The 143,606-nt window shown below is 30.9% G+C and overlaps 11 protein-coding genes and 6 pseudogenes across 22 annotated transcripts; 10 read left to right on the top strand and 7 right to left on the bottom strand.

Moving 5' to 3' along the window:
* The first annotated feature begins 7,587 nt into the window (after positions 1–7,587).
* Positions 7,588–9,767, top strand: LOC111297613 (uncharacterized; annotated as a pseudogene).
* A 9,679-nt stretch (positions 9,768–19,446) lies between these two features.
* Positions 19,447–21,882, top strand: LOC149515746 (uncharacterized; annotated as a pseudogene).
* A 10,173-nt stretch (positions 21,883–32,055) lies between these two features.
* On the top strand, positions 32,056–34,726 carry LOC111297611 (uncharacterized; annotated as a pseudogene).
* A 2,854-nt stretch (positions 34,727–37,580) lies between these two features.
* On the top strand, positions 37,581–39,926 carry LOC111297610 (uncharacterized). Its single transcript, XM_089740673.1, has 2 exons — positions 37,581–37,885; positions 38,672–39,926. The coding sequence occupies exons 1-2, from the start codon at positions 37,645–37,647 to the stop codon at positions 39,667–39,669; spliced, it is 1,239 nt and encodes a 412-aa protein (XP_089596799.1). The 5' UTR covers positions 37,581–37,644; the 3' UTR covers positions 39,670–39,926.
* A 25,947-nt stretch (positions 39,927–65,873) lies between these two features.
* LOC111296606 (zinc finger protein ZAT11-like) lies at positions 65,874–70,286 on the top strand. 2 transcript variants are annotated; one of them, XM_089740672.1, is made up of 2 exons: positions 65,874–66,485; positions 70,198–70,286. In XM_089740672.1, exons 1-2 carry the CDS (start codon positions 65,971–65,973, stop codon positions 70,211–70,213), a joined length of 531 nt encoding a protein of 176 aa, XP_089596798.1. In that variant the 5' UTR covers positions 65,874–65,970; the 3' UTR covers positions 70,214–70,286. The 2 variants fall into 2 exon arrangements, with proteins under 2 accessions (XP_089596798.1, XP_022746735.2); XM_022891000.2 differs by lacking the exon at positions 70,198–70,286 and adding an exon at positions 68,033–68,155 and having other exon boundaries at positions 65,875–66,485.
* LOC111296605 (uncharacterized) lies at positions 69,893–74,029 on the top strand (annotated as a pseudogene). Its single transcript, XR_016325938.1, has 6 exons — positions 69,893–69,939; positions 70,198–70,286; positions 71,987–73,201; positions 73,274–73,342; positions 73,521–73,719; positions 73,809–74,029. The product of XR_016325938.1 is annotated as an uncharacterized LOC111296605 (transcript).
* Positions 74,030–79,052: 5,023 nt separating this feature from the next.
* On the bottom strand, positions 79,053–81,403 carry LOC111296382 (WAT1-related protein At2g39510-like). Its single transcript, XM_022890661.2, has 6 exons — positions 81,147–81,403; positions 80,902–80,964; positions 80,432–80,795; positions 80,163–80,324; positions 79,886–80,037; positions 79,053–79,446 (listed from the first exon to the last, which is right to left on the bottom strand). Exons 1-6 carry the CDS (start codon positions 81,344–81,346, stop codon positions 79,209–79,211), a joined length of 1,179 nt encoding a protein of 392 aa, XP_022746396.2. The 5' UTR covers positions 81,347–81,403; the 3' UTR covers positions 79,053–79,208.
* A 3,351-nt stretch (positions 81,404–84,754) lies between these two features.
* LOC111297609 (WAT1-related protein At2g39510-like) lies at positions 84,755–85,780 on the bottom strand (annotated as a pseudogene).
* A 1,605-nt stretch (positions 85,781–87,385) lies between these two features.
* On the bottom strand, positions 87,386–92,794 carry LOC111296364 (uncharacterized). Its single transcript, XM_089740671.1, has 9 exons — positions 92,653–92,794; positions 90,585–92,220; positions 90,292–90,518; positions 89,883–90,215; positions 88,781–89,027; positions 88,442–88,570; positions 88,154–88,369; positions 87,921–88,044; positions 87,386–87,825 (listed from the first exon to the last, which is right to left on the bottom strand). The coding sequence occupies exons 2-9, from the start codon at positions 92,133–92,135 to the stop codon at positions 87,587–87,589; spliced, it is 3,066 nt and encodes a 1,021-aa protein (XP_089596797.1). The 5' UTR covers positions 92,136–92,220; positions 92,653–92,794; the 3' UTR covers positions 87,386–87,586.
* A 495-nt stretch (positions 92,795–93,289) lies between these two features.
* Positions 93,290–99,020, bottom strand: LOC111296787 (uncharacterized). 3 transcript variants are annotated; one of them, XM_089740670.1, is made up of 9 exons: positions 98,874–99,020; positions 96,607–98,157; positions 96,237–96,463; positions 95,912–96,152; positions 95,531–95,869; positions 95,214–95,342; positions 94,841–95,056; positions 94,475–94,598; positions 93,290–93,807 (listed from the first exon to the last, which is right to left on the bottom strand). In XM_089740670.1, exons 5-9 carry the CDS (start codon positions 95,729–95,731, stop codon positions 93,563–93,565), a joined length of 915 nt encoding a protein of 304 aa, XP_089596796.1. In that variant the 5' UTR covers positions 95,732–95,869; positions 95,912–96,152; positions 96,237–96,463; positions 96,607–98,157; positions 98,874–99,020; the 3' UTR covers positions 93,290–93,562. The 3 variants fall into 3 exon arrangements, with proteins under 3 accessions (XP_089596796.1, XP_089596795.1, XP_089596794.1); XM_089740669.1 differs by having other exon boundaries at positions 95,531–96,152; positions 96,607–98,266; XM_089740668.1 differs by having other exon boundaries at positions 95,531–96,152.
* LOC149515745 (uncharacterized) lies at positions 95,730–99,020 on the bottom strand (annotated as a pseudogene). The gene is made up of 4 exons (XR_016325937.1): positions 98,874–99,020; positions 96,607–98,157; positions 96,237–96,463; positions 95,730–96,152 (listed from the first exon to the last, which is right to left on the bottom strand). The product of XR_016325937.1 is annotated as an uncharacterized LOC149515745 (transcript).
* A 1,600-nt stretch (positions 99,021–100,620) lies between these two features.
* Positions 100,621–104,037, bottom strand: LOC111296841 (proline-rich receptor-like protein kinase PERK3). The gene is made up of 9 exons (XM_089740667.1): positions 103,793–104,037; positions 103,478–103,652; positions 103,178–103,357; positions 102,887–103,080; positions 102,424–102,550; positions 102,272–102,343; positions 101,996–102,179; positions 101,770–101,902; positions 100,621–101,078 (listed from the first exon to the last, which is right to left on the bottom strand). The coding sequence occupies exons 3-9, from the start codon at positions 103,326–103,328 to the stop codon at positions 100,827–100,829; spliced, it is 1,113 nt and encodes a 370-aa protein (XP_089596793.1). The 5' UTR covers positions 103,329–103,357; positions 103,478–103,652; positions 103,793–104,037; the 3' UTR covers positions 100,621–100,826.
* A 3,876-nt stretch (positions 104,038–107,913) lies between these two features.
* LOC111296880 (ras-related protein RABE1c-like) lies at positions 107,914–112,080 on the bottom strand. Its single transcript, XM_022891354.2, has 9 exons — positions 111,942–112,080; positions 111,714–111,856; positions 110,179–110,251; positions 109,615–109,715; positions 109,464–109,529; positions 109,093–109,190; positions 108,751–108,813; positions 108,565–108,657; positions 107,914–108,294 (listed from the first exon to the last, which is right to left on the bottom strand). The coding sequence occupies exons 2-9, from the start codon at positions 111,784–111,786 to the stop codon at positions 108,211–108,213; spliced, it is 651 nt and encodes a 216-aa protein (XP_022747089.2). The 5' UTR covers positions 111,787–111,856; positions 111,942–112,080; the 3' UTR covers positions 107,914–108,210.
* A 5,470-nt stretch (positions 112,081–117,550) lies between these two features.
* Positions 117,551–119,751, top strand: LOC111296330 (actin-depolymerizing factor 2-like). Of its 2 annotated transcripts, XM_022890579.2 has the most exons (3): positions 117,551–117,709; positions 118,908–119,173; positions 119,286–119,751. In XM_022890579.2, the coding sequence occupies exons 1-3, from the start codon at positions 117,707–117,709 to the stop codon at positions 119,434–119,436; spliced, it is 420 nt and encodes a 139-aa protein (XP_022746314.1). In that variant the 5' UTR covers positions 117,551–117,706; the 3' UTR covers positions 119,437–119,751. The 2 variants fall into 2 exon arrangements, with proteins under 2 accessions (XP_022746314.1, XP_089596791.1); XM_089740665.1 differs by lacking the exon at positions 117,551–117,709 and having other exon boundaries at positions 118,872–119,173.
* Positions 119,752–119,864: 113 nt separating this feature from the next.
* Positions 119,865–123,570, top strand: LOC111296329 (uncharacterized). Of its 5 annotated transcripts, none has more exons than XM_089740663.1 (6): positions 119,865–120,147; positions 120,440–120,565; positions 120,754–120,861; positions 122,453–122,545; positions 122,685–123,197; positions 123,351–123,570. In XM_089740663.1, exons 3-6 carry the CDS (start codon positions 120,755–120,757, stop codon positions 123,388–123,390), a joined length of 753 nt encoding a protein of 250 aa, XP_089596789.1. In that variant the 5' UTR covers positions 119,865–120,147; positions 120,440–120,565; position 120,754; the 3' UTR covers positions 123,391–123,570. The 5 variants fall into 5 exon arrangements, with proteins under 5 accessions (XP_089596789.1, XP_022746311.2, XP_089596790.1 ...); XM_022890576.2 differs by having other exon boundaries at positions 120,722–120,861; XM_089740664.1 differs by lacking the exon at positions 123,351–123,570 and having other exon boundaries at positions 120,722–120,861; positions 122,685–123,329.
* Positions 123,571–125,030: 1,460 nt separating this feature from the next.
* On the top strand, positions 125,031–126,117 carry LOC111296549 (enoyl-CoA delta isomerase 1, peroxisomal-like). Its single transcript, XM_022890918.2, has 2 exons — positions 125,031–125,651; positions 125,740–126,117. Exons 1-2 carry the CDS (start codon positions 125,206–125,208, stop codon positions 126,026–126,028), a joined length of 735 nt encoding a protein of 244 aa, XP_022746653.2. The 5' UTR covers positions 125,031–125,205; the 3' UTR covers positions 126,029–126,117.
* A 1,276-nt stretch (positions 126,118–127,393) lies between these two features.
* LOC111295869 (uncharacterized) lies at positions 127,394–142,705 on the top strand. Of its 2 annotated transcripts, XM_022889639.2 has the most exons (19): positions 127,396–127,849; positions 129,233–129,312; positions 130,503–130,553; positions 130,853–131,383; positions 131,549–131,806; positions 133,448–133,513; positions 133,918–134,097; positions 134,805–134,856; positions 134,948–135,232; positions 135,392–135,502; positions 136,557–136,748; positions 137,241–137,516; positions 137,889–138,512; positions 139,925–140,430; positions 140,528–140,588; positions 140,727–140,795; positions 141,360–141,797; positions 141,919–142,019; positions 142,337–142,705. In XM_022889639.2, the coding sequence occupies exons 1-17, from the start codon at positions 127,595–127,597 to the stop codon at positions 141,432–141,434; spliced, it is 3,672 nt and encodes a 1,223-aa protein (XP_022745374.2). In that variant the 5' UTR covers positions 127,396–127,594; the 3' UTR covers positions 141,435–141,797; positions 141,919–142,019; positions 142,337–142,705. The 2 variants fall into 2 exon arrangements, with proteins under 2 accessions (XP_022745376.2, XP_022745374.2); XM_022889641.2 differs by lacking the exon at positions 130,503–130,553 and having other exon boundaries at positions 127,394–127,849.
* Positions 142,706–143,606: the final 901 nt, after the last annotated feature.

Below are 143,606 nucleotides of genomic sequence, written 5' to 3'. Positions count from 1 at the left end.
AAGGTTTAACTCAGCCACTTTGGTCAAAGAGTTCATCTAGATAAATTGCCTTCATAAAGGCTTACCTTAGCAAAAGATCTTAGTTTGACAAACTGCTTTCATAAAGACTTAACTTGGCAAAAAAGCTCATCTCGACAAATTGTGTTCACAAAAGTTGAGCTCAGCAAAAGAGCTTATCCTAACAAATTGCTTTCATAAAAGCCTAACACAACAAAAGAGTTCAATTCCATAAATTGCCTTCCTAAAAGCTTAACTTGGCTATCTTGGCCAAATAGCTCATCTAGAAAAATTGTTGTTATAAAAACTTAGCTTAACAAAAAAGCTATCATGACAATTGTCTTTATAAGAGCTTAGCTTAGCTTAGCTTAGCCACCTCGACCAAATAGCTCATTTCAACAAATTGCCTTCATAAGGTTTGCTTTGACAAAAGAGTTTAATTCAACAAATTGCCTTTATAAAAGTCTAGATTAACAAATTGTCTACCTAGAGGTTTAACTTAGTTACTTCGTCCAAAGAACTCATTTAGACAAATGCCTTCATAAAGGATTAGCTCGACAGTTGCCTTTATAAAAGTTTAACTTGATCACCTCGACTAAAAAGCTCATCTAGATAATTGCATTCATAAAGGCCTACTTTAACAAAAGAGTTCAATTCAACAAATTACTTTCATAAAGACCCAGCTCAGTAAATAGCCTTTAGAAAAGCTTCACTCAACCAAATTTTCTTGACAAAGGATCAACTCAACCAAAAAACCTTCTTAAATACTTAGCTCAGTCAAAATGTTTTAATAAAGAATTAGCTCAACCAAAATGACCTCAACTCAAGCAAATGGTCTTCATAAAGGCTTATTCTTAGCAAATACCTTTTATAAAGGATTAGCTTGGCCAAAAGAGCTTAGCTTGGCTAAAAGAGCTTAACTTGGCCAAATATCATTGATAAAATATGAACTTCACAATATTTCCTTAATAAAGGACTAGGTTGGCCAAAAGAGATCCCTCAGTCAAATTTCATTAATAAAGTGTTAGCTTCGCCATATTTCCTTAATAAAAGTTAGCTTGGTTAAAAAAGATCAACTCAATCAAAAAAGCTCAACTCTGCTAATTTTCTTTGATAAAATTATTAGCTTTGCCATATTTCTTTAATAAAATATTAGTTCAGCCAAAAGAGCTCAACTCAACCAAATTTCATTAATAAAGTACCAGTTTTGCCACATTTTCTTAACAAAAGATTAGCTTGGCCAAAAGAGCCCAGGTTGACTAAAAAAGCTCAATTCGATCAAATTTCCTAAATAAAATATCAACTTCACCAAATTTTTTTCATAAATGATTAGTTTAATCAAAATAGCTCAACCAATTCAACCAACTTGCCTTCATAAATGTTCAATTTAGCTAAATGATCAGCTCAGCCAAATTTCTCTAATGATGGTTTAGCTTAGAAAAATGCCTTAAAAAGGCTTAGCTAGATAATGAGCTCAACTCAACATTGAGCTTCATTTAGGTCGGTAAAAAAGCTCATCACTGTGTAGTTGCATTCATAAAGACTTGGCTCAGTGAGATTTTCTGGATAAAGGCTTACCTTGGTGAAACTATAAAAGTTTAGCTCCGTAAAGAAGCTCAGCTTAACAAATTGCACAACTTGGTAAAAAAGCTGACTAAAGCAAAAGTTACCTTTAAAAGATTGTCCTCACCTTGGTAAATTTTCTTTCAATAAAGCTTCACCTAGCAAAATTATTTTCACAATAGCTCAGCTCGACATAGGTCATTTAGGCATAAATCACATTGATAGAGGTTATTTTGGCATAAATGTACCTAAATATGCATCACCTTGGTCTAAATCTACCTTAATATAAAGTGAAGAAGAAATAATAAATTCAAGCATAAGTAACACAAGATAATAATTCACCTAAGTACAAATTCACTTTGGTGAAATTCATTTCAGTAAAGATTAACCTTGGTGTAAGTCACCTTGGCACATTTCACCTTATTATTAATAACCTTAGCACAAATTCACCAGATTAACTTCGATGTAAATCATTTTGACCTATATTCACTTTGGTGTAAATCACCTCAGCATAAATCTATTTCATTGTAAATCACCTCGACACAAATTCACCTTAGTATAAATCACCTCACCTCAATACATATTCACATTGGTGTAAATCCTCTTAGTATAAATGAATTTAGAATCTCATTATAAAAACTATCAAATGTCACCTCGGTTATTGGGTAACTAACTTAGACAACCTAAAAGCCGCTAGGTTGTCCTCATATTAACCTCAGCTAGAATTAAATATTTAGCAAACAAAGTTAAACCACTATTGAGATCCTAATAGTCATCCATTTAAGATGAATCACAAAATGATCTCATCAGGTCAATACTTTAGACCACTTGTGTTTTTAAAAGGTTATATAGCAAAACCAACATTCAAAGTCCAAACTCGGATTTATCCTTAAACTTCAATAGATCGACTAAACCTAAAGTAAGTCGAGCACCTTGACTCGACCCTCATCTGAATCTTCAAAATGTTTGTTAGGAGGATAGACTTTTAGAGGCATTTTTTGATCATAAAGGTACAATTGTTTTTTACTAAAAAAGAATAACTCACAATTGGATCAGGGTTATTTTGGTCATTTGGTTCGAGTTGTCATGTGAACTGAGCTGACATGGCAAATCCACCTGAGTACACCTCATTAATGCCAATCTAGCAAGTCATTAATCCTTTAGGTATAAATATCCCCTCACTCCCTCTATGTAAAAGGCTAATTTTTTTTTTTTAACTCTCTCATTTCTATCTCTAAGATTTTTCTCTTCTCATTTACTTCACTAACTTGAATGTCGAAGTACAAATGTTGTAGACAATTTTAGCTTTTACTCTTAATCAACCTTGTACTTATGATTTCAAGCTCTCGTCCTTAGTCCAAGCTTAGCACAACAATATATAATTTAAATAATGTAATTTTCCCACACTAGATTGTTCATGAACTTCAAATATAACAAGTTTTACTATCTATAAGAAGTTGCACAAAATCAGCTAGCTATTTGAGACAAGAGGCATTTAGATTGACATTACTAGGAATGTTTATTCATACCCCATTTTTTACAAAAAAAAAAATTATTGATAGTTTTTCTAGGTGTCTTAACTGGAAAGAGCTAGTGAAAGGTTAAAGGTGGAATGGCCTAAACCTGTAACCAAAAAGCACGATTAGAGGGTACTAGAGTTAGTTCTCTAAGACACACTCCGAGATTCAAGTCAGTAAGGTACTTAGGGTTTTAAGAAGGAAGAAGAAGTGAAGTGAGTGTAAGGAAATTTTATGTACTAAGATCATAAGGTCTTCTCACATACCTAGTCCTCTTGCTTACCCTATATCTAAGATAAAGAGCGATGACTTAACTGAGATAACTGATAGTTGATAGTTGATGAGAAGCATACGTGAAGCTTAAAAAAGATCCACGTAAGTGATCCACGTAAGTTGCATTTAATGACCTAGGCAAGCGTAGTCTACATTTAATGGTCCCAGGTTGGAGACTAAATGTTTAGTTTTGAGGTGATGCTTTGATGTGACATTAGTGGGAATATTGGAAGAGCCCTCTCTTAGTGAAGGGTGAGCTAGTTCTTAAAGGGAGATAACTTGGCAACTAGGCATATGCTAGTTGGATGCCTCAGGCAGATACAAGGGAGTTGACCATGTTGACCTAGTAAATGGGAGTAATATAAATCTATTATTTTGGTATCAAATGACTCAAGCATTTGCCCTATTGTAGGTAGACAAGCTAAACCTATAATGGGTCAAGCACACTAGCTAACCAACTGGCCTTGTAGTTCCATCAATGACTCAGGCATTTGCCCTGTTTGTAGGGGTTTCTCTAAGTTAGAATATTTGAAAATAGAAAGAGCCTGTGAACACTGCTTTGACCTTTGGTGCATTATTTGGTGGTCAGATTCTTTGTTGAAAGGCATTTTTTACTGGACCACACTAGTTGCTATACGGTCAATCATAGCGTGCTTGCTACGGAAGTTTGCCACCGGCAAATTGGTATGAAACTAGTGAAATTTTCAATTACCTCTCTGCTTAATGTTACTTAAAAAATGCATACATTTCAAACAAGGAGAATTTCAACATTTTAATGCAGTTCAATTATAGCAACTTGGACAAATAATGGAACCTCAAACCTGGGACTTTAATTAACAATAACTCAAATAATGTAGCCCGGGAAAGACAAAATTTACATGCTTTAGCAGGCTTGAAGTTCAATGAAGAGTTCATTAGTCATTGCACTCACCACCAGCTTCTTGTTAGACATTTTCAACAATAATAAAGTGTGGAACTAATCCACCATTGAAAAGAATAAAGGAAAGAAAGTCTTATGTGGTTGGACTAAAACACTAGGTGCCAGATTGGGTCATGGATTTGTATTTTCAAGCTTTGGTCTTTATTTAATAATAACATAATTAATATATATTATTACTTAATAGATGTAGTTAATTAAATAATAAATTATTATTTTAATCTTAAGTTTAATTTTTGAATTAAATGAAAATTAACTAAGTACGTGCGGTGAAAGCATACATCTATTTTCTGGACTTAATCTTGATAATACATTTAATTAACTACAGTCTGGATAGTTATTTTTTTCTACTTGATCTTGACAATTGAGAGTAATTATGCTAAATAACCTCACACAATTTAGCATACATTCCAGACTTTTCGTTAATTGATAGGTGTCTCTTTTTTTTTAAAGACTCTAAAAGATAATATTTGGTATTTTTATTTTTAATGTTTTGGTTCTTATACAAATTCACTTGCATAATATGAATGTTTAGATTATAATTAAATAATATTTTTGTTTATTTTATTTTAGTTACATAAGTCTAATTATTCATGAACTTAATAACCATTTATAAACTCAATTAATTGTGAATGAATGTATTTTATATTTGGTATTATTTAAATTTTGAACGTATATTCATATCTACTATTAAATAATATAAATAACTATAAATTAAATCCAGATTGTATAAATCTAATTTTATTAATGAATTTAGCCAATCATGAATCTATGATAATATAAACCCACGTAACAGCGAATGGATGTACTTATTGTTTAGTGTAATTTAAATTTAACATATCTATTAAATTGTATAATTACTTATGAATCAAATCAAAATTATTATATTTCAGTTTTATTTTTTTAGTGTTTTAATACATTGAAAAGTATAAATTATTGGTTTTGATTCATTATAAATTAATTTTTATTTTTAGTCAATGCATAAATAGATTTTCAATTAAATAAATATACTGATTTGTTTACATGAAATATTATTTTGTAAATATTTATTATTTATTTATATTAAAAAATGATCCGAAGATTCCTTGTTTTAGTTATTTATGTCTCATAATTGTTGTATTATATGAAAAGTTTATGGCTCAATCCAAACAAAATTGTGAAGTAAACTCAAAATAGTAATTAGTGCATATTCTATTGAGTCACAAGCAAACTGGTTTTGACAGCAGCTCTATAGGGAAGCAAGGAACTTACGAGGCAAAACCGAATAATGAGACAAATGGAATCTTTGATTTCTTCAACTACCCAATTCCTATTGGAAAAGTTAGATTAATCACATTAGAATTCAAATGGATCAAAGGTAAAGAAAAAGAAACCGAATTGATACTATTTGGAGAAATGAATGAGCAGGAAATGGATAAAGAAGGGCTAGACAGGTAACTACCAAAAGAAGAAGAATAATCTAAGTAATTAAGCTCTTAGTTATTTTCAAGTTGAAGATCAAACGACCATTGAAAACTACCAAATTCATAATTTCCAGGAAATAGTAATAATGACAACTTTGGAGGGATACCGGGGTTAAAGTCAAGACTTAATTAAGTTAGTTTGTATATTTATTTTAAATTATGATTTTAATAAGTTAGAAATTCAAATTATAATACCTACAATTTTTTTCTCTATCTTAGACTATGATCTTCTTAAAAATAACTACAATCTAGGATAAAAATATTTCAAATGCTGAAATTTAAACACTAGGATGTACTTGATGTATAAGATTATGATAGGATATAATAAGATAATATTATAAATAGAATTAAATTAAATAATATTATCTTATCTTGTATTTGATGTGTGCAATGATCAAGATATAATAGTTTTATTTATTAGTTAAAAATATTATTTTTTAAAATTTATATAATTTAAATTATTGGTATAATTTTTAAGAATATAATAGGACATATAAGTTTAATTTCATAGATTACAAATAATCCTCTCTATTTTGGGATAATTGAATCATCATATGTCAATAAAATAATTAATTCTTGTAATATTATCTATTTTTTAAACACAAACCAAACATTATATAAAATCATTATCATTACATCCTATCAATTATCTTATACACTAAACATAATATAAATTTGCTAAATATTATCTCTTAAAAATTATCACTCAAAACCAACTTAACTTTACTTTTGAAAAGTAAAAAAAAAAAAAAAAATGCTCTCATATTTCAATTTCATTTGCTTTATCTTTATTGATCGTACAAGATTGAAATAAATTAAGAAAGAATCAAATATATTCTCAAGCAAATAATAAAAGGATGATTTGTATGGATAAGATATATAATTCGCCATTGATTGTTCATCTAAATTATTTAACGGAAACATAAACTTGAAGAGATTAATAAAATAAAATTTATTTCTTCTTCTTCCTCTTCCATTTATTTTTATCTATTTTTAACTTCTAACTAATCTATCTGCATTTTCTTCATATAGGTTATATAATTGTGAAATTAGTCATTTTTTTAATTCATGATTTAATTTCGTTAGTTTATATAGTTACTTTTAAAGCTTAATCCAATTAGTATTCAATATGTTTGAAATTCAAATTTCAGCATTAAATTATAATCTCAGCACTAAATTAAAGCTTAATTAAAGCTTAATCCAATTAATTCATATAATTAATTTTACTATTCTTAAGTTACGATTTCTTTTATGCTAAAAAAAATTAATTCTTTTTTTATTTTAAATACCAAAATGTAAATTAGTGCATATATATATTTAAAATTTTAGGGCAAGACGCTTCTGTCCGTCTATCAAACAAAGATTGGGTATCATTTAATTGGTGATGTACAATATGAAATAGATGTTCTTATATTCTTGGCTTTAATTAGAAATATTCATACAAGAAAATTTTTGAAATTGGAAACATTTTGTAATTAAATGTACTCAAGTCATACATTTCACATTGCAAACATAATAAAATATTAATATAAAATTGTTTTATATATCCGCAATATAATTTTCAAACTCCACAAGCTGATTTATATAATTGACACATTTTTATAATAATTGCATTAATTTACTTAATTAATAACTTAATAGACATGTGATAATCTGCTCAATTTGCTTGTGATCGATATTTAAAAAATTTTACCATTGAATTATTCGATAATTTTCACCATTGTTCACAGTGGGAAATAGTGGTAACATAGAAACTATGATGAAATGAATTTGATTATAAATCTCCCACTTAAAATTAGACAATTTGAGAACAAAAGAGAGAATGAATAGGGTGAAACAGTTCTTCCATAATAAACAATTATTTATCATTTTTTTATTGGATACAATTTGATTTTTGAAGCATATATATGTGTAGTTGCGCTGTTCCCAGAAAAGCATTTACTACTATCTCACCCGCAAACTTACATAGAAAGAAAAGAGAGATATGGAACTTCAACATCTTAGCCATAATCATCCTCTGGTTTTCAATGAAGAGCGAAACCGTGGAAGTGATCAGAAGGTTTATTGCTCTGAGTGTGAGGAGGAGATTTCGGGTCCAAGGTTTAGCTGTGGGACATGCGGGTTTCATCTTGGCAAGAACTGCGCCATGGCACCTTCAGAGATAAATCACCCCTTTCATTGCAACCACAGCCTTAATCTTTTAGCAAGAGCGCCATATGGTGCAGGTAGGTGTGTTTGCACTTTCTGTGACAAATATTGCAATAAGTTTGTTTATCATTGTTCTTGTGATGTAGACCTTCACATCAAATGTGCTTTGTTTTTGTATAACATTGCCGAAAAAAAAATGGAGATCAGCTTCAATGGATAGAAAATAAAGACCCATCCATCTCTACCGAAAATCATTCAGAAGAGCTCAAAGAAGCTAAGTGTTTTGCATGTTGGAAGCCTTTATTAGATTCTGCATACCTTTCTCTTGATTCTGGATTTTGCCTACATAAAAAATGTGCTGAGCTACCTCTTGAAACCAATTACCCTCGCCACCACCAACATTCTCTTTTTTTACAATTTAATAGTCATTTTCTCTCTTGCAAAACATGCGAAGAAATCCAACCCAGGGGATTAATTTATTGCTGTTCAATTTGCAAGTTTGTCCTTTACATTGAATGTGTACCTATCATTGAAGATACAAGTAGTCATGAACATTCATTCACGAGGTTGTTGTTAAGACAATCCTCATTCACTTGTGATGCATGTGGCATTTTAGGAAATTATGTTCCTTATATTTGCTCGACATGTAGCCTAATAGTCCATAAGAAGTGTACTTCATTGCCACGCATCATCAAAAGCTTATGGCATCACCATCCTGTTTTCCACAAATACTTCGTTGTAGACAACGAATGTGGAGCACTGGAATGTGTGAATTGTCACGAGGAGGTGAATAAAGAGTGTGGGAGTTACTATTGTTCTGACTGCAAGTTTTTTCTCCATGTGAATTGTGTACTACAAAATCCTGGGTCGTATTACAAAATTGAGTCACGAGATGCTTTTGAGAAGCTTAATCAAAATGGAGCTGATACTATGGATCTAAGCTTTTTTGTTATTAAAAAGATCAGACATGGAGAAAATGTGATAAAGAAAGAGATAAAACATTTCAGCCATCAACACAATTTGATACAGCATGATGAAGTAAATGATTATAAGTGTTGTAACGGTTGCAGTCAACTGATCGAGACTTCTTTTTATGGTTGTTTACAATGTGATTTTTTTCTCCACAAGTCATGTGCTGAGTTACCAAGGAAGAAGCAAATTTGGTTTCACGTACACCAACATCCCTTTAAACTTATTTCAGATTGCATTTCCATATGTAATTTCGTGTGTAGTGATCTCTCCTACAAATGCGAAATTTGCAACGATCGTATCTGCATTCGATGTGCTGGACTTTCTCAGGCCTGCAGAAGTCAAGGACACAATCACCCTCTTCTCTTTTACAGCAGGTATAAAGGGCAGTGTAATGCTTGTGGTGGCAGTATTAATGATCGCTCAACATACAGATGCAAAGGTTGCGATTTTAATGTGCATTATCGATGTACTTTCCTTCCACAAACAGCTCGTCACAAATGTGATGAACATGTTCTCACTCTCACACACCATGAAGATAATGATTATTTAGAATATCATTACTGTGATATCTGTAATGAAAAAAGAAGCCCCGGCAATTGGTTATATTATTGTGCAATTTGTGACAAATCAGCTCATCCCAGATGTGTTCTTGGAGATCACCCATTTGTCAAGCGTGGGACCAGCATCTTCATAGAAAGTGAGCATCCACACTCTCTCGTGTTCGTGCAAAAGGTTTATCCTTATCCTGAATGCTGTAAATGTGGCAAGCCCTGCTTAGATCTGGCTCTTGAGGGTGAAGAGACAAGATGCAACTATATTGTCCATTTCACATGTGTAGAACAATATTCAGACTTCCGTCAAAAGGCACTCCAAATATGGTTCTAGTGATAGCCACGATCAGACACAGAGGTTGCTGATGAACGCAACCAAAATGCGACGGTTCATACTTCTTCATTGAAAATATCTGCTTTCCTTGTTTTATCCTTTGAAAATTTCCAAAATGTTTGAATATATTCACTTTGTAAGGCTTTGCTGTGATCTTAATCATGTGATTTGTAAGATTTTTCGTTGCATTTGTATAAACATTGTCTTGTATCCTTTGTGACTTTTTGATTTTTGAGTAAGTCAATTGATCAATTTACTATCATCACTTGAAATTTGATTAGAAGATTATATTTTTCTGAATATGCCATCTATCCAGGCTATATCGCGCACATAAAGTTGTCTAATTTGAAGGTAAAATCCTATGAAAACATCAGTCCCATTTTTGTCAAAGCGAGAAAAAAAAAGGAGCAAAAGCATTTCTTTTTCTAAAGGATCAAACAAGGAAACTGAAGAAAAGGGAGAGGAGGTTGAAGAAGAAGAAAAGAGTGAGGAAGTTGAAAATAAGAAGGAAAAGAAGAGGAACAGAAAGCAGGAAAAGGTGAAGGAGCAGAAAACAACGTCGGAAAAGAAGGAAAAGAATAAGAAGAAGAACAACAAAACACAGAATAAGAAGAAAAAGAACAAGAAGGAGAAGAAAGTAAGCGAAGAGCAAGGAGTTTTGCAGGTTGAGAATGGGTTTGAACGGTAATTTTCAAAATGCCCATTTTTTTAATGAAATGAAATTAGGGTTTTTAACGGTCGATTATAGTTCTTATAGCGGAAAGGAAGTTTTGATTGTAGTTTTGGTCATTGGTGTTTCAGTTTGCATTTTGGGAAACAAAATGTGTATCATTATATGTTTTTTAAGCTAAATTTTGCTTATTTAGGTAAATTAAGTGTCATTTAGATTCTGAATTGATTGTATCAGAGTGTTACCATTTACTGGAGCTGTATTTTTATTGTCTTTTAGTCAACAGGGGACAAGGAAACAGGAGAATTTTGAGGCTATGCCCATGTCGATTTCTCTGATAGTGTCTCAGTAGCCACTGCATTAAAGCTGGACCAAGAAACTGTGCGTGGTAGACCTGTCAAGATAAGTTGTGCAGTTCCTAAGAAAGGAGTGAAAACTCAATCAGGATATCATCCTACGAGTAATGAAGCATCTCTAAGAAAAGAATTACCTGCAAGTATCGAAGCACATACAGGTAATGAAGCATCTAAAGTTAATGAATCTGATAACGGTGGTTCAAGTGTCAGCAGTGGTAAGTTGCGGAGAAGAACGTGCTATGAGTGCGGGCAAAAAGGCCATATTTCTTCTGCTTGCCCCAATGAGAAAACTGCAGAAACAACAAATACAAACACAAACACAAATTGACCATTAATGGAAGGTCTTTTTCCTATCACCTCAGTTGCAGCCATTTACATGTGACTACTGTTGTACTGGTATAATCTAAAGTGTTATTCAATAGGTAGGCAGATCACAAATGTAAAGATTTGAGGAAAAGAGAGTTATTCATGGCTTTTACTACTTTGGTATAAACGCTGATTTTATAATGTTCACTGAGGAACTTTTTGGGCATAGTTCCACAGGTGAATTAATTATACTTTGAATCCTCTTCATTATAAATGCATGGAAGAAAGTTAACTGGGACAAATAACTAGATAATTTTAAATAAAAACTCACCAGAGTCACTGCTAAAAAGTAAAATAGTGTAAAGTAGTTTAATATTTGTATTCTTTACTTAATTGGCCTAATCGTCTAAAAGTTTAATCTTAATACTTTAAAGAAATTTTAAAATATCAAAATTACTTGGATATAGTATTAATCTAATTTTAATAATTGACCATTGGAATAATAAATAGTACAATGAAATATGAAGATGACATATTGCTTGTTCTCTATTGGTATGGCATGACTTGGTTATAAGTTATAATATTTGATTTTAAGTGTTAATTTTCTGTCTATCATTATAAGTATAATTGTACAAGTAAAAAGCATACTATATGATCTCTTTAAGTTTTTGTTCAAAATAAATTAAAAAAAAATCACTAGCTTAGCATAACTTGCAGAGGAAATGAACATCTTTAATGTTGCTTTCGAAAAGTAAAAAGAAAATAATTAAAAATTACAAAGAAATATTCTCATCTTTTTTTTTTTTCGGGGGCGGGGGGAATCTCTCATGTTTTAGTTTTTGTGATTTTTTTTTCAGATTCACTACTTTCTCTTTTGTTTTTTTTTTGTTTTTTTAAATAAGATACGTATAAAGGAGAGTCATATTAATTATTCTTAACCAGATAGCCTAACTTGGAAGTATGATTCTTTTGGTGGATAATACGCAATTGGTTGCTGACTAAATTAATGGTTTATCATAAGATGAACATAGGTATAACAAAATAAAGTTAATCTTCCTCTTGTTTTTCTTTAATATTTTTTAACTTTTTCATATTTTTTAATTTTTTTCTTTTTTTCTTTAAATTTTTTTAAATATCAAATTTTCCTAACACAAAAATAATTTCAAAATTTGAAGAAAAAATTGAAATATTAATTTTTCCTTTAAACAATAATAATTTCAAAATTTTGAGAAAGAAGTTAAAATATCAATTTCAAAATTTTGAAGAAAAAATTGAAATATCAAATTTTCCTTAAGATTAAGTTTTTTTTCTGAAATTTCATGAAAAAAAAATTAATTTTTAAACTTTTTAGAAAATAAAATTTTCTTATATACTTTTGAGATGAGAGAATTATCTTAAATTTTAGTCAAAATATGGGAGTCAATTAAGAATAATTCCTAATACATATAATTTTTTAGGGTGTAATGGATAACATAAAAATAATTATTATCATCTTTTGATAGGCATTATGGGAATGTTTTAACATTTTTCATACGTAATTATACTCATGAACTTAACTTAATTTTGTAGACTATAATCTACTACTTTAAAGAATTTGAGCTAAGTTTAGGATCTCTTTAAAAGAGACCAGATTCGATTAAGTGGCTAATTTCATTAAAATAAAAAAAAAATGGTGACAACTCCATATCTAACGGTCAAGTTTGTATGTTATGACAATACTATTTATATATAAATTTTTTATATATTTTATTTTTCCTCAAATATTATTATATGTTTTGAATATTTTAATTTTTTAATTAAAATTTTTAATTTTATTATATTTTGATATCTTAATTATATTATTTATAATCTACATATATATTGAATATTTAGTAATTAAATACTATTAATTTATATATCTAAATATATTTAAATAAATAAAAATAATTCATGCAATTATACAGTGAACAACAGAATTGCATTAATCAATTAAAATAAACATCAAATCATAAATTACATTGCATTAGTCATTTTTATTTTCACAAAATAATATTGAATATATTATTAGGATGTACTTTCCTTGTATGGATAAATCTTGGGTTTTCTAATTATTATTTTTTAAAACCCTGTAGTACAAAGCTCATATATATAGCATGTGATTTGTAAATAAATTCTTGGGGTTGCTTTTCGAAATATTTTTTTAAATAATTCATTGTAAATTGTGGCTAACCTCCCAAAATAATAAATCCAAGACATCAATTATTAGTTATTAATTTTGACAAATAATTAAATACAGTGCGTGAATTATTCCCAACTTGTTTAATTTAATTCTGGAGAGGAAATGAGCATCGTTAATGTTTCTTTTGAAAAGTAAAAAAAAAAACCAATTAAAAATTAAAAAGAAATACTCTCATGTTATTATTATTATTTTTTTTGTCCAATCTCTCATGCTTTAGTTTTTGTGAATTTCTTTTCATATCCACTACTTTCTTTTTATTTTTTTTCAAAGGATAGGTATAAAGAAGTCATATTAATTATTCTTAATCACATACGCTAACTTGGAAGGATGATTTATTTTGTGGATAACACGTTATTGATTGCTGATTAAATTCATGGTTTATCACAAGATAAATTTGAGGACAATAAAATAAAGTTAATATTTCTTCTGTTTTTCTTTAATTTTCTTTTTTTTATCCTTTTTACATTTTTTATTTTTTTCTTTTTCTCTTTTACATTTTTTTTTCATTTCAAGATGACCAAACTACAATTCAAGTGAACACAACTATGTAAATTATATTATTTTTTAATAAAGGATGTCATATATAGTATAAGGATAGAAAAAAATTGCAAGTATTAAAATTAAAATTTTAAATCTGTTAAATGTTATTTTTTAAAAATAACTATCTAGTTAGAGGTGTCTTTTAATTTTTTAAAAGTTGTCAAGCCTCTGTTTACATGAGCCTTTCAAATTTTCTTAAAAAAAAACTTTATGTTTAATGTTTCGTCTTTTGTATGCATTTGCTTGAACAAAATTGATGTCTTTTTATCTTTAGTTTATTCTTGATTCTTAAAAATAAACAAAGAGGAGTAGATGTAGACATCAATTTTGTTTGATTCTATTTTAACTTAATTATAATTTTGTTTATATTATTATTATTATTATTAATTAATTAATTAATTAATCTTTAAAAAAGGAAGAAAAAGTCAAAAAAAATTTTTGGTTTTAACTCTAGTAGTTGAAATCAAGCAGCCATAGTGGTTTTTTTTTTTCTTCCCTAACATTGCCTAACTTTGCAACATGAAATCCGGTGACCAAAAGTCACCAAACAGGTCTGCAAAATTTTTCACAAAAAGATCCCATGAGATCTAGGATTTGATTCCCACAAACACTATAAATATAGCTAATTTCTACAAAACAAGAAGAAAAAAAAGTAAAAAAGAGGGGAATACTATTAAAAAAAGAGCAAACTAAAAAAAAAAAAAAAAGAGGAACACAAAGGGAAGCCTCGAGGTTTTGCAAAAATAACAAAAAAAAAATCACAGTCCTCTTTGATAGAGGAACCAGTGGCAAACACAAAAAAATAAAAAATAAAAAAGACAATTCTCAATCTAAGAGGTTTGAGATTTTTTTTGAAAAATTTGGTTTTGAGAAAGTGTCTAAAAAACAAAAAAGATTAATTTAGGATTTTTAAGAATTTTTGAAAAATTTTTTAAGTCATCGAATTTTGGAAAACTTTGAATTTTCTGGTGACCTTTAAAGTTTTCGGTGACCAAAATCTAAGAAAATGGTTGGAATCTAGAAATTATTTGAATTTACCAGCACCATTTGAATTTTTGGCAATGGCTCGATAGCGACAGGTCAAAAACTGGGTAATTTCTATGGCTGGCAAAAAGTAGTTTCGGTTTTAAAAATAGGAGCTCTAGGTTAGAGAAAAAGAAGAGAAAAAAAAAAAAAAGAAATTTGGCCTATTTAAAGGCTACCAAAATGACATAGTTTTGGCATCTAACCCATGGAGCAACTCGTGCAGGATTCGCATGCGACTCGCTAGGCGACCTTACTTGTTTGTAAGTTTTTCATTTTTCATTTTATTTTTATTTTTTTCATTTTATTTTATTTTATTTTTGTTATTTGTTTAAGATTTTTATAATTTATAATTTATATTTTTATATTAAAAATAAATAATTATCAGTAACAATAAACAATAAAAAAAACAAATACTTAGATTTTAATTAAAAATAAAAGGATAAACAAAATAATAATAGCTATTTAAGGACAATAAAATTTTAATATAAGCAAAAATGTTACTTAAATTTCACCATAGAGTTGGAATAATCCAAATTATTTTTACTAGAATAAAGATTTATTTAAAAACTTTTAAAAATATAACAAATAATAAAAAAAATAATTGATATTTTGAATAAATCTTTTTAAAAATTTTGTAATTTTTTAAAGAAAACTGAAAAAGTTTGATTTTTTTAATACAAGTAAGATAGTAATATTTTTAGATTTCGTCGATGAGTCGGGATAATCTAAAATTTTTTTAAATAATATAATGAAAAAGAAACAATAATAACAACAAAATAATAAAAATAATCATAATAAAAATTAAATAAATAATTAAATCCATTAATTATCATAAAAAATTATTTTTATTTAAAATCTCATCCAAAAGTTAAGATGATCCTAAAACTTGATCAAAATTTTTAAGATTTCACCGAAAAGTAAGCATAATCTTAAAAAAATATTGAAAACTCACCAAAGAGTCGAGATGTTCCTGAAATCACTTATTTTATAAATAAAATATCTTATGATAAGATTTTGGGAATTTTATGAATGGTCAATTTTTCTGAAATATCTTTTAAATAAAGATTTTCTATAAATTTTGTCAAAGTGTTAGAGAATTTATAGAATACAGAAATAATAATAATAATACTAATTACACAACAAAGAAATATTTTGTTCATAAATAAATTTTAAGAAATTAAATTTAAATATAAAAAGACTACATCATTAAAATTAAAGGATTACATATGTTTAATTAGTACCATTCTTTGAACGAACAACATGAGGGTGCTAATGTCATGCCAAGCGCTCCGAAGAGGAGTAGGCAGGGTACTCCAATCCCACTTTGGACATGAAATAGGGGTTACTGGGGTATAAAATGGTTCACATTACCACTCCTTATGAGGTACCTTTGGGGGATAAGACAATGAGATCGGGGGGCCAGAACGGACAATACCTTACAAATGTGTGAACCATGATAATTAGGCTAATTTGGGACATCGGATGAATGCATGCCCAGGTCTTGGAGCCGTGTAAGCTTGGAGGTTAGGGCTTAGCTCATGACAAGTGGTATCAGAGCGGGCCCTGGACCATTCGATCCACGCTAAGTGCCTTGAATAAGGTAGGCAGGGTGGCCAGCCTCTATGACGAAGGCATCACGAGGTTGGCTAGGGGAGAATGTCATGACAAGCACTCCAAAAGGGAGTAGGCAAGGTACTCTAATCTCACATCAGACATGAAAGAGGAGTCATTAGGGTATAAAAGAGTTTACACCACTTCTTTCTTGTGAAATACCTTTTAATGGATAAAATTGTACAACCAAAAGGGCCAAAGCAGACAATACCTTACAAAAGTGTAAATTGTGATAGTTAGGCTGATCTGAGACATCAAATGAGTGCATGCCTAGGTCATAGAGCCACACAAGCCTAAAGGTTGAGTCTTAGCTCGTGAAACTAATACCTTTCTCACTCATAACTGGACTCCCAGATCTAACCCTAATTTGATAGACCTAAACTTTTTTTAGTAAATTTTAATTAATTTTAAGATTTTTATTAAAAAATGATATTTTAGGTGGCCAATCACACCATACAAAAAGATTGGTGGCGACTCCAAAATTTTTCACCAAGTCTAGCGATCGAGTCCCCAAAAAAAAAATCATTATGACAATTATTATTTAATAAATGAAGGGTATTCAATAAATGCAGTTAATTAAATAATAAATTACCATTTTAATCTTAAGTTTAATTTTTTAATTAAATTAAAGTTAATTAATTAAGTAGATATAGTTATGTGAGGATAGTTATGTTTTTTGGACTTGATCTTAAAAATTGAGAGTAATTATGCTATCAACCAGACAATTTTAGTTATTTATGTCACATAATTGTACATATCGTACAAAAATTTTATGGCTAAATCCAATGAAAATTATGTAGTAAACTCAAAATAGTGATCTATTGAGTCTCAAGCAAACTTATTTTGATAGAAGTTCTATAGGGAAGCAAGGAACTTACGAGACAAAGATGACTATTGGAATTAGCTTCTTTGATTTCCTCAATTACCCAATTCCTATTAGTAATTCAAATGGATCAGAGGTAAAGCGAAAAAAAACAGAATTGACACTATTTGGAGAAATGAATGAGCAAGAAAGGGATAAAGAAGGGCTTGACAGGAAACTACCACAAGAAAAAGAAAAAGAAAAAGCATAATTTAGTTATTTTCAAGTTGAAGATCAAACCACCATTGCAAACTACCAAATTCATAATTTCCAAGAAAAAGTAATAATGACAACTTTGAAGAGATGTCACGATTAAACTAAGGTTTAATTTAGTTAGTTTGTATAATTATTTTTAAGATGTGATTTTTAGTGAGTTTGAAATTCAAACTATAGTACTTGCAATCTTTTTCTCTCTCTCATATTATGATTTAAAAAAAAAAACTACAATTTAAGATTAAAAAAATTGTAAATGCTGGAATTTTAACTATAGAGTGTGTTTGATGCACAAAATTATAGCAGAATATGATAAGATGATATTATGAATAGAATTAAATTAAACAATATCATCTTATTTTATATTTGATATGTGCAATGATTAGGATATGATAGTTTTATTTATGGATAAAAAATATCAATCTTCAAAGTTTATATAATTTAAATTATTGATTAATTTTTAAAATATATAATAGGATATATAAGTTCAATTTTATGGATTACAAATAATTTTCTTTACTTTGGGAAGATTAAATCATCCTATGTCAAGAGGATGATTAATCCTCCTTATAATATTTTTTTTCTTTAAACTAAACATATTATAAGATCATTATTATCCTATCATATCCTATCAATCTTCTTATACACCAAATATAACCTATATTAAATATTATCTCTTAAAAATTATTACTTGAACCAACTCAAACTTTACTTTTGAAAAGTAAAAGAAAAGAATATATTCTCATATTTCAATTATTTGTACTTTATCTGTACTAGTCGCACAAGATAGGTATAAATAAAGAAAGAATAACACGCCATTGATTATTCATCTAAATGGTTAAGCACAAATATAAACTTGAAGAGATTAATAAAATAAAATTCATTTCTTCTTCTTCTTCCTCTTCCATTTATTTTTATCTATTTTCAACTTCAAACTGATCTATTTACATTTTCTTTATCTAAGTTACATAATTGTGAAATTATTTGGTTAATTTGAAATTTAATTTCGTTAATTCGTATAGTCACTTTTTAAAACTTTAATTCAGTTGGTGTTTAACACATTTGAAATTTAAATTTCAATACTTATAATCATTTTTTTTATTATAAAGTTATGACCTCTTTTATACTAAAAAAAAAAACTTCTTATTTTACTTTATATACCAAAATGTAAATTAGTAAATATATATATTTAAAATTTTAGGGCAAGACGCTTCGTCCCATTAAACAAAGCTTGTGGTTTCAATTAATTGGTGATATACAATATGAAATAGATGTGCCTACATTCTTGGCTTGAATTAGAAATATTCTTTTTAACAAGAAAAATTTTGAAAATGGGAACATTTTGTAATTTAGTGTACTCAAGTCATACATTTCACATTACAAACATAATAAAATATTTATATGATTATTTTATATATCGACAAAATAATTTTTAAACTCCATGAACTGATTTTTATAATTGATATATTTTTATAATAATTACATTAATTTACTTAATTAATAACTTAATGAACATGTGATAATTTTCTCAAATTGCTTGTGATCGATATTTAAAAAATTTACCATTGATTTGTTTACGATTATTTTCACCATTGTTCACAATGGAAAACAGTGGTAACATAGAAAACATGATGAAATGAATTTGAATATAAACCTTGATAGAGATTAGAAAGTAAATATAAATATTAAAGATTATAGCCACTAAAAAAAATCTCACTTAAAATTAGGCACAAAAGAGAGAATGAATAGGGTGAAATGGTCCTTCCATACTAAACAATTATTTATCATTTTTTTATTGGAAACAATATGATTTTTGAAGCATATATATGTGTGCTTGCTGTTCCCAGAAAAGCATTCACTACTATCTCACCTGCAAACTTACATAGAAAGAAAGGAGAGAGAGATGGAACTTAAACATTTTAGCCATAATCATCCTCTGCTTTTCAATGAAGAGCGAGGCCATGAAAGTGATCAGAAGGCTTATTTTTGCTCAGGGTGTGATGAGGTGATTTCGGGTCCAAGGTTTAGCTGTGGGATATGCGGGTTTCATCTTGACAAGATCTGCGCCATGGCACCTTCATAGATAAATCACCCCTTTCATCGCAACCACAGCCTTAATCTTCTATCCAGCTCGCCGTATAGTCCAGGTAGCCCTATTTGCAGTTTCTGTGATAAATATTGCAAGAAGTTTGTTTATCATTGTTCTTGTAATTTAGACCTTCACATCAAATGTGCTTTGGTTTTGTATAACATTGCTGAAAATAAAATTGGAGATCAGGTTCAATGGATTGAAAATAAAGACCCATCCATCTCTACTGAAAATCATTCTGAAGAGCTCAAAGAAGCTAAGTGCTTTGCATGTTGGAAGCTTTTATTAGATTCTTCATACCTTTCTCTTGATTCTGGATTTTTCCTACATAAAAAATGTGCTGAGCTACCTCTTGAAATAAGTCATCTTTGCCGCCGCCAACATTCTCTTTATTTACAATTTATTAGTCATCCTCTCCCTTGCAAAACGTGCGATGAAATCCAATCCAGGGGATTGGTTTATTGCTGTTCAATTTGCAGTTTTGTCCTTCACATTGAATGTGTGTCACGACCTATCATTGAAGATACAAGTAGTCATGAACACCCATTCACCAGGTTGTTGTTAAGACAATCCTCATTCACTTGTGATGCATGCGGCACTTCAGGAAATTATGTTTCTTATGTTTGCTCGACATGTAACCTAATAGTCCATAAGAAGTGCACTTCATTGCCACGAATCATCAAAAGCTTATGGCATCACCATCCTGTTTTCCACAAATACTTCGTTGTAAACAACGAATGTGGAGCACTGGAATGCGTGATTTGTCATGAGGAGGTCAATAAAGAGTGTGGGAGTTACTATTGTTCTGACTGCAACTGTATTCTCCATGTGAATTGTGCACGAAAATATCCTTCGTGGTATTACAAAATTGAGTCAAGAGATGCGTTTGAGAAGCTTAATCAAAATGGAACTGATACTATGGACCCAAGCTTTTTTGTTATTAAAGAGATCAGACATGGAGAAAATGTGATAAATACAGAGATAAAACATTTCAGCCATCAACACAATTTGATACTGCATGGTGAAGTAAAGGATCATAAGTGTTGTGACGGTTGCAGTCAACTGATAGAGACTTCTTTCTATGGTTGCTTACAATGTGATTTCTTTCTCCACGAGTCATGTGCTGAGTTACCTAGGAAGAAGCAAATTTGGTTTCATGCACACCAACATCCCCTTAACCTTATTTCAGATTGCCTTTTCATATGTGATCTTTGTCGATTCGGGTGCAGTGGTTTCTCCTACAAATGCGGAATTTGCGATCGTCGTTTCTGCGTTCGATGTGCTGAACTTTCTCTGGCCTGCACAAGTCAAGGACACAATCACCCTCTTCTATGGTACTACGAGTATGATGGGAAGTACTGTATTGCTTGTGGTGTCAGTACTGATGATAACTCAATATACAGATGCAAGGGTTGCGATTTTAATGTGCATTTTCGATGTACTTTCCTTCCACAAACAGCTCGTCACAAATGTGATGAACATTTTCTCACTCTCACATACCATGAAGATAATGATTATCCAGAGTATCATTACTGTGATATTTGTGAAGAAGAAAGATGCCCCAGCTATTGGTTTTATTATTGTGCAATTTGTGACAAATCAGCTCATCCCAAATGTGTACTTGGAGATCACCCATTTGTCAAGCGTGGGACCAGCATCTTCATAGAAAGTGGGCATCCACACTCTCTCGTGCTCGTGCCAAAGGTTTATCCTTATCCTGAATGCTGTAAATGTGGTGAGCCCTGCTTAGATCTGGCTCTTGAGTGTGCAGAGACAAGATGAAACTATATTGTCCATTGGACATGTGGATATCCCTTCCTTCGAGAGGCAGTCCAAATATGGTTCTAGTGGTAGCCACAATCAGACACACAGATTGCTGATGATCACAACCCAAATGCGACGGTTCATACTTCTTATCCAAAATATCTGCTTTCCTTGTTTTATCCGTTGAAAATTTCCGAAATGTTTGAATAAATTCACTTTTTAAGGCTTCACGGTATCTTAATCATGTGATTTGTAAGATTTTTCATTGCATTTGTGTAAACATTATCTTGTATCCTTTGTGACTCTTTGATTTTTGAGTAAAGTAATTGATCGATTTGCTATCATCACTTGAAATTTGATTAGAAGATTATATTTTTGTGAATATACTATCTAGCTAGGCTATATTGTGCACATAAAGTTGTCTAATTTGAAGGTAACTTCCTATTAATAAATCAGTCCCATTTTTGTTAAAGCGAGAAAAAAAAAAGGAGCAAAAGGTTTCTTTTCTAAAGGCGTTTCTTTTTCTAAAGGATCAAACCAGGAAACTGAAGAAAAGGGAGAGGAGGTTGAAGAAGAAGAAGAGAGCGGAGGAAAAGGTGAAGGAGCAGAAAACGTCGTTGGAGAAGAAGGAAAAAAATAATAAGAAGAAGACACAGAATAAGTAAAAAGAAGGAAAAGAATGTAAGCGAAGAGCAAGGAGTTTTGCAGGTTGAGAATGGGTTTGAAAGGTAATTTTTAAAGTGCCCATTTTTTTTAATGAAATGAAATTCGGGTTTTTGACGGTTGATTATAGTTTTTATAGCGAAAAGAAGTTTGATTGTTGTTTTTGTCATTGGTGTTTCAGTTTGCATTTTGGGAAATAAATGTGAGTTTAATTGTCCATATCTCTCATTATTTCCCGTTGTTAAATAATTCTTATAAAACTTAGTGTGTTCCTCAGGGGAGGAATGCAGCTAACAATTCAGCCCTACAAATCCATTCGAGTCAATAAAGCAACTGGTTTTGCCCCAAAGATGGAAGTTTTGAGGAAAAGAGAGTTACCCATGTCTTTCACAACAAATACAAACACAAATTGACCATTAGTGGAAGGTTTTTTTTTTTTTTTTCCTATCACTTCAATTGCAGCCATTTACATGTGACTGCTGTTGTACTGGCATAATCTGAAGTTATTCAAATGGTAGGCAGATGTAAAGATTTGAGGAAAAGAGAGTTGTTCATGTCTTTCACTACTTTGGTATGAATGATGATTTTATAATGTTCACTAAGGAACTTTTTGGGCATAATTCCACAAGTGAATTAATTATACTTTGAATCCTCTTCATTATAAATGCATGGAAGAAAATTAACTGGGACAAATAGCTAGATAATTTTAAGAAAACTCACTAAAGTCACTGCTAAAGAGTAAAATAGTTTAATATTAGTATTCATTACTTAATTTGCCTAATGGTTCAATATTTTAATCTTAATACTTTAAAGAAATTTTAAAATATCAAAATTTCTTGGATATAATATTAATCTAATTTTAATAATTGACAATTAGAATAATAAATAGTACAATGAAAAATGAAGATGACATATTACTTGTTGTCTATTGGTATGGCATGACTTGGTTGGCTTAGTTTTAACTATTAAGTTTTAAGTTATAATATTTGATTTTAAGTGTTAATTTTATGTCTATCAATATAAGTATAATTGTATAAATAAAAATCGTACTGTATGATCTTTTTAAATTTTGTTTAAAAAAAGGAAAAAAAAAAAAACTTACTAGTTCAGCATAACTTGCAGAGGAAATAAGCATCTTTAATGTTGCTTTTGAAAAGTAAAAAAGAAATCAATGAAAAATTGAAAAGAAATACTCATATTATTTCTTTATTTATTGGGCCAATCTCTCATGCTTTAGTTTTTTATTATTTTTTTTCATATTCACTACTTTCTTCTTTTTTTTTAAGGATAAATATAAAGAAGAGTCATATTAATTATTCTTAACTAAATAGGCTAACTTGGAAGGATGATTCTTTTGGTGGATAATACGCAGTTAATTGCTGACTAACTTAATTGTTTTATATCACAAGATAAACTCAAGGACAATAAAGTAAATTTAATCTTCCTCTCGTTTTTCTTTAATTTCTTTTTTTATTGTTTTCACATTTTTTATTTTTTTCATTTTCTCTTTTATTCTTTTTTTCATTTCAAGATGACCTATTTACAATTCAACCCAACATATCTAAGTAAATTTTATATATATATATATATATATATATATATATATATTATAAAGGATGTCATAGTTTAAAGATAAAAAATATTAAATTTAAATTTCAAAACTATCAAATATCATTTATTCAAAGTAATTGTATCAATTAATTAAAATAAACTTCGATTCATAAATTACATTGCATTAGTCATTTTTATTATTCACAAAATAATGTTGAATATATGATAAGGATGCACTGTCCTTGTATGTATACATCTTGGGGTTTCTAACAATTATTTTTTAGTGCTCTGTAGTAGTGTAGTATAGAGTTCATAGATATAGTATGTGATTTGTGAATAAATTCTTGGGGTTGGAAATTATGTAGCTGGAAATTAAATAGCTTCAAGTACACTAATTCACCATTTCTCAACTCAATTGTAGATTTTTTTAAAAAAATATTGTGTCCACTAGATGAGAATTTGCTAAAGATCTAAACGTTATAGGGAGACTTATTCTTTTTAAGAAAAAATCAAAAGTAAATCATAAATCTCATTGCAAGATAACCTAGCAACCTTGAATATCTTTTTTTTTTTTTCAACTTTAGCTGTAGTTGCGTAGAAAACAAAGGCATTTCTCAATTTAATTTCAGGTCTTTGATTATTTATTATTTCAATTAATTTTCTAAAAATTGTCTCCACTAGCTAGGTAATTAAAGTAATCCAAGATTTTTGAAGGCAAATCTAAGTTTATCTTGTATTGTATGTAGTTTATTCACGAAAAAGGATTTTGAAAATTATAAAAAGAGAAAATATTAAAAAAATAAAAGAAAGAAGAGGTAAAAAAGAGATAAAGAAGAAAAAGAAAAAAAAATTACTTTATTCTCCTCAAGATTTTTGAAAGCAAATCTAAGTTTATCCTGTATTGTTTGTAGTTTATTCACCAAAAAAGATTTTAAAAATTATAAAAAGGGAAAAATTAAAAGATAAAAGAAAGAAGATGTAAAAGAGAGAAAAGGAAGAAGAAGAAAAAGAAAAAGAGAAAAGAATTTTACTTTATTTTCTTTAAGGTTGTCTTGTGCTTAAACCATTTAGATAAGCAATAATCATTTCAAGATTTTTTCATGAGTAAAGAGAAAGTAACGAATATAAGAGAATTGGGGTAGAAATTGCTTTTTCAATGTGGAAAAATATCGATATTTGAACCATAGGCTTGACTTCCATTAACCCATTCTCATCCTACTTAACCCACAAATTTACATAGAAACAAAAAGAAAGCAAAGATGGTGTTTCAACATTTTAGACATGAACATCCACTGGTGTTCATGGAAGAGCGGAGCCATGAAAGTGACAAGGTTTACTGCTTAGGATGTGGGGATCTGGTGTCAAGTTTAAGCTTCGGTTTTATGGACTGCGGGTTTTACCTTAACAAGCAGTGTCCTGAGGCACCCCTGAGATGAATCACCTATTCCATCACAATTACAGCCTGAATCTTCTAGCAAGTGCACCATATCAAGATGGGGCTTTTTTTTGTGATTTCTGTAACCATATGGGTAAGAGGTTTGTTTATCATTGGTCTCTGTGATTAGACTTTCATATTGAAATACCTTAGCAACCAAAATGACAATTGGGTTAGAGTATTGTTAAAGCCCATTAGTTTATTAAATGGAATAATTAGCAAAAAAAAAAAACTGTTGAGATATTTAGCAGCATTTGTTTAACGTGAAAAAAAAATAAGTTTCCCTTTTTTTTTTGTAGGGCTGGAAGATCAAAATTGAGGATTCAAAATTAAAGTTTACCTCCATATTAGTCTTTTAAGGGTGAGTAAAAACCTTCTTTTAATTTGAAGAAGAAGTCTTGCTCATTATTGAATTTAGGTTAAAATTTCTAAATTTCTTTTATAAATGTTGGAAAGAACTCATTATATGATTCTCTTTATAAATGGGTAAGAATTCATTATAAATGTCGTAAAAATTTATAAAAGAAATTTAGAAATTTTTCGTAATCGTACATGATTCTCTTTGATCAGTTGTGTTAAGGTTATTAGATATTGTTCTACTCATTTTAATTATGAGTTAAGATTAGTTATTGAATTAATTTTAAGGCTGGTAATGAAAGAACTCATTATTGTGGATTAAAAGGAAAAATATGCTTTGTAAGAACAAGTTTTCTATGATAGTGAATTTGTATTAATAGTCTGTATTAGCCTACAAACTTTTACTATGAGTATTATATATTGTTAGAAAGATTGTTGAATATATTTTCCAATAAAACAAACAGAAGTCAATTCCAAGTTTTTACAAAGAATTATTTAATTTTTACTTAAGGGCATTCAGATTGTTTGACAATAGCATCAGGGAAGAATTATGAAAATTCTATTAATTTTATATAAAAATTTATAAATTAAACCATATATGTTTGAAAAGATTATTGAGTCTCTACTTTCTAACAAAAAAAGCGAAATTGAATTTCGAGTCCTCTATGAATAAATAATTTTTATTAAAAAGTATATATGTTGTTTGACAGTAGCATAACATGTGAACTAAAAAAATTACTGACGTTAATCTGCAAGGAATTAAGTTGTATATATGGTTAGAAAGCCTATTGAGTATAGTTTCAAATGCCCTAAAAAGATCTTAATTTCAAGATTTATATCTTGAGATATGATCATTTTAGTGAAAGGAGCGTAGGTTATTACTATTAGTTAGTTGAGTTAACTCATGTATAATTTAGTTGTTTTAGTATAAATAGCCTAAAAAATGTGGATTGATTTTTTATATGTTATAATGACCTTGAATAGGCTATTAATTATTTTAGAAGGAAAAGTAAATGGTTAATAGAAAAAGGTAAGTAAAATCTCACACACTATACTTTTTTACAAACCTATGTATGTATATATGTTTCTCCAAAGGAGTGAATGTGTTATTTCTTTATTTTCGATATATGAAAATAGGGTCTTGAATATGATTATTATGTATTTTGCTATATAAATGATAAATCATGCTTATTGAATGAAATGAATTTTTTTATGATTTAAAGATTGATGTCATAAAGCTAATAAAGAATCCCTTGGAGGTGGGTTAATCGACACTAGATCTAGTTCTATGTTCTTAGCTAACATGTTATAATAGTTAATATAACTATGATCATACGACCTTACTAGTGGGTTGTAACAATTAGATAAGGCTCTGGCTAATGGATTATAATAGTTAGCAATGGTAACGAGAATGATATTATTGATACGACCTTTGTCACAGGTTATTATAGTGAGAGTAGCTAATGATGAATTTGTAATAATGGTGATTAAATGAGTTAGGATGATTAATTTATGATTTTGAAGATTAATCTATGAAATATGTTCTTGACCATAAGTTATGATTTATAATTGTTGAAATGATATGTTTTGATATGATATTAATCCTTTAAATGATTTCTTAAATGTTTGAAAGCATAATTTGAATAATGTTTCTAAATGATCTATATTTATATATGTATGAAAAAGATGCTTTATTTAATGAGATGTATGAGCCTGTACTTGTTGAGCTATGGTTTGCTCATTCATTTTTTCCTTTCTTTATACAAATGATTAAATGATAAGTTGCTTGTCTTACGAGGAGTTAGAAGAATGAATTAATAAGGGTGTCTAGGCATTGGAGATACTATTTAGTGAATAAGATGTTATGAAATAATGATTTTTTAAGTTGTATTAGTTTACATTGAATTCTTGGCGATTTGCTATTTAGTTGGATTTTAGATATGAAATTTACATGAGGATATCATTTTAGTTAAGAACCTTTCAATGATTATAGAAGAAGGTTTCGTGTTACTTTGGGATTTTATTTCAAAGTAATATAATAGTATCATGTCTCAGTCTTAGAATGTGATAAAAAGTGGTATCAAAGACTAGGTTGTGATCCTTAGAGATTTTCTAAGAGTTTAGAATAGGATCAATAAATTATGTGGAGATTTTTTAAAGCTTACATTATGATCTTTATATTATGTAGAGATGTTTAAAAGTTTATATTATGATTTTGAAAATTGTCTAAGAACTTAGGTTATCATTGTTTGAGGTTTCTTAACAGTTTAGTTTATGATAACTAGATTAATATTGATTTTTAAAAATGTAAGTTATAATCATTGTATTAAAAGAGACATTTTAGGGGGATGATTATAATCCATATACTATGTAAAAATTTTTAAGAACTTAAATGATAATATCTGGATTGTATGATGATTTTCTAAAAGCTTAAGTTTAATCTATAGACTATAACATTGAGTATAAGTAAATGATTTGATAAATTTTTTAGAAATCAACATTTGACAAATTTTTAGAGCAACTATTTTGATTGATATTTACATATTACTTTTGAATTTTGTAGTTAAAAGAAAATCTTTATACTTTTACATAGTGTAATGTTTTGAGTTGAACGGATTTTTTATTCAACTTATAACAAGATATATCTTATAAGCTAAAAAAATTATCAAAGAGAATGAGTTGACTAGTGAAAGTTCTATAGGTTGAGAAAAATTGTTTGATTTAACTAGGTTTTGAAGTTATTTGATGAATGTTACACGAACCTCTAATCACTAGTTAAGCTTGGATTATGATTGTACATTATTTTAATTAAAGTATGGAATATTGTAGTTAAAATGAAATGATATTTTGAAAATTTGAAGTAACTAGTTATTGATTTTAATGTTTGAGAATTTATCTTAATGGATTTAGTTCAAAATATTATAACTGTGATAAATAGCTTTATATTTATAAAAAAAAGAGGATATTCATTTGATTGGTATGTTCTATATTTTTATTAAGAAAGTATTTAAGGTTGATCACATGAGCTATAAGTTTGTGTAATTAATTTGACGTTTGATAATTAAATTTCCATTTGGAGTGTAAAGAATTTTCTTAGTAGGCAAAGTGATTAATTTGTTGTTATAGTTTAAAGTACAATATTGGATATCTTGAAATTTTATATTTATAGAGAACATTGCCTATTGTGGTACAAGGCATGTTTTGTTCTATATGTTACTATTTTTTGGATAAGAATTAAAGTTGCGGTTATTTAATGATTAACTAACAAGGAAGTTGGTTTTGAGGAATAATTAACTTACAAAATTATAAATATTTGTCAAGTATGATTTTTGTATTATTATAGGTAAAAAAGATGATCATATTGTTATTAGATTTTAATAATTGATCAATAAATGGTTTTGGGTACTTGATGATCTTTGAGTAAGGATTAAATTTTAAAGAATCAAGAAAATTTATGTGATTGATATATTTGGTTATTGATTATGATTGTACTCTTGAAATAAATTCAAATATTTTGAGTTTTTGTTGGTTGAAATTTCTTATAGAAGTATTTTACTTATGATATATAGGTTTTGACTTTGACTTAGAGTTGGGAATAATATATTTGGTAAAAAAGATAATCTTAGACCTTATGATATTCATGATAATTTTAAAAAATTAATTGTTATATGACAATTGATCTAGGAAATTCAAAAGAAAAATATTTGAATTTAAAGGCAATTAGGGTAACCAAAGATCTATAATTGAACTTATACAATGTAAATTTATGAATATAATATATTGGATTGATTTCATATATATTGTGATGGTTTATTAATAGAAAATTTCATATTATCAGTGAAGAAGAAAATAAAACAGAAGTAGTACGTGATATCTTTTTGGTGACTAAAGATTTGTTAATATTGTTAGTCAACTTTAAGGTTGTATATAGGTATGGATACTTGACGTGAAGCAAATTACATGAACACTTCAATGACATATATTTTTCTTGTTATAAAACAATGTTATAAAAGTTAATTTTGTTATTTTAGATTTTACTAGAAGGAAATATCATAGTTTGTAGTTGAAGCTTGAATTGGTTTAAGTTATGAGAATTTTGAATCTATTGCTAATTGTGAAAGTCATGAATCATTATTAAATGCAAACTAATCGATTTCTTATAAATGGTATAAAGATATGGATTTTGATATTTCATAGATTTGAGAACTATGTTAAGATATGTGTTTTACTTATTTCAAAGTATGTAGAATTCATAAGAAATTTTATTTATGTGATCATACTTGACTCTAGAATAAGAACCCCAGAAAAGATTAGTGAATATCCCAATTCATAATATTCCTTCTAGGTTTGGAGACTTTATCTTTGATAGACATTCTTCTAGTAGTGCTTGTGTTATGAATTGTACAACTTATGATGGTAGTAGCATACACCTATGGAAATCTTATGAAAGGTATTAACCCACCCATGGATTCAAGTTAGTAATGATAATTTTAACTTTGAGATTTGAAGATATTAGCTGTGTTGGGAAAATATTTTAAATTGTACATTGACCATCATATTCAAAGTATATCCTTACTAAAAAGTAAGGAAATGTGTGGAAAATATGTGATTAAAAATCATTGAAAGACTATGGTTGGTTATTAACTATCATTTAGAAACGTTATTGTTGTTGCAAGTACAAAAAATTTGTAAGTAATTTAACAACTTTGATCACTATACAAAAATTTTTATATTTTGGAGAATTTCATGAAATCAATTTAAGGGTAATTAACCATGAGCAAAGTGACTACTCAATAAACTTTTAAGTTCTACTTTGATTGAAAGGATTAAGTAGTCATAAGGTCATGATAATAAATTTAGTAGAATAAGGGAACAAAAAAGGCTTTTGTACTCTTAATGATGAAATTTTGAGATTTAAAAGTAGATGTAGAGATGATCACCTATTTACTGAGATGAGGTTAAAGAAAGTGAATTTTTTAAGTCTTGAAATTGTATAAAAAACTGGGAACAAAAATTCTATTGATTAAATAGCAACTTTGTATGACATAAAGTAGGTAAAAGTATTATGTTAAAAATCGAAGATAACATTTGTAGCTTCAAGTGAGTAATCACATGTATTTATATGTGTCATCTATTAAAAATGTTATGAGGATTAAGAAGCAAGGTAGATTAACTCCATGTAAAGACATTTAAAGTTCATTGTAAAGTGAAAGAAGTTCAATATAAAAAATCTTGCAACCTTATATATATAGTTTACATGATATGTTACAATATCTATGTTAAGAGAGTATGTTCCTAACCCAGTCTATGTGGTTAAATATGAATAGTTAGAAATTCTAGAATAATATAAGCTTTAACATATTGAAAATATCTTATTCGAGTAGTTCATCGAAAAAAACAAGCTTTGAGACAGAATGATTAATTTTGTAAAAGTTCAATGGAATAATCATGTGGCAAGAGAAGTAATTTGAAAAATGAAAGAATAAGATAAAAGGTAAATCAAGTTTTGAGGACAAAACTTTTTATAGAGGGAGGAGAAAGTAATACCTTAGCCCAAATGACAATTGGATTAGAGTATTACCAAAGCCCATTGGTTTATTTAATGGAATAATTAGCAAAAAAAGAGGGTTGAGATATTTGATGAGAACAACTAGTAGTATTTGTTTAATGTGAAAAAAAAAAAGAAATAAAACAAGTTTATCACTTGTTCTTAATAAGGATTCATATTCTTTCTCAAAACTTGGGGTTGGAAGATCAAAGTTAATGATTGGAAATTAAATTCTACCTCTATATTAATCTCTTAAAGGTGAGTAAAAACCTTATTTTAATTTGAAAAAGAAATCTTGTTCATTATTGAAATTTTTAGTTAAAGTATATGAGAGAAATCTAAAAATTTCTTATAATCATACATGAATCTCCATGATTAGTTGTATTAAGATTATTAGATTATGTTTTATTGTGATTAATTTTGTAAACGTTCAATGGAACAATCATGTGGCAAAATAAGTAATTTGAAAAATGGAAGAATAAGATATGAAGGTAAATTAAGTTTTGAGGATAAAAAATTTTATGTAAAGAGAAAAATGTAATAACCCAGCCCAAATGACAGTTGGTATTGATACCGATTGATTACATATTATTTTTTGGTATCGATAAAAGTGGTTTTAATTTTAATATTTAAAATAATTCCCTTAACTTTATTTATTTTCGCAAAAATATTTTTTAAAACCTATTATTTAAAAATAAACTGAAAATCTTTAGTTTTGGAATACTTTCTGAATTCCCCAATATTTCTTCACTTGAGAATCTCATAATAATCCTTAAAATATGGTATAATATTGTAATAATCCTTAAACTTCAGTGGTTTGCTAAGGAGTGTCGAGGATTGTGGACATGGAGTCGGGGGAGTAATTACTTTGGTGGTTTACCGGCGGCCACGAGTCGTGCAGTGCTAGGCGTTGGGATGATGGTTCAGTGGTGACAGTGCGTTTCGATGTAAGTTGGTGAGAGCTTGTGGCGGTTGGAATTTTTTGGCCGTGGGTGATCTGGGTAGGAGATTAGGAATTATTTGCAAATTTTCCACCTGCTCTAGAAAATCCTCCCTTTTTCTTGATTTTTTTGGCTCAACTTTATCAACCCATGGAGATCACTGCTAGGACCAGGGAGAAGATGGAGGTGCTGGGTAAGAAGGGGTTGCTTGAGTAGGGTGGCCGTTGGATAGGAGGCTGGCTGACAGGGGTCTACTAGGGTGGCTGGCAGGGATGCCATGCACAACCTAATTTTGGCTTCCGAGCTTTTCTACTTTTGATCATGCGTATTTTATTTTTTGATTTTGATAATTTTTTTTAAATAAAAATAAAAGTAAGTAACAACAAAATAAAACAAAAATAAAAATGGAAAGTAAAATTTGGACATGGCCCTTTCAAACCCAATCAGAGTAATTCTAGGTCTCTAAATCCGAACAATCCAAACTCAGTTGAATTAAACTCTAATCAAACTCAATAAGTCCAAACCAAATACCAACCAGGAAATTCGAATGGATCGGGGTCAAGTACAAAAAGATTGAAATTCGCCTAAATCATCGTGAAACAGCTTTAAAAAAATCCGAACGTTTGCAAATAAGCAATTTTCATTAGTGGAACAATATAAATATTTAAAACACTATCTTAGCTTCCATTAACTCATTTTGACGCTACTAAGCCACAAACATACATAGAAACAAAAAAAGAAGATATAGAACTTTAACATTCCAGCCATGAACATCCACTGGTGTTCATTGAAGAGCAAAGCCATGAAAGCGGCAAGATATATTGCTCGGGATGTGGGAAGCTAAAGTCAAGTCCAAGCTTCAGTTGTATGGACTGCGGGTTTCGCCTTGACAAGCAATGCTTTGAGGCACCTCCTGAGATGAATCACTCATTCCATCACAATCACCACTTTAATCTTCTAGTAAGTGCGACATATCAAGATAGGGCTTTTATTTGTGGTTTCTACAACAAAATGGGTGAGAGGTTTGTTTATCATTGTTCTTGTGGATTAGACTTTCGTATGAAATGTGCTTTGTTTTCATATAACATTGCAGAAAAAAGAATTGCAGAGTTTCAACATATTCCCTGTATAGATCCATTGATCTCTACGGAAAATCGTACTGAGTGCTTTGACTGTTGGAAACCATTACTAGATTTTGTTTACTTTTCTCTTGATTGTGGATTTTACCTACATGCAAAATGTGTTGATCTACCTGCTGAAAGCACTCACCTTTTGCACCATCAACATCCTCCCATTTTAAATTTAACAGTCAGCGTCGATCTTGCAAATATGCCAAAAGCTTCAGGATACCAAAATCAATAAGCTCCACCATCGTAAACATCCTTTTATTTTACAGATTGTTAATGAAAGTCTTCCTTGCCAAATATGCCAAGTAACCCAACATAATAAAGCTTTGTATTTTTGTTCGATTTGTAAGTTTGTTCTTCACAGTGGGTGTGTTTCACCAACACCAATTATTGAAGATAAAATTCACCATAAACACCCCTCCACCCTACTTCAGAAACAAGTCTCATTAATTTGTAATGCTTGTGGCACTTCAGGGAATTATGTTCCTTATATTTGTTCTACATGCAACATTATAATCCATAAGAAATGTATTTCATTGCCACAAGTCATCCAATTCCACCGACATCGCCACCCCATTCTCCAATCCTATTTCCTTGAAGAACATGGATTTGAAAAGTGGGAATGTAGAATGTGTTATGAGGAAGTGAACACAAAGCATGGGAGTTACTTTTGTCGTAAGTGCAATTACATTGTACATGTGAATTGTGCATTACAAGACCTTCTTTTTTACCATGTGGTTGATTCCATGGGAACAGATGAAAACGTGGGATTAACATTAGAATATGTGACAGCCACATCGATAAAGCATTTCAGCCATGATCATAACTTGGCATTGAGTAAAGACATTAAGGGTGATAAACAATGTTATGGCTGCCTACTATCCATCTCGGCTTCTTATTACTATTGTTCACAATGTGATTTCTTTCTCCACAAAGCCTGTCAGAATTACCTATGAAGAAGCATTTATGGTATCACTATCACCAAAGGCTTCTTAGACTTACTACAGGCTGCATTTTCCAATGTGCAATTTGTGAATATGAAACTAGTGGTTTTGCCTACACTTGTGATGAATGCCATGAACGTCACTGCCTTCGGTGTGCATTAGTTTCTGATATCCCTAAATGTGAAGGACATGTACACCCCCTCATCTATTATAGAAACTATGAAGGGTTGTGTAATGCATATGGTGATCCTATAATTACTGCATACAGATGCAAGAGTTGCAATTTTAATTTAGATGGAAAATGTCTGAAATTGCCACTTATAGCTCGACACAAATATGATGAACATCCATTGAAGCTCATAAATCATGATAATAACAACTACTCAGAATGTGATTATTGTGACATTTGTGAGAAAGAAAGAAACCCCAATCATTGGCTTTTATCATTGTGCAATTTGTGACAATTCAACTTATCCTAGAGGCGTCCTTGGAAAATACTTATTTATCAAGCTTGGGAGCATTAATACAGAAGAAGACCATCCACACCCTCTCACTTTTGTCAAGAAAGTTCATTATTATCCAGAGTGTCTTGAATGTGGTATGCCCTGCCTTGATCTAGCTCTTGAATGTAAAATGTTCACTTGGAGTGTACAAAACCTGATTCATTTGGAAGAAGAGGCAGAAGAAATAGATAGTGTTGTCCAAGCAAGGATGAGACACAAAAATACTGTTTTTCCTCGTTGTTTCTAAACTATTTGCAATTATCTGTAATAACTTCTGTCATATATTGTTTGGTTATTAGGCTTGATAGAAGTACATATATATAATGATGCTTGTTCGTATACGCTTATTAATGCTAAATTAATTCGGGGCTAGATCTATTTCTTGATATTAATGTCATCTATGAAGTTATGGTTATTACTATGACATGCTATTACTTTTGAAATTCCAGAGGAGCCGTAGCTGAAGCATTTTAACATTATTCCTTGACATGAAAAAGTTTGGCTCCGTTCCCCTCTTGTGAAAATGGAATTTTCAAATATATAAAAAAACTATCAAATGTTTGAGACTAGTGAAAGTCTTATTATAGTTGCTTGACTACTGATTGAATTTGTTGATTTTATCATGTTCACTTCATACAAACAAAAGCGGCAGCAAAAGAAGCTAGGGCTCTTGACAGAGCTGAAATGTGAGTTCAGTTGTCCATATCTCCCATTCTTGTGTGTTTTTCAGGAGTGGAATGCAGCTGACAATTCAGCCTTAGAATCCACCCAAGTCAACAAAGCAACTGGTTTTGCCCCAAAGATGGTGGAGGACTACAACAGAATATATGTTGGAAATTTATCATGGGATAGCGTAAGAAGGTTTAATATTTGTATTCATTACTTAATTGGCCTAATGATCTAATAGTTTAATCTTAATACTTCAAAGAAATACCAAAATATGAAAATTACTTGGATATAGTAGTAGTCTAAATTTAATAATTGACCATTTGAATAGTAGATAGTACAATGAAAAATGAAGATGACATATTGCTTGTTGTCTGTTGATATGGCATGACTTGGTTCGCTTAGTTTTAACTTTTATGTTATAAGTTATAATATTTGATTTTAAGTTTTAATTTATGTCAATCAATATAAGTATGATTGTATAAGTAAAAATCATACTATATGATCTTTTTAAATTTTGTTAAAAAAAAAAAAAACCTTCCTAGCTTAGCATAACTTGTAGAGGAAATGAGCATCTTTAATGTTACTTTTGAAAAATAAAAAAGAAAACAATTAAAAATTAAAGAGAAATGCTCTCATGTTATTATTTATTTATTTATTTATTTTGGGTCAATCTTTCATGCTTTACACTATGTTTGGATTGAGGAGAGAGAAAGGAAAGGAAAGGAAAATAAAAGGAAGTAATGAAAATAGAAAAAAAAAATTTGTTTGAATAAACTTTTAATTTAAAAAAAAAAAGAAAAAATGTGAAAACTTAATAACTTTTTATTTCCCTTGTAATCCTCACTTTTTTAATACATCAATTTAAAGGAAAAACTAAAAAAAAAGAAAAGAAAAGTTAAAAAAAAATTATTTTTATAAAAAGATTATTATATCTATATTTTTATTATGATATTAGATTTGATTATATAACCGACACTTCTTATAAAAATAATTTTTTATAAGTATTTTATATAACATCAAAATTTATAAATATTTTATAATTTTTCAAGTCTTAACGACAATAAAAATTAAATTATTGTCAGAATAAATTAAAAAGCTTAATTAAACACAAATTTAAGAATAAATCAATAACTAACTAATATATCTTACCGTGCTCAATTTTGTTTAAAAAGATTTATTTATACAAACTAGGTAGTATAAAAATATATTTGTATATTATATGTTACTTTATTAAAAAAAAAGGTTATAATTGAAAAAAAATAGTATAATAAATTATTTCATTTCATTTTCACTATTTATCCAAACAATAGTCATTAAAATTATTTTTCTTTCTTTTCTTTTATTAATTTTGACTATTCAAACAAATGATACGTACTTTTTTAAAAAAAAATTTTCATTTTCTTTTATTTCCTTTCTTTTATTAATATATATACAAACATAACGTTAGTGTTTGTATAATTATAATTGTTGAAATTTAAATTTTAAATTTATTAAATGTCATTTATTAAAAATAATTATATTAATTAATTAAAATAAATCTCAATTCATAAATTACATTGCAGCATTCATATTTATTATTCACAAAATAATATTCAATATATGATAAGGATGTACTGTCCTTGTATGAATAAATCTTGGGGTTTCTAATAATTATTTTTTAGTACTCTGTAGTATAAAGTTCATAGATATAGAATGTGATTTGTGAATAAATTCTTGGGGTTGCTTTTCGAAATATATTTCTAAAATAATGCATTGTGAATTGTGACTAACCTCCCAAAATAATAAATCTATGGCATTAATTATTACTTATTAATTTGGCACCTAATTAAATACAATATGTGGATTACTCTCAACTTGTTTAAAATATAGTCAGAAGGGAAAACAGTGAAGTAAAATAGGAAATATTGTGGCATATAAATTTGATAATTTATGTATTTATATTGTATAAAATATTAATAATTGTATATTTATATTGTATTTTACATTAAAATTATATGTTACAATCGTGTCAACATGCAAAACATAAAATAATTTTTATTTTTGTTAAATTTATTTATAATTTTTGTTAAAATTTTAAAATATATTAATATCATATTTGTTTTATATCGTTTTCGTATTATATTATCATATTATATTTTAAATTGATACAAATAATAGAATTTGAAAAAAAAAAAAAAAAACTTATGAATAAAGATCACAAGAGAGTAAAGCCATTGAGAAACATATCTCACATTAAAAATTAGAGTACTGTTACTTTTAAGAAAGAAAAGGAAAAAAAAAAAAAGAAAATTAGAGTACTGTTATTTTAAGAGAGAAAAGGAAAAGGAAAAGAAAAAGAAGAAAGAGGGGGGGGGGGGGGGGTAAAGAAGTTCTATGATCAATTTGTCAGTTTTGGTCTAGTGAACTTTATATATTTGAACCGTAGGCTTAGACTTCCCATAAAAAGCATATATCTCACTATTCACAAACTGATATAGAAACGAAAAGAAAGGAGTGATGGAACTTCAACATTTCAGTCACAAACATCCGTTGATTTTCAACGAAGAGCGAAGCCATGAAAGTGATGATAATGCTTTTTGCTCTGGGTGTGGGGCGGCGGTGTCAGGTCCATGCTTCAGCTGTGTGGAGTGCGGGTTTTACCTTGACAACAAATGTGCCAAGGCACCCATTGAAATGAATCACCCCTTTCATTGCAACCACAGCCTTAATCTTCTTGAAAGCTCGCCATATGGTGAAGGTGCGTGTACTTGCAATTTCTGTGACAAATATTGTGAGAAGTTTGTTTATCATTGTTCTTGTAATTTAGACCTCCACATCAAATGTGCTTTGTTTTTGTATGATGTTGCTGAAAAAAAAATTGGAGATCAACTTCAATGGATTGAAAATAAAGACCCATCCATCTCCACTGAAAATCATTCTGAAGAGCTCAAAGAAGCTGAGTGCTTTGTCTGTTGGAAGCCTTTATTAGGTTCTGCATACCTTTCTCTTGATTCTGGATTTTTCCTACATAAAAAATGTGCTGAGCTACCTCTTGAAATCAATCATCTTTGCCACCGCCAACATTCTCTTTTTTTACAATTTAATCTTCTCCCTTGCAAGATATGCGAAGAAACCCAACGCAGGGGATTGTCTTATTATTGTCCAATTTGCAAGTTTGTCCTTCACATTGAATGTGTGTCACCACCACCTACCATTGAAGATACAAGTAGTCATGAACATTCATTCACGAGGTTGTTGTTAAGACAATCCTCCTTCACTTGTGACGCATGTGGCACTTCAGGAAAACATGTTTCTTATGTTTGCTCGACATGTAGCCTAATAGTCCATAAGAAATGCACTTCATTGCCACGTATCATCAAAAGCATATTGCATCAGCATCTTGTTTTCTACAAATACTTCGTTGTAGACAGTGAATGTGGAGCACTGGAATGTGTGATTTGTCATGAGGAGGTGAATAAAGAGTGTGGGAATTATTATTGTGCTGACTGCAAGTTTATTCTCCATGTGAATTGTGCACTACAAGATCCTCGGTGGTATTACAAAGTTGAGTCAAGAGATGCTTTTGAGAAGCTTAATAAAAATGGAGCTGATACTATGGATCCAAGCTTTTTTGTTATTAAAGAGATCAGACATGGAGAAAATGTGATAAATACAGAGATAAAACATTTCAGCCATCAGCACAATTTGATACTGCATGATGAAGTAAAGGATCATAAGTGTTGTGACGGTTGCAGTCAATTGATCGAGACTTCTTTCTATGGTTGTTTACAATGTGATTTCTTTCTCCACAAGCCATGTGCTCAGTTACCTAGGAAGAAGCAAATCTGGGGTCACTTCCATCAATATCCCCTTGACCTTATTTCAGATTGCGTTTTCCTATGTGCGATTTGTTCTTTCGGATGTAGTGGTTTCTCCTACAAATGCGAAATTTGCGACGATCGTTACTGCGTTCGATGTGCTGGACGTTCCTCGGCCTGCACAAGTCAAGGACACAAGCACCCTCTTCTCTTTTACCTCAAGTATGATGGGCAGTGTAATGTTTGTGGTGGCAGTATTCATGATCTCTCAATATTCAGATGCAAGGGATGCGATTTTAATGTGCATTATCAATGTCTTCTCCTTCCACAAACAGCTCGTCACAAATGTGATGAACATTTTCTCACTCTCACAAACCATGAAGATAATGATTATTCAGAATATCATTACTGTGATATTTGTGAAGAAAAAAGAAGCCCCAGCAATTGGTTTTATTATTGTGCAATTTGTGACAAATCAGCTCATCCTAAATGTGTTCTTGGAGATCACCCATTTGTCAAGCGTGGGAGCAGCATCTTCATAGAGAGCGAGCATCCACACTCTCTCGTGTTCGTGCAAAAGGTTTATCCTTATCCTGAATGCTGTAATTGTGGTCAGCCCTGCTTAGGTCTGGCTCTAGAGTGTGCAGAGACAAGATGCAACTATATTGTCCATTGTACATGTGGATATCCCTTCCCTCGAGAGACATTCCAAATACATTTCTAGTGATAGCCACGATCAGACACAGAGGTTGCTGATGATCACAACCAAAATGCGACGGTTCATACTTCTTCATAAAAAATATCTCCTTTCCTTGTTTATCCTTTGAAAATTTCCAAAATGCTTCAATAAATTCACTTTGAAAGGCTTCGCTGTGATCTTAATCATGTGATTTGCAATTTTTTTCATTGCATTTGTATAAACATTGTCTTGTATCCTTTGTGACTTCTTGATTTTTGAGTAAAGCAATCGATCGATTTGCAATCATCACTTGAAATTTGATTAGAAGATTATATTTTTCTGAATATGCTATCTAGCTAGGCTATATTTTGCACATAAACTTGTCTAATTTGAAGGTAAAATCGTATGAATAAATCAGTCCCATTATTGCTTATAGCCAGAGAAAAAAAAAAAAATATATATATATATATATATTGCTTAAAACTTCTCTCTCTCTCTCTCTCTCTCTCTCTCTCTCTCTCTCTCTCTCTCTCTCTCTCTATATATATATATATATATATATATATATATTCTAATTGACAATTTGTAATTTTCAATATTAGTAAAGGTAGTCAATGTTAAACTCTATTACAGGCTATCAAAGATTAAACTCTAATTATGGGAATTAAAAATCTAATCTTTTATTAACAAAAAATATAATTGTTGATAATGAAAAAAACAAATACGTGGCTCAATTCATAGCATAAAAAGAGTTGATTTTTTTTTTACGTAAATAAAGTTAGAAATTACAATCGCAAAAGAATTATTATATCCTTACCAATAAAAATTATCGCATTTCATAAAAAAATCAATTAAAATAAAATGAAGAAAAAATCAATTAACGACCTATCCTATAGATAGTAATCGAGCAAATTTAATACAAAATTAAATCAATTTCAAATATAGTATGATTTGAATTTATGATGTAAAGATTCTAAATTTATTCTTTGTCATAGAAACAAAGTCTTGTTAGCATTGCCAACTAAGAGGTAACCAAAAACCCAAAAGATCTTGTAAAATCAAGGGTCTTTTACAGAACCAAAAACTTGATTTGAATACTCTTATTTGGACTTGATCTTGACAATCAAGAGTCATGCTACTATGTGAACTCACACAATTTTACTTATTTATGTCGTAATTGTAGAGTTTCATATCACAATTTTATGTCTCAAACCAAACAAAATTGTTACAAGTAAACTCTGAAAATAGAAATGACAGCATCTTCTATTGTGTCACAACCAATAAGGTTTTGACATTGTTGTTCTAAAGTGAAGCAAGGAGAGATTTTAAGACAAATGATGTCTTTAGGAAGACAAGTAATGGAATCTCTTCTTTGATTTCTTCGCCACCCCAATTCCTGTTAGAAAGTTGAAGTAATTACCTTACTAGGCTTCAAAGAGATTAGAGATAAGGAAAAGAGAAAGGAAATTGATACTATTTTGAGAAATAAAGGAGCAAGAAAGAGAAAAAGAATGTCCGAACAGGAAAAACAAAAGAAAAAGAAAAAGCATAATGTAGGAAAAGCAAAAGAAAATGCGTAATAGGTAATATTATATATATGTGAACTTATTTCATATTCAGTGATAGTGAGATTTTGGATTTTATAAGCGAAATTGACATGATGTCATACACTTTTTATGATATAATAAAAATATTTAAAAAATTGAAATATGTTGTAGTCTCTTAATTTTGCTAGTTAATTAAAAATTTTTACTATTAGTATATAAAAATAAATAAATTGATGAAACCAAACCCTAAATTCTAAGAAAAAAAATGATAATTTGAGCATCTTAACTTTACTCTTAAAAAGTAAAAGAAAAAAAAGCTCTCATATTCGTTACTTTCTCTTTAATGATCACAAGGTAGGTACTTAAAGAAAAAAGTCATATTCTTTGGCAATACAAGGATGATTCCTATGGATAGGATAGATAACAAGCAATTGATTGTAGATCTGAAGAGATTAATAAAATAAAATTCTTTTCTTCTTCTTCTCTTTATTTTTTAATTATTTTTAATTTTTCCCTTTTTCCTTTTATCTATTTTTAACTTCAAGGTGATCTATCCACTCTTTCCTTGTCTAAGGGAAATATAATTGTGAGATTAGTCATGTTTTTATATACTAAAATGTAAACTATTTGGAATTTCAATTAAGGCCAAATGGTAATATTTATTTTAATTGAGACATGGAAAATTGTTGTAGGTGGCTTCAAAAATTCTAGCCAACCTTTTGTAACTTAAAAGATAGCTGGCTAAGAGAAAATAGAGTTTTAGCGACCACAATTTGCAACGAATGAAAATGTTATTGCAAGATACTATTATATTAATTAAAAATTTTCAAAGTTGCTATTTAGTTGAAGGTTTTTAGTGTTTATACAATTACAACTTTCATCGTTACAAGTTCTTATCACATTTGTAACGACTAATTTTCATTGTGAAGTTTTATAGCACCATTCTCTAGTAGAAGAGTTTATAGATGTAATTTCCTAAGTTTCATACTAATATTTTGATTTATTTAATTTTGTTATGGAAATTAATTTGTAAAAATGGAAAAGAATTTGTAAATCTCATTCCAAGGTAGCTAGATCCTTACAATTCGCTGACATTTTTTTTTTAAAACAAGAATGCTTATTTACTATAGTTGGAAATTAAGTAGCTTCAATTACACTAAAACAACATTTCTCAATTCAAGTGAGTTTCTTTTATTATTTGCTTATTTTAAATATTTTCAAAATAAAAAACTCGTATCCATTAGATGAGAATTTGCTAAAGAACCAAACATATATATAGGGAGACTTGTTCTTTGAAAAAATGAAAATCATATTGTCTAGTGATTTTCATCATGACCTTGAAAATGATATCAATTGTTATCAGTAAGAAAGGGATAAAAAAAACCATGCCATATCATGGATTTATTTAACTTGGTAACTAGAAACTAACTAGCTAAATTCGCAAGCAAGTAAATTTCATTGCAAGAGTAGAACCTAGCAATCGACAATATGGTTTTTTTTTTCTTTAGTTGGAAATTAAAAAGCTGCAGTTAAAAAGAAAATAAAGGCATTTCTTAATTCAAATGCAGATCATTGATTATTTCTTATTTCAGATAATTTTCTAAAACTTGTTTCCATTATTTAATTAAACTAATCTAAGATTTTTGAAAGCAAATCTAAGCTTATTTTGTATGTTTTTATTCACCTTTTATGGTAGGAAGATTTTTTTTAAAATTATAAAAGAAAAAAGAAAAAAAAAAGAAAGAAAAGGAAGAAAGAAGAGATAAAAAAGAAAAGAAGAAGATTAAAAATTGAATTTTACTTTATTCTCTTCAAGTTTTCTTGTGCTTAGAGCAATAAATACTGTTATCCTTTCCATAAGAATCATTCCAAGATTTTGTCATCAAGAGAAAGTAATGAATATGTGAGAATTGAGAAAAAGAAAAGAAAAGAGAGGTAAAAATTCCTTATTTCAATAATATCATCACAGTTTTGAAGATTGTTAAATTAATTTTAAGAATTTTAAAATCAAGAGAGATGTCACTAATTTTTTTTTTTTGTTAAATGTGATTGGCTACGTAAAATACTTATCATTTTAATAAAATTTTAAAATTAATTAAACCTTATTAAAAAGACAAATTTTCATTTGATCTGTAAAAATAAATTTGAATTAAAGAGTACGATTATGCGTAAAAAAATATTATCACCTCTACAATGCTTGTTTTAAAAACAATATCAATTGATCACATATTATCTTTTAGTGTTGATGAAAGTGGTTTTAATTTTAGTATTTAAAATAATTTCCTTAACTTTACTTATTTTTGAAAAAATTTTAACCTGTTATTAAGGAATTGGATGCAAATTTTTAGTTTCGAAATACTTTCTGAATTTCTCAATATACAAAATTTTAAAAAATATTTCTCTACTTGAGATTTTCATAATAATTCTTAAAATCTGACATAATATTTTTTTATAAAGAATAATTATTGAAAAATCTTTTAATATTTAAGTAAGGTCTCGAAAATTATTTTTACTTAAAAACATTAGTTTTTATTTCTTAAAGTCCTTCTTTTTAATTTTTTTAAAATTTATTTTACCACTTCAATTTTATTATTAACTAACACCATGCATATTCATGCAATATAAAATAGATTATACAAATAAAAAATTTAAAATCACACACTTAAAATAATTCATTTCATTTCATTCTTTTCAAATTTTTATATATTTTTTATTATTTCTCTAGTGAAATATTTTTAAAAAAAATCTTTAGTGATAAAAAATTTTCTTAATTCCCTAATATCTAAATGAAATTTAAGAAAATTGATCATTTACTTAAGAAATTCAAATAAATATTTTTGACAAATTGGATAACATTCTTTTGTAAAAATAATTATTTTGAATTTCTTCCAATATCTTAGTAAGGTCTTCAAAATTATATTCTCACATAAAAATATTATTCTATTTTTATTCTTAAAACCCTCTTTTAAAAATCATTTTTGAATCACAAAATTTTTATGCCTCATTTTTTATTCAAATCATATTTTACTTCATCATGCATTCGCAAGCAAACTACTACTACTACTACTATTATTATTATTATTATTATTATTATTATTATTATTATTATTATTCACAAATCCTAAAATAATATTAACAAGTAGAAAAAAAGATTAAGGGCTCATGAAGATAAATAAACAAAAGAGCCAAGAAATATACCTAAATTAAGCTTTTGGATTAGAATCCAATATGAACTAAGTTATGGACCAAGTATTTGGGCCAATCATTGTGGATCAACTAGCAATCGATGAGGCCGAGTGGATTTGGAATGGGTAGTGGGTCCAGGATGACTGGTCAAGTCGAGTCTTTTCTTTCCTTTTTTCTTTTTTTCTTTTGTCTTTCTATATTTTTTTCTATATCATTTCCTTTCTCTGTTTTAAAAAAAAAAATGCTCCTTCACAAAAACACCGAAACGCCTGTTCCCAAACCCAAACTCCAGCGAACCTGCAGCCGCGCCACCGTCATCAGCGCCGTCGCCGAACAGTTCCACCCTTTTTTTTCTTCTTTCATTTCCTCCGTTCTTTTTTCTTCTTTCTTCTCTCCCAGCCAAATCTGGGCCTTTCCGAACCGTTGGTCAACCCACCGATCTTCCCTTTTCCTTTTTCTTCCTCTTCCTCCCCAAACGACAACTTCTTCCTCTTCCTTTCAAGACCAGAAACCGTCTCAAAGCTCCCCCAAACCATAACTCCCTCTCATTTTATTTTTTGTATTTTTTATACTTTTTTTTTTTGTGGTTGAGGGTGTTGGGGTTGGGATTCTTTTGGAGGTCGGTTAGTGGTTACAATGGTGGTGGACCGTGGGGAGAAGGGATGGTTTGCTGGGGAGATGGAGGATTGTGGGCGTAGAGTCGAGTGAGTAGTTGCTGTGGTGGTTTGATGGTGGTCACGGGTCATGCAATGCTGGGCGTTAGGATGATGGTTCGATGGTGGTAGTGGGTTTTGGTACAAGTTGGTGAGAGCTGGTGGTGGTTGGGATTTTTGGCCATGGATGATCTGGGTAGGAGATTAGGAAATTTTTGCAAATTTTCCACCTCCTCTAGAAAATCCTCCCCGTTTCTTGATTTTTTTGGCTCAACTTTATCAGCCCATGGAGATCACTGCTAGGACCAGGGAAGGGAGGGAGGTGTTGGGTAAGAAGGGGTCGCTTGGCAGAGTAGGGTAGCCGTTGGTTGGGAGGGCGGCTGGCAAGGATGCTGTGCGCAACTCAGTTTTGGCTTTCGAATTTTTCTATTTTTGATCATGCTTATTTTATTTTTTGATTTTGATAATTTCTTTTTTAAAAATAACAAAATAAAAAAAAAAAGATGGAAAGGAATATTTGGACTTGGCCCTTTCAAACCCAATTAGAGCAATTCTGGGCCTCTAAACCCAAACAATCCAAACCCAATTGACTTAGATTCTAATCAAACTCGATAAGTCCAAATGAAATCTGAGCAAACAGTAACGACTTAATCGAACATTCAAATTGATGGGGACAATTACGCCCAAATCATCGTGAAAATATTATCCCGAAAAAATTAGATATTTACAAATAAGCAATTCTCATTCAATGGAACAATATAAATATTTGAACCACAGGCTTAACTTCAATCAACCCATTATGATGCTATTTAACCCAAAAACATACATAGAAACAAAAAAGAAAGAACAGATAGACCCTCAACATTTTAGTCATAAACATCCACTGGTGTTCATTGAAGAGCGAAGCCATGAAAGTGACAAGGTCTATTGCTCGGTATGTGGGGAGCTGGTGTTAAGTCCGAGCTTCAGTTGTATGGACTGTGGGTTTTACCTTGACAAGCAGTGTGCTGAGGCACCCTATGAGATGAATCACTAATTCCATTACAGTTGCAGCCTTAATCTTCTAGTAAGTGCACCGTATCAAGATGAGGCTTTTATTTGTCATTTCTGCAACAAAATGGGTGAGAGGTTTCTTTATCATTGTGGATTAGACTCTCATGTCAAATGTGCTTTGTTTTCATATAACATTGCTGAAAAAAGAATTGCCGAGTTTCAACATATTCCCTCTATAGATCCATTTATTTCTACAAAAAATCATACTGAAACACTCAAAAAAGTTGAATGCTTTGCCTGTTGGAAGCTATAACTAGATTTTGTATACTTTTCTCCTGATTATGGATTTTACCTACATGCAAAATGTGTTGATCTACCTTCAGAAATCAATCACCTTTTGCACCATCAACATCCTCTCATTTTACAATTTAACAGTTAACGTCCCTCGCGCAAGATATGCCATAAGCCTTAGGAAAGGGGATTTGTCTATTGTTGTTCATCACCTCGCAAGTTTATCCGTCATATTCAATGTGCCACTATGCCTATTAAAATCAATAAGCTCTACCATCATAAACATCCTCTTATTGTACAGACTGTTAATGAAAGTCTTCCTTGCCAAATATGCCGGGCAACCCAACATAATGAAGCTGTGTATTTTTGTTCAATTCGCAAGTTGGTTCTTCACAGTGGCTGTGTTTCACCACCACCTATTATTGAAGATAAAATTCACCATGAACACCCCTTCACCCTACTTCAAAAACAAGTCTCATTAATTTGTGATGCTTATGGTACCTAAGGGAATTACGTTCATTATATTTGTTCTACATGCAACATTATAGTCCATAGGATATACATTTCATTGCCACGAATCATCAAATTCTACCGACATCACCACCCCATTTTCCTCACCTATTTTCTTGAAGAACATGGATTTGAAACGAAGAAATGTAGAATTTGTTATGAGGAGGTTAACACAGAGCATTGGAGTTACTTTTGTTCTAAATGCAATTGCATTGTCCATGTGAATTGTGCAATAGAAAGCCTTCGTTTTTACAATGTGGTTGATTCAATAGGAACAGATGGCATTGGAGTTACTTTTGTTCTAAATGCAATTGCATTGTCCATGTGAATTGTACAAAAGAAAGCCTTCGTTTTTACTATGTGGTTGATTCAATCGGAACAGATGAAGCCATTGAATTAGCATCAGAACATGCGATGGCCACATCGATAAAGCATTTCAACCATGATCATAACTTAGCATTGAGTGAAAACATTAAGGGTGATAAACAACGTGATGACTGCTGTCATAACGTCTAGATCCGGAGATCTATCGCTAGACATTGACTTTTAGGGAGTCGCCACCAATCTTTTTTGTCTAGGTGCGATTGGTTACCTATGGAATCTATCCTTTCAAGGAACACCTAAGTTTAAGGGCCCCTAAAAGAATAGGTTCAGGTCTACAAACCAAAACAGGATTCGGGAGTTCGGTTACGTGTGAGGAAGGTTATAGCACCCTCACAACGCCCATCAAAAGATGGTACCAGCTTAAATTTGTATTATCCAAAAGCCTTAAAATTTTACCAAGTAATTAGTTATTGGAAATTATTCTCAATTGACTCTAATACTTTTAGCAGAAAATTGAGAAAATTCCCTCACCTCAGGAGTATGCAAGAAAAACTACTGTTTCACTTGCAGAGGCTCCATCGTCGGATTATTTAAAGAAAAAAACAAAATCAAAATTAAGATAGAAAGGAAGGAAAAAATGATTTTTTTTTGTAGGGAAAATTGATACTTTCAACTTTTCTCTAAAAATATTTTTTTGGAAATTTATTTCTAAGGAAAATTGATACTTTCAACTTTTCCCCAAAAATATTTTTTTTCAAATTTTGATTTTCAAGGAAAATTGATACTTTCAACTTTTCCCTAAAAATATTTTTTGAAATTTATTTCTGAGGAAAATTGAAACTTTCAACTCTTCCCCAAAAATATTTTTTTGAAAATTTATTTCTAAGGAAAATTGATACTTTCAACTCTTCCCCAAAAATATTTTTTGAAAATTTATTTCTAAGGAAAATTGATACTTTCAACTTTTCCCTAAAAATATTTTTTTTTGAAAATTTATTTTTCTTTTAAGGAAATTGACACTTTCAACTTTTCCCTAAAAATATTTTTTGGAAATTTATTTCTAAGGAAAATTGATACTTTCAACTCTTCCCCAAAAATATTTTTTGGAAATTTATTTCTAAGAAAAATTGATACTTTCAACTTTTCCCTAAAAATATTTTTTTTTTTTAGAATTTTTTATTTTTATTTAAAGAAAATAAAATAATAAAAAATAAATAAAAAGAATATTACATAAACCTAATCTAATAAATAAATAAATAAATAAAAAAACCTGGAGCGGCTCGGATCGCGGCTCGGCTCGGCTCGGCTCAAGGAAGAGAAAACGGCTCGGGGAGAGCGGCTTGGCGGCTTGGCTCGGCTCGGCTCGGAGGGGGGCTGGCACGCGCGGGTCAGAAAGCTGGTCGACGCCCGGGTCGGGTCGGTTTCGGCAAAATGCGCGGATCCTCTGGGTCACTTAAGGCCAAAACGACGTCGTTTTGGGAAAGTATAAAAGGCAATCCCCTTCGTTTTTTCGACAGAACGCTCATTCCTCTCTCTCTCTTCTTCCTTTTTTCTCTCCCTTCTCTCTAAAAACTGAAGAACACCGGTGCCGAATTCTGGAAAATGTCACCGGAATCTGGAAATTTCACCGGAAGTTGGCCGGAAGATCGTCGGTTTCTGGGATTCTTCGCCGAAAACTGGGTTGCTCGCCAGAAACTTCAAGGTTGGCCGGAATTTTCATCGGAAAATTCAAACTTCGCCAGAATTTTCGTCGGAATCTGGAAATTTCCCAGAAATTTCCAGAAAAAATTTTCGCCAAAAATTTCTAAAAAAAATTTTCTCACTCCCAGAACACTCCTAAACTTTTCCTAGCTTCCTATACGCCTCCTTTTCTCTCAAATCAGTAGCTTTGCTTACTGTTTTCTATGTGTTTCATTCTGTTCTAGGAGGTGCTTTATATAGGGATTGATCAGGAGTTTCTGATCAATCTCAATTCCCCTTTGGACGGGAATTCAATCTTTGAATCCAGTCTGGACTCTTCTGATTGAATTCCCACTCCCAGTGGGATTCTTCAACTTTCAATCCTAGCCCTCCAAAATAAAAATCAAAATAAAAAAAAAACTAGATAATTAGAAAAGATAAATCAAAAGATATTATAGGATAAAAATAATAATAAAAAAATATCAGATATATAATTAGATAAGTAAAAATACAAAAATAAATAAAATAAAAAAGATAAAAAATATATATACATATTAGTAATAATACATAAATAATAAAATACACATAAATATTAACAAAAAATAAATAAATAAATATATACATATATTAATACATAATAATAATAATAAATAATACAATACATAAAATACAAAAGAAGAAGAAAAAAAAATACAAGATAAAATTGAATTGGGCTTACCCATTTAGGCCAGGCCCAATTGATCTGGGCCTGGACCCAATTGGGTGTCTACAGTTGCCCCTCTTTGCACATTTTCTGTGAAACAAAAATTGCGCAAAGACGGAGACACCCAATCAAGACTCAACTCAACATTTTTTGGTTTTTTTGTTTTTTTTTTTTTTTTTTTACCAAAGCTCCTCTAAATAGAGGCTCAACGACTTTGAGAAACATAAATTGCTCCTCTAAACAGAGGCACCACGACTTTTGGAAAGTAAATTGCTCCTCTAAATAGAGGTACCACGACTTTGAAAAGTAAATTGCTCCTCTAAACAGAGGCAACAAACTTGGAAAAGTAAATTGCTCCTCTAAACAGAGGCAACGAAACTTTGAAAGAAAATTGCTCCTTTAAACAGAGGTACCACGACTTTGGAAAAGTAAATTGCTCCTCTAAACAGAGGTACCACGACTTTGGAAAGTAAATTGCTCCTCTAAACAGAGGTGAAAGTAAATTGCTCCTCTAAACAGAATTATCACGACTTTGGAAAAGTAAATTGCTCCTCTAAACAGAGGCAACGAACTTGGAAAAGTAAATTGCTCCTCTAAACAGAGGCAACGAAACTTTGAAAGAAAATTGCTCCTCTAAACAGAGGTACCACGACTTTGGAAAAGTAAATTGCTCCTCTAAACAGAGGTACCACGACTTTGGAAAAGTAAATTGCTCCTCTAAACAGAGGCAACGAACTTGGAAAAGTAAATTACTCCTCTAAACAGAGGTACCATGACTTTGGAAAATAAATTGCTCCTCTAAACAGAGGTACCACGACTTTGGAAAAGTAAATTGCTCCTCTAAACAGAGGCAACGAACTTGGAAAAGTAAATTGCTCCTCTAAACAGAGGTACCACGACTTTGGAAAGTAAATTGCTCCTCTAAACAGAGGTACCACGACTTTGGAAAAGTAAATTGCTCCTCTAAACAGAGGCAACGAACTTGGAAAAGTAAATTGCTCCTCTAAACAGAGGCACCACGACTTTGAAAAAGTAAATTGCGCCTCTAAACAGAGGTACCACGACTTTGGAAAGTAAATTGCTCCTCTAAACTGAGGTACCACGACTTTGGAAAAGTAAATTGCTCCTCTAAACAGAGGCAACAAACTTGGAAAAGTAAATTGCTCCTCTAAACAGAGGCACCACGACTTTGAAAAAGTAAATTGCTCCTCTAAATAGAGGTACCACGACTTTGGAAAGTAAATTGCTCCTCTAAACAGAGGCAACGAACTTGGAAAAGTAAATACTCCTAGACAATCATGTCCGAAGGAGTTGAAAGTTGTGTTTGAAGGGATTTCAGAAGATTATGCCCAAAGGTCTTATAAATTAACCCTGATACCAAGAGACATCCTATTTCAAGGATTAGGAACTTACCTGACAAGTTTCTTCTCAAACTTACAAAGTCTTTTCATATCTGTCTTTTCCATGTGGGATGTTGGAACACCCCTGCTTCTTGAATTTGTACACTATACTTTCCTGAAAGTAGTGTATGCTATGCAAATGCATATGAATTTCAACGCATGCTATGCAAATGTTGGCCAATTAATTCCTGTTCAATGTATGGTACTCAAGTTTCTCAAGCTCTTTTCTTGGGCATCAAGCCCTTTGATTCCTCAAAGATTCAATGGCACTGTTTTCCTAAGATCGAACCAGCGTAGCTCTTAATTATTTCTTTCATTCAGATTTTTCCTTGTTCAGTTTCTCAATACTTTGGAATAAGCTTCATCAATCGATCGTCACTTGACCATCATTCAATAAATTTCTCAGCACTAACAAATTTCAAAACAAGTTTCATCCACCATCACTGGGTCATTACTCATAGGTGTCTCAGCATTAACCTTTCCAAAATAAATTTTGTCTTCATCATTCAATCACAACTTGCAAGTCATATTGACCAATTCATCCTCGTACTCATCACTTGATTGTATCACTGCCCCATTTCTTCATTTGATCACATCATATATCCTTCTAAATCATCTCCTTTAGGTTTCTACCATTTTTTCATTTTGTCTCCACCATCATCTTAGATTTCTTTTCAAATGAATGCAAGACTTTTTTAAGCACATATTCATTCATTTATTATCATTTTAATTTTTGACAAATACAATGCAACCAAGCATTTTCTCAATTCATTCTAGGGGTGAAACAATAAGAGAAGGCAAGGTGAATTATGGTAAAGATAATCAATGAAGATCTATTTTGGTACAAAGCAAATGGGAAAGGAAGTGAATTGGATACATGTCATTGGGATGGATGGTATGTCCAAATGATGAATATTCAGACAATTCTCAACATTAATCTAGGATTCTTTTTCAAAAACTCATTCCATTTACAGTTGAAGTCATCTTGAGTTTAGCAAACTTTGCCCCAGTCTTTGAGAGATCTTCAGATGTCTTTGATCTTTCATTCATGTGAGCCATTTGACTTGATTTTTTTTTCTACTAAAATCACCCTTTCAGGTTTTCAATTTGAATCTCTTTTTTTCATTTTCTCATTTTTTCCTTCTTTTTTTTCTCATTTTTTCTTTTTTTTTCTTTTTTTTCTTTTTTTTTTCATCATTTTTTTTCATCCATTGTTGATATCTTTCATACGTCCAACTTTAGACCATGATTTCATTGCTTCCTCATGAGCATACCTTCGCTCAACATATGATCATTCAAGTTGAGTATTCACACTTGATCCAAATGGACTTTTCAAGGTTGTAATGTAGGCCAAGGTGAAGGGTCATAAAAAAATAGATATAATAGGCTCAAAACATATATTAAAAAGGTTCAAGACCAAAAGATCATTTGATGCAGCTTGGCATTTTGCCCCACATCATTTCACTGCTTTTTTCTTTCTTCACACAAAGGATTCTCATTACTTTGCCCCAAGTCATGTGTGGCATTTTTTCTTTTTTTTTTTTATTTTTTATTTTTGAGACCTTTTGTGAAATTTTTTTTCAAAAATTGCCCCCCAGTGTAGAGGGTGATCTTTGGTTGGGGTTTCTCCGAAAAAGAAATCATAATAGGCTCAAAGGGGTAGCAATAAATGGTTTTTCGAATGGTAAAAGAAAAATGGCCATTTTTCATCTCAATTATGAATACTTTTCTTGAACATCATCTATTCAATAGAGCTCATAATCCTGTATAAAAGATTACATATCTTCAAGACATATCTCTTTCACCTCTAGTAATGGCTTACCCTCTTTATTTTTACTCAAATCATCTCCTCTGTGAATGAGTTCTCAAAATTAAATCTCAGAATTATTGTTATCTTTGTCTAAATATTCATCATCTGAAATTTAAGAATGGGAGAATGGGAGTATAAAGTTATGAAAGGTAACAGGGCATGGAGTAATGATCAAGTGAAAGAGAAAAATATAATGAAATGCATTGACTTGCCTTTATTAAAATGATAACAAGTGAAGTCATATTGCAAAAAAAATCTAACATTGCTTGAAAAGAAATTCCAAAATGACAGAAGAAACCTTCAACCAGCCTTATCTCCATTGACATCTTGCCCCTCAATTCATTGTGAATCTCCGGATCCTTTCTGTTCTTGACTTTCGCTCAGTACACTAACATTAGGTGCTGTTGCTTTTCCTTGATCAAAACTTACCATTCCATCATTGATCAACCGTTGCACCTTATACTTTAAAGCAGTGCAATTTTCAGTATAATAGCCAGTAATTCCATAATGGTAGTCACAACGGGTTGTAGGATCATACCACTTTGGATAGGGTGGTTTAAGTGGTTTCACATGGCTGGGGGCAATCAAGTGACTATTATAGAGTTCTCGATATAACTCTGTATAAGTCATAGGGATTGGATCAAATACAGATTTTTCTCGAGTAGTCCGTTATTCTCGTGAGCCACTTGTTGGGTGAATAGGACGAATTTGGGTTCTTACAGGAGCTTGAATGTTAAGGCGGTAAGTGGATATATAAGATGGTTGTGGGGCTAGCTGGTAGGGGTAGGATGAGGTATTATTCACAGCAAGATAGTATGGAGAGTAACCTTGGGATGGATAGGGTTGATAACCCCCGAATTGTTGTCTATCAAAGCTCACAGTTTGAGCTTGAGCTTCTTTCTTTTCTGATGTCTTCTTGGTTTCTCCTCCTCTCAACTTGCCATTTTTTATGGCACTTTCAATAATTTCTCCAGAGATTACCTTGTCAGCAAAATTTTTTGTTGCATTCCCTATCATCTTTTCATAATAGGGAGGCTTTAAAGTGCTAACAAACAGCACTGTGGTCTCTTTTTCTGTCAGTGGAGGTTGTACCTGTGAAGCTATATCCTTCCATATCTGGACGTATTCTTTAAAAGACTCATTTGACTTTTTCTCTAGATTTTGTAAAGATAAACGATCAGGAGCCAAATCGATAATGTGTCGATATTGGCTGATGAAGTCATGAGCCATATCGCTCCAGGAGTGAATGTGGGTTCTATCCAACTGAACATACCACCTGGCAGCAGAACCAATAAGACTATCCTGGAAGACATGCATCAAGAGTTTTTCATCATGTGCATGAGCTGTCATCTTCCTGCAATACATGGTGATGTGGGTTTTAGGGCATTTTGTACCGTCATATTTTTCAAATTTCGATATTTTGAATTTATAGGGGATAACCACATCAGGAACTAGGCAGAGCTCAGCAGCATCAACTGACCCATAACAGCTAAATCTTTCCACAGCCCGTAGCCTCTACTCTAGCATGCTAATTTTGGAGCTTTCCTCAACTTTCACCCTTACCTTTTCCTTGTCCTTCTCTTTTACATCATCTAGATCAAGAATTGGTTCTGCTGCCTTTTCAGTGAAGACAGGATTTATATAGCTATTATACTGCCCTAGGTTGAAAGCTGATGGCATTCCAAGACATGTTGGATATGCAAAATATTATGGTGGAACCTCTTGGGCAGACTGGGCTTGAGGTGGGTCAAAACCTGGAGGGTACAATGGGTCAGTCACTTCTTGCTGGCTTGTACTTCTTTCAACTCCTTTTCCTTTATTCATATTATTGAAAGCCTCCAAAATTTTGCTAAGTTCATTTTCAATCTTCTCCTGAGCTTTTTCTAGCTTTTCAAATCTATGAGAACTTTTTTCCTCCATTTGCCTTGCTCTGGATCTTGTGTTGTATGGATGAGCAAGGTTTTCGCTAGATGGAGCTATCCTCGAACCTTGAGTACCATACTTATGATTAGAAATGTTATGCTGTACCTTATGTATGATGCTTTGATACACAAATGAAATGTACATTTTTTGAATGAAATTTAGTATGAAATGAATGCAAATGATTGTGTTGAAACATGATCATGAAAAGAATACAGATGCATACAATCAGACAAACAACATAGTTAGTTCCGTGGATGAAACGTAAGTGATGTTGATGCATAATGTTACATATGATAAAAATAATACACAAAGTTAAGCAATCAAAATGATTAGATAAACACCATTTTTTGTGTCCTAATTTTAGGGTATATCTATCATTGGGTAGAAAGAGCTCTATCTTAGGTATAGACACTCTTAAAGTTCACTACATGCGATTTTAAGGTCAGAGTCTAAAGGTCCTCAAATTGTTCCTTACATCCCTGTCCATCACAGACTAATAAAGCACCCTAATCCTCACCCATTACAGGCTACAAACGAAAAAGGTTCAATTTGAGTGGGAGTATTTCGCTAGCCACTGCGGAGGCATTAGACATCACGAAAGCAATAGGTACTTTACTCCCTCCTAGAGGGACGGAGCTCGGGTGTAGAGCTCATGTTATGCACATGCACATGAATGACATAATTAACAAAGTAAATAAAACATGAATGAATAACAACACATATATACAACAAGGTTCAATTTCATTTGGCTTTTGGATAACACAAATTATTTGCTGGCCTGACTCTCAAAGTCCCCAGCGGAGTCGCCAAGCTGTCATAACGTCTAGATCCGGGGATCTATCGCTAGACATTGACTTTTAGGGAGTCGCCACCAATCTTTTTTATTTAGGTGCGATTGGCCACCTATGGAATCTGTCCTTTCAGGGAACACCTAAGTTTAAGGGCCCCTAAAAGAATAGGTTCAGGTCTACAAACCAGAACAGGATTCGGGAGTTCAGTTACGTGTGAGGAAGGTTATAGCACCCTCACAACGCTCATCAAAAGATGGTACCAGCTTAAATTTGTATTATCCAAAAGCCTTAAAATTTTACCAAGTAATTAGTTATTGGAAATTATTCTCAATTGACTCTAATACTTTTAGCAGAAAATTGAAAAAATTTTCTCACCTCAGGAGTATGCAAGAAAAACTACTGTTTCACTTGCAGAGGCTCCATCGTCGGATTATTTAAAGAAAAAAACAAAATCAAAATTAAGATAGAAAGGAAGGAAAGAATGATTTTTTTTTGTAGGGAAAATTGATACTTTCAACTTTTCCCTAAAAATATTTTTTTGAAAATTTATTTCTAAGGAAAATTGATACTTTCAACTTTTCCCTAAAAATATTTTTTGAAATTTATTTCTGAGGAAAATTGAAACTTTCAACTCTTCCCCAAAAATATTTTTTTGGAAATTTATTTCTAAGGAAAATTGATACTTTCAACTCTTCTCCAAAAATATTTTTTGAAAATTTATTTCTAAGGAAAATTGATACTTTCAACTTTTCCCTAAAAATATTTTTTTTTGGAAATTTATTTTTCTTTTAAGAAAAATTGATACTTTCAACTTTTCTCTAAAACTATTTTTTGAAAATTTATTTCTAAGGAAAATTGATACTTTCAACTCTTCCCCAAAAATATTTTTTGGAAATTTATTTCTAAGGAAAATTGATACTTTCAACTTTTCCCTAAAAATATTTTTTTTTGGAATTTTATTTTTCTTTTAAGGAAAATTGATACTTTCAACTTTTCTCTAAAAATATTTTTTGGAAATTTATTTCTAAGAAAAATTGATACTTTCAACTTTTCCCTAAAAATATTTTTTTTTTGGAATTTTTTATTTTTATTTAAAGAAAATAAAATAATAAAAAATAAATAAAAAGAATATTACATAAACCTAATCTAATAAATAAAAAATAAAATAGACAAATAAACAAAGAAAAAAAAATTCAAAGAAAGAAAAAAAAAAAAAAACCTGGAGCGGCTCGGATCGCGGCTCGGCTCGGCTCGGCTCAAGGAAGAGAAAACGGCTTGGGGGGAGCGGCTTGGCGGCTTGGCTCGGCTCGGCTCGGAGGGGGGCTGGCACGCGCGGGTCAGAAAGCGGGTCGACGCCCGGGTCGGGTCGGTTTCGACAAAACGCGCGGATCCTCTAGGTCACTTAAGGCCAAAACGACGTCGTTTTGGGAAGGTATAAAAGGCAATCCCCTTCATTTTTTCGGCAGAACGCTCCTCCCTCTCTCTCTTCTTCCCTTTTTCTCTCCCTTCTCTCTAAAAACTGAAGAACACCGGTGTCGGATTCTGGAAAATGTCGTCGGAATCTAGAAATTTCGCCGGAAGTTGGCCGGAAGATCGCCGATTTCTGAGATTCTTCGTCGGAAACTGGGTTGGTCGCCGGAAACTTCAAGGTTGGCCGGAATTTTCGTCGAAAAATTCAAACTTTGTCAGAATTTTCGCCGGAAACTGGAAATTTCCCAGAAATTTCCAAAAAAAATTTTCGCCGAAAATTTCTAAAAAAAATTTTCTCACTCCCAGAACACTCCTAAACTTTTCCTAGCTTCCTATACGCCTCCTTTTCTCTCAAATCAGTAGCTTTGCTTACTGTTTTCTGTGTGTTTCATTCTGTTCTAGGAGGTGCTTTATATAGGGATGGATAAGGAGTTTTTGATTAATCCCAATTCCCCTTTGGACGGGAATTTAATCTTTGAATCCAGTCTGGACTCTTCTGATTGAATTTCCACTCCCAGTGGGATTCTTCAACTTTCAATCCTAGCCCTCCAAAATAAAAATCAAAATAAAAAAAAACTAGATAATTAGAAAAGATAAATCAAAAGATATTATAGGATAAAAATAATAATAAAAAAAATATCAGATATATAATTAGATAAGTAAAAATACAAAAATAAATAAAATAAAAAAGATAAAAAAAATATATATATACATATTAGTAATAATACATAAATAATAAAATACACATAAATATTAACAAAAAATAAATAAATAAATATATACATATATTAATACATAATAATAATAATAAATAATACAATACATAAAATACAAAAGAAGAAGAAAAAAAAATACAAACTAAAATTGAATTGGGCTTATCCATTTGGGTCAGGCCCAATTGATCTGGGCCTGAACCCAATTGGATGTCTACAACTGCCTACTACGCATCTTGGCTTCTTATTACTGTTGTTCACAATGTGATTTCTTTCTCCACAAAGCCTGTACAGAATTACCTATGAAGAAGCATTTATGGTATCACTTTTGCCAAAGACTTCTTAGACTTACTTCAGTTTGCATTTTCCAATGTACAATTTGTGGCTATGACACTAGTGGCTTTGCCTACGCTTGTGATGAATGCCAAGAATTACCTTCGGTTTGCATTAGTTTTTTATATCCCCATATGCAAAGGACATCACACCCCCTCCCCTATTATAGAAACTATAAAGGACTGTGAAGTGCTTGTGGAGGTTCTACAAAAGTGGCATACAGATGTAAGGGTTGCAATTTTAATCTGCATGACCAGTGTCTGATATTGCCACTTATAGCTCGGCACAAGTATGATGAACATCGTTTAAAACTCACATATCATGATAATAACTACTCAGAATATGATTATTGTGACATTTGTGAGAAAGAAAGAAACCCCAATCATTGGCTTTATCATTATGCAATTTGTCACAATTCAGCTCATCCCAAATGCGTCCTTGGAAAATACTCATTTATCAAGCTTGGGAGCTTTTACGCAGAAGGAGATCATCCACACCCTCTCACTTGTGTCTAGAAAGTTCATTATTATCCAGAATGCCATAAATGTGGTAAGCTCTGCGGCTCTTGAATATAAAATGATTGGATGTAGCTATATTGTTCATTGGGAGTGTATAAAACCTCGTTCACTTTAAAGATGAGGCAGAACAAATGGTGTTGTTAAAGCAAGGATGAGACCAAAAAATGTTGCTTTTGCTGGTTGTTTCTAATTACTATTTGCAATTATCTGTAATAATTTGTGTCATTGTTTGGTTATTTGGTTTCATAGAAGTTCATATATATTGTAATTGGAATTGACATATGATATTAGGGGTGTTCATAATTCGGTTTTAATCAAATTAATCAACTGAATTAATTTAATTTAATTAATCGGTTGATTATCAAATTAATTTTAATTAGTTATCGAAAATAATTTTAAAAAATATTTTATTTTTGGTTAATTCAGTTCAAAAACTGAATTAATCTAAATTTTAATTGACATATTATAAAACTTATATATATAATTAAAAATATATGAAATTGTCCACTTCATTTTAAGTTATTAGAGTTTTTAACTTAATATTTTGATGTTTGAATATTTTTATTGGATAATTTTATTTAATTTATTTCACAAATAAGAAAACAAAATTTTAAAATATAATTCAACTTAATGTATTTTATTATTCGATTAATCAAAAAATTTAACTGAATCATCTAATTAATTTCAGTTGGTTAATTTTTTAAATTAAAAAATTCAATTCAGTTAATAAAAATAAAATAATAATAATTTGATCAATTCGATTTTAAATAATTTAATTCAAAAATAATCAAACCAATCGAATAAACACCTCCAGACATATTTCAACATTGCAAGAATATTCTATAATTGATTTTCTATGATCACTTAAAGAAATTTCTTGTTTGGTGTGGACCCTTACAAATAATTATCAAAGATGTTATATGATTTCAAAATATTCACTAAATTCATATTCAAGTTATGGAAAATGAATTCGCGTTCAAGTAAATAAACGTTTGATAATTTTTTTTTTATTTTTTAATTTTAAAAGTTTGGTGTCGACCCTTACTTTTTCGGCCTGTTTGTACAGTGTTGATTGTTAGTTTCAGTTATTAGAAATTAAATCCCGATAGCTTATATATATGTGACATTCTTATCTAGTTATATTTGCTGATTACTGTATGAATCCAGATATTGTTGCACCAGCGTAAAGCAGTGCTTTGGTTTTGTATGAACTCAGGGTAGCAAGCTGAGAATCTAGTGCTAAATCAAGTGAACATATTTTGGGAATTGGTAGCATGGTAATTAAAGCAATAGCAGTGACGTAAGTGCTGAAATGGATGTCTGCTTTTCCTTCTTAACTACAAGATGAGTATTTTTTCTTACTTCCTGTTCTGATATCTGTTTTTCAATCTATCAATGGAGATTTTCTCAGGGCTTGTTATTGGTGTGTTGATTTGATCCTTGAGATGTAAAAATGAAAGCTGCCATAAAATTCTTTGGTGCATATTTTTAACTTGCATTATTCAAATGAATGTCTTTCACAGTTTTCAGCACTGGCAGCAATCAATAGTTCATCGAAATCATGAAAATATTACAATTTTCACTAGCTATGCCATGCTCTCTCTTTTTCATAACTGAGCAGGTTTCAGGATACTATCTTTTCATCCAAATCTCCTTTTTCCAAGATCACTTCTCATCTCTATTACTGTGTTCATGCATCCATCTTAGGCAGGAAGTTCAAATTTCAACACCAAACCTCATGATTAGAACATCGTTGTCCTCTCAGATAAAATTTTAGGCAGGAAGGATTAGCCAATAGTGATTGACTTTCGTAAAAGTACTGTTGGCACCGAGCTATCTTGATAAGGGCAAAAATCCTGAAATCATAAGGTGAGAGATTGATTAATAGTAAAAGTCGAAAATTTTTTCATATTTGTTTTCGACACTCAAATCAGTGCTCGAAAGAAAAATGTAAGAAAATTTCAAAGTAGATACATATGGAATTGAATTAATAGTAATTGAAAAGGGTTATTTATATTTATATGGTAAGAGTATCAGGTCGGATGATTCAATTTTCAAACATTTTCATGTGTCATTAATGATCAATTGAAATGACCGAACTGGCTAAAGACTTAAGGCTTCAGCTGAGCTTGACACATCAACTAGGGTCGAGACGACCAAATTGCTCCCAACTCATGCTTTGGAATAAAATATTTAGTTTGCCCTTTTATAGTGTAAAATGCCCGCAACAACAACAATATTAATGTGTTAAACATCTAGATTGACAAAAACTGTGTTTGTCATTGTATAATAATTAACCCAAAACATTATTATAATTAGGAAAGTAAACCAAATCCCTTTTTTTTCTCTTCAAATGTCTCAATCCATTGAGTCAAGATGATTAAGCATTTGCAGGTTGGAACCAGTGCAGAAGAAACCATGGGGTCTAAGCATTTAGATTCAATGGTTCATGGTGGCGGCTCCCTAAACAGTATGGCATATTATTAGGAAACTGTTCTACTTCTAGCCGGACATTCAAAGGCAGCCCTTGTCCTGTTCCACTTTTGACTGCGGGGCTTTTTCTTTTTCTAAAAAGGAAACGATGTTCTTAAATTATAATAAAATATATAATATCATATCAAAATTTTAAAAACTTTTAATATAATATTTAAATTATAAATTTATTAATTAACAAAATATTTAAAAAATTATTTATCTATGTTATATATCATCATTTCGAATTAACAATATTAAGAGTAAATATTATATTAATTAACATGTCTATAATTGAAATATATATTAAATATTTTTAAAATTTAAATATTATATCAAATATTTTATTATAATTCAAAAGTTATTCATGACGTTAATTTTTTTTAATATTTTTTATTTAAATTTAACTCAAATAATTTACTTACCACTCTTAAAAAATTAGATTCCATTAAGATTAAGATTTGATCCATAGTATTTTCAAGTTACAAGTTTTTCTTCTCCAATTCTCCCTATGCCTGTGTTCCTTTTGTATAAAGAAAAAAAAAAGTTTCCAGGGATCTTTGCAATGTGAAAAGAAAACCAAGACTTTCACAAATTTTTGGTATGGTAGTCCTTGGAATATGCAGCTAGATTTGCTACAATTCCATGGAAATCCATTCATGATCTACTACATCTAAGTCACAATATTTGACACTTCATTTATGGGACCATTAGCAACCATTCAACCTGAAGAAATATTGATAGGTTTTTCCATAAACAGTGAAAAAGTCAAGTTGGGCAATGAGAGAATTTCAACCTAAAAAATGGGTTAATATTATAAATGATTATTAAAAAACTATAGTAAAATGTATAATGTGATATTTGAACTAAAAATAATCTCTAATATAATATCTAAATTATAATTTTTTTTATTAATTTAATATTTAGAGGTTATTTTGCACCATATGTCATCATTAGAAATTAACCACAATAAGAATGAGTACTAGATTGATTAACAAATTCATTAATTCAAGTATCACATTAAAAATTTTTAAAATTTAAATATCATATTAAATATTTTATTATAATTCATGGGTTATTTATAATATTAACCCAAATCTTATATAAATGCAAGGACCAGACAGCCATTTTTGTTATCACCAAACCCACCAAAAATATGAAGAATTGCTAAGGTCATTATTAAATCAAACATATATACATTAATTTATTTGTAACATGTAAGCACATTCTTTAAACATATATGGAAGTAAATTATTTTCTGATATTTAATTTATTTATTTGTATTGCTAATTCTAATTGACATTATCATGCGTTGCCAATAAAAATCACCAAAATTACGAGACTTTTATATATATTGTCAATAAATTAATGGCAAAATAGTCAAACAAAAAAAAAAGCCCTAAATTAAAATTTAATAATCATCCATGCTCCTATTATTTTTTTTACAATTAATTAAGCCCTTAAATATTTATTTTTTCAATTGAGTCCTCGTTAAAAAAAAATTGGTTACTTGCTTCCGTCCAATCGTAGACTTAATTAAGCTAAAATAGGTACTTAAAGTTCAATTAAATAAAATAAATATTTAAAAATTCAATTGATTTGAAATAGAAGATTCAAAGTTTAATTAATTTAAATAAAAAGAATGTTTTCCTTTCAAATTTGAAAGAAATAAAAAATGCAAATCCATTCTTTTTTTTTCCTTTTATTTTTCTCTTACCAAACAGAGAAATAAAAGTAAAAAAAATATATTATTTTCTTTCCACTAATTTTTTTTTTCTCTTTTTTAGTTATCAAAAGCAAGTTTGAAATTTAAATTTTAACATTTTTATTTTTTTTTAATCTTCAGATAGCAATTTTTTTAAAATAAGACTACGATTGTTTTAAAAAAAAGCAATATATTACAGTCGAAAGTCTTGGCCGTTCAAATTTATTTATTGAACGTGGAATAGCAAATCTAAAATATTTCTAAGTAATAAATGGTATACTAAGTAAAGATAAAGACAATGACAATTAAGGTCCACAACTCCTCTTGTACTCAACCAAAAAGGCTTTAAAAAGTTAATTCATCATCAATTTGGCTCAATTGGTCTCTTTGTTAGGGAAATTTCTACCAAAATACTTCAAAATTTGCTTCCTAAATTTGTGTTACATCAACTTTTTGAATCAAAATTTCTCTCCTTCATATCTCATCACTCACGGCAATATTAATTTTGGTCTTAACGTGTGGAAGATTATACAAAATAAGTCAAGCTTTGCCCATTTTTATGACCCACAAAACAAAAACTTGAAATAAATGTTATTTGGACCAAATTTATAGTCTATTTTAACTAATTAGGGAGGAATTAGAAGAATTGGTTTCATTTGAGACCTAGACTATTGTCACATTGTTTTGTTTTTTTTTTTTAAACAGTCAGAAATATTTTCAATTTTTATTTGAATTTAATTTTATATTCGAACGATTTTGAGACTATTAACACATTGTGATAATTATTGTATAGTAATTTAATACTCTCTTATTTTTACATAAAATATGAGGTAAATTGGCCATTCAATCTTCGGAACAAAGCATAATGTATCATAAAATTTCTTCTCTATTTTTTTTAATTATGAAGTTTTACTTTACAAATTATAATTAATTACATTTCTAACTTGTTTTTGGGAAAAGTTTATGTGCACTCCTTGTTTTGTTAAAACCAAAGAAACCCCTCGTCATGTAAAACAGTTTGCTCAAAGAAGTCTTTAATAAATAAAAGTCACAAATTAAAAAAGCTTAATTAAACTAAGAAATAAAATTAAAAAAAAAAGGTCTTTCTGGTTAAGTCAGCATGAGGTACAAAGTTGATTAGCCGCCACCTCCTTATTGTTTGTTGAACCACCTCTCAATCTCCTTTGTCATTTCTTTAATTTAAAAACAATCTTTAGTCCAACAACACTTTTCGTTGGGAATAAATTTAGTTCAAATTCATTGAATTTCACTAACTATCTATCTAAGGTTGCATATATATAAGTTATTAGTTAGAGAATTCAAAATTTGATTAAATTGGTTCATACGACTATCTTAAGAGGTGTCATTCAACACAAACGCAAATCTAAAAGGAATAGGTAGGGGTCACATCCCCTCCCCAAAAAATATTTTTACACCATTTTAAAACAATAATTAGGTTCACCAAAATTAATATCTCGAAACTTTTTTTCTCATTCAATTCACTGATCAACCTCCTTTACTCATTATTTGGCTTCATTTTTTATTTAATAAGTTTGAAATTTAAATTTTAAATTTTATAATTTTTTTTTAATTTTCACACTACAACGTCTTTTATATCCAAAATATATAAGTTATCAAATATTTTGAGTTATAAAATTATGAAAATAAATGAGTTGAGATTTATGAAATAAATAAAAATTATTTATTATTGTGTAATTCAAACTTTAACCAAAAAAAAATAGTAGAAAGGAAAAGTTCAAATTTAATTTTATGCGTGTAAAGAAATGAGTTTCAAGGAAAATTAAGCAAAAAAATCAACAATCCAACAAAGAAAAAAATTTGTCAAAAATCAGCGTATAAATCTCTTACGTATTGTCACTAAAAAGATCTGCTTTTCGAGTCTTTGACACGTCAGTAGGTAGTAATTTTAACCTCAAAAGTAACGTGGGTTTAGAGTAGTACCGACGAATTCGAGATGATGTCGTCGCTAATAGTAAACGCAAAGATGTAGTCAATTGTTTGACACGACAGTTTTAGGCAACGAGAAGAAGATTCTTGTGAAAAGTAACTAGTTTTTCCAATATTGTTAGTGAAAGATCCAACAAGCAATGACGAAAGAACTGAGAAGCAAGCTGATGTACTTGACAAGTTGTTGTGTTTAGCTTTTCTAAGGAAACTTGTACATTTTAACTATGTTGACTATAAGAAGTTAGTGGAAATTTTGTACATAAATTCCAATCTTATCTAGATAGTGAAATTTCTCCTTAACTTAGTACTTAAAAGATAAAGATTTAAATATACATTTGATTTAATGATAAATAAATATATATTATTAAAAAGACTCAATTTAAATGCTTTTCATCCTTAATTAAAAGATAAAAATGAATAGGATTTAAAATTTAAATGATAGCTCTCATTTATGATATAAAGAACATATGTAATTTATATACTTAAACCAATACGAGTTGTCAACTAATTTTTGTCGATCAATTTTAATCTTCGTAAAGAGTATTTCAAGAATAAATTTTAAATATATCATATTGATACGGATAAATATATTTTTTAAAATATTCAAAAAAAGAACTAAATTAAAACAAAATTTGAACGCGCTTTTAACTATTAATGTACTTAAATAATAAAAAAAATTGTACATAATTTACTTGTAAATTGAGTAATATTTGCTTGTGAAAGACTTTTGAGCATATATGATAAGGTTGCATAAATATGCATTATCCAATGAACCAAAACAAGATGAAAATGAGGTGTAAAAGCATATAAAGGTTATTACCTCAACATCTTCTACTTTATTGGCTTACTTTCAGATGAAAACAAATCTACTATAAGTAAAATCATAGTACCAATAACTAAATGCCACCTAACTTCAAAGCTATATTGGTCCACGTGGAAGGATATCATTGGACATGACAGTCACCAGATTTTGCTGAGAAAGTTAAAGCTTCTACAGGATTGAAGATTCTGACTTCTAACAAAGACTTCCAACTCGCTCAACTCATGAACCTTGGCTCAGCAAATTGGTCATGCTGACGTGAACACGAGCGAGCTGATTTCACACTCAAACCCTCCTCATGCCGGACAATTTTTTTATTCCCAAAATTCCCATCACTTTGTCGCCATATCAATCAAGTAAAACAAGGGCACAAACGTCATTCTAGAAGGTCAACTTTTCAGACTTACATCTCTCTCAAAACAACCTATAAATGAACTAAACTTCACGGTACCCTAAAACTCCCATTTTGCTTCTTTTCCTTTGAAAAGAAATCAAGTATCCAAGCAACTGACATTTTCACACCATACCCCAAAAAAATGAAGAGAAATTTTCGGAATAGAGAGGTTGAGAATAATTTAGCTTTGGCAAATTGCTTGATGCTTCTTTCACAAGGAGGAAACAACCATGAACATGCCATGAACAATAGAAACCCTAGCCGAGTTTTCGTGTGCAAAACGTGTAATCGGCAATTCCCTTCGTTCCAAGCTCTAGGAGGTCACCGGGCGAGTCATAAGAAGCCTAAGTTGACGGAAGGAGATGGTGGGGCTGAGAACCAATCTCCGGCGAAGCCTAAGACACATGAGTGTTCGATTTGTGGGGTCGAATTCGCGATCGGGCAAGCGTTAGGGGGACATATGAGGAGGCATAGGGCTGGTTTGAGTGAAAACCAGCATAATCCTTCGAGTTTGTCTAATGAGACAGTGATAGCACCAATTGTGAAGAAATCTAATAGCAGAAGGATTTTGTGCTTGGATTTGAACTTGACTCCATTGGAGAATGATTTGGAATTGTTCAAGCTTGGCAAGGCAGCTCCAGCAATAGATTGTTACCTGTAAACTCTTCCTCCTAATTCTAGCTACATAGTTTTTTTTTTTTTTTTTGAGAGGGTTTCTTGTATTATTTGATATAATTTGTTCGTTAATTTACAGATAATATTCATTTTCTTTTTAAATCAATATTTTTCTGATTATAATGTTTTGGTATGATAAATAGCTTGTTTCAGTTCTTCATGTTTCAAGTTTCATCACTTTTTTTTTTTTAATTTTTGGTTTTGGTTACGAATGAGCTAAAATTACTAGGGGTAAAACAAATGAGATATTATTAAAATTAAATGTTGAAATTTTTGTGAAGACTTTACATTGTATAAGATTAAACTACAGTTAGGGGGTTGATCTATTTTTTTTTTTTCTAATGAAAAGCAAATGTTGACATTTTTGTGAAGACTTTAATATATATTTTATAGATTAATTTAACTATCAAGGGCTTGATTTTACTTGGAGAAGCACATGTTTCTTGCTAGCATCATTTTTAATTCGAAATGATTTTTTTTTCTTAAATTAACACTATAAGAGAACAACTTTTTAATTACAGAAAATTTTCAAAGCTAAAAGTTCTCTTTTATTGACGGATTTATGAACTTTGATCTTTTTTTTGTTAGTTATATATTGCTATATATTCAATGAAATCCAAAAGAAATCTAGTTATCCAAATAATTAAAAAAAAAAAAAGGAAAAACTCTTGAATTATGCTTTTTTAATTAACTGCCATTAATAAACTCTAATTTGCTTTTCAAAAGAAAAATTAAAAACAAAAGCTCTTGGAGTGGAAAAAATATTAAAATAGTTCAATACTTTAATATATATATATATATATAGTGACAATTAATTTTTTTTTCAACTTTTAACTATAAATTAAGTAAAGGCATAAAACTTTAAGCAGGGTCTCAAAATCAAGTCATACAACTTTATAAATTAAGCAAATTAAGAGTAAAACTTAAGTTAAGCAAAGGCCTTTCTATGGGTATTGGGGTTGATAATTTTACTTTTTGCCAACATATTAAAACTATGGAATTTTTAGTCTCTTAATTGAAGTTAGGCCAACTACATTGGAAATTTTGGAAAAATATAGTGTTCAAGGGAAATGAAAATGAAATGAAGATATTGAAGATCTAGAAATACCATTCCTTTCTATCTATTTTCCTTTAAACCATGGATAGAAATTTACTCAAAAAAAAAAAAAACCACAGACTATATATTCAATTGAAAAAAAATGATGTTATCCATGGAAAATTATTCATTCTCAATAATATATCATATTAAATACTTATCCAAAACAACAAATAAATATAATGAAATGTAGGGAAAAAAATTAAGACTAGACTTTTGTAAATTAATGGAAAATTTCCTTCGTGTTGTTTTCTTCCAACCCACAAAAGATACTTTCTCTCCTTTATATTTTTCTTTCTCTCATTTTTTCTCTTATAAAAAAATGTAAAGTTTAAAAATCATCAAATATATGGATACATTGAATTTTTATTAAAAGTCATTAGATATATGGATACATTGAATCTTTACTAACTTTTTTTTTTTTTTATGACAGGTAAGGGTATTTTCAAATTTTTCTTTAGTTTAATCCTTGACAATTAATATGGTACAGTTATCCCATTCTTTAAAGGATTAATATATGATGCACTATTAGTATATATATATTGGATGATATTAATTTTTAATAAAATGAATCAAATGATATTATTTTATTCATAAATAAATTTTTAAAAAATATTAATTTTTATATATTTATTTTAAAATTAATATTTATTGATTAACAAAATAATATTATCTGATTTATTGATAATATATAAAATTTACACACTGATAATATACTAAATATAAATTTTTATTTAAATAACAAATTAAATTCATATTATATATATATAAAGGTAGGAATTGTATGCATTGACTAATATATTTGCAAAAGAAAAAAAAATCACAAGCTTTCTCGATAAAGGCAATTCAAGTACCTTTTTTGGCCATGCATTAATAGTATGATTGGAATACAAAAATTAAATATAAAAAAAATGGTTTTCCATCAGGCCTTTCATGAGAATTTAAAGTACTATTTGGTTTTAAAAAATAGAGTTATTTTTTGTTTTTGATTTTTTAAAAAATTAAAAAAAAAAGAATGAAAACATATTTGATAAATTAAAAATAAAAATAAAATTTTAGAAAACAAAAATAAAAATAAGTTGAAATATGAAAAAAAAAAGATATTTTCAATTATGAAAACAAAATATATATATATATTTTCTTTGTGTTTTACAAGTTATCATATTTAAAATTTTTTAATGTCATTAATTAATAAATTTATATTTATTTATAATTAAATGGGATTAATAGTAATATCATTAAATATTTTATTTATTTTCCTATTTTACATTTTTAGAAAAAATTTATTTATTTTTATCAAATATGTTTTTTAAAAAAAGTAAAAAATAAAAACTATTTTCTAAAAAAATGGTAATAGAAAATAAAAAAACATTTTCTTGTGCCCAAATGCCCATAATTAACTTTGGACTGCCAACTTTTAGGCTTTGGGCTTCTTGTTTTGGTGGAATATGTTGTTCATTTTAAGAGTAGAAGATCCTCTTCATGTTTATAAAATCATTGTAATTCTTATAAATTGCTTTGTTTTTCCTTCTTAAAAGTGATGACAACTTGATAAAGACAATTAACTTGAAAATTACTTAATATTAAAATACAATTTCTATGATTATGACATCCAAGGGTTAAATTTTGAATAAATAAGTTAAAATCACAAATTCAAATATACATACATCATAAAAATTATGTAACTTCAATAAAACATTAAATTACTATTTTGATTTGATTTTTATCGTATCATATATGAATAATACGACAAAATTTAAATTTAAATAAATTTAAACTTTCATTTAAAAAAATAAGAGAATTATACATCTATTGTTGAATTAGAATATAAATTAATCGTTTTAATTTAGAATACATGGCTGACATGGCAACATTGTTGGTCCACGTGTACACATCCCTACCTTCTTTCCCTACCCTTACACCGCAGATAATTTCCCATCCAAAGACGCCAACACGTGCAACCCTATCAAAACCGCCACGTGACAAAATTACCTTTGTATAGAAATCAGCTTTTCAGAACTTCAAATGGTTTCCATATAAGCCCAATTCTGGTAACCAAATTTAACGGTCACGATACACCTCATTTTCAACCGGGACCACTTCACTCTTTACCCCCATGTGTACGGTGAGGATTAAGAAGTCCATAAACGGAAAATATTACGGCGGTGCAGCGTGCAGATTATCTCCTTCCGATTTAACTGTTAGAAAGCACAGTTCCGGTTCCTGTCTATCTACTCTTACTACTACTTTCACTTCAAAGAATTAAATAAAAAAAAAATTGTTCGAACATCTCCGGCGAGTTTTCGCCGGGAAGTCTCACCGGCGACCTCTCCGGAAAAGGTATTTACTTTATAAACTCTCTTATTAATCTTAATTTCTGGGTTTTTGTTCACACCATTGCTTGGAAAAGACTCTTGAAGTTCTCGTATGTAAAATTCAGAGAAAAGCGAAGAAACATTGTATTTTTTTTAACCTTATTTTTATAAATAGAAAAATGTTTAATTTTCTCTTCTTAAATCAATTAATGATTGAAAAATCTGTGATTAAAATTTGATTGATTTGATTAATTGATTAATGTGTCCTTTCATTTTTCTAAAGATGTTTTGGAGGGTGAAAGAAGCATGAGGCGAGTCTATTGCAAGCGAGTGACTCATTTATTCATTGAGTTGAAACATTGGTGAGAAATGGTATGATCGCAACTCTTATTGAAGCTCTTTTTATTGCATGCAAATGTTTTGTTTAAGTTTTGGTTATTTCATGCTAATGATTTTGAATTTCTTTTTCTTTTTTTTTTTTTTATATTTGTTATGAGTGTTTGTTTAAAGGTTTCATTGCCTGTTTGATGTAATTGGATCAGTATTGATTCGTGTTTGATTGGATTATTGTTTGAATAAATTAAAGCGCTTGTGTGGAGTATTTATAATTGTCTCACTGGATCGAATATTGTTAGTTGAATTGTACTTTGGGATTTACAGTTAAAGATTTGGTGCGAGATATTTAAATGCATAAATAAATGTAATCAAGATGGTTTTGTGCTTTACATTTGCATATGTGGTTATTTATGTAAGGTTTCAATATGTTGGAGCTTTGAGAGATTTAAATCTTAAATGTTTTAACAGCAATCGTGATAATTGTTTGCCTTAGGTATACGACTGGTAATATTATTTGGTTCCATTATGTCAGAACTTTGAAGAATTTAAATGTATTAGTAAAATTAATCATGATTATCACATGACTTGGATATGCTGTTATGGTGATTAATGTTAGATTCCATTATTCCATAGCTTTAGGGAATTTAAATATCTTAAGAAAAGTTGTTGGTCCTGATAAGTTGATAACATGTCTTCGAGAAGCAGATATGATGATTAATGTTAGATTCCATTATTTAGTAGCTTTAAGGAATTTAAATGTCCTAATAAATGTAGCCATAGTGCACAAGTAGCCCAAATATGCAGATATGCTGATATATGTTAGTTTCATAAGCTTAAATGTGTTGATAAAAGTAATCATGATGATTACATGTCCTAGATATGAAGATAAGGTGAATTATGTGAAGTTCGATTATGTCGGAATGGAGGAATTTAAAGGTATTTATAAAAGTAATCGTGATGACTACGTGTCTTAGATATACAAATTTGGTGATTTATGCTATGTTCTCTGATGTCAGAAGTTGAATAGGCTATAAGTTCATTGGCTGCTCCTAGCAAAAAATGTCTCCCTTCATGTCATGAATGTAACATATAGTTAACTTTTTGAAGATGTTAAATGCCATGATATGATTCTAGAAACCTCTGTGATTAGCTAATTTGTTTGTAATTAGTCTTTTTAAAGCAGACCTGGACAACGAGCTATCTCAGTAAGTCTTATCATCAACAACTCAACATATAAGAGTGGAAATGTTTCCAAGGATTCCTTCACTGAGTTTCATTAGGATCTGAAAGAAACTGGAAATTTTATTATTCCTTTTTGGAAGAGCTATTTGGTTCATGTAAGTAGAAAAATGAACATTTTGGTTATAACGTTGAGTTCTTGTTTTCTTGGAGTACCTATGTTTGTTTAGTAGCTAATTCATACCCTGAAAGCTTATCTGATGTCCGTGGTAGCACTTATTTGATTGATTTTAAAAACCCTCAGATGAATCTATTGGACTTTAACCAGTTTTGCACAGTTATATTGTGTCTTACTGATCTTAGCATGCAACATTTTGTGCTTGATATATATCCTATTTTTTTCACTTAATTTTCTGATGACATGATTCCTTTCAGTTTCAATTTTTGTGATCTGATAGGGTTCTTATTTCTCACTTGTTTGTTACTCTTGTTGTCATACGATAATAAATGGCTAAATGCTACCACTTTGACTATATACAATTATGGATTTTGGGCAGTCTTTCCAGCAGAAGGGTTTTTGGATGCCTAGAGATGGTGCATGTCTATCTGATGGAGAGATGGGTTATGATAATTTTTCAAGATCTGAACCAAAGTGTGGTCATCAGTGGTTTTTGGATGCTGCTGCACCAGAATTATTCAGCAACAAGAAGCAAGCAATAGAATCCATTAACAGCCAACCTTTTTCAGGATTTGCAGACATCAGCGTTTCTCCTTGGCACAATGCTTCGAGTTTTCACTCAGTTTCTGGCCAATTCAGTGACCGGTTATTTGGATCTGAGCCCATGTGAACTGTCAACTTGAGTGATAGGAAGATTTCTTCTGCTGACAGAGGAAATATGAATCTGGGAAGAAAGGATTTTGAGGATCATTATGGTACTAGTTCATCTGCAGGTTTGTCTATGTCTCATACCAGTGAAGATGCTTCTTCATGTCTCAGCTTTGGTGGAATAAGAAAAGTTGAAGTAAATCAAGTTAGGTATTCCAACAATGGCATGCCTGCATCAATGGGGCACCCATATAGTAGAGGAGTTAATAGCACAGTTTCAATGTTTACAGTTTACAGCAAAAATGATAACGCTATATCGCTGGGCCCAACTTACGGTACTGGGGATGAAAATACCATCTCAGTGGGCCCCACATTTACTATGGCAGGTGGCAATTTTATTTCAATGGATCACACCTTTAACAAGAGAGATGGTGACTTCATATCTGTGGGCCACAATTACAAGGGAAATGAAAGTATCTTGTCCAATGAAGATGATAATATCATACCAATGGGACCATCCTATCATAAGGCAGATTGTAACATCGCAGCACTGGCTCATAGACAAGACAAAGGAGAGTCCAGCATTCTAACTATGCATCAAAACTACAAGGGTGAGAGCAGTACCATATCTTTTGGGGGCTTCCGTGATGAATCTGAGACAAATCCCTCTGGCAGTATTATTAGTGGCTATGACTTACTTATGAATAATCAGAATTCAGCATAAGCTTCAGAAGACTAGCCAGCAAGAGTTGGTTGAGTCGAATCCAGTTTCAAATGTAAATAGTGCCCCCAAAAATAACTCTAGAACTGATATCAACGCAAAGCATAAAGAACCAAAGATGTTAAAAAGGTTTCTCCCAACAATTTCCCTTCCAATGTCAAAAGTTTGTTATCAACTGGCATGCTTGATGTGGTTGCTGTGAAGTATGTTTCTTGTTCATGGGAGGTGAGTTATTTCCAATGCTTAACTTTTCACCAGTGGAATTTCACTTATGTAAGGTAACCTTTTCATTGGCAGAAAAACCTTAAAGGATTTATACAAGGGACTGGGTATTTGTGTGGCTGCGAGGACTGCAAGTTTGAAAAGGTAAGCAACTCGTATAGTCACACTGCTTTTCAGCCTCCTTTTAAGATGCTAATAAAAATGTTCTTCATTGCAAAGCTTCTTTCTGCCTTCCCCTTTTTCTAGCTACAGAGTAATGGGAAGAGAACTACATTATTAAATCCAAGTATCATTGCGTTACCATTCAAAATCTATTGTGCAGTCTCTGAATGCGTTTGAGATTGAGCTCCATGCTAATTGCAAGACTAAACACCCCAACAATCACATTTACTTTGAGAACGGAAAGACCATCTATGCAGTTGTTCAAGAGCTCAAGAAAACTCCACAGGAAATGCTTTTTGATGTAATTCAAAATGTGACAAGGTCTCAAATCAACCAGAAGAACTTTTGCATATGGAAAGGTAAGCTGCTTTAGTTGACTGACCTGATACATATTGGAAGGTCCATTTTGTAAATTTTCTCACTCAAATTCTTTCTTCCTTTTTCTCAGCATCATATCAAGCTGCCACCCGTGAACTTCAGCATATCTATGGAAAGGATGATGTTGTTTTATCATCTTGAGATTCAGACTCTGCGTTTCAAATTTTGTGAGGTGGGTCAGATCTGTAAATAGCATTGTGTATCTTAGACTAAATTATACACTTGTTTTAGGATTTGAATTTTTGAGCAGTGGATGCATAATAGATATCTTGGCTTTCCAAATTTTCTAAATGAGACCTTTATTTACTTTGGTTATCGTATTTGATGTGAGAAGTAGAATTCAAATGTTCTGAATGTGTATGATTGAAATACAGAGTTGCTGCATCCGTGTCAGTCCTGGTGGCAAAACGTTCCTCTTTGAATGCCTTGGGAAAACTGTGGACCTTGTTATTCTATTTTCCACCCATAGATCATTTGGAATAGGAAGATCCAAACATAGATTCAGTCTCATGATACGGAACACTGCATTTTCCTCATTCTTACAGTTGGCCCCATCTTTGCTTTTATTTGTTCATCTCCTAGTATGTGATGAGTTAGATGATTCTGCCACCATTGACCCCCCCCCCCCAACAAGACCCCCTGCCCGCTCTTCCTCAGAATAAAGAATAGAATTATCATGTTTAGCAAAAACGAAAAGAAAATGTATTTTGTATTTGATGACACAGAAATCTTTGTATTTTACACGTGTTTGATATGAAACAGATATGACATAAATATACGAATTATAATGTCTAAATAAAATATTCTTCAAAGCATATGAGTGACATCTTGGATTATGTGGATGTTTATATGTATTTTTAACATTGGAACGAACAATGAGTCAAGAAAAGAGAATTGAATTGACCAGGGGAAGGTCTTGAGAGTCAAGAGAAACAACCACAAGCTTTTAGAAACAAGGATGTCAATCTGTAGTTTACCCTAAAAGTTGGTTTGGTATCCTCTTTACAGCTTCGACAAAATTAAGGCTGAGAAGAGACTTATGCTTGGTTCTTTAGTATTATTTCATGGCATACAGCCTGGGTCCTGCTTGAAATAATTTCATCATCAGCCACATTTCTTCTTTTGTATGCGTTTTCTACAATTCACAGCAATCTATCTTCATTTTATGTATATATTTGGTTGATTTTGGTTTTCTTACAGAACTAGCATACTGAAAACTAGACATAACGATTTATGTTTTTATATCGTGTAAAATATTAAATTTTATGTATTTATATTTTATTTTATACAAAAATTACGTGTTTCAATTCGTATCAATATAAAAATATGAAATAAATTTTTATTATTTTGCTAAACTTATATATAGCTATTATTAAAATTTTAAAAAAAGAATGTTGTATCATGTGAATGTAATATGATCATATTATTGTGTTATAAATTACGAAAGCTCAAACTTAGAACCTGAAAATCATAACTTGCGTGAATCAATATAAAGTTGAAAACCAGGCCAAAAAAGAAAAAAAACAGTAATTCTCTTTACTAAGTCTGGGATTCCTTAGATAATTTCCATTTTTCTGTCTTTTTCACTTCTAAACCAAGCAAACATCATTTTCTTACCATAGCCTCAGTTGTTACAAGTTCACATTGATATTTTGCTTGCCGTAACTCACATCCAATTAATCTGACGTAAAACTTTAGGCTATGATATTGATATTTGTCATGTTTTAGAATCATTGATATGACATTTTGTTGATTGGGAAATCCATGCGGTAGCGTTCTTTAAACTCTGGACCAGCTTTTAGCTCATCTACTACATGTTAAGACCTAATCTGCACGTTTTATTTCGAATTCTAGGTCCTTTTTGTCCAACTGATAGTAAGTTTGAGTTCCATAAGTAAATTCTTTTCTACAAAAACGTAAGCTCATTTTTTGAAGGGGTCTTAATCTGAAAATAAGGGAGTATTAAAATTAAAATTTTATATTTATTAGATATTATTTTTAAAAAATAATAAATAAATATACGAATTAATTAAATTAATTTTCGAATTCAGAAACAGGCGTATTTTTATTGATAATCAAAATTTTACTAATTTTAGAAAAAGATTGACCTTTCCGACATAATTATTTCGAACCTAAAGAGTTTGATACAGCAGTCTGATGAAAATTTTTCATTAGTGGGTTTACACTTACGGAAAAAACATTTCTTCTTAATGAGACTCGAAATAAAATAGGTTTAGAACTCCAAATTTTCAATAGATTTATAGTATTTATTTATATATTTATTTTACGTAAAGAAATAAAAATTACTCCCAACTCCATATTATAAAAGTTCAAAGAAGTTCAGTGCCCAAGTTCTTAAAATTAAACAGCAGTTAATAGCCTTAATGCTCTGATCATTTACACCACGTCCACCTTTGCGTAAATAAATTAATAAATAAACAGTTTTTTTTATTATTGACGGCCTCTTCTTTAAATTAGATATGATAATTTATATATTTATGTAATATAAAATATTAAAATTTATATATTTATATCATATTTTATATAAAAATTATGTATCATAATATATGTAAACATTAATACATGAAACATGTTTTTTATTTTTATTTTATTAAATTCATATATAATTATTTTAAAATTTTTAAACAAAATTATTTTTAGATCTTTTATTTATGTTGTATTTATATCATATTATCGTATCATATTTTAAATTATTAAATTTAATTAAAATAAATTTATTTTATTATTTAGACAAAATTAACTAAAGACGGGACGTTACCCATCTTAGGATCAAAACTAGGACATGTAAATTTCAACCAGAATTTACAAATAACTTAACAAGAACTTATATATTATCCAAAGAAAATTTATGATAATTAAAATCAAATCTAAATTTTAAAAATAAAATATTTAATTTTTATCGACTCAATCAATTTTAAGCGGCTACTAGCCTTGTGAATTATTATCCCATAGCAATGAAATCTTTTGGTGGACTATGTCGCCACATTTCCTTTGAAAAAAATAATTTAACTCCTAACAAAACTTCGTCCTTAAAAATCAATTTTTTTTTCATAAAATTAAAACAAAACTACGCCACATGCCTTGCCTGTCACAATTCAAGAACAAGCAAAATCGATGCACAATTTGGCTTAATTCGCGGTTGATTCTAGGTATACCTTTCAATTTCTTTTCTTTCTGGTTTATATCTTAGCTTTCTCGAGTTGTCATTTAATCTCGTTTATAAAATTAAAAAATTTTACTATTAATATGTCAAAAATAATTAAAAAAAAAAGTTTGAAAACCTTATGGCCACCAGTACATTGCATAATTACTTTTAAACTTTTTTAAACAATGAATAAATATTTTTGTAATTTAATTTATGGCAAATTTAGCAGTACATAAGAACTTGGATAATTAAACCAAAATAAAAATTTTCTATAATTTAGAAAAAAAAAAGTATATCAACCTTTTACATAAAGTAAGATGAGGGTAAATTAATTAATAATTTTTTAATTTAATAATAAATTTATAAAACTGCCCGAAATATTAAGAAAATAAGCACTTTAAAATTAAATTTTAATTTCATTTAAGGTTCAGTCCTCAATTATAAATAGGGGAATTTATATCATTTTATTCTCATAAATTAAAATGAGAGAACCAGTAATCTCCTGCGTAATTGTTAAGCATAATTTCAGTGTGTCATTTATTTTGTGTACCAAATGAAAAAAAAAAAAAAAAAACTCCAAAAATGATGGCTTCTTAATAATAAGGAAGAAATATTAAAATTTTTAAATTTTTAGTTCAAATTTCATTAACTATAAGTTTAGTCTAACTTGATGTTAATTTTATTTCATTCGTTTATTAATTTATATTTCATAAATTTGTTAGTTGATGTATTCTAAAAGTTACAGATGCGGGTTAAATTTGTCATTATTTTGTGAGTCAATGATGAATTTTTTTCTCTAAATATTTTCAATTTTGTTAATTTTGGGACAAAAAATAATGAAATTGACAAATTTTGCCACTTGCATTGGGAAATATTTCATAAAATATTTCGATTCTGATTTTTTTTATTAAAAAATCAATGAAATTGAAAATATAATGATAAATTTTAATAAATTTAAAATACAGTGACAAAATTCAATATTGAGTTATACAGCATAATGATAAATTTTATTTATAATATCTAAAAGTTATTTAATCGTTCTTGTAAAAAAAAAAATTCATTTAAAAAAGGAAAATACTATCCTCTAAGAAGTAGCATGATTCTTTACACAAAAAAAAAAAAAAAAAACCCAGGAGAAATAAAAAATTCCTAAGTGCCTTAAGATCCAAACTAGTGATCTTAATTCAAGGCATTAAATAACTTATGGAAAATAAAGTTTTACAAAATAATTTATGTGATTGTCATAATTATGCAATTTTCTTATCCACGAATATTAAAAAAAAAAAAAAAAAACTTGCATGTATTGATATTTAAAATTTAAATTTATTAAATATCATATTTTAAGGTGATTGTAAGAACCCTAAGTTCATAATTATGTAATTTTCTTATCCACAAATATTAAAAAAAAAAAAAAAACTCGCATGTATTGATATTTAAATTTTAAATTTATTAAATACCATATTTTAGGGTGATTGTATGAACCTTGGTTCATAATTATGCAATTTTGATATAAAAATTAACAATGTAATTTCCACTTTAATGAAAGTATGAAATTACAAAAAATGAATGAAAAGAGAGAGAAAGAGAAAAAGAATCATTTTTATAGAATATTTATGTATATAGATATATTTTTGGATTATAAAAAATGGTTGATCCACATATATAAGTAAGCTATTCATAGACACCCCAATATTGAAAAATAAAAAAATTTGAAGGAAAATTTCTCAAAAGTTTTCACTAAACACCCTTTCCGGATAAATTTGATAAATCTATTGACAACTTTTTATATATCTTAAGTGGACACTTTCAAAACAAAACAAAAGAAAAAAAAATTATGATTCTACCGCTGTCAGAAAATATATTCTTCTTTTATTCTATTTATAGATTTCTTTCATAGAATGTAATAAAGAACTAATTTTAGCACTTAGTAAAATTATTAAGAGCAATGGACTTCTAATTTTAATGATAAAGATTCCATGATTTATCTCAAATGCCAAAAAAATTTTATTAAGGAAATGATGCCAACTGGGGATGACCAAGAACCCAATAGAAACAGTTTTATTTTTATTTTTGCATTGTCTCTCATTGCGTGCTCATTAGGATTCTTTGTCATTTTAGTTGATACAATTTTTCCATTGGAAATCCACATCAGAAAACCACAATATCATTGACTCAATTTTTTTTTTCTTTTAATTTTTGTTTTGATACATATAGATATATGGATAAATAATCTAAATCTACGTCTCGAATCCTAAACCCGGAATTTTAAATTGAAGTAATTAAACTTAAATCCAAATATTGTTCCTATGGTATTTGATTCTGGTTCTCTTTAACAGATTCATCCACAGGTGCCCCTCTGCTGACATCTACAAGAACAAAATCTTGATTGGAAGTCTGATCTGCTGTTTCACTGGTGGTGCCCATTTGCTTGCCACCACTTGCAGCTGCCTTGTTGGTGTCCGAATCTGATGGCATCCGATCCTTGCTCTTACCCCACAAAACTAGGTAAAGGCCAACAACAATGACGATTGCTCCAATAACCCTGCAAAGTTTTGCAGTCATTTGGCCTAAATTAGTTAAAAGATCATGAAACTGCCCAGCCATCTGCTTGATTAAATAGCTTTTAGTGCACAGTCATTGAGCAAATGCCCCCACAAGTTTAGAATTTGTATTAAATTTTTGAATCGATTAATATAATTTTTTCAAGCAGGGGCGAAGCCAGTAAAATCATGAAACGAGATCAAAATAGTGAATCAAGTTAAGAGGGGTCGAGTTTTATATTATAATTTTATCAAAATTTTTGGACGGACCATAGTTCCTGTCTGTCCTTAAATTAGATAATGAATCAAGTTAAGAGGGGTCGAGTTTTATACTATAATATTATTAAAATTTTTGGACAAGACCATGGTCCCTGCCTGCCCTTAGATTCGTCTATGTTTTTGAGTGTTTCAAGATCGGAAGTAAGATAAAAAGATATGTACCTTCCTAAATACATTATCTCAGAGAAGATAAAGGAGCTCATAATGGCGACGATAACCATGGTTAGAGGATTAAAAGCAGCAAAAAATACAGGTCCCTTGGATTGTATTACCATTGCTCCTATATAGTAGGCAACCCCAGAACAGATAATTCCCTGTAGAGTGGACAGATAAGAGCATAAATTGAGCCTTAATTTCCACAAGAACCATAGTTAGTCATAAAGTTTAGCCAAATTCAAATCCAAATGAGCATTCGTTGGCTGAGTTAAGAATTTCTTACACTGTAAACTACAGCAAAGAGTTTATAATCCCAGTGAAGGGACCAAGCAGCAGCATTGCCCCTTTCCATTATCAGGGCAACAATGGCACTTTCGATTGTGCCCATCAAGCAAATTAAAGTTGTCAGGGAGAGCTCAGCAGGGTATGATTTCAGCGTAATCGCCTATAGAAGAAAACATATAATCTCTTACTGATTATATTTATTTTGATTTCAATACGAAAGTGGTTCAAGACAAAGAAAAAGTTGTAAGAGTTGAGGAGAAATCTTACTTGAAGAATGACAAAACAAGCCCAGCAGACACAGCCTGCAAGGATCATGAGAGCACCCTTTACGGGATCATCCATAGTTGTTGCCGCAATATTTGTAGAATGGTGCTGATTGTTGATCACTTTTGTCCATGGCAAATGCAACATTGGCCCATTAACCATTGTCATAATCATTGCTCCTCCAACAGTTCCAATGGTCCCCAAAATCTTTGCCTTGCAATGCTGTTTCCTCATATCAACCTTCTCCAGCCTGCAAACCCAAGCTAGCAAAAATACAAAAGCAGGAAGAACATTGCACAACGCTGTTGCAACAGTTGCTGTTGTATACTTAATACCAGTATAGTATAAGTTCTGATCAATTGCTGGCCTGCAGAGAAGATCAAATGTTTCCTGGTGAAGACAGAGTAAAACATAGAACAAAATTTTGTAGATTGTGATTGTAAATTTTTTGCTTGATGGTCAAGGTTCCTTACTCCAATAAGGCCAGCAAAAATATCTGAGCAAAGACAGACAGGGTCATCTTTGGCCTCACTTTCCTGTTAAAATTCATCAGAATGATTCAGGACAGACTCCAAACTTTTTAAAAAACTTATAAGAAGAGAAGTTACTTTGAGAAACAGACTTGTGGTCCGTTGGTAGAATGCTGGACTCGATGAGGATTTAAATTCTAGCAATCTCAAGTAGTTAAAAAAAAAAAAAGACATAGAGAGAAACAGACCTATCCAAAACAATGGCGAAAGGAGCAAGGACAAGAGTGGCAATGGCAAACCGGTAAACCACGAAGACATGTTGGCTCATACCCTTATTAAGAGCATACTTGGCAACTATGGGCATCCCTGCAGAGCCCAACCTCATAAAAACCATGGCCAAATATGGCATAGCTTGATTGCAAATGCCAGCTGAGGCCTTCATTGTCATGTTATTTTTTCTCTCTTTTATTTCTCAATGACAAAATAGAGATTTCTTTGCAGAATGAAGCAGATGATGCATGTACTTATATACTCTTTACCTTTTACTTTTGCATGTAAAAATTACAACTTGATAACTTATGCACGTCTTCTAAACTCTAAAGTTGGGGCTTTTTTTGTGTGGATATAAAATTAGCAATTCAAAACTTAGAGCATTTGACTCAATAATCGGCATATGTAATCCATATCCAATGAGAAATATTCGACTATTTATTTTTCAAATCAAAAAAAATATAAGTACTAAGAGATAAAAAAAAAAGTTACACATTGAAATTTAAATTTCGAACTTTAAATTACGAATTTATTAAATATTAGTTTTTAAAAATTATTGTATTAATCAATTGAATTCAATTCCATCTTTATGGTTGCAAATTTTTTAGTACTACAACAAAGTTAATGTATTAATTAAGTTATTTAATCTTCATTACTTTTTTTTTTTTTTTGAGATGCATAACGAAACACGATTACTAAAGCAATTTTATTTTCTTGAAATGAAGAATTTCTCCCTTCTATGACTTTCTTTTTTCATTAATCAGTACAAAAATATATGAATTGCTAAGTAGTTGGTACAATAGAAGGGACCATTCTTGGATGCCATTAAATACATATATATATAATTTTTATTAGATACAATTTTGATAAGATAAAATTTCAAACCTAATTCTTTAAGTAAAGTACATAAATGCCTTTTTCTAAATTAAATAATTAAAAAATGTGCACAAAAACTTTGTTAATAGTGAACCTTTCTTCAAATAAAATGCTTAAAAAATAAAATGGTTAATTTAATTGGTCTATACAATTAATCTTAAAACACAATATTTAATAAATTTAATATTTAAATTCTAAATTTTATAATTATTTTATTTATTTTCAAAAGGCCATCTTTTTTATATGCGGTTAAAAAAAATTTCTTCCCACTAAAATTACCAACTCTTAGAAAAAATTGCCTGGGCTTCACCTAACATCAAGACCAGCAGCCCTTTCCAGTTGTAATATATATCAAGCACCAATATACATTGCCTTTGCTGACAGATTAGTGGAGCAAAAACAAGAGAGAAAGGTGCCACAGCACCATGTACATTATATTGTCTACCAAAGTGGCAAATTGGTGGGGTTTGGTTCAAGTACTCTTGGGAGAATGAATTAAAAAATAAAAAAGGGGGGGGGGGGGGGGGGTGTGTTTCATGAGCCTCTACAAATGGGATTGATATTTAAAAAATATAGCACTTTGTTTCCTTTTATCATAATTTTTTATATTTTGTTATAGATTTGATAATTTATGTATTTATATTTATTTATTTTGTATGTAATATGTATAAAATATAAAAATTATTATGTTATAATTTTTTTCACAAGTTAAATATAAATTTTTTTATTAAATTAGTATATAATTTTATATACTAATATTAGATTGTTAAAAAATAATATGAGAAAGAAATGAATATAACAAAGATAAGAATACTTAAATGGATGTGTGATAATACTAGAAGAGATAAAATTAAAAATAAAAAGATTAAAGAAAAATTAAGAGTAATTCAAATTGAGTAAAAGATAAAAAAAAATCGATTGAGATAGTTTGTACGTATGAAACATAAGTTTAGTTGTGCACTAATTAAGAGAAAGAATTGAATGTCTAAATTTAAGGGAAATCAAAATTTTTAAAAATAAATCACGAAAAATATGAATGCAAATAATAAAAAATAATATGATAATTAAGAATTTTAAAAAAATTATTATTGATAAAAATAAGTAACGTAAAAATATTCAAATTATAAACTAACATAATTCTTTTATTTAATTTTTTATATAGTTGATTTCAGAATATGAAATATAAAATTTAATGTATTTTCGTAATATATAATTTTATCAAAATTTTAAAAAAATTATATATTTTTTATTTAAAATTACCGTATCTATTTGCCTTGACTTTGCGGAGAAAGGGTGGGGGGTGTTCCCCACTATTTTCTCATTGGAAAACTAGTCATTTCTGATAGAGATGGTTTGTATTTGCTGACAATATTCCCGTCGTCACAACAACTAAAAAGAAACACGAATTATGTTGCTATTATAATATCTCATGCACTACATTGCAAATCTATCTCTCATGATAAGACATTTCCAATTGGTCGGTCGTTGATTTAGGGTATATTTAAATAACGGTAAGATTAATTTTAGTAAAATTAAAAATAATAATAAAATTATTTATTATAATGATAAAATTAAAATTAATAATAAAATATATGTTTAGAAGTAGAAATAATTATAATAGTAAAGTGAATTGTAGTAAAAATAAAAATGACTGTTAAAGATATTATAATAAAAATTATATATGATTTAATATTTATAAAATTAATAAATAATTAAAAATTATTTTTATATTTATTGATAAATAATTAAAAATTAATAAAAATAATAATATATCAAATAATATTTTTATTATATTAATTAATAAAATTATTTATTATTTCTAAATAAAAATAAAATTGGAAAATTAATGAAAAAAATTATTAAAAAAAGATATGTTAATAATTATAATATTATATAACAGGTAAAAATGAAAAAAAAAAAAACAAAGGTGGCCAGTTGGCCACTAGAGGTGTATTCATCAATGGCTAAAAGCCACAAAACACACTAGATGTTTAACATCCAAATAGGTCCGTGGTTCAATAGACAAGAATTTTTATGGCACTCTCAAGGTTAAACAATTGAGAATTTTAAGGTGCTGAAGGGTGAAAAAAATGAAAATCATGGGCAAGTTTGATGACAGAAAATGTGATCTGTCTCATTAATCAATACATGCATTATTAATATTCAGAAGTGAGGTCTCCCACAAGTCTTACTTTCTGAATCAGAACACATTTATAACCTTTTTGTGTGTGGCAATGACAAGGTTCTTAGTATTTTGACTTCTGATTCTCTTGGCTTAGATATTAGATAGGTATCAGTCCACTTGTGAAGTCAAACACACCAACAATATCTTATTATGTATGAACATTTTTTCCATAATTTTAGTTTAATTTTTTATTATATTCTTGATTTAAAGTCAAAATGCATATTATAAAATATGAAAATACGCATCCAATCTATAAGATGTTATCGATTTTAATTCAAAAATCTCATAATTTTATCTTGCAAAAATGTTTTATGAGTTTAAAATTTTATATATATATCATATCATATTTTTTAAATTTTCAATGTGAAATTTGTGTATGATCATACCTGGCCTGATATTGTTTCTTTTCTATAGGCAGTCATTAGCTTAATCTCTGCTTTCACATTCTTGAAGGAGTTCAGGTTAGTAGGAAAAAAAAATCAGATCCCTAGCAGGTATTTGTTGTGATTTTCATATTCAGTTCCCTCAAACAGATTCATCAGTAGGTGTCACTCTACTGCAGGTTACATCCAGGACAACAAAGTCTTGATTAGAAACCATTGTTGTCTACTCCATTGGAGTTATTTGCTGATCTTTTGATGCTTCCATTTTGATGTTAAGATTTGATCAAAGTTGATCCTTGCTCTCACCCCAAAAAACCACATAGAGGCCAATGACAATTACCATTGCTCCGTGACCCTATAAAGGTCCAATAAGGTGGTGTAGATCAGCACATAATTGCTAAATTATGAAGACTAAAAACAGGTCCCCAAGTTTTCATTATCACTCCTTGAACTTAATAAGCAATTCCAGAACAGATTATTCCCTGCAAGCAGACAAAAATGTTACAGTAATTATAGCCTGGAAAGCCTTCTAATCCACACCCTCTAATTTATTCATTGAGGTTTTTCTGAATTGAGAGTTTCTTACACTGTATGTTGCAGCTAAGATTTAGCATCCAAATGTATAAACCAGACTGCAGCATTGCCAGCTTTCATTGCCAGGGCTACTATGCTTCCTTCAATGGTGCCCACCAATCAGATTAAAGGTCTTAGAGAGAGCTCAGCAGGGTATTATTTTAGTGTAATTGACTATAAAAGAAAACATTACATCTTTGGCAATTGAACATGAAAATGTTAAGACTTAATGAGAAAACCTACTTGTAGAATCACGAGAGCAGCACTGATAGGATCTTGCTTAGCTGCAGCACTTGAAAATACAAGCTGGTTATTTCATTTTGTCCAGGGCAACTGCAACATTGGTCCATTGATCAGAGCATTAGCATTGCTCCCCTAACTGTCACAATGGTGCCTAATATCTTTTCCTGGCTATGTAGTTTTCTGATATTAACCTTCTCCAGCCTGAAAAAAATTCTCCACAGATTGAGTTAATCCACTGCCTAACTGTTCAATTATGACTCAATTCCCATCCTTTATCATCCAAAAATATTAAAGTGTTACTACCTGAATCAGCCATAGAACTCATTGGTGTAAGTGAATCAGCTTACAACATAGTAAAAGTAGTGGACTTAAAGGGGTAAAAAAAGAAAGGACAGGAGGCATCCTACAAGCCTTGACATCCTAATCAGATTACATTGACAGCACCTTTTTTGATTATCATTCTAAGTTTCTGATTTCCAATTCTTTCTCTAGCTATAGCCATAGTTTTGATAGCTACTAGTCCACTGTTGGAAGCCAACTCTCTGATAATATCTTATTATGAACATTTAACTTGGTGGGCTGACCAAGTTGTTATTAGTTTAATATTGATTTGGACGTCTCTTCTTTGGTTTATAAACTTTAGCCAATGGGATTTTTTTTACAAAGAAATCTTAATTTAAGCATAGAAAGAAAAATTACATGTGCTAAAATTTAATCTTAAAATTTATTAAATATCACGCGTAATTACATAATCCAATTAGATTTATATTCAAGATATTTACATATAAAGAAGCATTACTCTTAGCCTCAAATGTTTGATTTGGTGGAAGAAATTTGTGTTTCTAAATTAAAGCATAATAATGAAAGGTTGGATAAAATTTCAGTTTTGCCTTTCATGCCACTTTTCTGAATCTAATGACTTCTTTTCTTGTGGATTTGATGGCGTGTATTACTATTAAACTAATCTTTTGTCAACAAAAATGCAATCCAACTCAGACATTCATAAGCTCACGCCAGGTTCCAATTTGTCTTTTAACATTTTGCATATCTGATGCACTATCAGCCATAAATTACACATGTTTTCTTTGCCCATATTTCAAAAAGAAAGGGAAGCCCTTGGATTTTTTTTTTTTTTTAATCTTTTCTTTTTCAGTTGCTTTGCTTGGTATTGCAAATTGGTGCATCATCATCCTGCGCTGTAGCAATGGAGTGCAAATCAAAAAGCAATATTGCCATAAGAAAAATATAGCCAACCAAAAGGCTTATGGTCTACATTACAGACAATAATTAGTTGCATTAGGAAGCTATTGTGATGCTTTAACTCCCAATTTTTGTTTCACAATTAAGTAGAAAGAAAACAATGACTTTTCCATGTTAAATGCATTGGATTATATTTAGTTCATTATTGACCTGTATGCTGGTTACCTCCAAAGAAAGTCCTAAGAACTCAGCAAGGGAAAGAAGCCACTGAATCAGGTTTTAACTCAGTTGATTTATTCAGCCACCGTTAAGGATGAGTTGGAACATTTTCTGATTTTCATGTATTGCTTGCAATCAAGTTTGGGTTAAAAAATATTTAGATTCAGTCAATTCAGGTTAATAGTTCATCTCTTCTTTTAGGTTAGAAGAGTTAACTTTATTTTAAAGGAGGTCGCAGCCTGGGGATAAAAGAATGGGTTACAAGTGTTGAGATTTGCCGGATGCAAATCTTGAATTATAGACTTACTAAATGACATCTTAAAGTGACTGTATGAACCAACTAAAATAAGTATCGAGTTCAAGAAACATTTTAGAGCAAGAGACTATTAGCCTTTTAGTTGTGGAAGCAAAAGTAATTGTGCAAGATTGACAAATCAACCTGCCTACCACCTAGCAGTCATTTGCATCAGTTATTTTGGAAGCATGGATGAAAGCATCAGCCAAAAGAGATGGAAACATGGACAAGCACAGGAAAAAATGGAAGGAAATTTTCCGAGAGTAATTACAATGAACAATACATTTGTACGTCAACAGTTTCAGATTCTTGAAACAAATTAACATAGAGCAAGAAATGCCATTGGTTTTAGCAGAATATGATTTGAATAAAAACTTCTGAAAATCAAGAGAAGATACCCTTGTTAGATTTATTGGAATGGTTTTGAACAGGCTTAGAATGGCTCTAGTAAGGATACTTGATTGGTTCTGGTTGCATGGCAAGGTTTAGAATCTTAGCCTGTTCATTTTGGTGAATCTTCAGGAAACCAGTGGCTGTGGCAGCAGATGGACCTCTACCAACATATTTGATATCTTCTACGGATCCCCTACCTAATTCCATCATGGCAGTGCAAAGGCGCGGCGCGATATGGGTGTAAGCACCCATGTTCATTGGCTCTTCCTGGCACCAGACAATCTCAGCATCTGATACAATCAAGAAAACAATATGAAGAGATCATATTCAATAAAGAACTGGCATATTCAGTAAAGCATACTTGTTATAAGTTCACAGGACATACTTGGATAGCGCTTCAGCTCTCGCTGGATGAGATCATAGGGGAATGGACAAAGCTGTTCCACCCTGCAGATTGCAACATCATTTGCATTGAGCCTTTGACGCTCCTCGTCTAGCTCATAATAAATCTGAAAATCAAGAACAACTATAATTGACTTTTAATTAAAATTAGATTCAAGATATCATGTTTCACTAGAAAATGTATAATTAACAATCTTTTTTTTAAGGCAAACATACCTTTCCAGAACAAAGAACCAAGCGCCTGATACCCTTCTCAAGATCAGAGTGGTCATTCTTGTCCTTTATAAGGCGTTTGAATCTGGTTCCCTGTTTGTTAAAGCCTTGATGGCCTTGGACATCATCAAATTCAGATAAATTTGATTTGCAGAACTTGTAGCGAAGCAGGTTCTTCGGAGACATTACAATCAGAGGCTTACGGAATTCCCTGTGTATCTACAAATGAAGCCATGTATATAAGCAAGCTAGCAACTGATATATCAGTACAAGAAGAAGTATTCAACTCACCTGCCGGCGTAAGACATGGAAATAATTTGCAGGAGTTGTAGTATTCACAACCTGCCAATTGCATTTCTGTATTTGCTTTCGATGTGTTGGATCCATTTCAGGTATTTCATAAGGATTCTCATCACTCATCTGCCATTGTCACAGTAAGAATAGTCATTGGAATTTTATGCTGATTCATAATTATTATTGTCCCTCAAAAATACCTCATAAATATGGCTTTAAGTCTCTACTTATATATCATATTGTATCATCACAATTAGCCACTGTGACATTGAGAGTGTCACAATTATAATTGAAACATAAAAGTTAATACATATGCCAGGTATGATTGGTGTGCACCTGTAGGAAACGTTCCAGCCTTGCGCTTGAATGTTCAGGACCTTGGCCGTCATAACCATGAGGAAGCAGTACTACAAGCCCTGTCTGACGTAGCCACTTGGACTCTCCACTGCTTAGAAACTGATCAAATACAACTTGAGCGCCATTAGAAAAATCACCGAATTGACCCTCCCAGAGAACAAATGCATCTGGATTTTCCATCGAGTAACCCAGTTCAAATCCAAGAACACCAAATTCTGAAAGAGAGCTGCCAACAGGACAAATATTCCTCAATTAGATGACTACATATAAAATAACACACCTAAAGAGCTAAAGTTGCATCCTTTGAATTTGTATCATTTGAACCTCATCTATGATCAGTATTCATTCCACAGTTGCATCTTAAGGCACAAAAGATGCAGAACATTGAATTTGTATCTGAGAGGTACACAATCTGATCGATGCCATGCTGGAAAAGTTAATTGCAAATCTTGGATTATTATGCATCTTAGAAAGCATCATGAAAAATTACATTTTGAGGTTTGCAATGGATTCCATGTTATTATTTGATAGAGATCATGGAGTTTATACTTGCTTGTACTTAAAAAGCTTATCTTAATACGACCGGAAGTTGGCTCGAGTGACAAATAGAGTTCGCTCCTCTCTTCGTTGCCTGAGTTCAATCTGTTGGGAAGCTATAGGTAGATAATTTCTCATGAATTCATTAGGTCCGACCTATATAAGCCTATTTGGACCAGTCCGGAGGGGATGTACTGAACAAAGCCTAGAACCCCCTTACTGCTCAACCAAAAAGAAAAAAAAAAAAAAAAACAGCTTATATTAAAGAAGACCGTGCAATTTTTCCCCTTTTTGGCCAAAGGCCCTAGAAAGAAACATGGATGCATAGATAGTTAAAAGATGACCTAAGGAGTAAAGGATGATAGAATTTGAAGTTTACATAAAAAGAAAGAATAGCAGGAAATTTTCTACGTCAAGATGAAATATAACTGTAATAGTCAATTTGTTAAAACAAAATATAAGAGTGTAAAACATAGCAGCAAGATGTTACTGCTGATAGAGTCTAGTTTATGGCAAATACATACAAATATTAACAAGCTTGTACCTGTTACTCACAGTAAACATCTCTTCATTCTGATTCTCCATGACATGGTCTAGTGGGCAATACTGATTTCCTGTTTTCTGATCATGAATTATTGCATGCCGATGACTAAATGTGCCTCTTTCAACATCCTGCCCACTTAGTCTAACATGGTAGCCTTCCACTAGCAATGTTGCAAAAGCAAGTGCCTCCCCCATTGCCCAGTCAAGGTCCTCCCCAGTTTCAATCATCCGTGCACGATCTTCATATACCTTTTTTACTGCTCTATGGGGCTCGAAATCTTCAGGAAGAACTGTGATTGCTCTGCCAACTTTCTTTAGTATATCTTGGTTGACCCTGTTGACAGCAAGGAAATTTAAGCACAAAATCCTGGAGTTTGATAAACATGAACAATGATAATAGATGTGCTAACCCAGTGTTTCGGATTCGTGAAAGCTGCTCAGGTGACTTGAATCCTTCCCAATTAGTTGAAAGCCAGTCCCTTCTTTGCTGAACATACTCTTTACTATTCAAGAATTCTTCATTGAGAATGGAATCAACCTTTTTGTGTATCCTATCAATATCTTCTTCCGTCACCTCCCCAGATTCCAGAAGCTTTTTTTTGTAAATTTCAAGAGATGAGGGATGCTTTCGAATGACCTGTTAGCACCAGCTCAAGTTAAGAAACAACAACAAAACGAGTAAAAGGGATATAAAAAGACTGACCTTGTACATTTTAGGCTGTGTGAAAAATGGCTCATCAATCTCATTATGTCCAAATCTTCGATAACACACGATATCAACTACAACATCTGAATGGAAAGTCTGGCGCCATTGTGCTGCAAGCTCACATACATGAACAACAGCCTCCATATCGTCGCCATTGACATGAAAAATGGGAGCATTTAAGGCCTTGGCAACATCAGTACAATATTGTGAAGATCTTCCGGACCTTGGATCAGTCGTAAAGGCCACTTGATTGTTTACTACAATGTGTATAGTCCCACCTGTTGTGTAGTTTGGCAGTGCACTAAGGTGTAGAGTTTCGTACACCACCCCTTGTCCAGCAAAGCTACCATCCCCATGAATCAATACAGCCATGTTCCGTGTCCGATCCAAATCGTTGGAAAAATATTGCTTAGCTCTAGTTTTTCCAATAACAACTGGGTCTACAGCTTCTAAATGACTTGGATTTGCAACCAAAGACAGATGAATCATCTTCCCACCCCTAGTTGGGCGATCATAAGAAGTTCCCAAATGGTACTTCACATCACCAGATCCTGTATAAAGCCCAGTTTCATCTTCAAACTTTGAGTTCTTGTCAAACTCACTGAATATCTGACGTAGTGGTTTTCGAAAAACGTTACCCAAAATGTTTAACCTGCCTCTATGAGGCATTCCAACAACTATACACTCAACCCCCAGATCAGCAGCTCTGTCAAACATCTCCTTCATACCAGGAATCAAAGTCTCCCCACCTTCAAGCCCAAATCTCTTAGCTGTTTTCATCTTTGAGGCCAAGAAATTCTCAAACTGTGTACTCCATATAAGCCTATCAAGAATGACAACACGGCGATCCTTGGTGTATTGCATTGGTGTTGGAGTTTCAATCTTTTCCCTTAACCAATTGCATTTCTCACGCTCGTCAATGTGCATATACTCATAACCGATGCTCCCACAATATGCTTGCTCAAGACGGGTCAATATGGACCTCAGAGTCTGTACCGGACGATTTTCGGATAAAAATCCTGACATACTCCACACACCTATGAAGAATTCCCTATCAAGATCAGTTTCTGTGAAACCATAAAATGCAGGGTCTAATTCATAAGGAATTTCCCTTTCCTCCAAACACAGTGGGTCTAAATTTGCTTTCAGGTGACCATTAACTTGGTATGCCCTAACAAGCAACATCAAACGCATGCTCTCTTGAATTGTTTGGCCTGAAACTCCTGGCGACCCTGTTGCCTGTCCAACAAAATTCCTGAAGAAATTATCCCAGGATTCATCAACACTGTCTGGATCAGCTTCCCAAGCTCTTTGAAGTTCTTCCAAGTACACACTACTCGTACCATCAAGAAAGCTATCAGCTAGCTTGGAAAGAGGCACGGCTCGTGGAACAGGTGACTTTTGCTCGTTTGAATTGATGGCATTGGAGTGAAAATATTGATTTTGCAAAGGAAGAATTCTTCTTCTTGTTGCATATGATCCACCCTGTGTAAGAGTTCTTCTGATGGCTAGCCATCCCAAACAATAACTTGCTCTAAACCAAGCCATTACTTTTGACACAAGCTATCCAAAAGAATTGATAGTAGGCACTCAAGATTGTACTTCCAAGGCTTAATCCTCAATCAATCAACATCTAAAACAAAGCAAAAACAAAGTTAAGTCACTGAAGGAGATCTAAAGAATAAAAATTTCTATAATATTATGGCAAGAGATGGAGAAAAATATACATATGGTGAAATACTAAGTTAATAACAATGCAAAACCCAGTAAAATTTATGACAGAACTACAAATCCATAATGCATAATGTATGAGTTTTAAATCTTCTTAAGGTATTCATAAAAACATGTGGATCAATGGATGTTCATGTGCATAAAGGAGGGAAAAAAAAAACAACCTACTGGGGCACTTTCTATCATATAAAGATCAAAGGAGCCGCGGATAAAAATTAAGAGTTAGACTTGATTCATGCAAGTTTTGTTGAATGAACATGCAGTGAAAGATTTAACAATGATTTAAAAAAAAATAAAAAAGTAGAATCACAGAGAAAGGGATACTGAATCACACCCAGTGGTTAGCTAGAGAGATATTAGAAGAAACTCAAACTAAAAAATAATAAATAAAAAAAGGTAAAAAGTAATTAATTGAGAAAGACTGTTAAAAGAGTTAACAATTTTTTCCCTTTTTTTTTTTTTTTTTTGAGAAGCCTGAAAATGTAAAAGGAAAATTGAAATTTATGGTTCAAAGGATTAAGGAGATAAGTGTGGGGTTGGGAGAGTCAAGTGGTGCATTTTCCATTTTAGGTGGAGACAGTTAGGGTCTAACCATCTAAGGTTCCTTGTATTGTATATGAATTTAACTTGTGCAACATGTTTTGTTTAAATAACCTTGACTCAGCTGACAAAAAAATATTTGTTTTTCTCTTGTTATTTAAGTTCGAATTAATTGGAAAACTGTAAAATGATATATTTTTTTGAGCTTGTTAAATCGAACGGACATAACTCTACTTGAATTTGCCCAAAAAAATATATTAAACGAAATTGAAAAATCTCTTATTATTTAGTACTTATATCAAAAATTAAATTCAAAAATTCAAGTTTTAATGGTTGGAATATCCAGACCATGACCCATTTGTTTTGTTTTTATGCCACTCAAATTTTCCATCTCTTCAATGTTAATCATAGAAAGTTTATATAAAGATTGGTTGATGCTGATTTAGACACATTTCATATAACTTCTTTATCATTTGTACATGAATACATGAACTGTCTTCTATTATTTACTAAATATTAGTAACACTAGGGATATGCCTGTTTTCCCCTTAAGACATTTTATGCTACAATTTTTTTATAATTGAAAAAAATCATTAAAAAAATCATTTGAAATATAAAAAAATAAAATAAAATCAGAGTTTTGACTGTTATTTGAGAAAATTGTAAAATGCTATAGCTTTTCAAGTTTTGACTTTTGGCAAGGTTCAGACAGTGGTGTTCGACTTGATTGGTTCAGGTTGAATGGCCATTTGCACAAGCTCGGTTTGTTCCTTCACAAGAACCTGATAGAAACCAGTAGCAGTGGCAGCAGATGGAGCACGACCAACATATTTGATATCCTCAAAGGTTCCTCTACCCCGAGCATTCATTGAAGTGGCAAGACGAGGTGCAATGTAATTATATGCACCCATGTTCATTGGTTCTTCTTGGCACCAAACAATCTCTGCGTCTGAAATAACCCGGAAAGATAAATATCGGAAATCATGTCTCAATGTCAAAAAAAAAAGGGTTAATGTCTTCAATAATCCATAAATTATAATGAATACGTTCAATATAATCTCTAAATTTTAAAAAATTTTAATGTGATACCTTAACTATAAATCTTTTTAACGATGCAATACTCACCCCAAAAGTAATTAGCTCCGAATAATAATATATGATTGATAAATAGCTCTCAAATACTATATTAGTTAACAAATTCATAGTCCAAGCACTACATTAGAGATTTTAAAGTTCAAGGATCACATTAAATATTTCACTATAGTTCAGAGGCCATTCAAGACATTAATCCTGAAAAATAAAGCCTCAAAATACATGAAAATTTACTAAACTAACAGCACATAACCCCACCCCACCCCCCACCCCCCACCCCCCAAGCTAGCACATAAAGTTTCTCAATAAAAGAAAGATGGAGAGATGAGGCTCCAAAATGAATAAAAGTTCTAAGAAACCTACAGAAATTTATTCAGGAGCAAGCTTTTGATTAGCAAGTACTATACCCTAATGAATTCTCAAAACATTTCGGGTCAAAAGAAAGTTATAAAATGCTTCACGTTGTGTCTTTAGTTTCAATGAGAGCCATAGATCAAGTCCTAGTCTAGATTAGGACTACATACTTGGATGTCGCTTAAACTCCCACTGGATGAGGTCATAAGGGAATGGGCAAAGCTGCTCCACACGACATATAGCAACATCAGTTGCATTGGTCTTCCTTCGCTCATCATCAAGTTCACGGTAAACCTGAAAGCAATTAGAATATTGATTATTGTATCAAAACCAATACAGATATATTAAACCTGCAGAGAAGGTTCAGCACATATTTTTCCTCGGTAGGCTTAGAAAACTAAGCTTGAAGCCCAAGAAAATGACAATTTATGAACTCTTAGTTGTCTGATTCACTCTACCAGAAAAAATTCCAGAATTAAATAGCTTTTAAAAGTGACACTAGAGGACAACAAGCAGAAAGCAAGGGCATAGCAGACCTTTCCAGAACAAAGTACCAAGCGTCTGATACCCTCCTCAAGGTCAGAGTGCATATTCTGATCCTTTATGAGGCACTTAAATCTGGTTCCTTGTTTATCAAAACCAGAGTGGCCTTGGACATCATCAAATTCAGAAAGATTTGATTTGCAGTCCTTGTGACGAAGCAAGTTTTTGGGGGACATCACAATAAGCGGATTTTGGAATTCCCTGTGTATCTGAGAGAGCAGAGAAGAAACTATTACGAAAAGGAAATGGCAAGACTAGGCTCTGAGCTGAAACATCTTTTTTTGGGATAAATAAAGCTGAAACATCATTAGTAACCATTAATTACACTCACCTGAAACATCACTAGTAACCATTAGTTGCACTCACCTGACGCTGTAGAACATGGAAGCAATTGGCAGGTGTTGTAACATTAACCACCTGCCAGTAGCACTCCTGAATTTGCTTACAAAGAGTTGGATCCATCTCAGGTATCACAAAAGGATTGTCATCACTCATCTGCAAAAATTTATAAAGATATAGTTATTATGTGCAGTCAAGTCCATTTTTCCTTTTTTTTTATTTTTATGTTTTTGATGCATACAAAGACATGCTAGGGAGCATAGCATGAATGTGAGTACAGGGCGAGAGATGATGAAGCTAAATCAAGATGCAAAGAACAATGCATGTTGTTTCACGGGGAATACCTGAAGAAACCGCTCTAGTCGGGCACTCGAATGTTCAGGACCTTGCCCAACATAACCATGAGGAAGCAGCACAACCAGACCAGTTTGACGCAGCCACTTTGACTCCCCACTACTCAGAAACTGATCGAAGATCACTTGAGCAACATTAGCAAAGTCACCAAACTGAGCTTCCCACATAACCAAGGAATTCGGATTTTCCATCGAGTAACCCAATTCGAATCCAAGCACACCAAATTCAGAAAGAGAACTGCACTCAAGACCACATGTTGCTCAAAAAAGAATCCAAAATTAACAAAAGGAACAAAAGGACAAAGGCTACACAAAATTATCATGCGCAATCTAACAATTCTCAGGAAAGGACATATAACTTTGCACAATAACTGAATGCCGATGACTGAATGTACCCCTTTCAACATCCTGACCACTCAACCTAACACGGTTACCTTCCACCAACAAGATAGCAAATGCAAGTGCTTCACCCATTGCCCAGTCAAGACCCTCCCCTGTCTCAATCATCTGTGCACATTGTTCATAAACCTTCCTTACTGCTCTATGAGGCTTAAAATTATCTGGAAGGGTTGCGATTGCTTTGCCAACATTCTTCAATATCTCAGGTTTAACCCTGCCTAACATGAAAGTTTCATCAGTGTGTATAGATCAGATATACCCAAAACGAAAATTGAAAATGACAATGAAGCCAACAAACCCAGTGTTTCAAACACGTGAAAGTTGTTCAGGTGACTTGAATCCTGTCCAATAAGAAGAAAGCCAGTCCCTTCTTTTGGGAACATAATCTTTGCTGGCCACAAATTCTTCATTAAGAATTGAACTTACCTTCCGACTTATATTACCAATGTCTTCCTCTGTCACCTGCCCAGACTCCAACAATTTGTTTTGGTAGATCTGAAGAGCTGAGGGATGATTTCGAATGAACTATTAGAACCAAAAAGAATCTAAATGTGAAGTTTGCATCATTTCTCAGGAGCATATAGAGCCACAAAAAAATAATGGCATGAACAACTATGACATGTATAAAGGGAAAATACAAAACCAAACAGGTAACTGGACTGGCAGACCTTTTACATCTTTGGCTGTGTGAACAATGGTTCATCGATCTCATTATGCCCAAATTGACAATAACAGACCAAATAAACCACCACATCTGAATGGAAGGTTTGGCGCCATTCTGCTACAAGTTCACATACGTGGACCACTGCCTCAACATCATCTCCATTTACATGGAAAATGGGAGCATTCAAGGCTTTGGCAACATCAGTACAATACTGTGAAGATCAGCCAGCCCTTGGTTCAGTTGTAAATGCCACTTGTTTGTTGACAACAATATGTATAGTCCCACCAGTTGTGTAGTTTGGAAGTGCACTAAGATGAAGAGTTTCATAGACTACACCCTGTTCAGCAAAGCTGCCATCTCCATGAATTAAAACAGCCATGTTCTTGGTCCTATCCACATCATTGAAGTAATAATGCTTAGCTCTAGTTTTTCCAACAACAACTAGGTCCACAGCTTCCAAGTGACTGGGGTTAGCAACTAAAGACAAATGGATTCTCTTTCCACCTCTTGTTGGTCGATCACAAGAAGTTCCCAAGTGATATTTGACAGCCCCAGTTCTTGTGTAAAGCCCAACTTCATCCACAGGCTTTGTACCACCACTGAACTCACTAAATATTTGACGAAGTGGCGTTCGGACAACATTACCTAGCACATTCAGTCTTCCTCTATGAAGCAATCCAATAACTATGCTCTCAACACCAAGGTCTGCAGCCCTGTCAAACATCTCTTTCATTCCAGGAATTAAAGTCTCACCACCTTCTAGCCCAAACCTCTTAGCCGTTGTCCACTTAGTGTCCGAGAAATTTTCAAACTGTGTACTCCATATAAGCCTATAAAGAATGACTTCACGCCGCTGGCGATTGTACTGCATCAGTGTGGGGGTTTCAATCTTGTCTCTCAACCAGTTACGCTTATCACGGTCAGCAATGTGCATGTGCTCAAACCCAATGCTTCCACAGTAAGCCTATTCAAGCCAAGTTAAAATCAACCTAAGTGTTTGCACAGGTTGGTTTTCTGATAAAAGTCCAGACATCCTCCACACACCTAAAAAGAATTCTCTATCAAGATCAGCTTCAGTAAAAGCATAAAGAGCTGGATCCATATCATCAGGGATTTCTCTTTCCCCTAAATCCAAGGGATCCAACTTTGCTTTCATGTGACCATTGACCCGGTAAGCCCTCACAAGCAATAACAACCGCATACTCTCCTGAATGGTCTGGCCTGAAATTCCAAGGGATGTCACAGCCTGACCCACAAAATTCCTGAAGAAATTGTCCCATGATTCATCAACGCTATCTGGGTCAGCTTCCCAGGCCCTCTGAAGCTCCTCTAAGTACACACTACTGGTTCCATCTAGAAACTATCAGTTAGCTTATAAGAGGCACAGGGCGAGGAACAGGTGCAGACTATGCTTTAGATTTAAAGACAGTGGTGTGAAAATATCGACTCTGTGAAGGAACAATGCGTGATCTTGCAGCATGCCATCCACCCTGAGACAAAGTCATCCTAATAGAAAGCTTTGCCACACTTGACCCAGCTCTAAGCCACCCCATATCTATCAATCAACAATATTTATGTGCCATCAATTCTCAAATAGTGCACTGTACCTCCACACTCAGAACTCAATCAAAAAACCATCTAGCCTTATTTTACCTATTATAAACCTATTTAACAAAAAAAACACAAATTAATAAACAGGATACATATATGAAAATCTGACAACATTGATAGCTCAAGTGCAGGAAATGCATAAAATTGTTCAATTTATGCATAAAAGTGACAATTTTGATAGTTTAAATGCATGAAAACACATAAAAATTTTCAATTTATGACCAAATAAAATTAGTGCAGAACAAGGTTATGAATACAAGTTAAGAATACCAATGCTCGAATGCTAATAGCCGAATAAAACAATATCGAATTTCAACTGCATTAACATCAATAATAAAACTAATAATGTCAACAAATGCACAAAATCTTCAAGAAGAATCAAAAGTACAGCTTACAACAATAGAAATTAAATCCAAAAACATATTCAAAGTAAGTTTTCAGCGTTTCCACTTGTTCAAACAGATCAAATCAATTCAATTTTCTTGGAATAAATTTTTTTTTAAAAAAAAAAGTGAAGCTGTTGACTGATTATAGCATATTCATCCAGACAGAAACTAACAAAAAAATCATTAAAAAAAAAAACAAAATAAACAACAAATGCAAGCAAAACAAAATTTACAAATAATAATAATAACAATAATAATAAAGGAAGCAGATTACCAGTGAAACTCAAGAGATATTCAGTGTTTAGAGACATAAGATGAAAAATGAAAAAATTGATGAAAGTTAAGGACTGTTTGGAGAGGAGGAAAATAAAGGGAGTGACCCGGAAAATTGGAGAGGAAATTAAAACACCAAGGCGACGGTAACGGTTACTGTTCGCTTCAGACTATTTAAGACCAAAATCTTGGTCTGACTCAACCTTTTTAGTATCTTTCCTTTTTTTTCTCGTATATTTTTCTCAGAATTATCTAAATTTCATTTTTTCCCCTTTTGTTTTTTCTTTTTGTAATTTGGACCATGCCCTTTTTTAAAAATCTTAAATGAAAATCAAAATAAAAATGTTGGAATATACCTATATATATATATATAGGAAAATGATTTCTTATTTAATATTTATCTAGCATGAAAATTATTTGAAAAAATACTTCCCTTTTTATAAGATTTAGGAGAAAATTATTAAAACCTCTATAAATTATAAATTATAAATTACTCTGAATAAGAAATTTTTCTTCTGTTTAGGGTAACATGTAAAAATAATTTAGTATTCTTTTTTTTTAATTTTAAATATGAAGCACATGGCTAATTCATCATTGTTAAATTTATATATAGTGCAATATAAAAAATGGAAAGGCAAAAAAGTTTTGATTTTTTAAATTTCAACTGCCTTAAAAAAAATAATTATTATTTGATTAAATTTGAATCGTTCAAAATCATTTATGTAAAATTATTCAAAATTTTTTATTTCAACACGAGAATTTTTATTATAAAATAATATATCGCAAATAATAATCTAATTATTTCTATGCTATCTTTGTTTTGCAATATTTTGTTTTCATCATCAATTGAAATTATGCATTAAATGGTATGGAAGAAAGCAATTATGTCTTCCCCGATCCACTCCTAAAAATTTATTTATAATGTAGCTTATATACTTGGATTTTAGAGAAGTGTCAAATATACGTATATGTTTAACACAAATATATTTTAGTTTCTTAAAATAATTTTTTATTTATCAAAAAATTATATTTTTTTATTTATATTTAGATACAAAAATTTAAGAGTATAAATGATATATAAATACGGATAAATTATTCAAATTCAATTTAAATAAAACTCGAATTTAGTTCAATTGTCGAATTAAGTTTAAATAGCTCAATTTATCGAATAGATCAAATTCGCACTTTTTATATTTACCTTAAGTAATTTGTGAACTTAATTGAATTTTTATATTTTATTTTTTTTTTATTATTTTGATTTAAAATTACTATTTTATTATTATGTATATTTTTTAATTTGAATTCAAATACAAATAATTGAGTTTAAAATCGAACATAAGAATCGAGTTTGTTTTTTATTTGATAAACAAAAACAATTAAACGAATTGGAGTAACTCAATTTTTATTTCGAATTGAACTTGAGTTTGAAATTTAAAATTTTATTGAGTTTGAATAGCTTCAAGTAACAAATTTTAAATCAAATATAATTTTACACATCTCATTATATCGATTTGACTCAACTCAATTACACTCGTAAGAGATCAAATCTTCTAAATATTTAAAATAAAATTTTAAAAATAAATTTATATACATTGGATGCATATTCAAATTTGAAACTCACTCTCAAATCCGAATTACATAGCTATAAATTGCTAAATTCCCTGATCGATGAATTAGTGATGAATACAGCCAATTCAATCATAATTCTAAAGAATGTATCAGAAATACATTCACGCATATTCTGATCTATAAATCAAAAGCAGATGCAAGATTTTTTTTCACTCATTTTTTGAGAATCAAATTCATAATTACATTTCATTTCTTTTTATTTACAATCAATATTGAACAAAATTCCATGGTTCCCAATAATTAAACACCAAACCACCCATTTGGGCACCCAAAAAAGCCAAAAAAAAAAAAGCTTAACTTTAGCTGAAATGTATGAAGGAATCCTTTATTTTGAAGCAAACAGCTCACTGCCAAGAGTAATAGTAGCAGTACCTTCACCCATCACTGTTGTTAGTGCCATCTCTTTCTCATGAATCTGTTCCAGTTCATGCACAACTTTCTCCATTTTTGGCCTGTTTTTTCCTGGAAATGTCATGCATTTTAATGTCAGCCTGATCAAATCCCTGATTCCTTCCATGGTGAAGCTTCCTGCTAGTCGATGGTCCACAAAATTGTTGGAACTCAATCGTGATCGGACCTTCAACATGTTCATACAGAAAACAAAACAAACCTCAATTATTGACAGTTACTATCTCAGATTTTTTCTTGTATCAAAGTTTCCATTTCATGAACCAAATATTAAGATCTCCATTGTAATAATGGAGGTCATAGTTTAACAACTAATCAACTACAAAACAAATTTGTTTTAGTGTACATTTGAATAGATGAATAATAAGATTAATTTCAATGAAATTAAAAATAATAATAATAATAGTAAAATTAGATGAAATTAAAATCAACGATACAAAGACAACGATAATAATAAAATTTTTCATTAGCGATTGACTTCTTTTTAATCATTAAAGTAATTGAAGCCAACCCAAATGCACTAAGGTGTGATTGGGTTCAAAAATGGTATTGGTATCCAAATTGGACCTAAGTTTCTAGTTCCAAAGACTAACTTTCTTTAAATAATTTGTCTAAAGGGTAAATCCCGAAGTACAAAATTTTCCCGTTTTACGAGTAGGAATGAAGGTCCATGATATGTAATCTTGTCTCATCATTTTTTTTGTAAAGAAACTATTTTTAAGACTCCGACCTGTGATTTTTCGGTCACAAAAAACCAATCTTACCATTGCTCTAAGGTTCACTTTCCCTAATAATTTGTCTATGCAAATCCAAAATGAGTGAATTTTCCTTAGAAATCATAAACATTAAACAGTATATACCCATTGTATTAGACTTTCATTGGAACCCAATGAATTAATATGCACAGCCTCCTGTCCAGTTATGAGCTCCAAAAGAAATACCCCAAAGCTGTAAACATCACTCATTTCAGTGAAGGTCCCTGATGCTTCTACCCTGACATTGATTCACATGATAAACTGAAGGTGAAGGCAGTTCATTTCTGCTATAAAAAAAACTTAAAGCAATATAGAAGAAATCAATTTATACTCTGGATCTTGAAAAACAGTGACACTAGACGTGCGAGATGGACCTGCTTCCTCCATTCTTTGAACTAGATTCGAAATCCCAGCATCGGCAACCTTAGCTATGAAGTTCTCATCAACCATGACATTGGCTGTTTTGAAATTCCTGTGAACTAATGGAGGTTTCAGGCCATGCAAATGACATAAACCTGCACAGGATGAACATAATTTCCCTTTATTTTGAAACATTCTCGAATTAGTCTAGCATTTCCTCACCATATAGTAATTCTTTTGGATTCACCTTTAGCTGCCCCCAGAGCTATGGATAGTCTCTGCTTGAACTCTATTCTAGTTGATGACTCCATTCTAGAATCTGCCAAGAATGGATGGTCATGATGCATTCATTTCATTGATGATCACTAAGAACAAACTAATGTTGTTAATGATTCATACCATATAGGTGATTGCACATGCTGCCATTTGGTATATATTCATAGACCAACATTTGTGATCCATTTTCTTGACAGTAACCTAGAAGAGTAACTACATTGCGGTGATGAATCTCTGACAGATAAATTACCTGTTTTAGATACATAGATATTAACTTTCACTCTGAATTCTACAAGTGTAGAGATGTTCAAATGTAAAATTATGAATCTGTTAACTAATGTGGTAGCTATTTATAAGACATATATCATCATTTGGAGCTAACGATGTTAGAGATGAGAACCACTTTAATTAACAGATTCATAATTCATGTATCACGTTCAAAAATGTTTTAAGTTGAGACACTACATTGAATATTTCATTGTAATTCAGGGACCATTTGTGATATTAACTATAGATTTAGATTATGCAAAAATCAAAGTGGTGGAAGAAAGAATAAAGCTTGACAGTTCATGGGGCATGGTTATACCTCTGCAACAAACTCCTGGCGAGGAGCAGCTTGACGTCTTTTAATGGCTACAACGGTGTCATGAAGCAAACCTTTATAGACTGAACCAAAACTCCCATGTCCAATGAGACTACTTTCATTGAATTGCTTGGTAGCTTGCTGCAACTCTTCAATTGTGAACCTTCCTCCCTGAGTTCCAAGTGAAGAAAATCCAGCTGCAGAACTTGGATCAGGAATGTATGTAGTGATTGAAGAAATGAAGTATGAAATGAATTGCCAGAAAGAATTTTTCTCTTGGACATGAAATCGTACCTCTTGCAGAAGGATCTGAGGAACCTGTATCCGAAGTCCTATTTGAGAAGTTCTTATTCTGTGATTTGCAGAACCAAATGAATCCAATTACCATTGCCAGAAATGCAACTGCTCCCATGGCACCTCCAACTATAGTTACAATCTTCGACATCGTCTTCGTTGAACATTGAACCTGCAATGCTGATTAACCAGAGAATTTTCAATTCAAGTATTTAACAAAAAAGCTGCTAATCCTTGTCCTAGAGGCTATAGAGCAATGGCAGACTAGATTCTAGAATCATGAACTCGACATTTTAGTACCTGCCACAGCAATCAGAGATCAAATGGTCCTTATAATTGAACAATTGCTCCTGTTGGTGCACTCCAATTCTTGGTGCCAACAAAGTATTCAAAGAACAACTGATTTTTTGATTAGTTGGATTCAGTGCTGCTTCTTCAAGCAACCCTTTTTTCTTTTTCCAATTAAACCACTTCGCTGTCCAATAATGTTTCAGCAACTCATCAAAGCAACTCTAGAGAAGCTTGATTGATGAAGACAAACCCTTTTTTTCATGTGCTTTTGAAGGGGTGGGGGGAGATATTAAAAATGAGATAGCTCAAAGGATAAGTTATTACCCAATATCTTGCTTTTGATGGACTTGATGATGGTATGCAAATCAGGTATTGATTCACTAAAACTTCATTACCTATCTCCATTCTTCAAAATAAAGCCAGTACCAAGGACAGAAGGAAAGGCATTTGATGCTGACAAAGGATTCCTGTCAAGCAAACAAAGAGATGTTAAAACTATGTAAAAAAAAATTTAACATTTTTCTTTTGTAAAAAAAAAAACGGTAGCCTGGGATAAAAAGAAGCGTTACAAATGCTATGATTTGAACCCGATGATTATATAAATTAATTGAGTTAAGATGCGGAATGAAGGTTTAACATATTTGAACATACAATAAAAATATAAAATTAATAACCATTTAAGCCCCTCCACACCAAAAAATCAATGCCCATGTGGGTGTTGTTACAAGCTGTAAATATATATAAATATATATATTTTATTATATCATGTGGATTTGTACAGCTATGAAAATGACTTTAAGATGCCAAGTTTTGGAAGACATAATTATTGAAGGGGATCAAAGGAAAAGGTAGCCATCAGCATATCAATATCAAAGACCCTTCTCCTGAATTTACTCTTTCTTCCTTTTGCATCTTTTTGTTATCTGATCTGGAAAGAAAAGAGGGCATATTTGTTTTAGTCGACAGAGAGGGACTCATTGTTAAGGTGGGGTCTTTGACAGCTAGGTGCATCAACAAGACACTACCATAGCAAGTTAAAAATGGTCTAAATTTTTCCCATGGTTGACGTTTTTCTTGGTTTTTATTGCTCAAGAATAAATATTTTGCTGCTTTGCTTGAAATGGGAATTTGGATTTATACCCCTCTCTTTATTGCTTTCTTTTGATAGTATAAATACTCATTTCTCATGCATATAGTTGAGCTGTTAGCACTTGACAAATCATGGGTGACGTTAATAAGCAACAGGATAAATTTGATAAGTCATATATTTATAGCATATTTGATTTATATCAAATATGTGTAAAATACGAAAATTATCGTATCACTATTCGTATTGACATTTCAAACGCATAACACAATTTTTTGTTTTTGTTCGTGTTTCTTTTATTATTTTTGTGTCATTTGTCATGTACATCATAGCTAAAAGGGATTGGTGGAAATGAAAGTTGTCTGGTTATGAAGGTCTGAAAAGCTGAAGTACCAGAAGGAACCAATGTTAGGGACAAGTTTTGTTAGGTTTCTCAGAAACAGGATGTTGTTTTGGATTTTTTTTTTTTCTTCCCAAGGCTTATTGCAGCTATCAGCAAGAAAGTTTTTTTGTCCCCTAGTCTCCATATGCAGAAATAAAATATTTCTTTAGTTTTCTTCACTCAATAGACCTAATGGACAAAAACTATTCCAATTTCAATTCCCATTGGATCTCTTTGTTCCTTGGTATTTGGTAAATTTCTTGGTCAAAGATCATCCCAATGAGTGTTGGTTTTCACACTACCATTATATCTGTATGCTTGGACTGCAACTGCCATCTGCATGTGCAGTTCTCCATCAAGGAACCAATTATTTTTCATGTTCCCTGGCTGCATGTGGCTGTTAGTCAAGTTGATAAATTAGTCATACATTTCATTGAATCTAGCACTAAGGTTTTTTTTACAAAGATATAGCAGTCTAAAGATAAGAAAAAGGATACGGATATTTGATTTGAATTCCAAACCTGTATAATGTAATCTCTTAAGATGATTACGTAAATCAATTAAACCAAATTCCGAATTCATCACTCAAAATCTTCCAGTGCAAGTATTATTTTGGTGTCCGAAAAAATCAAGGAAAAAAATAAATATCAAGGCAATGAAAGAGATCTTGTCCTTTTTTTGTTCCATATCAGACAATATCAAATCAAGACAAAAACCATGGATAAATTCAACGCCAGAACTAAATTTTAGCTGTCATTTTTGGGTTTCCAATGCTGTTTTGATATATTAATGCATAAATTGATCAAAGAAAGAAAAAAAAAAAAAAACCCTCTTCTTGTTTAGTTTAATCAATTGTTTTTCACCAATGATTGGTTTCAGTTCCTATAGAATTGACCATGCAAATTACATTTTGCTTCCATCATCAGTGACTCCATCATTTCTATTCCCTTTGTCAAAAAGTCTTGTTTTCCAACACAGTAAGTAAATCTTTAAAATCAAATTTTGCATGTTACTTGATCAAATCCCTCCGTTTGTTTCGCCATAAATTTAGCCCCAGAATGTTTCCACATGTTCTTTAACCTGATTCAGATTGGTTTTCATAATTGTAAGTGAGGCAGTTGCTTATTCCTAGCTCTCGTGTATCTTTAAAATTATGGATGGTAATATATAATAAATAAGAGATATCCATTATTATTTGATTCGATTATATCATATTCAGATAATTATAAATAATTAATTAATAAATTTAAATAATTATTTTATTATTCGTGATAGACTCAAAGTGGATATAAATAGTATCTTGTGAATATCTAATATTCGAATCCGTTTAAATTTTAATAAATATTAATAGATATCCGAATTCATTATCTATTCACGTAAGTAAAATATATAAAGTTTTTTATTTTTAGAAGATTTCAGATTTTAAAAAATAATTTTTATTTATTATTAATTTAAAAAATTTAAATTTAAATTAAATTCTTGTTTATTTTTTATTTTGATAAAAAATTTAAATAAATAAATATTTTAACAAATTCAAATATTATATATATTAAACGGATTCGAATATAAATATTTTAAAATTAACGGATATTCATTTCATTATCATTTTTATTTAAAATTATTCAAAAAAATAATAATTCAATCAAAACATGAAAATAACTCAATTTTTTCTAAAAATTTAAGGGAAAATCAAGCAAAATTGAGGTAAAACAATGAAATATTATTATATTTAATTATGTATAATTGTATCAGGGACACAAATAAAAAAATTTGAATCCTTTAGGCGGAGTCTTCGCCTTTTTGACCCTTCACTTTGTGTGCGCATTTGTTAAATTATCTCAGCTAGAAAAATGCTGATCAGTAGGAAAGAGACAAAGGGAGAAGCAATCATGTTAGAAAAGTATTATTTTTCTAGAGGGCCATAGACGGGTTACCTATGTGGGTTAAGTTGAACATAGGTTACCATAAAAAATTTGTTTTGTGCATATTTTAAAAGATGCTGACGTTATTCTTTAGTGAAAGAAAAAGAAGTGATATATATATATATATATAATAATTTTAAAAAATAAAAAATAATCATTGTTTGGTTTAAGTAAGTTAATCCTCTTTTAAATTTATATATGAATTTATCAAATTCATAAAATTTTATTTTTTTATATTTTTTAATGGATTCGAACTCAAATAATAATAAAAAATATCTCCTTTTTATCATTTGATCCAACTATGATTAAAAATAAATTTTTTTTAGTATTTCAAACAGTTAATAATTGAATTTTAATTATTAAGTTGAAAATTCAGCATTATTTTCAGGGTTGATTTGGGTGGTTTTAGAGAAGCGATGGAAACAGTAATGTTATCATCGACTATAATTATCTACCAGTTCAAGTACAATTGATATAATTGAGGCACAATCAAAATATGAGGTTTGGAGATGAAATTTACGGTGTCAGCCAATAGGTTTATGTTTTTCTAATTTCTTCTCTAACAGAATATGAGAAATTACCTTTTGATTTATCAAAAACCGAGGAAAAATTAGCAATAGGATATCAAGCCGAATATTCGGATATCAAATTTGGTTTATTTTATGTTGCTTCCTATCGAAATCTATTACTTTCTTCCTTATTTGTAACAGTTCTTTACTCGGGGGGTTGGAATATTTCCATTCCGTAGGTGGAAAGTCTAAGCTCTAAGCATAATTATTCTCTTAAGCCCATCTGACACTTCCAAACAACATGAGCGAATTGTAAATGCATTCCTATTATTCATCATTTTAAAATATTATATTCATATTATATTTTACATATAAATTATTTTTTATAATTCATGTCAATACAAAAACATAAAATATAATTTTTTTAATTTTATTAAATTTATTTATAATTTTTTTAATATTTTAAATCATGTTATTTTTATATTTTTTATTCGTATCACATTATCGTATTGTGTTTCAAATTATCAAATCTATACAAAAGTAAATTAAGAACTTATGGCCTTCATTTTTCTCCCTTTTTAAGAGAAACCAAGCTTGAGTTTAGATTATCTATCTACATCAAGACAAATACATAACAAAACAAGGATCATTCGAGTTCAAGAAGATTAAAGACACATGCTTATAAATTCCACAAATGAACTGCCTTTTAACAAGCAGTTGGAAAAGAATTGCAGAGATTAATACATGAAACCACCATAATGTTGCTGCAATTAGTTTTACACTTGAGTGACTGCCAAAAGCTGAACCCTCCATCCCGACTCTGCAAACTTGTTTTATTCCCTTTAGGATCCACAGCAACTCGACTGTTGAGCAGCTTGACCACCACTTGCCGCAGGGTCTTGCTGGTTAATTTTGAGTGTCGCGGGCTGTAACCACAAACAAGGCATCCATCATTTGTGAATATAGTAGAGTTAATGATACAAATGATCCCTGACCTATGATTAAATGTTCTATGTGATTATCTGATTCATATTAGTTAACGGATTCATAATTCAGGTGCCACATTAGAGATTTTTAAAGTTCAGCTATCACATTATCATTTGTAACATTAACAAGATATAATATTTTGAGGTGCCATTGGCATGGTTACTCAAGGTGAATAAAGAAATATAAAAGATCTATAGATGAGAGAATACCTCAGCCCTATTATCAGATTCAGCAAGCCTTTGCTTAATGTCCCGGGCTATTGAAAAGAAAACCTCTTCCACATTCAAATTTGTCTTTGCACTCTGCAGATTACATTATTTTGCAATTAGCCTAAAATAGTTAATAGCATTACAAAAAAAAAAAAAGATCTAGCCAGCAGCAAACACGCAACTTACAGTTTCAAAGAACTTGATACCATACTCATCAGCAAGAGCTTGACCCTTGGAGGTTGGCACAGCCTGGAAAAGAGACCGTTTCCAATTATAACAGGAGAAATGTGCCCTTCTTGTGTGCATATGTGTAAGGAATAAGGAGACCCAGCCTTTAAAGGCCAAGAATTATAAATTCACCCACAACTCATCTTTTTCTCACACTTATTTAAGTGTAAGTGTGCACAGACTACAAGAAGCAAAGTCGGTAATAAAAGTCATGCAACAGAGAAGGAATTGCCTCCTGACTTAATGAACCCACCAACATAAACAAGCAAGTTCTATAATAATCAAAAGTGAAAATCTTACCCTTTTGCTTTCATCCATGTCAGCCTTGTTCCCAACCAGTATCTTGTTGACATTGTCTGAAGCATGTTGTTCAATATTGCGAATCCAGTTCCTAATATCTGTACATGAACAGAAGCTGGCTCTATAAGACTTGAAGAGATGTATGAACCACTGCAAGAAACTCCATTCCAACAGAGAGAGATCCTAAACGATCCACCCCAGTAAAAGCAAGGATGAGGATGATCAACTAACAGTAATTTCACTGCCTAACCCAATGAAGGGCACAAGCATAGAAATGATGGAAATTATCCAACAACAATGGCTTATCAATCCATCTAAATTGAAAATTTCAAAATATGTCAAAAACAGAATTAAGAAAGATGAGAAATTACTGTTGAAAGATGACTCATCAGTCACATCATAAACCAGCAAAATCCCCATCGCTCCACGATAGTAAGCTACATGAACATGATCCATCAGTAAGGTTCTGTTGTAATAATTCAAAAAGAAAAAGAAAATTCAGCCCCACAAGCTTAAACACACCTGTTGTAATAGTTCGAAATCGCTCTTGACCAGCTGTATCCCAGATTTGTAATTTGATCCTCTTACCATCAAGCTCGATGGTTCTTATCTTAAAATCAATGCTGTAAATGAAAACAGAACAGTCAATAAGTGAAAATGTTCAACAAAGTTCTGAATCAAACTTCTAAATCTTAAGAGTATCAAATGAGTAGATATCTCAGAAAATATATAGGGCAGAGAAGTGAGCGGAGGAGTAGAAGGGTTAAGACCCTAGCATAAATAGTTCATTAAGCACCCTCTGGTAGAGTATATACAATATTCAAATTCGATACCAATTACCAAGAGATTGTCTAAGACAGATAAAAGAAAAAATGAGATCATGGTACTGTAAACTTCATTCCATCCCTATAATGTTGTGGTTTCATTGGAAGTGAAACCGAATGATGCAAATCACCCTCAATTCTACCCTGTTAGTCATGTTATTAAGTGACTCTAACACTACATTGTAAGTGCTCCTCTCAGCATTCACACTTCTGAAATGCAAACGTTGCAAAATAATTTTCACGAGTTGCCAGGGATACAAACCCAATAGTGGTTATGAAACTAGTAGTAAAGGAACCATCAGAAAAGCGTAAAAGCAGACAACTCTTCCCCACACCTGCATATTCAAACAAGAAAATCACAGTCAAGAAAATCGAACCCTGAGTACCTAAAATCTAGTAAGTTATTGGCCTACGATGTTGGAATTGATGCAACCATTTTGCATGGGTTTACATAAGGCCACATTTATTCCATTTATTAGAAAAGGAAAAATGAAGAGCCAAGAGAAACAGCTATGCTGCACTAAAATAAAGCCGAGGAAACTCTAAAATTCATAATTAAACATTTGAAGTTCTACTTTAAAGACAAACTCAGACAGAAAAGTAGTTCTTAATGCAGGGTCAGCATTCAATATTATAAGAGAACACAAGGAAAGTTCAGCTGGGAGTAGAAGGTGTAGTTGCAGATTTGAAAAAGAAAGCCTGCCGTCTAACACATGGAGAGTTCTGCAGCCATGCTGCTCAATACATGTTAGCACACACTATTTCCCCTAAGTGTTCAGTGAACTACTCCAAACCAGAGATACAAATGAGCTACATGCTGAAGGCTATCTGAGTTACCTTGGCCAAATGTCAGCGCCACAGCACATTTAATGTTATGCCAAATTCAATCCCAAGCATTAGCTTACATAATCAATACCTTGACTTCTAAGCACAGCCATACACAGCATGCATTTTCAAGTAAAATCAACAAAAAAATGTTAATAAAACAAAAACAGTTCTATTTCCTACCTTGCATCAGATCAAGTTTTAAAGCATCCACCCACCATCAGTTTGATATGCCACAGCACAACAAATAATCCATATGCAAGTCTCAGCATCATGATTCTATATTACAGACTACAATTAAGAAAATCAACAAAAGCCCCCAACCTTTACCCCACCAAAACACCTGAATCAGGTAAATCAAAACAATCCTGCTAATTTCCATTTCTGCAGGTGCAGAATCCTAGCCAACTAAACATTTGCTATAGAATCCTAAAACAGAACCATGATAAAACAAAAAAACAAAACAAAAAACTATTAACACTTGCATAGGTCATAGCCCGGGTACAAACTTGCATAAAATTACTCAATGAAAATCCACTATTCAGTGATCATAAGGCAAAAAAACAGACTCTAGCTAATCCTGTACATGACACGTTCTATGTTACAATCAAACAAAACCTCCTTCATCACGATCCCAATCTAATTTCACCAATATGTATATTTGTTTCATGGAATGTAGCATTTAATATGGCCAGAATCAAAATTTAAAGAAAACCCATTTCTTCAAACCAAAGAAAAAGCTCAAAATCAAAAACCCAAAAAAAAAAAAAATTCTAAAATCAAAGCCATAACATCTCAAACCAAAAACCATATAGCATCTAGCCTCCTTCACAATAAAATCCTAAAAACCCATTAAATCAAAACCATCAAAAAATAACAAAAAAAAAAAAAAAAAAATTCAATACCCATGTTTCAATTTCCAATTTTATAACAATAAAAATTATTACCTAACCAAAAGAGAAAAAAAATTACCACTATCACCAATCAAAAGAAGCTTAATGAGGTAATCATAATCAGCCCGAGCTCTTGCTGGTGGTGCAGCCATCGATCCTCAAAAACCACAAACAACAATCCCAGTTTTATGATAAAAAATCTAATCCTTTTCTCTTACTGATCTGCATTCAAAGAAAACAACAATCATTTCCAAAAAAATTATAAAAATCAGATCAAAATGAGAAATTGAAAAGAGAAAGAGAGAACCTAAGACGCAGAGGGTAGCAAAAACATGAGAGAGACAAAGTCCAATAAATTTGGGAATGTCCTTTTTCTGCTTCCTTTGATTCGTATCAAGGTTCGGTTCCTGATATACGATTGGTTGGAAGAGTATGTTTATACAAGCTTGGCCACATGGAATTTTTTTTCTTATGCTAAAATTAAATCAAATTATCAAATTTATTCATTTAATGTAAACTACTAAAATTTATATACTTTATATCATATTACATATAAAATTTACATATTATAATTTATATTGATATATTAAAATTTTAAATTGTGTAACTTTCATATTTATTTTTTACATCGTGTTTGTATTTTAAATTATCAAATTTAATTAAAATAATGTTTATTTGAGTTTTTTTTTTTCATTATTGATTTTCTCTTAAATTAAAACAGAAAATAAAGGTTTTTTACGATATAGTATTAAATATGTTAAAATTTTACTTTTGAATAGTTTTAAATTTTAAAAATATTTTTTAAAACAAATTTATTATTACAATATTTAAAAATTTTAGTTTTTATTTCATTCCTCCATCCATCAACTATGGATACATACTCAATTATCATAAAAGTTTCTAAAAAAGAAAAACGACTAAAGCATTCACAAATTTAGCAAATTTTTTCCAAAATTAATATTTAAATAATAACATTAAATTAAATATTTGAAAAATTAGTTATAAAAAAATAAACAAAAATGAATATTAAGAACTATATCCAAATTAAAATTATTTAAACAATAAAAAGTATTTTATAATTTTACATAAATATGCTGAAGAATTATTAATGATTTAAAGCATGAAAGAGCCTACCTGTTGAGTCATTTCTTGCATGTGATCAACTATAAAGAATGACCACATAAATCATATGTCCACTCACCTAATAACAATAACATAAAATATCATTCACGTAAATTTGATGAATTTTTTTATTATATTTAGCATTTAACATTTATTCTTTTTAATAAATGCAAAGAAATGAGGAACAATAATGCTAGGAATTTTTTTTTGTTCATTGAGAATTTTTGTTTGTTGTGTTATATTTTAAGAATTTTTTGTCAATATTTTTTAAATCATAAACATAAACCTATGAAAAACGAATATTTATTAGTCTGAACAGTAAGGAATTCAAATTTTTTTAAGTAAGATCTCGATTTTCAAGTTTTTATGAATGAAAAAAATAGATGTTGAGATAGCTTACCTCTTTTATGGGATCCGACCTAACTCGATTTTAGAATAATCGAAACTCAAAATAATTATCAGATACTAAAAAATCTTAAATAAAAAAAAAATCATAAACTTATGAAAATTCAAAATTAAATTTAATTAAATTTTATAATTATTTTTAAAAAATAATATTCAATGCGTATGAAATTTTATTTTCAATACCGGTTATATCTTTTTACATTTGGATTTAAAATATATATAAATAAAAGAAAGGCTTTAAATTTTCTTTTAAATGTTTTATTGTCAAAGAAAAAAGATAGAAACAGCAAGTAGGGTGAGATATGTAAGAGTAACTATAATTTTTTTGTTCAAAGTCACATAATTACATAAAGAATAAATATTAATCACTTTATTATTTAATAAATTCTCCTAAAATTTTATATTTGAAAATGTAACACACATTTTTTAAATTAAACTTTTTCATTTATTATCATTTAAGCAAAATTGAAAATTATATTTTTAGTTTCACTTTGTAAATAAGGTTATGTGTATCTAAACATTTGATTCACTACTTAATACATAATTTTCTTTAACTTAAAAAAAAAAAGAATTTTAATCCTACATTATTGTGTACATTATTATATGCACACACGCTCGCATGTTTTCGAAGGAAAGCTCATAAAATAATTTCATTATGATTATTTGAACGAATTACTTCTAAATTTGCAATACAGATGATTTCTTCAATAAAGTTTGGTATTTACTTAAGTTTATTTTAGAGTTAATTAGTTTTGATTAAAAATAATCACAAAAATCTTTTGATAAAATAAATTCTTATTTCTCATTGATATTTCATGATCAAAGGTTAAATCCTGCGAAATTATTTCATAAAAATTAATTGATATCTTTTTTTTATAAAGTAAATCGACTTCGATTTTTGAATAATCCATATCACTTCTACTTCTATTGTAACAAAAAATTCTTTTTTATGCGAAAAATGTCCGTATCAATAATTATGATTTTACGTATTGAATAATTCTTTAATATTTTGTTCATTCGCAACAAAATATTTTTTTGTGCAATGATAAAAAAATATATATGCTTTTTGGGGAAGAGATATTATTTCACATTCACCAATCAAGTCGTAAATATCTAACATATTCATATCTAATGATTTTTCACAAAGTGATGATGAAAGGTATAATTTGTACAAATATTTCTAGCTTGCAATTTAATCATATCCATTAGTTCGTAAAGCTATTTACTCGATTTGTAGATATTTTTGGAATACCTCTAACAAATGAACAAATAGTCAAATTTGAAAGAATTTATTGCTAACCTCTTTCAGATATGATTCCATCTGATTCATAAGAGAGACATTAATTAAGATAAAGTTTTGAAGAAACATTTTTTTCACCCTTAATTCTTTATTGAAAAATACAAAAAAAAAATGTTAATGTCATCCAAATCCCATACAGATAATTCAAGAGGCTGAATTGTGCTGATGTTTGAGAACAACAAAACCACTAAAGCCATGAAAAAGCTTTAGGCAGATCTTGTAAGATTCAAAATACTTTCTTTTAAGTTAGAGTGTAAAATAAGATCAAATTTATGAGACTAAAATAATATATTTTAGATAAATTTCAAAGATGTCATCCGTATTTTTTTTTTGTCTTAATTAAGCTTCGAAAGATGGCAATCATGCGTTGTATTTGATCCGTGTCATTCTAATCACTTATAAGATTTGTAAGATAGAAGGCTGAAAGGTAAGACTAATCCTACACTTTCCATAAATTACCTTCTTTACTTATACCCTTTTCTTTATCTAACTATTAATTTGGATGTTGGAATGTATCCTGAAATTTTAATTTTGATGTCTTTTTTATTATTTTTTATTCTTTGACAATTCACACAAGTTCTATTTTTAAGAATATTAGAGGATTTCACCTTACCAACCCAAGAATTAATTAAGGGTGAAATTTGTTTAAAAAAATCCAAAATCGAAATTATAGTATTTAGTTAAATTTGAATTAATTTTTTTTATCCAATTAGATACGTTCATATTAGAAAATGAAAAACCCAAAAAATGAACAAAATCAAATTATATATTTTTATTAGTTTATATATATATATATATTAAAATTTTATAAAATAAAAATAATTATTTTATACATAAATATATTTAAATATATTAAAAATCATACTAAAAAAAATATATATAAAAAATTAAATTTAAACATCGATAAATTAAACCAAATCAATAAATTAAGTTTGGATTGAATCAGATCGTTTAAAATTCAATTTGATTTTGAAATAAATTTTAAAAATTTATAATTTTATATATTATTCAAAAAAATAAAATTGAATCCAATCCATTAAAATTATTATCATCCTTACAAAAAATACCTCATAGATTTCACAACAGTCAAATATCCAGTTGAATTATTTAAAAAAAAAAAGTGAAATGAAAAAGAAAAGATAATGTGCTTTAAAGTATATGCTGAGAAGATCCTCTCCCCACCTTCTCTACTCCATTGAAAAGCAAACATCTGCTCTCCCATGAAAGGCCTCTCTCTGGGAAAATTTTCCTTTCCATTATTGAATTTCCCTTAGCTTTCTTCTGCTATTTTCATGGAGTCTCATGCTGGATTTTCTATGGCAATGGTGATGGTAGAAGGAAAGCAGCTGCAGTGACAAGAATATTGAAGTGAAATAATGGAGGGATTAATCTTCTCTCAAGGTTAAGTCATGATGGTCAATCCCAATAGGGCAACCATGAACCTTTGGCAATATTTATGTATTTTATTTATATATATATAAAATTATTATTATTATTATTATGGCTTGAAATATTATTATGTTTAAGAACATCTTAATGTAAGGATTTATCTGATCAAAATATATCCGGATTTATCTTTTACTTTATTTTTAATTTTTTTTTTGTAGCTTTCTTAGTATATTTTTTTATTAATTTTTTCTATAAATTAAACTATAATCCAAAAATAGAAGAAAATATTACAAATGTTCAGATTTAAACTCCAGATCTATTAGATATGATCACTTAAAAATGATTATATTAATCAGTTGATTTAATTTTTGAATTATTATTATTATGTCTTGAAATATTATCATGTTTAAGCACATCTTAATGTAAGGATTTATTTGATCAAAATATTTATGGATTTATCTTTTACTTTATTTTTAATTTTCTTGTAGCTTTTCTAGTATTTTTTATTATTTTTTTTGCAAATTAAACTATAATTTGAAGGCAGAAGAAAGGATTACAGACGTTCATATTTGAACTCCAAAGCTATCAGATATCATATCTTAAAAATAATTATATTAATCAGTTGATTTAATTTTTGAATTCTTATTAATTTCTTTATTTATATATATTTATATTGATTCTCCAGTACATACTGCATTTTTTTAAAAATTTTGTTTATGTTTTTATCCAATTAATGCCCTGCTTGATTAATTTACCTTTAAAGAAAAAAAAATTTAATGGAAAAAAGTTTGAAAATTCTTATTGTTAAAAGAATAAACTTTTTTTTTTTTAAGTTTATTGTTGGTATGAGGTGTTTGCGATGATCACTTTAGAAGACAGGAAGAACAAAATATTGAAGATTTTTCTTGTTGGCCACTAAACAAGACAAGAAGATAAAGCCCCAATTCCCAGCACATAATTGACTTCAAACTGGGTGTTCCCCCACTTTCATATATTTTAAACCGGTTTTTTTTTTCATGTTTTAAATAATTTTATTGTTTTCTTATGAAACTCTTAGATATTTTTAAACTTTGTAGAATTTTTTTTCCAACAAATTTAAAGACCCATTTTTTATTGGATTTAATGACACTATTGGCACAAAAAAAAATCATAACAAAGTAAAAAAAAAAAACTAAATTTAATAATTTAAAATGCTGATATGAATATAATTTTAAAAAATATAAAAATAATATAATTTAAAATTTTAATAATAATTATACATAAATTTAATAAAATTTTAAAAATATATTTTGTATTTTAATTTGATATAAATTATAATATATAATTTTTATATAAAATATAATATAAATTTTAATATTTTAATATTTTATACAAAATAAATATTTGAATTGTTGAATGTAATTTTAACCACTCACTAAACCTTGAATTACTTAATGATTCATTGAATTACTATTAAGGAGCTCAAACAGTTGAAGCAATAAATTATCGGATAAATTACACTTGTGATTCTTAAATTATGAGATGCAAATTTGGATTCTATAATTTTAAAAGTAATCCATTAATTCTTTTAATGTTAAAAATTTAAGGACCAAAATGTTATGTGATTGAAAGTTAAGTGCCATAGGGGTGTAATTTACCCTAAAAAGCAAGGTAGGAAATTGAAATGAAATAAAAATTAAAAGCCTCGGCGTTTTCAAGTTGTCGTCGACTCGTCGCCGTTCAAAAAGGAAAAAAAATTAAAATTACAGTCTTATCGTTTATCACCTCAATTCTCTTTCCCTTTCTCTCGCTCTGTGAAGAAGCCCTAGATTTTCTCGGCCTTTCTCGCTCTTTCCTTCGCTTTCTTGGGAAACAAAATGGTAAACACTTTCTCCTCAACTTCTTTTTTACTTCACTAACCCTATCTCCTAACCCCTGAAATTTTCAGTCTTTTTTTTCAATTTCTTTTTCATTTTTATTTCATGCAGCTTTAAAAAATGTTTGATCTGTCGAATTAGTTATGATTTTCGTAAAATTAGGCGTAGTACTTCTCCAATTTAGGGTTTGATTAGGTATTTCTTTACTTCCCCAATCTGATTTCAATGTTCGATTCAATCTTCACGTCTGACCTTTTGACCGATTGCGGTCACATAATACTTCTCATGCGCTTTGCTTCATTTCGCATTTTTATTTACTTTATATGTGAATTAGAATATTTGCGGTTTCTAATTTTAGTAAATTTTGTGATAAATAAAAAATATTTTATTCTTTTTGTTTTTCTGTCCATTTGCGTTTGCATAATGTTTGGGTATCAAAAGGGGATTGATATTAGAAGGAAATGTTAATGGTGAGCTTGAGAAAATGAGAAGGAATAATGTAGAATAAGCATTTTCACTAAGCAATTTATAATAAAAAGGAATAAATCCATTAACTTGGTAATTTTTTTAATGGGTTTTATTTGTAGTGGGAATTGGACTTGTTGGGTGTTGTTTCAAATCTCTAGCAATTTTGGCTGTTAACACTTGTAAAATTGTTTGATAGAGTGGGGTGGGTATGAGTGATGGGCATCTCTAGTTGAAGAGGTGGGAGTAAATTGTAATGTAGGAAAATCTTTTTCTTTTGGCGGTTGAAGCAAGCACTTCACTCAGTTTGTTTCGAAAATGAATACGACAAGGTAACATGACATGAATACGATATAAAGGACTCAAAGGTGACGTTGCTTAAAATTTTAGTAATAAATATATACGAGTTTAACATTAAAAAAAAAAAAAAACCATTTCATATTTTTGTATCGACACAAATTGTAACACAATTTTCATGTAAAATACGGTACGAATACATCAATTTTAATATTTTATGTGACACGAATACATGAATTGTCAAGTCTAAGTACAGGCTTTGTTGAATATGATTTCTAAGTATTGTCATTGTTACAATAGCATTGACTAGATTCTTGGTTAGTTGGGAGCTCTTATTGTATTTGACTGTGCAGTAGTTCTTTTGTAATCTGTGGTATGGATTTTTAGTTGGCTTAGTTGATGCATGATATTTGTTGAGATGGTTGTGCATGATATACAGGCAAACGCAGCTTCAGGAATGGCTGTGCATGATGATTGCAAGCTGAAGTTTTTAGAACTGAAAGCTAAAAGGACTTACCGCTTCATAGTTTTCAAGATTGAAGAAAAGCAAAAGCAAGTAGTTGTGGAAAAGCTTGGTGAACCTACTGATAGCTATGAGGCTTTCACTGCTAGCCTTCCAGCTGACGAGTGTCGATATGCTGTCTATGACTTTGATTTTGTGACCGATGAGAACTGCCAGAAGAGCAGAATTATTTTCATTGCCTGGTACCAAAGTGTTTATGCATTTGTAGTCTTTGTAGCCTGTTCTGTTCAATTTTTCTGTTCATGGATCCCCCCTGAATTGCTTCACTCATCTGTTAACCTTTTATACGTGAAGGTCTCCTGATACATCAAAAGTAAGAAGCAAGATGATCTATGCCAGCTCCAAGGACAGGTTCAAAAGGGAATTGGATGGTATCCAGGTAGAGTTGCAAGCTACCGATCCTACCGAGATGGGTCTCGATGTCATAAAGAGCCATGCCATGTAAAATGTATCATCTACTTTGAAATGTTTCACTTAAATGCAATGTCTATATCAAATTTGGAACTTGAACTTGCTTTGATATTGGGTTGTTGTTCCTGAAATCCCTTGTCTTGATTTGTTACATCTGTGGATTCATATGGGGTCAGTGTTCCCCCCTTACTGACTAATATATGATGATTTGTGGGGGTACCAATCTCATTACAGTTTGACTGTTGCATTCCTTCTCTCTTTATGTTGGATTCTATAGTATTGTTTTATCTCTCTTCACTAGAGAGCTTTAACATCAGCAGCAAATATATAGTGATATTTCTTACTGGTGCATTAACTTTCCCATTCCTTGCATTTTGACAACCCAACATGATTAGTGTCTTTGATATAGGCATTTTTTAGTGCAAAATAGACCAAAGTTGAATTCGAGAAGGGTTTGTATGTGTTACGCTTTGAATTTCAAATTTATTAAATCTCATCTTTTAATTGTGATTGAATGAATAAATTGAATTAAGTCAGAAATATCAATATAAGATATTTTTATCCATTAGCCTGATGTACCATGTTGAGATAATTTATATTCATGCAAAACATTGTTATTACTTTTTTGTCTTACTTCATATGAGAGTTTTTGTAGATTTTGACATTCGAGTAATAGATGTATGATTCTCTTACTCCAAAGAGAGTTTCAAATAGGAGTGTGAAGGAACAAAGATTTTGGCTAGCGGTTAGTGAATATATTGTATTTGTTTTTATTGGTTTATTACGTTTAACGAACTTTAATAACATTTTTATAAGACTTATTTATGGAGTTTCAAATTTTTATTATTAATGTATGAAATAATAATACTATGGTAATAATTATTTTTTATCAAACTTAAAAAATGTATAAAAATAATAATCCACATAATTTTTCTTTTTCTTTTTAATTTTTTGTTGCGATTATCTTTGAATATTACTTTTGGACACGTTACTAACCATTAATCTCCTGAGCTAACCCAATATCGAAACATGACCAGAAACGGGAAGTAAACGACGTCGTTCTTTATTCCAGCTTAAGAAAAAAACACGTGCTCTTCCACCTTAAAATGAAAATCTCAGGTTGAAACAACACTTTCAAATCTGAAACACCTCAATTTTTCCAGGTAAAGCTAACTCCACGTGTATATATATACATATACGTATACGTATTATTACGTATATAAACTATAAAGCCTTTTCTTTTTTGTTGTTTGGTAGATTGGAATAAATTTTTTTTCTGATCTGAAATGCGTTAATTAATGTTGCTTTTTCTCTCTCAGAATTGATGGTTTATTTTCGAATTTTTTTGAAGAATGAGTCTGAATAGCAGCAGGAGCCCGCCACGTGGCAAGAGGTTTCGAAGCATTGAACGAGTTTCTTACCGTGATGCACCGTACTCCAGGGACCGCCGGAATCATCGGTACGACCTACCTTTCGATTGTTTTAAGGTTATTGAGAATCTTTGTTTGATTGTTCCTTTTTTTTTTTTTTTTAAAGTAAAAAATAAATATATAAATAAATAAAAAGTGCCCTTTTGTTATATGTGTAAAGAATTATTAAAATTTAAAGAAGAATAATTTTTTCTATAATAAAATGGATGGTTGGTTTTATTTTTTATGGAATAATTATGGGAAAATTTATTGTTACAAATGGTTGATTTTATTTTTTTTAATGGAATAATTATGTGAAAATTTGGTGTTACAATTTATTTATTTATTTGTTTTTTTTTTTTAATTGACTATGGTTTTGTTTTCTACTTTTTGCTTTATAATGACTTTTTAAGAGGTAAAATGTACAAGGAGCAAGTAGCAAAAGCAAGAAACCAGACAGAGCCCTTAGTTATTTGTGGTTAATGGTCTTTGATAAAGATTTTCGGTTTAGTTTTTGGTGTCTTATTTTGTTTAGTTGACAATTCTTTGAAAAGATTGATGCAGTTATGTTCGGATAATGTGTTTTGTATTCAAAGCCTATGTGAAATTGCTAGAAATTTAATTGAGTTTTGTTTCAGAATAAATTGGAGTTCTTTTGAGGATAAAAAAGGGTTTTCTTCTGGTGGAATTCTCAAAAAAAGAAGAATGATGTTTGATGTTTGAATTTTTTATGTTGGGGAAAAAAAATTACTTGAAATTAGTGCATTTGTTAGATTAGACAAAATTTTTAGGCAAGATGAAAAGGCGAGGATATGCAATGCAAGGATCGAGGAAGGGTTCTATTAAAAGTACCAGCCTGATGTGAGATAAAATGCTTTGTGGAACCATTTTTGCTTGGTGGTTAAGGACTTAGTTCTACCTTCTAGGTTGCAAAACCTTATATTGTTAAGGATCTCACTATTTTCGTACTGAATTTACCGACAACAAGAATCCCGAGTTGGATACTGTCTAGGCTGTTTGCAGTGCTGCTGTGATGCATCACAAGAATTGTCAATTGGAGGAAACAGGATTTGAGGTGAAATGGATGATGTGGTCATTTTAAGAAAGTAAACACATAATGGACTGATTTATGAAATAATGGCTTATGATGTTAACTGAGAAGTGATCTTGAACCGCAAATTCGTGTACTTTTTTTAATTTTCATGCTTTGCGTTCTATGTTTGTTCATGTTCTCATCTGTGGTGCTCTACCATATAATACTTAAAATTCCTTGGAATGAGTCCCAGCTGGTAAATGGTGCCATTAAGGCCCTATGGACAGATAGAAGTATTGAATATAATGTCAATTAAATTACTCCGGAAAAGACCAATTCATGGCAACTGTCAGGGGGAGTGTGGTCGTCTGGAGAGTACATGGGAACTTTGCATGAAAATGTGTATCTTAAATCTTGAGGTTGTGAACTATCTCTAATCCTGAAACATTCTTAATGTTCACTTGCTCTCTTGCTGCTGTGAAATTTGCAGTTCACTTTTGAGGCTCGGGCTTATAACTGCAGCTTTTCTCATTGTCCAATTGCTGCTGCTTTTCTTTATTTCTTTCGTTTTGGCTTTTTGTTTGGATAACTCTGTTTGTGTTTCTCAGGCAAGATTATTTGTGCAATAAATGTAAGCGACCCGGACATATTGCAAGGGAATGTCCAAATATGACTGTGTGCAACAACTGCGGGCTTCTTGGGTGAGATGAATTCCTCGTTTAATTTATGTTGAACCTTACAATTAGCCAAAAGGAAAGGGTATAACCTTCCATGCTACATTAATTCATTCTTTGAATGATAAATTTGGTTTTGATCCGTGTGCCTCTTATTTTGTTGTAGTCACATCGCAGCTGAATGCAACTCAACCACGATGTGTTGGAACTGCAAGAAGCCAGGGCATCTTGCCAGCCACTGCCCTAATGAGCCTGTTTGTCATATGTGTGGTAAGATGGGCCACTTAGCTCGCGATTGCCTAAATCCAGGATTTCCAGCTCATGATGCAAGACTCTGCAACAACTGCTACAAGCCAGGCCACATTGCTGCAGACTGTACCAATGAGAAGGCTTGCAATAACTGTCGAAAAACTGGCCATCTTGCTCGCAACTGCCCTAATGAGCCAGTTTGCAACATCTGCAATATATCAGGTCATGTAGCCCGACAATGTACTAAATCAAGTCTGAAATCAGACATGGGAGGCTCATTTCGAGACATTATTTGCCGCAACTGTGGCCAGCCAGGCCATATCAGCCGCGACTGTGTGTCCATTGTCATATGCAATAACTGTGGCGGAAGGGGTCACCTTCACTATGAGTGCCCTTCTGCGAGGATGTATGACCGCGGTGGTGTACGTAGGTATTAACTATTAACTAACCAATTTGATAGGGTTCATCCATTGGCATCCCCTTGTTTGACTCATCTTACAATTTGATTCTGAATTGATTTATTCTTACAGTAATACACCATTGTTCTACAATTCTTAATTGATTTCATGTGTTTGTTTTCAAGATATCCTTTGTATCTAGATCCATTTCTGGCCAGAAGTTAACAAAGAAACACAGCAAGGTATGATGACCCATCAAGGAGGCTTCAATAAATCAATATCTACTAGGGTTGATAACGGATGAGACTTGGTTCAGTTTTCGGTTTTTTAGATATTACATAATATAATGTTATGAATCAAATCAAATTTTTATATGATCTAAATTGTATCGCTTCAGTTTGATTAGGTTTATCAGTTTTTTAATATTTAGATTTTGTTTTTTATATATTATTTTAATATAAAATTTTAATATCTTTAAAATAAATTTTGATATAAAATTATTATTTTTATTTTATAAAAATTTAAAATATATAAAAATTAATAAAATATATAATTCGATTTAGTTTAATTTTTATCGATTTTAATTTTTGATTAAAAATTATATTTGAATTTAATATATACATTTAATATTCAAAACTTAAAAAAAAAAAAATTGATTAGAATTGAACTGAATATTACAATTTTTGAATTGTTTTTTGATTTTTTTGATTTTTTTTACCCCTAATATCTGGTATAAGTTTCATACAATTTAGAAAGAAATAAGTGGTTGGTGTGATTAGATTTGACAGTCTACATATTTATATTAATTTATTTTATATTTAACACATATATTACATCATTATCCTATCTTAAATATAAAATTTTTATATAATTTTATTCAAATTATAAATTATATTCATTTTTTTATCATGTTACATCTATATTTAAAATGATTGGAGTTAAGAATAATTAAAAATATAATCGGTTGAGTTTGAAAATATATAGTATTAAGTTTGAGTTTGATTTTAAATTCAAGATTTGAAATTCAATTTGAATTTGATTGAGTTTTATTTTTTTAGTTTAAGTTCGACTCGAGATAAAAATCGAATTATTTTAATTTAATTAATATATAAAAATAAATTTGATTTTTATATTTGATAAAAGCTTGATTATTTATATTCAAACTTGAGTTTGAAATATTTTATTAATTAAAATAATTAAAATATAAAAATTTTATTAGAAGTGTGAACTGTTCAAGTCAGATATAAAAATATTTGAATTTGATTCGATCAATAAATTAAACTATTTGAACTTGAATTTGATTTGATAATAATCAAATTAAATTTGAGTTTGATTAGAATTTAAATAATTTATGAGTAATAATAGATGTAATAGCCATCAATAGAGTTGGTAATAAGTCGGATTGAGACGAGTTTTTGCTTATTTTGAATCTGATCATATACAAAAAATTTTTTTATTGTTTTTATATCCGAATCTAATCTTATTTGATATTATATAAATCGTATTCAATTTGATTTAACCCACAATTAATAAATATTATTTTTTTAAAATATAAAAATATTATTTTTTAAATATAAATATTTAAATATATAATTATAAATATTTATAAATAAATATTAAAAAATAATTTTTTATATAATATTAGGTATGATATAATCGAATTTGTTTAAAACTCGAATCTGATCTCATTTAAAATTTTTTAATTTTATTCTATCAGATCCAATCTAAAATTTGATTTAAAAAAAAATTAAATTTATAAAATCTAATCAAATCGAAATTTATCGGAGAGATTGCCAACCTTAGCCGTCAAAGTCGGCTGCAAATATGATGCATGATACAATAATTTAAAAATCAACAGATTCTTTGTCACGTTTTGTGACTTTTCATCTCCCAATGTCTGTATAAAAAAAACAAACAATAGTTGAAACAAACAAGAGTGATTGATTTAAAATAAAAATTGTCATTTTAGGTACAGAAATTAAACGCTATAAATTTTATCGTTTCTTAGTTTCCGTTTGTTTCTACAGTGGCCTTCGAATCATGGACATGTGCACATTGGAGAAGCGAGGTAACTTGTTCATTTTAACGTTGACCGGCGAAGACGAGCACCGTTTAAACCCGATCCGAATCGACTCAATCCGGTCAGCATTGAGCCGGATCCGATCCGACCCAACCTCCCACTCCGGCTCCGTTCTCATCACCACCGCTCACGGAAAGTTCTTCTCCAACGGCTATGATCTCGCTTGGGCAGGCTCTTCACCAGACAAGATCTGTCTAATGTCTTCCAAGCTCCGAGCTCTCATCAACGACCTAATCTCTTTTCCTATGCCTACCATCGCCGCCATCACTGGCCACGCCTGCGCCGCTGGACTCATCTTGGCCCTTAGCCATGACTATATTGTTATGAGAAAAGATCGAGGGTTTTTGTATATGAGTGAAATGAATATCGGGATGAAGTTTCCAGCTTGGTTCATAACCGTCATAAGGTAATTCTTTAATCAATTTCAGTACGTTGTTTTCTTTACTTTTTTTTTTTTTTACTATCATCGAACGGTCAGATTTTATTATTATTAGCTGCAAGATCGGCGATGCCGCAGTACGGCGAGAGGTTGTGCTAAAAGCGGAGAAGTTAACGGCGGAGCAAGGAGTAGAGAGGAGAATTGTGACGGCGGCGTACGATTCGGCGGAGGAGACGATGAAAGGGGCGGTGGAATTAGGAGAAAAGTTGGCTAAAAAAGGATGGAACGGAGAAGTTTATAGTGAAAATAGAAAGGTGCTTTATAAAGATATTTTAGATCAGCTCGGAGCTGATGAAACCACAGAAGATGCGAAAAAAGTTGCAATTGCAGCTTCTAAAATGTAGCGTGACAAATGTACTTGAAGTTATTTTTCTTCTTTATGCTTCAATTAAAGACAGTTATCACTATTAATATATATTTTTTTGGTTTTAAATTATTTGAATTTAGTTTTTGAGTGATAAAATGCATGCATAAATATTTGGTTTGCTTATTATATATAAGGGTGTAATTTAAGTGAAAAGTGGGAGTTGGACTTGAAATTTATTATTTGAATTTTGTATTTGATTAAGTTTTAATTTTTAAATTTAAGTTTAATTTAAGATAAAAATTAAATTATTTTAATTAAATTTATTTAATAAAAAATAAATTTGATTTTTATATTTTATTTTAAATTTGATTATTTATTCAAATTTGAATTGATATATATAAATAAAATAATAATTTTTAATTAAAATAACAAAAATATATTAAAATTTAAAATTTTGATTAATGTTACGAATTACTTAATTTGAATATTATTTGAATTTGATTCGTTTAATAGATTAAATTACTCAAATTCAAAATTTATTAAATAATAATTAAATTGAATTTAAATTTTATTTTAATTAAACTCAAATAATTTATGAATACTGATATTATTTACACAAGTGAATTTTTTAAATTTATTGCTTTATAACATTATAATAATATTTGCGGAAGATTTTATAAAAATGTTTGGACAATTATAGTTTAATTTAACGATTATAATTTAAATATTGAGATGAAAGTAGTATGATTTACCAAATAATTAACTTGAAAATTTTTAAAATTTCATAAACATGATTAAATTTATCATTAATGTATAAAAATGAATTTAATTATTTTTTATTATGTAATAAGCCATAAAGATATGTCTAATTATTTTTTTAATTATTTGATAAAAAAACTTTATTTTCAATTTAACTTTTTTTAGGCCAAATAAATAATTTAAATTAAAATTTTAAATTTGATAATTTTAAATATGACTAATGATATAATAAAAAAATGATACGAATAAATAACATAAAAATAATATAATTTAAAATTATAATAAAAATCATAAATAAATTTAATAAAATTAAAAATGTATAATTCATATTTTATATTAATTTAAATTTTAACATATAATTTTTTAATAAAATATTACAAAATATATAATTTTTTAATATTTTACATCATATAAATACACGAATTATTAAACCTATAAATTCTCACTTCAAAAAGAGGAAAAAAATTAAAATTCCTCGTTTACCCTTAGTTCTAGCAACAAATCTACTTTCCCGTTTCCTTATCAATTAGTTTTAAGGATTTAATTTCCCAAAGTTAAACAAAAAAAAATCATTTTAATCTTTAAAAAAATAGTGATAAAAAAGGAAATAAAAAAAAGTGGTTGCCAGCTCGTAATGCCTCCCATGAGCCACGCTTTTACTTACAGCTAATACTCACTTGGCAAACTTCGACAATTTCCACATCTTTCCTTTTCTCTTTTCAAATGGAGAAACTAAATCCAAAATAAAAAAAAAAATCATTGCTGAAAAATTTAATACAAAATTTTTTTTAATTGGAGTTAAGTTCACAGTCGTTTGTACGTATATTCGGTGCTACCAAACCCGATGACAGCAACTTTCAGTCCTGGTCGGAGCCCGGGGAGCTCGAGGATTCAGTTAGGAGCTGCAAGTGGAGTGTCGAGGCTTAGATCTTCTTCGCTTAAGAAGCCGCCGGAACCTTTGCGTCGGGCGGTGGCGGATTGTCTTTCGTCCTCGTCTTCTTCTTCTTCTTCGTCACCGGCGTTGGTGGCTGGAGGAGTTAGCTCTTATCACCATGGTAGTCTTTCTTTGGTTTTAACTGAAGCTTCGAGGACACTTCGGGTTCGTAAACTTGGTTGGATTTAAAATTTTTCGTTGTTTTATTATTAGATCTTGAATTTTTACTGTGTAATTTTGTTTTTAATACAATTATTGTTTTATACTGTGTATTATTATTGAAAAAAAAATAAAAATAGAATATAATTAAAATTTATTCAGGTGGCGAAACCAATGGAAAATTGATTTATAGGCAAAAGATAGAGAATTATGGTTGGAAAATGGGTGTAAATTAGTGAAAATAAAGTGATTTACTTTTTAGTTTCGCATCATTGTTGTTTCCTGTAACGGTGCGAAATTGGCGAAAGAAAAGAGTAAAAAAAGGAGATAATATTGAATTAAAAATGAAAATGTTCGAAATTAAATGCGTACATTTTGTTATTTGCAATGTTAGATTTTAAATTTTAGTTCTTTACCATGTGGCCTCTTGCTTTATGGTTGCGGAAGCAAAAAGCAAGTAGTAAAAACAACAACAAGATACAATTAGGTGAATGACTTGCTAATTTTGCCCTTCGTGGTTTTCTGTAACGAAGTATCTGATGTGTTTTTCTTCATTTTAACAATGGTTTGATTGCTAGATTTGGTCTTTTGTATCATTTCAAATGTTTTGGGATTTGAAGGTAAGATGAAATAGTAACCACCCTGGTATGTGGCAGTTAACTGCTTGTGGGGCTTGAATTTATTATAATGGGAAAAAACCTTTCTTGACATTGTTTGGCTGAGCAATAACTTTTTTATGCAGTATTTCTTTGCTTATGGATTACTTTAATTAATTAGGAATTGAAGTGAATTAGAATCTTTTTATGTTTCTGTATTTTGTAATCTAATTGCCATTGTTTGTTGCTTGGTCAAAAACTAAGCTGAATTCTATATGATCTGATGGTTCACATGCTATTCATGGTGATAGAAAATGAAATTTCAAAATCTTAAATTCAAAAACGGTAAACTTTTCCTTTCTGTTGTCTTTTCTTTTTTTTTTTTCACGGGGATCCAAGTGTGACCCTGAAATTACTTTGTTTTTTTAGTTAGTCCAACTTGAGTCAGCATTGATATTGTTAAAACATAAGGCTGCTGGTGAAGCAAATCTCAAGTCCTCATGTAACTTTTTGCGGCACTGTAAATGTTGAGAATTTAAAGTTTATTTGTTTGAGTTTCTTCTTTTTAAAAATATATACTATATGTTAGTATTAGACCTTCCTTTTTCTTCATCTATGAAAGTTACATTTGAATCTTATAATATCATAATGTCTTATATTTTTTAGAGTTTCTTTTTGGAGTTTTTCTTCTTATTTATATTTTTCAGTATTAGACTTTCCTTTTTTACCTTACCTGTGGAATTTTGTATTTGAACCTTATTATATCAGAATGTCTTATATTTAACAATGACAGGACTATCTGGCATCACCCTCAACAACTGACCTGGCTTACATTGTTATTTTAGAGCATACAGTTGCAGAGAGAGAACGCAGGTAATTTATTATCTATTAACAGCTTTTGTTAGTTTTTATGTCATTTGTCATTCTAATTGATCCCCATTCTACCTATTGCTTTGCTAAATAATCATAGTGCCATTATCATTTTTATCCCACATTTAACCTATTGTTCTATATAAAATTATGGATGTTTTAGTAATTAGGCTAGGCCAGCAGGCTTTAGTAATGTTGGCTTTCTAGAAGGTTCTTCTTACTGGTGTGACATGATAGACGTGGTTGTCTTGCTCATTGCACTGAATCCGCATGTTTGGAGGAAAAATAAAAGTTGGATATCAATCTAATTGATAAGCGTTTGCTGGAAAGAAAATGAGATCAGTATATACAAGATATTTACATCAATACAACATGATGCACCATTGTTGATGGTGAGTTTTTTAACTGGGTTTGCTTGTATCGTCTTTCTATTTGTATGTGCCTTTTCATCAAATAAGTTCATTGGATGGGCATAGGAGGGGAAGGAAAGGAGGGAAGATAGGTGGGAATACTCCTTTTTATCATTCTTGTTGGTTGCTTGATTTTCATTAACAATAGCTGGAGAGAGATGATTGGTTATTCTTTAAGTAGCATACTTCTGTAATCACAAAGAGTTTCAGAATGAGACGGAGATGTTGACATGTTTGGAAGAATGGAGATGTAGGTTTAAGTGATTTAGAGGTAATCCTGTTGCTGATAAATGATAGTGTGGTGGTAAATTAAATAGTTTGCACCAGTAAGAGGCTGAAAAGAAATTTTGTTGATGTTTTGGCTGTTGAAGGTTTATGATGCTTCATCCATATGAGGCAATTTGTTGACTTGACACCAAATTTGTGCAACGAGTCTTAGCTTAACACGAGTCTTGTGTAACTTCTATAAACACCCACAAGTTATGTTTGGATGAAGTATTTGGAAATTTCAAAGAGATGACCAAAGAAGAATGTACATTTTATTTCAATAATACTTAAACAATTGACTGGAATATAATATTGCGAAGAAGAAAAGTAAAGAAAGGATAAAGTATTGTTATAAAGCATTGTTCTCAGGTTCATAATTGTTTTACCGTTAATTAATGATTTGATTATTGTTACTTTTCATGCACAATTTACTTTTCTTTTCCTTTTAATTTATGCATTAAGCATTGTGTTTGTACTATTTTCCTTTGCTGCTAATGTGGCTATAATTTGTGCCAGCCCAGCTGTAGTGGGAAGGTGTGTGGCACTCCTGAAGCGATACCTTTTAAGGTATGTTGTTGTTGCTTCTGTGAACTTGTATTTTCAATAGTTTTCATTTTATGTAGCATAGGAAAGTGTTTGACTGTTGGTTCCAGAATGCGATATGTGCAGACCAGAATTGACATCTACTAAGTGCTCATAAAATAAGGTTACTATTATAGTCAATTTGTATAGGACCTGCTGTGGTTTCTATCCAGCTTCAGATTGACTGGAAAGATTTATCAAGACCTTAAGTTCCAGGTTTATAGGTTCTATTTTATATTGTTCTTTTGTTTTTAGGAATTCATTGTTTCTTCTATTTGCTGTAGATATAAGCCCAGTGAGGAGACATTGCTGCAAATAGATCAGTTTTGTGTTAACTTAATTGCTGAATGTGACATTAGTCCAAATCGAAGGTTGTCACCTTGGTCCCAATCTTTAAATCAACAATCTGGGTCATCAACAACATCAACATCACCTGCAAGTTCTTCTCCTTCCTTGCCTGTATCTACTTTCGCTTCTGTGGCACTTGTAAAGTCATTGAATTATGTGAGATCCCTAGTGGCTAAACATATTCCAAAGCGATCATTCCAGCCAGCAGCTTTTGCTGGAGCAACCTTGGCATCAAGACAGTTGCTTCCCACGTTGTCATCTTTGTTGAGTAGATCCTTTAATTCCCAGCTATGTCCTGTGAATGGTGGAGAATCTTCAGAGAAGAAAGATGCTACTACTTTATCTGTTTCAAACTTGTCAAACATTGAGGAAGCTGATGGAATAGAGAATCCTGAATATATTGCATGTGATGTTTTGAAATGGCGCTGGCTGGGGGATCACCAGTTGTCATTATTGTATTCTGAAAGGTAATCGATTTTGCATGTACCTATATTGTTGAAATAGTTCGAGTTGGCATTATTTTCTTCCATTCTAAGTCTCTAGTATGTTTTGGCTATTAATAATGTTCTTCCATGTGTTCCTTTGTTTCTAAAACGAATTTGACACTTGAAAAGTTCTATATTCAAAAACAGTGATCGATCTGTGAGTGTTCAAGATGCGAGAACGCATAATTTCTTGGAAGTAGGAGCAACTGCTTTACTTGTTGGAGACATGGAAGCTAAAATGAAGGGCCAGCCCTGGAAATATTTCGTCTCTGCTGATATGCCTTATCTTGATCAACTCTTACTGCCCTCATCAGTCATGACAATTGCCAATTCTGCTTTTGCTTGCTCCCACTTGAGAGCTATAACAGCGTTGAAACGCAGTAAAGGAGGGCCTCATCAAATTTGGTATGCACTTCACTTCTCTCAGATTATTGCTTTGATGGCTTTATGTTTAGTCTTACTTACCATTATATTATTTGCACTCTCCATATGGATCCTTTATATTTGTTATTCTCATAAAGTGTGACTTGTATGGTTGTGCAATGTCAAACGTATGATATTTGCATTTTGATGGCTGGCAAAGGTGGTAGACTGGTAGCTTTAAGGCATTGGCTTCAAGATACCTTGGGTTTTTAAGTTAAAGGTTAAGAGTCTGGTAGCTGTTGATAAAACCTTTTCCGTATCTAACGTGTTATGACTGCTTTTAATGGAGTTTGCCAATTTGGTTAAGTTGGATAGTCTGGGACATTGAAACTGGGGATGAACTCTGCATGTTTTGGTTTGCTGGTACCATACTGGTACCATACTATATATGGCCAATCTGATGTCAACCATACTCACGGTTTCATACCATCGTACTTATTCCACTATGGGCTGCTGCATATGTGTCTTTCATGGGTTTTTTATGAAAAAATAGAGGTAAAGTAACATGACCTGTGAGTTTAGATCTTGAAACTAGTTGCATCTATCAGTTATGATACCTACTTTTGTTGGGGGCGGGGGTTGGATGAGCCTTTTCTTTTTGTGAGAAATTATGAATTTGGAAATCTTAAGAAATATGTGATTCTCCAAGAGCTCAGAACCTTGTAAGCGTTTTGCCTACACATAAATAATGCTGAATATTAATATGAGGGTTGAGATGAATCATAAAGAAATACAATATTGGATCAATTAAGAACTATGGAAAAGATACAAAATTGTATTCATTGCAAGTTCTAGGAACTATAGGTGTGTGGAAGATTCATCATCATATGAATTTTAATGAAAACAAAACTGCACTTGCCATTCAGATATTGTCATTACCTAAAGCAGTTTTCAATATCCAAGGTTATTGTTAGGCTACCATAAACATATTATTACTAACATCCTTATTGTGTATGAAAACTGCCCGGAAATTGGAAAAAAGTAAGATTGGTGCAGTTTTTATGTAAGGCAATACATGTGTACTTTGTTGTGCCCTTTATCTTTGTTTATTATCTAAAATATGCTTTAAGATCAAGGTTTATACCATTTTGAAACCTGAAGTCTTGTTTGTGATACTTCAATCATCCTTAGTTAGACCTGTCTGCAGTCCGTTGGCCATGCTGCCTGCACAGGCCTGCAAGTCCAACCTGTTATGTGTCGCTTAGACATTATGCCCTGAAGCCAAGCCTGGCTCCAAACTATGTTATATTATATAAATAATCATTTTAATTTGAATATATCTATAGTAATAATGATATAATTACAAACTTTTCTATGTAATTGTTAAATTTCAGGTTTGTTGGCAGATCTTGCCTAGGTTGGACTAAATTAGACCTAGCTGAACCTGCCTAGGGCCCATTCCTTCTCTCCTTGCAGATATTGCTTCATATTCTAATGTTCTACAGACGTTGGAATGATTCATGTCACAATGATTATGCTATTTAGAATGCTCATTTAATTGCACATGAAGTTGAAAATGAAAGTCTATAGAACAAAAGCAAGGACTTTATAACTCCTATTTTACAATGTTTTGTTAATATCAAGTCTTTTACATTTGGATTCTTGCATTTGATTTTTCTGTAGGGATGATTCTCCGGCAAGCACATTTCGCCCACGTGCCCGGCCACTTTTCCAGTATCGTCATTACAGGTTTGCAATTTGGCATCCTTTGATTGATGGTATTTTGTAACTTGTTAGCTAATGAATTTTGCTTCTCATACTAGTTTACTAGGTTTTGGGATTAAGTAGGTTAGCTTCTCTTTTTTCCCTGTTGTTAGCAAATACACCGTGTTTAATTTGACGACATTCATATTTTTGAGTTGAATATGAAACATTGATTAACAGCCATTGACTTTGATTTATATACTTGTTCTACAGCATCTTTATCTGTTGCTGGGTGTATCCTACATTTGCTACACGTAGTTTCTTGTTCTCTAGTTCATAGTGATCGTATTTATTTTGAACTGCAGTTTAATTCACAATATTGGTAGCTTGCAAAGTGGTTGATTTTATGTTTATTTTTTATTCTTATTTAATATTTTTGTGTGCATCAGTGAACAACAACCTCTGCGATTAAATCCTGCTGAGGTATGCGAGGTTATTGCTGCTGTCTGCTCTGAGACATCTTCTACAAATGCTAATACCATGACGGTGTCTTCTAGATTAAGTAATAACAGTGGAAAGCCATCAATGGATGTGGCCGTGAGCGTTCTTATTAAGCTGGTTATTGACATGTATGTTCTGTTTTCTTCTTTTCTTGGACTTCTTTTGTCCTTTATCGCACGCCATACATTTAACCTTCTCTCTATCCGTCTGTCTGTCTGTCTGTCTGTCTGTCTGTCTCTCTCTCTCTCTCTCTCTCTCCCCACTTATTGACACATTATTAATGCTATAATAATAATAATAATAATAATAATAATAATAAGTTACTTTGTGCATATTAGGCCTGGTTGGTTGATGTGCTGATTTCATCTGTAGCCTGAGCATAAGTTATGTTGAAATCATCCTTGTGTAGAGGGTGACAAACTTTCTTCTTTCTTTATCCAGCAATCCTAAATGCATGATATTTTGATGCACTTGGAATAGTTTACTAATTCATTGCTATTTAACAATAATTTATCTGGAAAACAATTTATATATCCTTCTTAAGTATATGAAGTCAACATCCCCTTGATCATTGTTTAGGACATGGCTTGAATTGTCACTTCTATAATCTAGATGAATCTGATCCATTACAAGAGTTAGTCATTCATAAAAGTTTCCAGGGGCTTGATTCTGAATTTCCAATATAATTGTTTGTGCACAGAATCATGTGATTGAATTTATTTCATTTTCTTCCTTTGCTTCTTTCCTTCTTTTAAATTGCTTGTTTCCTTCTTTTAAATTTCACATCATCTGATGGTTATGGTAAGAAGGAGTTGCTGAAAATTCTGTTTTGTAGGTATGTCCTGGATCCTGGAACTGCTGCTCCTCTTACTCTGTCTATGCTTGAGGTTTTGCATCAATTACGTTTTCAATTCTTTGTTATGTAAGCATTGTGAGAGTATCTTTTAATTCTTACCTTTTTTATTAATTGTCTTACAGGAGATGCTTAGTTCTCCAAGAACAGCTTGTAGGGTGTGTGCTTTTGATTTAATTCTAAACCTTGCAGTCCATGCTCACTTGTTGGAGCCAATGATAATTGATGATAATTTGGTGATTGAAGAAGAGTATAGTCAAGAATTACTTTTAAATAGTGAAGATCAGCTTACCACACAAGAAATAAGGAAAATAGATTCTACCAAGAAGTTGGGCATCTCCTCAGCCATTGATAAATTTGAGTCTTGGATTTTAAACATTTTATATGAGATACTTCTTCTTCTTGTTCAGGTATAGGCAGTCTTTGAGCTGAAGCTTGTGCATTTTGGCTGCTTTGATTTTATGGATGATCCATACATGCTTATCTTTATTTTCATTTTTACTGTTACCATTCTATTTCATTTGTCCTCAGTATTCTTTATGGTCTCATGCCCTTGATACTTGTTGCAGACTGAAGAGAAGGAAGAATCTATCTGGGCTTCTGCCCTAAGCTGTTTACTATATTTTGTCTGTGATAGAGGCAAAATCTGGAGAAATCAATTAAAAGGGCTTGACATTAGGGTAAGTCAGTTTTCCATGCCTGGCTACCAGTTTCTGGAGCTTTCAAATACCATATTGTTTTTCATCTTGATTTAACCAATGAGTGTTTTATTTTTGTGCGTGTGTGTTTGTGTGCAAATGGAGGAAATTTGGATGTTTCACTTCTTGTTACCATATTTATGTTCAATATTTGAAAGTACTTGTCCTGTAAAAGTGGCAGCATCCATCTTAAACATCTAAATGAAAAATTGAAACACCCCAGTGGACTTATTGGTCTCCCGATTGATAACGTATCACTTGCTTCTACCATGTTAAAATTTCTTGCGGCATGCTTTAGAAGTGCCAAGTGCCTCACAAGAAGGTTCACACTTTGCTTTGAAAGAATTATTTTTTCCAGCCAATATATGCAAAATGCAATCTTAGCATTACAGTTCCTCTGAATGATACTGATACCACTTTGTGCTGGATCATGCATAGGGCAATTTTTTATACTGTACTCATAGGGGGATTGCAAAATTGAAGGCCGGTAGGGTTTGCTAGATATGTGATTCAATTCTAGCCATATATGTTCTGAGATGTGTATTTGATATACCTTACTGGAAAGAGAATCTCAGCTTAATGGAAAATTGAATATGTTAAAAGAACTTATTGACCCTAATTTTCAATTTTCTTTTGCAATATGCACCCTCTGCATTATATGTTGGAAGAATTTGCTGAGTAAGCGATTCAGTTCTAGCCTTATAGGTTCTGAGGGTGTTGGGATGGGCCCCATTGGAAACAGAATCACACAGTGTCATCAGAAATTAAATATGTTGGAAGAATTTATTAACCCTAATTTTCATAGTCTTTTGCATTATGTACCCCTCTCTGCAATATCTCCCTCCCAAACCATACTCATACAGTCTTGTCAATGAAAGCTGACTTAAGATTTGGTCGGATTTCCTTTCGAGGAATTTTATTGCTTAACTAGAGTTGTTTGTTTAAATGGTTTTAGTTTAATCTATTGGAACTTAGTATTATTATGGCAATAAATCTGAGTCTCATTTGTGGTCTCTTCATTTCTGTTTGTCTTCAGGTTGTCAAGGCACTTATAGAGACTAGCCGGGTAAATTCCTGGGCTGGACTTGTTCATTGCAAGCTTATATGTATCCTAGCAAACATGCTTTATCGAGTCCCTGATGAATCTGCTACGGCAATCATGAGTACTGCAAGCTTTCTGGTTGACCAGGTTGACCTGATTGGCGGAATTGATTTTATCTTCATTGAGGTAAGCCAATTAGTTTGATATGTGCATGTATGGATACAAGATCGACTTGATCCTTTGCAGTAAGGCAACATTCTTGCTATTATTGGTGTAATATTTTAACTTTAATTAAAGGATTAAGTTTCCTGAATGAAAGAACATATGGACCCAACCCAATATTTAATAACATGACAGAAGCAGTATATTTCAATTGCTTAACAAACCTCGGTAAATGGGAGACTAGGTGATTGTTCTGTCCCAAGTAATGGCTTGCAATGTGTCTCTTTATGAAGTTGTTGGACCTAAGAAAGAGCAATGATTATTGAATCACTAATTGCATTATGTGTTTTCAACACTTCAGAAAATATGGTGGTCAACTCAAATATATACAAAAGTTTTAAATCTTAATCCTTTTTTGCATTTCCTTTCACTATATTAATGCTTTCAAAAACTTATCCATATTCATATTGAAATCTTTTAACGTGTATGTTTTCTCTTTTCAATTACCAAGTGCAGTATTCATTGTCTACCTCAAGGGAAGAAAGAAAACATCTATATTTGGTGCTCTTCGACTATGTTATGCATCAAATAAATGAAACATGCATATCAACAGGAGTTTCTGAATATAGTGATTATGAGATTCAGCCTATTGCTACATTGCTGGCTTTGGCTGATGCACCTGAAGCTTTTTATATTTCTGTTAAGCTGGGGGTGGAAGGCATTGGGGAGCTTTTGAGAAGATCAATTTCTGCTGCATTATCTAGATACCCTAACAGCGAGCGATTAAATATGGTAATGTCTTGTGAATATTTTTGCAGTTATGCCTGTGGTGGCAAAAGCATGCATGTTTTTAATGTTTGGCAGGTGGGGGAAGGGGATGATAAATCAGAACTGGGCTGCTAATTTGGTGTGTTAAGTGTGTGGTTGTTTATATGGTTCCACCAGTTTGATTCATTTCATATGTGCAAGTATAGCTTTTATGGAAATTGAAAGTGAATGAGGGGAGGGGGAAGATCCTTTCTAGCCTTGTCATGTTAAATTTTGTCTCTCGCTCTCCTCATCTCTACTTAATTTTGAAGGAGTTTGAGAAAGTGATATTCAACTGCGTGAATTGCAAGTATATCTGCTTTCTGCTTTCTGATTATTTTTTGTTTTCCTTTACAGTTGTTAGAAAATATTTCAGAGAAATTGGATACTACAATAAGTTCATTTACTCATTTGGACAAAGAGTTCTTGCATCTTAAACAGATAGCAAAATCCAACAAGTTTGTGGATAGTATTGAGATTTCAGCTCTGCAAAATGGTGTTGGAATGAAAGCGAAGCTTGCTTGGGGCATTTTACATTCTCTTCTTCATTCTGATAGAATCTCTTACCGCCAAAATGGATTTATCTGGTTAGGGGATCTGCTTATTGCCGAAATAAGTGAGTCAAGGAATGGGAGTATATGGTCTAATGTCAAGAGCTTGCAGAATAAAATTGCTTATGCTGGTATTCATGATTCCTCCAATCCTTCTGGTGTGCCTTTGTCTATTTGGCTGATGTGCGGCCTTCTGAAGTCAAAGAATAATATTATTCGGCGGGGCTTCCTATTTATTCTGGAGAGGCTTCTTATGAGGTGCAAATGTTTGTTAGACGAGAGTGAAATGCAACAGTCAAGCAACAATGATGTTGGCCCTGATCATAGAGATACCCGACTTGAGAAAGCAAATGCTGTGATAGACATCATGAGTAGTGCTTTGTCTTTGGTGGCTCAAATAAATGAAAGGGACCGCATGAATATTTTAAAGGTATATTGCTTGGAGAACTTTCAAACCATCTTATAAAATGTCGGTGATATTTAAATTAAATTTTATTTAATGAAAGGGAAGATGATGTGATCGATCATGGATATTTCTTGGAGAGAAATGCCCCTCATACTGTTTTCCAGCTTATCTTTGTGCAGAACCTGCTTGATTAGCTGGTTTTATTGTTAATACTTTATTCTGTTTTCTCTTCCTTGAAAAGAATCCTTCAAGGATTGAAGGTCATTTGGTTTAAGCCTTCATCTGATTGTTTAGCCTAATTTTTAAGCTAAAATGGTATATACTACTTTTACATGGTTATTAATTTTCAAGTTCCAAGTTCTTTAATTTAATTCCAGGTGACCTTAGTTAACATTTATTGTTTTAGATCATAGGGTTACTCAAAAAACATTTTTATGTGATACGAGTAAGGAAACAGAGGAGAAGAACAATAAAACTTGAATTAACTGATAGGAAGCCTCAGCCTAATGTGATGTTTCTGTTGTAATTTTTTCTTTAAGATTTTACCTCTTTCGATTGTTAAGTTGCGATTCACCATTTAGCATGCCCCACAAATATCTTAGATGGAAGGCTATATGCAAAACTGTCAGTTTCTATCTCTCTTAAGTTTCTGGCTTGTTCCATGTGAAGGTTTGGGAATTTTTTAATTTGCATGCATCTCTCTTTTCTAGGTATTTTTTGCTTTCTATAGTTTCTTGTTATAGATATTCTTTAGAACTCCTTAGATCCTATTAGGATCCTGATTTTAACTACCATGCTTGAGACCTGATATGATATCCACTTGTCTAACTACAGTGATATTTTCAATCTAGTAGGTGTCTGATCATATTTTAACTGGTTGCAGTGACTGAAGGAAAAAGCCTACATCTAAAATCTCTTTATATTGTAAAGGACTACAGAGCCATTTCTAAATTCTGTAGAGATATCAAGTCTTAATTTTCTTTTTCTTTCTTTTTTTTGTTTCATATTTGAATTTGATATGAAGCATGCAAGGATCTATTTGCAAGTTTCGTTTTGTACATTCTCCCATTTCTTTGAACTGTTGTCTTGTATCTATTATCATCAGTAACTTGTAATTCTCGAGCAAATGCCTCATCATTTGAGTTTTGAAGGAAATGAAGTTTAGTTGGCTAGAATAAAAGGATAAGATGAAGTTTGTGGTTGAACTTGATGCTTGGTTTCCTGTGTCCGATGGATTTATCTATTCATATTTCCAAATGAATGGGAGATGTCATAGCAAAAAAATAAAATCTTTTTGGCCTAAATTGTATACATCTGAAATTTTAAGGATTTTCTCCAGTATTTAAGCGTTGAGTGTATGAATTCTTGTTCATCATTTCCTCATTAGTGCTTAATACATCTGTAAGAGTCACTATTCTTTTCTCTTTGGCAAACAGATGTGTGACATTCTATTTTCTCAATTGTGCTTGAAAGTTCCCCATTTAACTGTGATGCCATCTGGAGAAGGAATACAACAGACTAAAGTTTTTACTCGCACAGATGGAATTAGAAAAACTAATACGACTGAGCTTGTATCTCAACAAGCAAGCTGTTGCTGGGATGAATTAATGGAGGAAAATGATAACAAATCAGGTTACAGTGTTAGTAAACCTCTGATACGTGAGACAACTTCTATGGCTGTGCTGCTACTCCGAGGAGAAGCCATTGTGCCAATGCAATTAGTTGCTCGTGTCCCTGCTGTCCTGTTTTATTGGCCTTTGATTCAACTTGCAGGTGCAGCAACTGATAACATTGCACTAGGTGTTGCTGTTGGAAGCAAAGGAAGAGGGAACCTTCCTGGTGCTACTTCTGATATTCGGGCTACCCTTCTTTTACTTCTAATTGGTAAATGTACTGCAGATCCAACAGCTTTTCAAGAAGTTGGTGGAGAAGAATTTTTCAGGTGATCTATACTTCCTTGCTTGTTAAGAATGAATTTGACAGAAGCTTACCTACAGGCATGCCGAAATTTACACTTTCTTTTTTACCTTTTCTTTCAGGGAGCTTTTGGATGATAATGATTCTAGGGTGGCATATCACTCTTCAGCTTTTCTGTTGAAGGTAAGAAAGCTTTATTTTGTGTATCTCTCTCTCTCTCTCCCCTTCTTTTTATGTCCTTTCTGTTCCCCTTCTGTTTTCCTTTTTTCCACTCATGGTGATGTTTTTCCACTAAGCAACTCAAGCATGGGAATTTTGCAGAGAATGATGACTGAAAAACCAGAAAAGTACCAACACATGCTACAAAAGCTTGTTTTTAAAGCTCAACAGGTAAGCGAATCCTTGATTTTCAGTATGAAGTCACTTTATTGCAATTATGAAGTGTTTACATATGAGAACAACTGATGAATATATTCTGCATGAATATTGAAAGTGATTTTGGTTTGAAATTCCTGATAATGGAATTTCCACCGAAAGAAAAACTTCATCTCATTTTCCTTGTCTAATTGATTTTGCATCTTAAAGTTTAAAAAAAGTTAAGCCTTATGTAGAAAATAATATTTGTGCCAAATTCTGTTCTACTTGAATGAATTTCCTTGTTATGGGTAGATTATTTCGGGGTCAGCCAATCACTGTGCCAGTCATTTACTAGATTGTTTTCGCTGTAACTTATTTCTCTTAGTTAACATGACCGTTACATATGGTTTGCTTATATTCTTCTGGTTCAACATTTTATTAGCGTCCATGCCTTGAAGTGCTGATAGAAAATATTAAATTGTTTTATGGTATCAATTGTTTTCTGCATTGGATTTACATGCTTTTCCTTGTAATTTCGTAGTGCTACTTTTGAGTTATTTGTTGCTGAAGTCTTTGTTTTGTGTGTCTAATCTGCAGAGTAACAATGAAAAGCTGCTTGAGAATCCATATCTTCAGATGTGTGGGATATTTCAGCTGTCAAATGATCTTTGAGCTCAGTTGGACTTGATGATTCTTCTCTGCGAAATTTAATATACATTCCAGTGCACTGCAGTGTTCATTAACATGACTTTCCTTTGCTCATGATTTTTCAACCCTGGCAACATTTGGCCTGATTCTCTTGTTTTCATTCTTGATGTATCCGCTATTTTGTGAGCCCGCATAAGATGGTCTGAAATCCTAAAGCAGTTCAGAGCTGCAAAATTATTGAATTTAGGCCAACAGGCTGAGATTCCAAGCCTGGCTTCTGCGGAATCTAGAAAAGGATTAAGATTGTGAGCTATGAGATTCGATGACAGTGTAAATTCTTTACATGCTGCTATATATGCTCCCAGATCTATTGTAGAAATAGAGAAGGTGAGACTTTTAATGTCTGCTTCCCTTATTTCCATCTACGAGTTAAGATACTATATAATGGACTTCTGGGACTTTGTAGAAATATAAGATTTCGTGCTTAGTTTGAGGCCTTAAATTGCAGAAATGCGAGGAATAAAAATGGAGTGACTGGAGCTATTGATTCATCTGCCTTTCGGTTCTGCTACCGGATTGTGTATATCATGGCATTTAACCAATCTTCAGGTACTCCTATCTAACTTTAGTTATATTAAGTCGATTGTTCACGCATATTAATTTATTTATTTCTTTGCAAGTTCAAATTGAGTAGCTTCTTCCTGCCACCATACTGGTATTGGTTGATTATTTAAACAATTCTTGTCCAATAATTCCTTCCCTTACCACTTCTGAACTTCGACTTAGTTGAATAATTGTTTATCAGTTTTTTTCGAAGATCCTTTTTGCATGTGCAGAAATTATCAAAATTGTCCATCTTTTTGAAATTTAAGAGTAATTGTTTTTTATATCATTGCTTGTACCAATATTTCTTCATTTTGAAACAGTTACTCTTATGCGTGACACGATACGGAAGAATTTCCGGACAACTACAGGTGACTCTTTTCTTTGTACAGAATTAGATTTTCCCCTAGCCTTGCTTTTAACATTTTACGGTTCATGAGGGCAAGTTAATATTGGCTAATTTTTAAAGGCCATCCTTAGTAATAAGAAAACAAAACCCTCAAGTTTTAACTGATGGAGGTTCCGTGCCTCGATATCGATGGCAAGAAGAACAAAGGATCCTTTATTTTCAATAGATAGGAGCTTCAAATAGGGGTATCACATTGGATGTCTGTTTTTAAGGGGCATCTCCAAAGTGTACCTAATATGTTTTGACATTGGTAAATATGTGAATTTGGCTATTATTTTTTACATTGGTAAATTGTTGTCAAAATGGCTGCTGAGAATTTGGCTTCATATTCAAGTTTTTGATCGTCTGATTATTATAATAGTTTCTCTCTTTTACTTGGTTTCAGACTTTTTGTATAATTTTCTTTTCCCAAAAAAAAATCACGAAAGGTGATGCGAGAAATAAAAAATGATATGAAGATTAAGAAAATAATAAAAAAATTATTTTTAAAAAATTGAGTTGTGTTAGAAGATTTAAAATTACAATTTAATATATACATGTATATTTAGTTTTATACAATCGAATTTAAAATTAAAATTATGAGATATAAGGTATAATTTGTTGTTTGAACAAAAAAAGAAATTCATTTGGCTTGTCAGAATTTCTTTTTGGGTATAAAATAATATCCTTTGAAAATGGTTCAACGATCTCTGAGTTCTCATGGATCATTCAACTGTACATATCAGGCTGCCGAACGGCAATGAAGTAATTATCAATTGTAGCCAACCTCTCCTAGCCACAATCCTTCCCATTAGAAAAAGATGATTGATGGAGAAAAAAAAAAAAGATGTGGAGGACCTAGTTTTGCTATTATTGTCATCTTGAATTTTGTTCCCAAGATCTTTTCCCAAATTTCCAGGTTGTGTTTAATTGAGCCAATGAGATTGACAAATGAAGTCCTAATTTCCATTCTCAAAATAAATGAGAACTCAAATAAAAATTGGTAAATGTCAAATATTTGAATTTTTAATTTATTTAATGTTATCTTTTAAAATAAATTTTGGATTGGGTTCATACAATGAATGTTTTGAGCTCAACAAGAATGCCGAAAGTAAAATTTCAAAATTAAATTTGATAATTTATGTATTCTAAAATATTAATAATTTATATATTTATATTATATTTTTATATAAAAATTATATATC

The sequence above is a fragment of the Durio zibethinus genome, chromosome 12, assembly GCF_047325235.1.
Source record: "Durio zibethinus cultivar Kanyao isolate XHJ-2024 chromosome 12, ASM4732523v1, whole genome shotgun sequence".
Lineage (NCBI taxonomy): Eukaryota > Viridiplantae > Streptophyta > Magnoliopsida > Malvales > Malvaceae > Durio > Durio zibethinus.
Note: the sequence above shows the minus strand (reverse complement) of the source record. Positions and strands in the feature narration are given on the sequence as shown.

Coding starts and splice junctions, on each gene's coding strand:
- LOC111296606 (XM_089740672.1), top strand. CDS start 65,971: ATGAAGAGAAATTTTCGGAATAGAGAGGTTGAGAATAATTTAGCTTTG.
- LOC111295869 (XM_022889639.2), top strand. CDS start 127,595: ATGACAGCAACTTTCAGTCCTGGTCGGAGCCCGGGGAGCTCGAGGATT. Junction 134,857..134,947: donor TTACTCTGTCTATGCTTGAG/GTTTTGCATCAA, acceptor ATTGTCTTACAG/GAGATGCTTAGTTCTCCAAG. Junction 140,796..141,359: donor TTGTTTTTAAAGCTCAACAG/GTAAGCGAATCC, acceptor TCTAATCTGCAG/AGTAACAATGAAAAGCTGCT.
- LOC111296787 (XM_089740669.1), bottom strand. CDS start 95,731: ATGGAAAATCCGAATTCCTTGGTTATGTGGGAAGCTCAGTTTGGTGAC. Junction 94,599..94,840: donor TGGTACTTTGTTCTGGAAAG/GTCTGCTATGCC, acceptor AATTGCTTTCAG/GTTTACCGTGAACTTGATGA. Junction 93,808..94,474: donor GGAGTTTAAGCGACATCCAA/GTATGTAGTCCT, acceptor GGGTTATTTCAG/ACGCAGAGATTGTTTGGTGC.
- LOC111296364 (XM_089740671.1), bottom strand. CDS start 92,135: ATGGCTTGGTTTAGAGCAAGTTATTGTTTGGGATGGCTAGCCATCAGA. Junction 89,028..89,882: donor ATGTTTACTGTGAGTAACAG/GTACAAGCTTGT, acceptor TCCTGTTGGCAG/CTCTCTTTCAGAATTTGGTG. Junction 88,045..88,153: donor TGGTTCTTTGTTCTGGAAAG/GTATGTTTGCCT, acceptor CTTGATTTTCAG/ATTTATTATGAGCTAGACGA.
- LOC111296841 (XM_089740667.1), bottom strand. CDS start 103,328: ATGTCGAAGATTGTAACTATAGTTGGAGGTGCCATGGGAGCAGTTGCA. Junction 103,081..103,177: donor CTCAGATCCTTCTGCAAGAG/GTACGATTTCAT, acceptor CAAGTTCTGCAG/CTGGATTTTCTTCACTTGGA. Junction 102,180..102,271: donor AGCTCTGGGGGCAGCTAAAG/GTGAATCCAAAA, acceptor CATCCTGTGCAG/GTTTATGTCATTTGCATGGC.
- LOC111296329 (XM_089740663.1), top strand. CDS start 120,755: ATGAGTCTGAATAGCAGCAGGAGCCCGCCACGTGGCAAGAGGTTTCGA. Junction 120,862..122,452: donor AGGGACCGCCGGAATCATCG/GTACGACCTACC, acceptor TGTGTTTCTCAG/GCAAGATTATTTGTGCAATA. Junction 122,546..122,684: donor AACAACTGCGGGCTTCTTGG/GTGAGATGAATT, acceptor ATTTTGTTGTAG/TCACATCGCAGCTGAATGCA.
- LOC111296382 (XM_022890661.2), bottom strand. CDS start 81,346: ATGACAATGAAGGCCTCAGCTGGCATTTGCAATCAAGCTATGCCATAT. Junction 80,038..80,162: donor TCTTTGCTGTAGTTTACAGT/GTAAGAAATTCT, acceptor TCCACTCTACAG/GGAATTATCTGTTCTGGGGT. Junction 79,447..79,885: donor GAGATAATGTATTTAGGAAG/GTACATATCTTT, acceptor AAAACTTTGCAG/GGTTATTGGAGCAATCGTCA.
- LOC111296880 (XM_022891354.2), bottom strand. CDS start 111,786: ATGGCTGCACCACCAGCAAGAGCTCGGGCTGATTATGATTACCTCATT. Junction 108,814..109,092: donor ACATGGATGAAAGCAAAAGG/GTAAGATTTTCA, acceptor TCTCTTTTCCAG/GCTGTGCCAACCTCCAAGGG. Junction 108,295..108,564: donor AATCTGATAATAGGGCTGAG/GTATTCTCTCAT, acceptor TTGTGGTTACAG/CCCGCGACACTCAAAATTAA.
- LOC111296549 (XM_022890918.2), top strand. CDS start 125,206: ATGGACATGTGCACATTGGAGAAGCGAGGTAACTTGTTCATTTTAACG. Junction 125,652..125,739: donor TGGTTCATAACCGTCATAAG/GTAATTCTTTAA, acceptor TATTATTATTAG/CTGCAAGATCGGCGATGCCG.
- LOC111297610 (XM_089740673.1), top strand. CDS start 37,645: ATGGAACTTCAACATTTCAGTCACAAACATCCGTTGATTTTCAACGAA. Junction 37,886..38,671: donor AAGCTCGCCATATGGTGAAG/GTGCGTGTACTT, acceptor GTGCACTACAAG/ATCCTCGGTGGTATTACAAA.
- LOC111296330 (XM_089740665.1), top strand. CDS start 118,872: ATGATATTTGTTGAGATGGTTGTGCATGATATACAGGCAAACGCAGCT. Junction 119,174..119,285: donor AGAATTATTTTCATTGCCTG/GTACCAAAGTGT, acceptor TTATACGTGAAG/GTCTCCTGATACATCAAAAG.